General features: G+C 39.5%; 1 protein-coding gene across 1 annotated transcript; it reads right to left on the bottom strand.

Moving 5' to 3' along the window:
• Positions 1-32,936: 32,936 nt before the first annotated feature.
• LOC113122808 (protein unc-13 homolog C-like) lies at positions 32,937-126,863 on the bottom strand. Its single transcript, XM_026294385.1, has 33 exons — positions 126,702-126,863; positions 115,533-119,807; positions 107,376-107,398; positions 106,728-106,774; positions 105,521-105,599; positions 103,106-103,111; positions 102,662-102,733; positions 98,652-98,871; positions 97,340-97,567; positions 94,014-94,155; positions 92,008-92,177; positions 90,185-90,300; positions 89,737-89,900; positions 85,476-85,632; positions 84,958-85,026; positions 75,549-75,638; positions 74,427-74,555; positions 67,185-67,318; positions 65,009-65,094; positions 53,875-54,001; positions 51,753-51,849; positions 50,812-50,955; positions 50,508-50,585; positions 48,844-48,921; positions 45,166-45,254; positions 44,666-44,803; positions 43,690-43,813; positions 43,181-43,237; positions 41,349-41,429; positions 38,457-38,604; positions 35,079-35,171; positions 34,326-34,485; positions 32,937-33,683 (listed from the first exon to the last, which is right to left on the bottom strand). The coding sequence occupies exons 2-33, from the start codon at positions 119,605-119,607 to the stop codon at positions 33,398-33,400; spliced, it is 7,707 nt and encodes a 2,568-aa protein (XP_026150170.1). The 5' UTR covers positions 119,608-119,807; positions 126,702-126,863; the 3' UTR covers positions 32,937-33,397.
• Between the last annotated feature and the right edge of the window lie 2,333 nt (positions 126,864-129,196).

Raw genomic sequence — 129,196 nt, 5'->3', positions numbered from 1 at the left:
ACTTTGGACTGTCATCTTTACATTTTCAGAAGTGCAATTTTCTTAGTCTGTAAAACAGATGGATTACTCTGTGTTGGTTACGGCAACTGTTGCCATGATTTGTGATAGAAACATTGAGTGTTCAGAGGAATTTGTCACAGGACAGATAGTACTTGTGGTTTGTAGAAATATTTCCACTGTGTTTCCATATGTGAAAATGTCAAAACTTGCAGCGATTCTCAACATGTCTGTGGAAGCTACTCTTCTGTAAATAAACATCAACAAAAAAGAGATACTGTTTTTTTTTTGTGTGTGTTTTTCAACTGTACATGTTTTAGTTCAAGCTGTATCTTTCATTTTTTCAATTTCAGCCCCTCATGTAAATGCTTTACCTGGCATTTACATTCTTAAAATGACATTTGAGATACCAAGGAGCTTATCTACTCTGGTAATTTCCTATCATATCCCAATCCTTATGACCTTTATGTTATCTCAGGATATAATGGTTTGTGTAGGTTTGCATTTAGAAATGAAAATTAATCTTCACTGTGAGAAGTGAGAAAGAGTCTTGCAGATGATTTAGTATGTGTATATATATATACTAAGGGCAGCATGGTGGCTGATTGGTTAGCACTGGTGCTTCACAGCAAGAAGGTTGTGAGTTTGCAACCCGACCTTTCTGTGTGGAGTTTGCACGTTCTCCCGGTGTTTGCGTGGGTTTACTTGTCCAGTTTCCTTCCACAGTCCAAAAACATGCATGCTATTTTGATTGGTAACTATAAATTGCCCATGGGAGTGAAGGTGTGTGGTTGTTTGTCTTTGTGTGTCTATATGTGGCCCTGTGATGGACTGGTGACCTTCCACCCAAAAGAAAGCTGGGATAGGCTCCAGCAGATCCCTGTGACCCTGGTAAAGGTATAAGCGGGTATAGAAAATTGATGGATGGACGGATATATATGCTACATGCTGCATAGTTCCAATGCCACATAATACAACATTGCAACATTTTGGTATTATCTACTTTTTTGCTGATTGACAGCAGCCAGTTTAACTTATGATAAGCCACACAATGCACCGTTACGACATTAGTTTAAAGTTGTATATTCAATAAAGATTCTGCTGAAAAGACCTCAGGGCAACAGTACGTCCAATTTACATAAATAGGCTCCAGCATACAAATGCTAAGCAGACAGAGACACTGGTCCTCACCTGCTTATGATGCTCTAAGGCCACAGTTAGAATACTGAGAAGGACGTCTAACATCACTGCTCATCACTATACTTTTCAGTGTCTTCTTCACTGGCAGCAAGGCTTGTGTCTGCAAGATAAAAAGGGCAGTTAATTGACCCCTCATCAGTGAGGGAACAACGCTGCTGTTGTTACTGCAGAAATTTGTTAATCTCAAAAAAAGGGGGGGCAGGTTACAGGTGAGAGTCTGGAGGTCTGCCCTGATGATGGCCCAGGAGCCGGGATGACCCAGGATTACGGCTCAGATGACGCAGAATTCGGGGTCATTCAAGTGGGCGACCATTCAGGGGACTGAGAGTCCAGGGTTGCTCCAGAGGCCTACGCCTGAGGCAAACAGGGATCCAAGGGGGTTCCACATATATTCCACCAATGAATGTTACTAACTTTGTGCTCTCGCCCTCTCTCTCTCTCTCTCTCTCTCTCTGTGCCTTCTGAAGGTATTCCTGGTGCTGGAGCTGTATATTGCTGATGTACAGTTACTGGCCCCACCAACCGGCACATTGATTATTTATTTATTGTTGCTGTTCTTTTTCTTTTCTCTCTCCTCTGTCCACTCACCCCACCGGTCTCGACTGTCACCAAGTGCTGCTCATAAGGGATTTGTTGTTTTTTTGGGGGGTTTTTTGTAAAGATGATTATATTGTATTGTGATTTGGCGCTATAGAAATAAAACTGAATTGAATTGAATTGAATTTCGGAGACAGGCCCCTCAAGCGAACTGGAGTCCAGGGCGGTTCTGGAGAATAGTCCTTCAGGAGAGCAGGACCCTGGAAGGCAGTGGCATCGGTGGCGTAAGTTGGCCCAGTGCCAAGCACAGGGCTGGGGAACTCAGTACCGGCCTCCTCGCCGGAAAGACTGAAAAAACAGGAGAAATAGTGGCATTTGTGATATCAGCCAACCCACTGGGACGAAGACCAGGAACAGGAGCTACAGTGGCGTTGGCAAGTCGCAGACCCACTAGGATGAAGGTCAGAATCAGGAGATGCATTGGCGTGGGCAGGGCCAGCTGACCCACTGGGAAGACTTGGAACAGGAGATACAGTGGTGCTGGTAAAGTCAGCCTGCCCGCTGGGACAAAGACCAGAAACAGGTGTAGGGGCCTCAGTGGGGACGCCGTCATCGGCACACTGGGGTCCATGAAGCAGGAACAGAGCTTGGAGCTCAGGCAGAGCCTCAGCAGGGACGTGGTTGTTGGTACACTGAGGTCCAAACAGAGCTGGTGTGTGTAGTCACTTCAGACTTGGACTCGGGCTGGAGAGCTGGGAGCTCAGGCTCAAGAGCTGGGGGCTCAGGCTGGGGGACTGGAGCCTCAATCTGGGGGACTGGAGACTCACACAGAGATGGGGAAGCTTTTAATTTGTCACCTGTCTGAATATGACTGCATAAACTAGATTTATTCACATACAGGTTGGTTTTTAAGTCTTTGAGTAATTGGAACTTTAGAAACAATATGAACTTTCCTAATTTCCATGATAAGAAAATAATACACTCTATATTGACAAAACAGTTGCAGGGAGCTTGATGTGTCTGTAAGAGGTTTTATTAAACATCAGATGATTGAGAAAGGGAAGGAAGGTTTGTCTCAGCTTTTCACAGCAGAAAACATGCTGTGCGTGCATCACTGGGCCCAGAGTGCATCACAGAGTTCAAAGGGACTGTGATCAGGTTCTTGAAAACTTCGTAGGCTATGGAGTGTGAGGCTAAGCATTCTGCAGGCTGAATCTGACTGTTGATGGAGTCCGGCAGTGGATAGAACTTATGAACAATTGTCTTTTGGTGAGAGAACGCTACCATACACTTATAATAAGATAATTAACCACTTATCTTAGCAGTTGTTTCTCACTGTGAGGCAGCTTCACTTCCATGTGACTGGTTCAGAGTCCCAGGCGTTTCAACTTAATGGAGCTGAAAAAACATCGAGGGCTGTGGAGGTCACATGTGGGTTAATGTCCCACTTGGCCATTGTGTGTGTTGATAGAGTCACAAGGGTATGGAAGAAGGGTCCAGCGGTAGATCCTGCACCTTGACTTGAGATACATCACTTCCTTTACAGGCACAGACACAAACACATAACACTTCGTTCTTTCTTTTGGGCGGTATTTTCACTTGTGTTACACTAGGAGTTGTAGTTTGGTATGAACATAAACATTTTTATTTTTTCGAGTCAAGAGTGCCATCTAACGCAGTAAATTAACACATATAAGTCACTTCGATATATAAGTTACACAGGAAACCAGAGTACTAAAAAAAAATGCAACTTATAGTCCAGAAAATGTGGTATGCAAATGACCAACGGTTTACCAGAATCGCAATGGAACAGTTGCAAGGGCTGCTTGGAGGGAGTGAATGCAGAACATGAATGTAAAATGACAGCATTCTTTAATAGATTCAAGATAAATTATCATATTTATTGAGCAGGTGTTACAAAAAAAAGTATTTTCACATTAATTAATCTCAAATATGAACTCTGAAAAAAGGCTCATTATGCAGTTTCTTAAACGCAGTCTGACACTGATGCCACTTTAAAGTAATCTCTAGAGAATAAGCTACTTTCCAGATTTCAAAACAAAAGATGCCATGAGGATGTGTTTCCTTTTCCCTGTTAAAACTGTGTTGTCTTTAGTGGTGGTTAGGATTAGGATAAAGTCAGTTTAAGTTATTAACAGCAAGGCCTGTCTCAAACTGTGGCACCTGTAGCAACCGGTACTGGCAGCAGGTGGTGACATGACACTTTTGACTGGCAGCAAGAGATGGCTGCCTCTGGCTGCCACTCCAGGTGCCACTGGGTGCTGCCGGTGTCATAATTTGAGCCAGCTGTCACAGAATACAATAGAACCTGACATAACATTTACACAAATTAAGCCCCGCAACACAACTGCCAGAGACTCTTCTAACCATATTTAGTTCACTGCACAATAAAAAAGATTTTTAACCTGTTTCCCAGTTTATATATAGGTGTAGTCATCAGACCACCATCTTTGTTTTAAATCAGGAACAGTCACAAGTTAAAACTTATCTTTCAGTGCCATCCACATAATTTTAAAAAGTCTTTGGGGATTTTAAGGATATCTTCAGTATTCACTGTTTTAAACAACCTACTGGATCACAATACAACAAATGCAAAAAATGAACTGAAATGCTTTACTTTACTGTCCCCGCCCTACTAAGTGGCACAAAGCTACAATCAAATAAATCCTGAATAGTAAGAATCAGCCTCGCAGCTTCCCTTTGGGCACATGCATCAACCTGGTAATATGCCCTCAGTTGCTTTGTGCCCCACCCTTTTCACTCCAGCATAGCCTCAGGACAACAATCAATCATACTTCCAATCTTATAGTAACCACTGGGGGGCAGTGTGGCCATTCACACTGATTCTTCACAAGCACTGTAGTAACTGGTGCCACTCCCATTAGGAGAGTGCTACTTGAGTGCTGGACCTCATGCGCTGCTCTGACCTTAAGCCTGTTCTGGCTATAGACGTGCACCAATATATTAATGTGTGTTCTGCAGTTCTTTTTAAAGTCATATTAAAGAAGGTATACATTACATATAGAAAAGGTGTGAAAACTGTGTGTCTGTGTGTTATACATACAGTATATGCCAAGGCATTTATATATGGGCTGGTTTAGTGTGCACAGGGGAGAAAGAAAGATATTGAAAAAAAAAAGAGAGATAACAGGGTGAGATGAGGGCAGAGAGTTAAGACAGGAGCACCGAGGCGACATCACATGGCAGAAACCCCTGAAGAGTTAGATAAAAGCTCTCGCTGAGCGACAGAGGGGTCGGGCTCCCTATCTTCAGCCACTCATCACTGTTAATCAGACGATGAGGCTCTTCTGCAGTGGTTTGAGAGAGGGACACATATGCACAAATCCACACATGAACACACAATATCGCACACCCATGCACAAGCATATAGACAAATATAAACATTCATGCATGCATGCATCCTTATACTTACTGTACTCGTCATTGCACCTGTCTGAATGTGCAGTGTGTACTATTTTGTGTATACTCTGTTTTTACCCTCCAGCAGCAAAGGCATGGTCTCCTAAGCTAGTTCAGCATGCCTCATATTTCATCTCTGAGGCAGGCAAGTGGAGCACAGTCAGGTGAGGGCTCTACTAATGAGGTAGAGCTCACTGCCTGTGGGGAAAGAACTGTGTGAAGCTCTTGAATAAGCCCATTCATTCTGCCTGTTGCAAGACTACTACAGGCTCCACATTCAGCATGAGCCCCACCTGGTTTATTGCTGAACGGTATGTATTCTCAGTTAGTTTAAAGCGTACAGTAGAAAATTTCCTAGGGTGTGAAGTATTTTCAAATTGTTCTTTGCTGTGGAGGTGGGTGGGGTTAATATCTAGTTAGCCACATTGAAATAGTGAAAAAAAAAAACACATTCAAAAAATCAAGACATGACATTTCAGTCAATGTGTCTGGTGTTCACTGAATCCCAGTGTATTTTTTGTCTTCTGTCTCATCCCCAATTAAAATAAATTATTAAGTACATTAGGTTTGAAATGTCACAGTTTATGTATCCTTAGGTAAATCTCTTACAATGAAAGCTTTATATGGATCACATTCATGTTCTCTTTGACTATTCCTGCTTTATATGTCCATATACAGTAAAAGCTTCCTGATGTCTTACTGGGTGTAGGTGGAAGACATGCGGCGATGATGTCATGGGTACAGGTCTGGTGCATGACCTTAGCTGAATGTCATTTCATATCTGCTGTCTTTCCTATTGTTTGTCCCTAAATAAAACAGACAACACAAATACACGGAAAGGTATGTGTTTAAATGAAACTTCCAGATATATATTCTACTGGATGCATACTTTATTTTCAGACAATTTGTTTTATAGCTGTTGAAAAATGAAATTGTCTTAAAATTAATGGATTTAACATTCTGCAAATACATGTGTATATGTACAGTATGTTCGGGTCATCGACATGTAAGTGCATGTCCCTTCCCTTTATTGTTCTAGCTTACGTTGCTGCATTAAATAATACTTACGGATAGGAGATTTTCTCAATGTCATACCTACTGCCATTTATAACCTGCCAATCAAATATTCCCCAAACTAAACAGAGATAGCCTGAGGAGAAGCTGAGCGAAGCAGGATAAGATAGAAGATAAATGAATAAAGTCAGTGAGAGGAGGATTTGAGAGACAGATGAATGCAGAAGTCGTCTGCTTTATTTGGACTACATACCTCGGGAATTATATTAAATTCTCTGTGCTCTACACTCAGCTTTAATATGCCCCATAAAGTAGCTGTAAAAGGTGAGATCACAGGGCCACGGCTGGCAGAGAAACCAGAGATCTGTTTGTAATGCCTATGTGTACTGTAGTGCCCAGCTTTTTCTCTCCCCTGAGAACTATGTGCTGTTCTCCATTCACTGTTGACTGGCCACAATAGGACCCCAGAGAGGGCGCAGCTTTAAAACTCAATGTATACCAGTTTTCACCACTACAACAAGAGGCAAGATGTTCTACTCTTATTTGAATTGAAGGAATTGTGCATTCATGACTCCCTCGTCCACACAAATAGGGGGACTGGATGAAGGAAACCAGGGTTTTTATTTTTTGTACAATGATATAGGTTATTATATAGATGTATTAATCAATTAACTAAGGATATGTTTTTTGTATGTGGATTTTACATTTCCAACTCATTTTCCTGTGCTTTCTTCCTATCGATAATTCAAGCTATAGAAATCACCAGCAGATAGGATGCCCATGTAGAGAAACGCCTTGAATCTGTGAATGTACTGACAGCTTGTCTGTCTCATTGCCTTCACACTGGTCCAGTTATAGCTGTGGTCCAACCGTGGCAATAAAAACCTTCAGCTCAGAGCAGTGTGTATGGATTAAGGCCTGCATGTTGCCTTCCAGAGAATGTCTGCACGGAGTAAAATGCTGGCTCCTGGCCATAAGTCATTCAGCAAGGGTTTTAGTTGCCCCTTACATTACATCCAACTCTGACCTGATGTCAAAACTGTAGGAGCTGAAATCTCTGCATAAATTACACCAGTGCTGTCAGAGTCATATAATCACACGGGTCATTTAAACTCCAGGGATATAATTCTACTAGTGTTTGTGCCCGTTACTGTAGCAATACAAAGTTATGCATTTGTATGTCTGTCAAATGCAGTGACAGCCAAGTTTGTGTGGCTGACTCTTAAATGTGTGAGCTTCATGAAAGTCTGCAAGGTGGACTCAGTGGGCCGTGTTTGCATTGTTTTCCTACCTTTGTTTGCATTTCTCTCTCTATAAAATTCCCAGGAAGCCAGACAATGCATGAGGAAATGCTACAGAAATAACTTGGGTTGTTCCATTTCTTCTCCACTGATGAGGAAGAGTCACACCTCCTTTCCTTATGGCAAATAATTGCATTTATTGATATATGGCTATTATCTAGTGAAATTACATCAACCTGTCAAAATTACATTAAAAAAGCAACATGTAGTTCTAGTACACAAATTCATTATCAGTGAAAGGCCTGTAGAGTTAATCAACTAAAAGCACATATTATTGTGTTCTTTTTACTAAACTGTGATAACAAATGTTATGTTTCACTTTTTTTTTTTCTCCTGGTGGAGAATCTTTAAAATCAATGTTTAACACGTGCATGAACCTCAGTTTGGAACATGCAAGTTCAACATAATGTGCTAAAAATGACAAAATAGTGACTAGTCCTGTATCATTAACAACGACATGGCAAAATGAGTCATACTTCCTAGAGCTTTGTGTATTATAAAGGGTGCTGACTGTGGCAATGTTTGGTAGTGCAGCCTTGCTAGCTAGGTCTAATGCAAGAGACTTATTTCCACATCAATGAATGGTACAGTCTAAACCTCAATGGACTGGGTGACCCACTTTTCAGCTCTCCAAGTATGTGTAAGGGTTATACGCTGCACATCACACAGAACTCGGCCGTTATCTAGATTCACTCACAAGTTACTGCAAGCTTCTTGTGGCAAAAGGCAAGGACGACAGTGAGGCATGCCAGCCACCCCATAGAGCATCAACGTCATTAAAATTAATTTGGACATTTTCCATAGGCTCTTGCTGTCAACATCACAGCTCTGGTTAAAAAATAAAAAAAATAAATAAAAGAGCAGAGGACAGCACCAACTTCACTGTATGGAGGTAGGTGGTTTCAACAGCAGCTCACAAACATACTAGCACCAATATAATTCAAATAAATGCTCATAGATGTGTAAAGTTTTTCAATACACATATGGGTGTTGTATTAAGACAAACTTAAACATTAACATCTCATTTAGACATATCTTCTTTTCCTTTCGGCTGCTCACTTCAGGGGTCGCCACAGTGAATCATCTGCCTCCATTTAACCCTATCCTCTGTATCCTCCACACCCACACCAACTATCCTCATGTCCTCCTTCACTACATGTAAGAACCTCCTCTTTGGTCTTCCTCTAGGCCTCCTTCCTGGCAGCTCTAACCTCAGCATCCTTTTACCAATGTATTCACTGTCCCTCCTCTGAACATGTCCAAACCATCTCACTCTGGCTTCCCTGGCTTTTTCTCCAAAACATCTAACATGAGCTGTCCCTCTGATGTACTCATTCCTGATCCTATCCATCCTCGTCACTCCCAGAGAGAACCTCAACATCTTCAGCTCTGCTACCTCCAGCTCTACCTCCTGTCTTTTTCTCAGTGCCACTGTCTCTAAACCATACAACATTGCTGGTCTCACCACTGTCTTGTACACCTTTCCTTTCATTCTTGTTGACACTCTTTTGTCACACATCACACCTGACACTTTCCTCCACCCGTTCCAACCTGCTTGCACACATCTCTTCACTTCTTTTCCACAGTCTCCGTTGCTCTGGACTATTCAATTCAATTCAATTCAATTTTATTTGTATAGCGCCAAATCACAATACAAATCATCTCAAGGCACTTTACAAAAACTAAAACTAAAAACCCAACAATTCCCTTATGAGCAAGCACTTGGCGACAGTGGAGAGGAAAAAACTCCCTTTAACGGAAGAAAAAAACCTCCAGCAGAACCGGGCTCAGTTTGGGCGGCCATCTGCCTCGACCGGTTGGGGTGAGTGGATAGAGCAGAGAGAAAAGAACAGCAAAAATAAACAACAAATAGACACTGCAAGTTGGTGGGGCCAGTAACTGCACATCAGCGATAAACAGCTCCAGGACCAGGGACACCTGCAGAAGGTACAGAGAGAGAGAGAGAGAGAGGGAGGGAGAGAGCACAAACTAGGGGAGAGAGAGAGCACAAGGTTAGTAACATTCAATGGTGGAATATACATGAGGTGGGAGAGAAGGGGGGGGGGGGGGGGGGGCAGTCTAGGCCTATAGCAGCATAACTAACTAAGGGATGGTTCAGGGTTGCCTGAAGCCAGCCCTAACTATATGCTTTGTCAAAGAGGAAGGTTTTAAGTCTAGCCTTAAAAGTACAGAGAGTGTCTGCCTCCTGAACCCAGGCTGAGAGCTGGTTCCACAGGAGAGGAGCTTGATAGCTAAAGGCTCTGCCTCCCATTCTGCTTTTGAGAACTCTGGGAACCACAAGTAGGCCTGCACTCTGAGAGCGAAGTGGTCTATTGGGATAATATGGTACTATGAGGTCTTTAAGGTATGAAGGAGCTTGATTATGAAGGGATTTGTATGTGAGAAGAAGGATTTTAAATTCTATTCTATATTTTACAGGGAGCCAATGAAGAGAAGCCAATATAGGAGAAATATGATCTCTCTTGCTAGTTCCTGTCAGGACTCTGGCTGCGGCATTCTGGATTAATTGGAGGCTTTTTATTAAGATATTAGGACATCCAGATAGTAATGAGTTACAGTAATCTAGCCTTGAGGAAACAAACGCATGGACTAGTTTTTCTGCATCATTTTGAGACAGGATGTTCCTAATTTTGGAAATGTTGCGCAGGTGAAAGAATGCAGTTCTAGAAATTTGTTTTATGTGTGAGTTAAAGGACATGTCCTGGTCAAAAATAACTCCAAGGTTTTTTACAGTAGTGCTGGAGGCCAGGGCTATGCCATCTAGAGTAGCTATAATTTTAGAAAAGTTATTTCTGAGATTTTTAGGCCCAAATATAATGACTTCTGTTTTCTCCGAGTTTAAAAGTAAAAAGTTACTGGTCATCCAGGCCTTTATGTCAGTTAGACAGGCTTGAAGTCTGGTTAACTGGTTTGTGTTAACAGGTTTAATAGATAGATATAACTGAGTGTCATCCGCATAGCAGTGGTAATTAATAGAGTGCTTCCTAATGATATATCCTAAAGGAAGCATGTACAGGGTGAACAGAATCGGTCCTAGCACAGAACCTTGTGGAACTCCATAACTAACTTTTGTTCGTGTGGAAGGTTCATCATGGACATGAACAAACTGGAATCTGTCCGATAAATAGGATTGGAACCACTTTAACGCTGTTCCTCTGATACCAATCACATGCTCCAGTCTCTGTAATAAGATGTTGTGGTCAATGGTGTCGAATGCTGCACTAAGGTCTAGGAGGACAAGTATCGAAACAAGTCCATTATCTGAGGCTAAGAGAAGATCGTTGGTAACTTTCAACAGTGCTGTTTCTGTACTATGATGTGCTCTAAATCCTGATTGGAAATCTTCAAATAGTTCATTCCTGTGTAAGTGGTCTGATAGCTGCTTAGCAACAGCTTTTTCTAGGATTTTAGAAATAAATGGCAGGTTGGATATTGGTCTATAATTAGCCAAGACACCTGGATCAAGACTAGGCTTTTTGAGTAAAGGTTTGATTACTGCAGTCTTAAAGGCCTGTGGTACGTAGCCTGATACTAGAGATAAATTTACCAAGTCCAATAAAGATGAGTTCATTAATGGCAGGGTGCCTTTAAGCAGTCTAGTCGGGATGGGGTCCAAGAGACACGTTGATGATTTCGATGAAGCAACTACTGATGTAAATTCAGAGAGATCTATAGGAGAGAAGCAGTCTAAACATAACTGAGGTCCTACAGATGATTCAAGAGCTACTGTAGTAAAAGATTCATTTATTGCAGGTATAGGAAGCATCTGCTGACCCTAGGTACTTAAAATCCTCCACCTTCTTCACCTCTACTCCCTGTAACCTCACCGTTCTACTTGAGTCCCTCTCATTTACACACATGTACTCTGTTTTACTGCGACTAACCTTCATTCCTCTCCTTTCCAGAGCAAATCTCCACCTCTCTAGATTTTCCTCCACCTGCGCTCTGCTCTCACTACAGATGACAATGTCATCTGCAAACATCATGGTCCACGAAGATTCCTGTCTAACCTCATCTGTCAGGGCTCAAAGCTGATCCTTGGTGCAGTCCCACCTCCACCTTGAACTCCTCTGTCACCCCTACAGCACACCTCACCACTGTCTTACAGCTCTCATACATGTCCTGCACCACTCGAACATACTTCTCTGCCACTCCACACTTCCTCATACAAAACCACAGCTCCTCTCTCTGCACCCTGTCATACGCTTTTTCCAAATCTACAAAGACACAATGCAGCTCCTTCTGGCCTTCTCTGTACTCTCCATCAGCATTATCAAAGCAAATATTGCATCTGTGTTTCTCTTTCTTGGCATGAAACCACACTGGTGCTCACAAATGCTCACTTCTGACCTCAGCCTAGCCTCCACTACTCTTTCCCATAACTTCATTGTGCGACTTATCAGCTTTATTCCTCTGTAGTTTCCACAACTCTGCACGTCTCCCTTGTTCTTAAAGATCTGAATTGCTTATTCAAAGGCTCAAAGGTAAGTTAGTATCCATACCCTCCCTGTCAAGCGTTGTGCATCTCATGAGACCTCCAAGGTTAAAATACTGCTGTCAGTCTATCAAACTATTAAAGGATCAAATACATTCTGTATCTACAAAATATACTGGCAATTAATGTTATGTTCAAACTGAATATTTAACAGCTTGAAATGTTTACTGTCATTCAGAAACCTGACAATACTCAAAAGGAATTTATGGCCAATCAAGAGAGAGAAGCTGAGGAATATTTACAACTTTGCCTTTTTCAAAGTGTAAACATCCACAGTTAATTGTCATATAGTTCCACATACTGTTTTTATTTGTAAAAATTATGTTTGAATGACTTTCCCTTCACAGTCCTTTATTGTTAATTCTGGCCTATAGATTTTTTTGTGATATCATGTAATTTTCAGCATAGCTACACCCAGCTTTAACCTGGGGAGAGGTAAAATCAGCCAGTCACTTAAAACAGAGTGACTGTGAGTGTGTGGGTTTTTTTCTATAAATAAGTATGACTCTATCAATGCGTGCAACAGGAACTTTACTCATGTGATTATTAATAGTAATAGTAATCAGACAGAATCTGCCAGTGTCTATCTGGTGATAGTCCTAAAATGCTAACTATACATTTGTTCACATTTTGATTTATTTTTAAACATTATTTTATATGATAGACTGGTGACCGGTCTAGGGTGTACCCCTGCCTTCCACCCGAGAGAGAGCTGGGATAGGCTCCAGCGGATCCCCGTGACCCTGAACAGGAAAAGCGGGTATAGAAGATGGATGGATGGATGGATTTTATATGATTATATATCAATAACCAGCCACCGTCTTTATATCTTGAACTAAAAGATTAACCTTTCACCTAAAATATAAACAGCATTGTTGCAGCTGTTAAAGCATGGGCTAGACTATCAGCCTGCTGCTTTTACCAAATGTTAAAATGAAATGTATAAAAATGAGCCAAAGTGGGACAAAGTGAATCTTTGTCATTACTGTTTCATATGCAGTAAGGTCCTGACATGCTGCCTTGCCTGCAGCCATAGTACAAAAACTGTGAATAAATAAGTGTGAATACTTATGATCAACACTAGCAGGAGTTGTTGTCTCAGAGGTGTGCATTTGTCTCCATACACACAATAGAAAGAATAGTAACTACCTGGCAATGCATTTGAATCAACTATAGAAAGTGTACTCAAGGGTGAAAATGGCTCAATTAAGCAACACTCAAGGCAGTAAAATGTCCAGTTCCCTCTGCACTGCAGTCCTATTCACTGCTAACTCTACATTTTGGAACATAATACCCAATTGACAAGGATGAAGACCCTCAATGGCCTCCCACCTGCAAAAACCAGCCAGCTGTTTGCACTGGATCACATAGCCCTGTCATAGCAAAGATGGACTTTGCATAGACCCAGGCCTTTCTCAGGCTACAGCAATCTGTACAATTACACAGTAAACCTTACTTTTACATTTGAGTCTATTCATGCTGCACTGAACCAGCAGGGACCAAAGGGTTTCAAAGAAAGTCATGAAAATTGCTCAAGGCTGAACAAGTTATGCATGGCTTGTCTATATTTCTGGGCTTATTTATACTAGATGCCCGCGAGGTGCTTTTAGGCCACATGCCTGTAAAATGTGGAATTGCAGTGTTATCAGCCCCATTACAATTATAGCCATACCATTCACACATGGGACTAAAGTGTGGGATAATGTTAAGAATTATGGAGGTGGCAAGACAGTTATTATGGATAATGGCAAACAGTATAGTAAAAAAAAAAAAAGCATGGTCTGCCTGTATTGATGTAAGCATGCAAGATGCCACTATGAAAACAATTCCTCAGTGTGATATATGCATATCTTATCTGGTTTACACTGCTAATGCAAAAGACTGCCAGGGTGGGGATGATGTAGCCTTGCAGAACACACACATGAAAATGCCTCTAAATATTGAAAATTATAATGCCTATGCAAGTGAATTCACCACCCTAAAAGCAATAAGAAGATGCTTTGCAGACCTTCTCTTCAATTTACCTGACAAGAATAGTTTCTGCAAATCTCAAATGGCTTTTAGATTTAAGAAATCTTAGAAAACCCTGAAAACAGTTGGCATATGCAGCTCTTCAGAAATTTTTTCAATTTCACTTTTATTTTTCTAATTCAGAATAGGCTGATTTGAGCGCATCTACAAGGTATAAGAATTAAAGGAGAAAAAAGACTGGTTGATTTGAATCGTGGGTTTTGGCAGTAATTTTCTATTCATCAGCTTTCATCTGCTGGCAATCTCACTGAGGCCCAATGCACGAATGGCCTGAGCCTGACCCTCATTTTCTGTTTATAAGCCACGTTTGGTTCCTGCACAAAACCCTGGAGAAATATCCTGCACCTGGTTACAAGCAAATATTCCAGGGTGGCAGCATCAGACACCCCCTAGATGTCCACTCTATGTTACATTTAGCCTCCACTGAATTGAGAACAGTCAGATCAGAGATTTTTCTAGCACTAGCAAAATATAATGTTTTACTGCTTTGTACACCATGAGCATTGTGCCAGTGGTAGTTACTGCGAGACGTCAATCATAGGCTAAGAAATAAAAGAAAAGAAAATAACTTTTAAATAATACAATGCAAACACTTTTGGCCAGGGCAGTAAAGGCACAATGAAATATCCCATCTGAGAGACTGAGATGGGGTGCTTGGGCATGACATTTACAGAGTATCACTGTTGTAGAGCAAAGACGGAGTCACTCCCAGTCAAACAGATGACTTGTGCCATGACACCTAGGCGTGCCCAAGTGTGTTCAGCTGATTTATGATTTTAACACTGCTTGAGCAGCTCTCATGGCCCCAAGCAGCACCATAAAGGTTATTAAAGGTGCCCCACCAAGCCACATCCAGCCATATGGAGAGATCATGGACAGATGATTTTTAAACTGCCACACTGTGGATCCAATCTCTCAAAGGGGCTTGGGATCACTTCTTTAGTGCCAGTCAGCAGAATTCAGTACAGTACAGCAAAAACATTTCAGTCTCTTTTAGACAAGGTTTTAATCTTAGCTTGAGCTTGGCCTTTTCACAGCCCAGCCACTATCAGCTTATCTATGTCGTTCCCACCAAGAACCTTACTAGATCTTGCCAAATGACTGTGTGCAGGGCCTCTAGGGAGAGAAGAGAAATCGATACGGGATTGACTCTCTCTCCTTTGTCCTAAACCTCCAAGGCTCTGTCATGTAAAATCATTTTCTTTGCCATGTATGTGTGTATTGAAATTGCAGCCAACTCCTTTTCAGCCAAAGGTATTATCAGTAGTTTGCTACAGGAATCTTCATTTGGAAGATAAATAACCCAGTGATGAAAGGCAATGAATTTCTGTCTGAACAACCTCTGTGCCCTGTCCTGAACCATATGAGTAAGTCTGGTTTTGCTATTGCTATGAACTATGAATCACTTCCATTATTTTCCTTGTATTATGTCTTTATCGCATGCATGTCTTTAGAGGTTGTATATCTTGTTGTGATTTTACTGAAATAATAATGTTATACTATATCCCTGTATCTTCATAACAGATACAGATGGCATGGTGGCTGAAAACAATTGATTTTAATTGACTCTAACTGGTCCTTAAATTTGCTCTTGACATCCCAATTTATTCCCAGGGTCAACAGACCATGTAGAACAGGTGAACTGGTAACTCTACAACACACTTTGGCAAATGGCAATATATTGGTGTTACATCTTGGTTTTGATGGGTGACTTGTCCATGCCTTTCATCCTGTGCTTCAAATAATCTCCTTCCAATGTGACCCTGAACAGAAATACACCAGTATAGAAAAGGAAAGTATAAATTACTGCAGACATGTTCTTTTTTGGCTTAGTGCACTCTGAAGTGTCAGTTGAATTAATTACCAATAGCCATAGTGGTTAATCAATACCTAGACCGTCTTTTAGTTTGACAGCAGCTCTTCTGAAAAGTGCAACAGTGGAAGTGTGAGATATTACAGCTGTCCTCTCTCGAGTTAACCTTTTTCAACTAATCATGGCCTCATCCCAAAGTATTTTATTATTGCGCAGCAGTGGCAGCCCCCGCTGAATACAACCAATATCTCTAATGACATTCTAATGTGCCAGCTGAAAAAAACAACAACATACCATCGACATTAATACCATCGCATTAAAAATGACCAAAATATTTCCTGTTAGGCAAGCAGTGTATGGCCCTTCTCTGCAATGAGCCCTGTTTTACTATGTCTGGGTTCATGTTCACTGTGAACCGGGCGCATTTCGCTATATGACTAAAAACAGACATTTTTGAAGGAGAGCAGTTTCTCCGGTTTGAACTTATGTTAGATACTGTAACACTGATGGTGAGGGCGACCTACTCTCTTTATGGCTCTACCTGTTTGGAAATTAATAGACTCGCTTTTACTTGTCACAGTAATCACCACTGGGTATGTTAACAAATTGGGGAGTACTCTAAGGACTGGACCTGGGTAAAGCTCCCTGACTGCCTTTTAAGATAGTTAAGGATATATTAGCATCAAGTAGCCTAGTTACAGCTGCTAGGATAAGAGTGTATTAGTGGCTCTTTAACAAGGCTAGCTGTAATTGGTTCCACCAATTAAGACAGAGAATGCATGAATAGCGGCATTGTTAAAGTCACATTTGATTAGTCTGCTGCATCTTAGCTGTCATTATCATGCCATTCACCACTGTTTTAGCAAATCTCTATATTCTTAGGTCAAACACATCTAGTTTTAGGCCATATGCATTCAAAGTACAGCCAGTGTGCTCAAATAAACATATGCAAATCTGACCTTTTTTGGCAACACAAATGCTCAGATGATGACTCACCACCATTAAGGACAAAGGAGCAGTCCTATTTGTGATACCAGAGCACGGACAAAATTTGGGACAGTCACTCCCTACTATACAACTGAAATGTCATTTTCATTATCCATAAACAATTTAAACAAATCTGGAAGATTCTCAGTCACTGGCAATGACTTAACAGGCATATAGATTTACAGTCCCCCTAAGCACTTAGGTTGTGGATTAAACAACATGGCCCATAATTGCCTCCCTCCAGTAGACTGATGTTTTATCCATATGACTATGAGCACATTTTTTCCTAATGCTTTTTTAGTAAGTTACAACTATAGAGATGAAAATGGGGATTGTGTTTTAAAAGTGAATCCTCTAACCTTTCTACTTATAAGTCAGAACAGCTGGGTCACTCCCCATTTATGTTCTATCTTCATCTCAAAAATGATCTCACTTTTGCTCACCTACTTTTTTCCCAATAATAATTTAACCCAGGAATAATCAGCAAACCCTGGCCTTCAAAGTCCTCCTTTTTCACCGTCTGTAATTCCGAGAAATTAAAGGTAATTCTAGTGTGAAGTCATGGAACACCACTATAATCATTAATCTTGACACACCAAATTTGAAAAGAGATAGTTGGGTGAGGTTAACTGTATTAGCCCTTTCAAAGAGTCTACTGGTTCTTAAAAGCCCAAGGAGTTATGAAACATGCTAAAACTCTTCATTCTCTCAGCTGTAGGCATCCCCGGAAAAGGCCACACCAGACTCAACACTGCCGGCTTAAGCACACCACCATGATAATGAGTGTGTGTGTGTTGGATATATAGAGGACTACGTCATGGTAGTGTAGCAGCAGACTGGGGTGCCTGAAATAGTCTGCAAGTTTCACTTTATTTCCTAAAACTGTAATGTTAATGAGACTACAGACAACCACTTCAAGAGAATTTCCTGTCTTTCCACTGGAAATGTCAATCACTAGTTACAATATAAAAACTTATGATCATAGAGGTTATTATTTGTATTCACAAGAGTTAGTCAGACAGAAGGTGACATTGGCATTGTCTTAACACAACCTAGACTTTCTCTGCTCTCTAAAGCCCTGTGGGTGTTAAGGGATCCTGTCAGATGTGGAAACAAAGATGTGAGTGTAAAGTGCCAAGCTGCTGGCGATGATGCATTATCCGAGGAAGGGAGTCCCTTAACGTGACCTGTATAACTGCACCATGTCCTCTATTTATAAAGATTAATAACCAAGCCATCCATTTAAGCCTATAGATGAGTCTGAACTACCTCATACTGCAAATCAAGCCTTTCAATGCTGGCAAAGGCAACTCATCATCATTTTTTAATGTGGATCAACTCAATGAGTTGTGAACCCTAAATCAGAGTAGATAGATTAGATAGATATATTAGATAGATTAGATAGATATATTAGATAGATTAGATAGATATATTACATAGATTAGATAGATATATTAGATAGATTTGATAGATATATTACATAGATTAGATAGATATATTAGATAGATAGATAGATAGATAGATAGATAGATAGATAGATAGATAGATAGATAGATAGATAGATAGATAGATAGATAGATAGATAGATAGATAGATAGATGGAAGAATGGATGGATGGATATAGATAGATAGATAGATAGATAGATAGATAGATAGATAGATAGATAGATAGATAGATAGATAGATAGATAGATAGATAGATAGATAGATGGAAGAATGGATGGATGGATATAGATAGATAGATAGATAGATAGATAGATAGATAGATAGATAGATAGATAGATAGATAGATAGATAGATAGATAGATAGATAGATAGATACTTGATAGACACTTTATTCATCCCAAACGGAAATTCCGCTGTTGCAGCAAATTATGGGCACTCATAGACATAAATCTCATAAGGAAAAGAAAACAATATAAGAAATTATTTTAAAAAAGATAGAGGAATATAGAAATTATATACAAAAAAACAATATACAATAAGTGTGCAAAAATTTTAAAGAGAGAACCTGTGTGCAAATATTGCCAGTTCAGACAGTCAGTTCAGGGTGTTATGTGACACACAGAGCTGATGTGTTGTACAGAGTTATGGCATGAGGCAGGAAGGATTTCCTGTAGCGAACCTTAAGACAACGAAGCTGTCTGAGCCTTTTGGAGAAGGCGCTCCGTTGTCTGTCCAGCACAGGATGGAGAGGGTGGTCAGGGTTGTCCATGATTGATAACAGTTTGTTTAGTGTCCTCCTCTCCATCACAGCCTCAAAAGTCTCCTGTGTGCAGCCAATGACAGAGCCAGACTTCCTTATCAGTTTATTCAGTCTGTCACTGGCTGCAATGCTGCTGCCCCCCCCCCAGTAGACCACAGAGGAGAGCAAAGTACTGGCCACAACAGACTGGTAAAAGATTTCCAGCATCTTGCTGCACACGTTGAAGGACCTCAGCTTCCTCAGGAAGTAGAGTCTGCTGCAGCCCTTCTTGTACACAACTGTGCTGTTGGCCTTCCAGTTCCAACTGTTGTCGGTGGTCACTCCCAGGTATTTGTACTCCTCTAACACCTCCACATACCTTCCAAGGATGCAGTGGGGCTTCGAAGCAGTTCCCTTCCTCCTGAAAGTCAATCACCATTTCTTTGGTCTTGTCCAGATGGTAGGTGATTCCCTCCAGCCCACTCCACAAATCTGTCCACCAGCCCCATATACTCCTCCTCCCATTCACCTCGTATACAACAACTGCAGAGTCATCAGAAAACTTATGTCTGGCTGCAACATCCTCATACTGGTGTATGCATTGCTGATAACACACCAGCCCAGCAACTGTAGCACAACTTTACCATTTGCACATAAGAAGGCAACACATTATGCATTTTAGGCCATGGCTAATTACAATGCTTGTTCAAAATGCTTGAACACTTAATATCTCTCTCATTACAGCCAGCAAAGCTATTTTACAGGGAAACTGAATATAATGTTTGAAATTCAGCTAATGTAAATACATAAGTAAACATGTTTTTGTTGCTATCAGCACACACCGGCAAAAGAGAGATATTTCCCATTGAAAAAAATACTTTGCAATTATATTATGACCAAAATAATTTTATGTTCAAGAGTCAGCCTCAGGGTCTACAGGGCTGTGATGCCTGGGAATGTGGGTACAATAAACTGCATCAGCCACTTTTAGAAATACTATGAATTGCAGTTAAAGCCAATTCAGTATGATGCAATAGCAACTAATGTCCTGTAAGATACTTATAGTTAGTGTTTTAGTATACAGTGTGCAAATATGGCCTGTAAATAGCACAAAACTTTGATAGCATAGCATTTGATTGTCCTAGGAAAAGAGGAAAATTTTCCTTGTACACACAAGGTGACCCAAGAGAGTTGATAATTTAGGATTCATGCTCTATACATCTACATGTGATAGTCTGAATATAATCTACTCTTGAATATGTTATCTGTACATCCTTAAGTACCATGGTGACATACCTGATGTAAAAATGAATAGCCAAGAGATACCACCCAGAGTTCATTCAGATTGTAGCTTCCTTAATAATCTTGGTCTGAACAAAAAAGACAGAAGACCACAAAAAGAAGACCCATGTCATTGTCTTACTAGAAACAATTTTATATTACCATATGCCTTTAAGACCACCCTGCTGTAATTTATGTCCATGTACAGTAACGCTTAGACAAAATGTAACCATAAAACAACAAGACTGTCTACAACCATGCTAGTGGCATAACACTGTATTTAGGCACAGTGGTGCTTTGTCCTAAATGGTATAAGCATGTCCACCTGCTCACACTGGCATTATTATATATACGTTGGGGCTTTGAATGTATAATAATTATTTGCAATCTGAGTGTGCTAGCATGCTAACATTTGGTAAACAGTAATTTTCATTATTTATGCAGGTATCTTGCCACAAACTAAAGATATGGACAAATGTAAATGTAGACCTAATTTCTTGAGTAATCCTGACGGGGTATGAAAATTAGATTTTAATTAAATTTGTACAGACTAATATGTTTTGGTCTGTACAAAAGTTTGCACCAAAACAAGCATTCTGTAAATTCAACCTACCTTACATTGCTTTTTTGGCATGTTGCAGTAGACGCTGCAGTTTAGATTAATGTCTTGGGATTTTGTAATGCTACATCTGTTTAGAGAACCACAGGCACTTAAGCACTGGTCGAAAGAGATGAAGCCCCTTTCTCATACCATCTGCCATAGGGTTTTACTTATACTCTGCAGTCTGATCAGAAACAGAGGCTGGGTGTGGTGACCTGATGTTGCAACTGCGACATGGCTGCCTTTAAACAGGGTGGTGCATCCCTGCATGGTTATTGATGGTCAGAATGGGAGCTGTAGCCACAAGGAAGTTATGCATTTTAATCTGTCACTGCTGATATGTGCAAGTCTGACAGCCTGCTGAATCCCAAATGCATAGAGATACACTAATGCATATATTAATACACATTTAAACCTGTACACAAATATGCAAAAAAATAAAAAATAAAAAATTCAATTGTACCGTATGTCTTTTCGCAAATGGGCATCTTGTAAAAGGTGGTGCTATTCCAGTGATTATGATTAATAGCAATACTGTCACTGCAACAGCTATGGCTGAGTGCCTGCATATAAGATTATGTTCCACTCCATGAAGCTATGTCACACTAATGGTGGATTTGTGAGGCAGCACATGCCTACAAGAGCTGCCGTTTACATTTAACATGTTGGACAGCCCTCCTGCTACACAGAATTTTATGTGGCATTACAAAGTTTATGGGCAGGTCGTCCATGACACAACATTAGCCTTGACAGAAAAGGTGCACTAATATCCAGAAGGGATCTTAGTTATTTGCAGGAAGAAGTGACTGTAAATAAGCTATTTGTCATATAAATTGTTAGGAAAAAAATAGCCCATAAACTAACTTGGAAAATACATTAATGTTTCTCTTACATTATCAGATATCAGATTTCCCTCATGCTCACATCCAGAGAACCACTGGGGATTTTACTGGCTTAAAATCATTTAAACTGCAGTGTAGGAGACAGAGCCAGCCTTTACCTCTCAGCCAGGCTATAGGTTGGTCAGGGGGTCCCAGACTCACATGGAGCAGAGAGCAATCCAACTGAGACCCAAAGCTGTAATTATACATGAACAGATGGCCTTGCTGGAGGACTCTCCTCCCTCAATCCCTCCTAGTCTTAGACCTACTACCAGCAGCAAAGTGAGTCCCTGCTGCCCTCAAAGCACCACTGCACATAGATTATTGTCTACAGTCAATGTGGAGCTGTCAGGTCAGCTTTACAGTAAGAGAGACAGTTGTGTTGTCGGGGAGCAATCAGTTCCATCACTGGAACGGCTAAACATCTTTGAGCAGCATATCAAATAATGTGAGTCCTTGAGCAGTATACTGTACTATTGCTCCTGCACACAAACCATTGAGATATGTTTGACAGCATTTCATAAGATCCTTTTGAGCGGGGCAGACACCTATTGGGCATAGAATGGAAAAAAAAATTCAAAATGAATAATGAATTCACTGACCAGCAGTGAGAAAAATACGATGCAGTCCAGTTGTGTTGGCTGAGAGTTTTCCACTGGAGTCTCATGAGATAAAGATAGAGTGGGATAGATGCTGGCTGTGCTAGCTACGTCCTTTTATCCCCTCTTTGAAATCATGGAGGTGATTTACGAGTGAGGAATACAAATAATGCCTATGTTGTGTTCTGCAATATATCAGTGGCCCAGTGCAGACAAAGACAGAAACATATTTCAGCTCTAGCAATCTGTCAGGCAAAGACAATGTATAGAGGGAAAAGAAGACAAAACAAGAGGGAACTCTTTGAGAGTTTATTTACCTTGTAAAAAGAGCTTCATAAAAAGTACATAGTGGCACCACATCAAGAGTTCATAATTAGAACAAACACAGGCTTAAAGATATTGTTGAGGGTCTCGACTGAGCTGTTGTCCACGGCCTCTGAATTTTTGAAAGTGCCCGGGAAAGAAAGTGCAGCTCAAGTTTTTCAGTGTAATGATTTGTCAAAACATCCAATATATTTGCCACTGAGTGATTTGTTGACCAGATTTTAGATGCTCCCTTTTAATCAGAAACTACAAAATGAAACTGTGTGCAGTCAACTGAAAACGACACCTAGATGACTGTATCACAGAAGGAAATAAATTCTGTTTCCCCCTCCCTTGTTGTCATGTGTGTTTACTATAAAACTGTCAAACAGCAGAAGCAATTACAGCCCTGTTTGTACCAAATACATGTTAACGGTTGGTTACTTGGTGTCATGGTTCACTTCAACATCTCATCAATCAGGGTCAAAAAGCCAAGGCTTTTGTCCCTTAAGTCATTACAAGGGTCGATGCAGAAATCTCTCGCTTAGTCTAATTACCATAAGATCCCACCTTGTGCCCGTATAGCGGTGTGTTACTTAGTGCTCAACGAGTATAATGTCCACCTCTGTGATTTAATAGCTTGATCTTACGTACCCATTGTGGCTGTTGATGTGCATTCCCTCTGTTTAACGACAGGAGGAAGAACAGGCTGCACATACCCACCCTGAGACACATTGAGCTGTAATTACACTCAGGCAGATTAGTTAAGGAAAAAGGGCAGGGCAAGAGTACACCCTTAGGACACACATAAAAGACATATTTAAGAATACACTATATAGTTTATGTGGGACACCGCAGGACGACAGCATTCACATGCAGGTCATACAATGTTATCTTTGTTACAGCACATACTGTATATGGTGTGCATAAATGTACACACACATCTCTAGAGACAAATTCAATTCAATTCAATTCAATTCAATTCAATTCAATTCAATTTTATTTGTATAGCGCCAAATCACAATACAAATCATCTCAAGGCACTTTACAAAAACTAAAACTAAAAACCCAACAATTCCCTTATGAGCAAGCACTTGGCGACAGTGGAGAGGAAAAAACTCCCTTTAACGGAAGAAAAAAACCTCCAGCAGAAAGGAGAGAGAAAGTCCGGAGGATTTATGAAAGCAGTGAAAGGAGAGAAGAAGAAGCACCAGGCTGCAGTGATGGAGAGGGATGGGGAAAACCATGGGGAGATGATGTTGGACGGAGACCTGGACAACTTGTTACACTGATAGTGTATAGTGTTTGATTGGACCTAGTTAAAAACAAAAATTACAAGCAATAAAAGTAAGAAAATAGAGGTATAAAGATCATTAACACAATTAGAATCCTAAACTTTAAACCTTCAACAGGTAAAGTGATCAGATCTAAATTAATCCACATGGTTTTCCTCTTTGTTGATGCTGTTAGGAGGGAATAATGTACATCTTTACCATTTCTTTTCACCATTATCAAGTTTTCTCACGAATTCTCAGCATAGCTTCCCTCAACACTTAACCAAGAATATGTTAAGAGCTGTTTGAAAAGTCATGTTGTCTATATGTAAAATCAATTTCCTGAAATATATTTTTTTAAACTGTAAAGGCGTTCAGGTCAAAGATACAAACTGGTGTACCTTAGAACTTGCTTTGCTACATATAGACAAGGTTTTAATAAATAAAACAGTTATATACAACCCAATTTGGTCTGTGAAACTGACCCTGACAGGTAGAAGAATGTGTTGTTTGTTCTCATAAACCTCATCAAGCTTTTTCTTCATCTTATAGAAATTAAGCGTACCACCATGTACCACTGCACACAAAAACAAGTCACATCTCCAAGTGTTATAAAGTTAAATAGCTGCTGGGCTTAAAAGCTGATGAATTAAAGTCAAGCCTTTTTTACCCTGAAGGTCATAAAACATTTGAAATATTAATAATCACAGTTACATTCATATGCATGCCTTCTGTAATAACATACTCAGTTTAGTTTGAATTCATGCAAACTAGACATAAATATTTGAGCAAGTGCGAAGGACTATTTCCTTTTAGAGAACTTACTTGCCTAGTAGTTGGGGTACTATATTTCTCCATTTCTTTTTATTGATGCAGTAAAAGAGGTGTTTTTTCTACATCATATTGAATAATATTGCTGAGCATTTTATGTTGTGTTTTAATGTATAATGCCTTTTATTTCATTGTATTCTAATTTCTAAACTATAATTCTTGGTCTCATAACTGGTACGACGCTGGACTCACTGGAGGCTGTGGTGGAGAGATGCACACAGAAAAAGGTAGAGGAGTTTTATGTAGCTAAAATCTGGAGTAGCCTTCCCGATGACGTTAGACAAACCTCATCTTGGACAATGTTCAATTCCAAGCTAAAAACATTTCTTTTTACTTCAGCATATGACAACTGTAAGTGTATTATCTGCACTTATTCTCCATTAAATTTATTTCAAGTTCGTTCTCTATACTATTTGCTGTATTTTTATTTTAAGTTTTGTGTATGTATGTTTATCTTTTATTTCTATAAAGCATTTTGAATTACTCTGTATGAATTGTGCTACACAATCCCTTGCCTTGCCTAGAGGCCATCCTGGAACACACTGACCATCCCCTTCACAACATCCTGACGTACCAGAGAAGCAGCTACTTTGGATGACTCACCTCACACCACTGCAGGACAGAAGGATGCAGGAGATCATCCCCACTGCCATCAGGAGCTACAACACCATAGCCAATGGCAGATGACTAATTAACATGAACCAGAATGTTACTACTTTTTCTACTTAGTACTTATTACTTTCACTACAAGACTACCTTAATTGTCCTTCAGGGATTAATAAAGTTGATCTTATTTTAGAAAGAATAGAAATGGATGTTGGTTGTATTGCCTTCCATCTTGCATAATATTGTATCATTTTACTTAAAGCAGTGATATAAAACCATTTTAATCAACTGTATAGGCTTACCTTATAGGTCAACTTCAGAGATGTACAACTGGCCTAAAGGCTTGGAATCCACCATTCTGGGTTTTCGACCTGGGTGAAAAATCCTTCCCCCGAGGTGAGCTCCATCAATCTTCCCCTTCAGAATAAACAGTCCTCTGCTTTGAAGGACACAGAAAAGTCCAGGTTGGATATTTCATGTCTGTTGAGCTGTTACTCATACATAACAGCTGGCTGCAGTACATTATCACACAGATGGACATGTTCCTGTGGCCCATAAATTCTGGATAATGTAGCCTCCTCTTGTTGAGCTTCACTGCCATTTTATTCTCCTGTCATATGCTCAATTAGTTGTCCCTGGAATTGATTAAGGTATCAATGTAAGAGAAATTAGCTGGCTAGGTCCAATGCTTGTTAAAGTAAGACAGGGTATGCATTTACATATACATATACACATACACGCAATATTATGAGGTTAACAATAGGGTTGTCATTTTATCACAATGTGTATCAGCAAGCTCTATTTCAGAGAGAATTTTCCCCACCATCACTTCGTCCTTGTGTTGCAGATGATGACTAAAAATTCCTGGAGGAGTTGACAATATGCAAATGAGCGGTCAAGGTTGTGGGAGTCAAAGTTGATGTAATTTGCATCTTGGCAACTCTACTGTAGTATGAGTCAGGGTGGTGTTTTCCTCTGTTTCCTCTTTATTCTGGGAGCACATGAATGAGTGTTTCCCTCCCTCTGCTACATTTAGCTCTTTTGTTTATAATTTCGTATTTTAATTCAATTCAGTTTATTTGTATAGCGCTAAATCACAATAGAAGAATCATCTCAAGGCCCCTTACAAAAAAAAAAACAAAAACCCAACAAATCCCTTATGAGCAGCACTTGGTGACAGTGGAGTGGAAAAACTCAAAACAGAACCGGGCTCAGTTTGAGCTGCCATCTGCCTCGACTGGTTGGGGTGAGCTGATTGAGGAGAGAGAAAATAATCACAATAAACAAGTAAACACAGTGCAGGTTGGTTCAACTCTCAAAACATTAATTTTAGTGATCTCCGATTGGCGTAATCGGGTGTCAATGCTGCCGACGTCAATAACAATCTGACCATATTAGCCTCAGTCAGCAGCTTCAGATCTGACTCATGTGGCTCTGGCCTCAGGAAACATCTGACTATGGTCGCTGGAGTCTGTAACTTCATGTTTCTGACGATGGAGCTGCCAATTACCAGAGTCGGTTCCTCAGCAGGTGTGTCACTGAGTGGGGATGTAATATCCTATAATGTTTCAGGGACTTATTAAATTGCTCTAAATGCTGCTCATAATAATGTCACACTATTAGCTACACTGGGTTTATTCAGATATCTGAAGTATATGGCTGTCTCCCTCTTCTGTCAAGCTTTGTCTTAACTACCCACAATTCATTTTGATCCTTGATCTTATTTTAAACCATACTTGCTAGCTACATACAGGTATACAATGCAAAATATAAAATGAATCACTTTGTATAATTAACATTTTCACATTACAGAAATAATTTTTTCCTCAAACAAAATAATTCCCAAGATCTATGGTTGATGGAGGAGTATCTCCCTAAAGCAAAAATAATCTATAAAGTACTTTGTCTTAAAAGAAAAGCTGTGATATTTAACAATATACAGCTACTTAGGTGAGAAACCTTATACTATTTTTGTGTTTGCTAGAAAAGCTACAGCCAAGAGATGGTTGGCTTAGTTTTGCATGAAGACTGGAAACAAATGTAATAGCCTGGATCTTTCCTCAGGTAAAAACAAAAAGGTTGCCAAACAACTTCTGATACCATGAGTAAAAAGCCTAGGTGACATACTTTAAATACTATATCTTTTCTATTCTTGTGTGAGTGTATTTGGCTAATGTAATTATGTAGTTTAGCAAATGCAACGGAAAAAAAAAAAATCACAAGACACTTTAATTTGTCAGAAACAGAAAAGTACAGATGCAACACATGTTGCAGCAGCTGAAATATATCACTTCACCGAGTCTAGAATAGGTCTGGCCAAACACTGATTTGATGCTGTTGGATGCTTGGCTGTTCTGCTACTGTGCAACACGTAGTGCAATAGCTGGACTGTGTATTGACATCAGATTAAAAAACCCCCACAACACAAATGTCAAACTCCACACATTCATTATGTTAAACCTCAATCAATTGCACACTGTGTTATGCTGAGAACTACAGCATGTAAACATAATAAGAAAACTTCACAGGATACCTTTTCATGTGAATTTAAAGAGGTGTAATTCAGTTGAGGATTCAATCCAACATCAATCACAGGATTTGCTATGGTGCTTAGCAATCATTTATCTCTACCTGAATAGCTATAGCCCTTGCAGCGAGCATGGTTAAAATTTATGCTTATAGGCTCATGTGGAGCTCGGTCATTTACCCTATTCATCAGAAGTAGTAGGAAATTGTGCAATGCTTCTCTTCCACTTTTTGCCTGTATTCTGCAGCTGAGGCAGTAGTGTTTCTGAATAATGTTTCTGCCCTGCCATTTTACTTGCAGAGTCATCTACACTCATTAGCTTTTGAAACCTGGTCTAACTGGCACAGAACTGGCACTTGCTAGAAAATATGAAACTGCACATGCTGTGTCCCAGCAGCACTTATCATGTCAGATAATGGCTGAAAAGGCAGACTGACCGATACCTGCTGTGGTTTCAATTAACGTTTCCTTGTTGTAAGAAGTTTGTTTGTGAGCTTAGGTATGAAAGGAAGTTTGGGAGTGAAGACTTTTATTTTTAGTTTTGGGGTGGTAACCTGGTAACCTTCTCAAAAGTGTGTGTGTTTTCCTTGTTAGGGCCCAACAGATGACAGCTACATAAATCTATTGCCGTGGTCTAATACAATAACTATACAGCGAGTTGGCCCAGATACAGAACAGATAGATTCATCAACTTAAAATTTTCCATCCAGTTTATCATAGCTATCATAGCAAATTTTCAGAATAATTATGGAAGTTGTTTTGCTGCCCAGCCCTCTAATGAAAAATCAGTAATTTAACCCCTATGGGTAAACATTGCACGTTTTGCCTCATTGTATGGGGGCTCTATATCTTTCATGCTATTTTTTTTTTTTACATCTTTCCCCTTGCTCCTATAATTACATGTACAATTTAAAAGAAAAGACAGTTTGACCCTGACATATAAGTGACATATAAGTAAATAAATATGTATCCTTACTGAACAAGTTACTGCTAATGTGGTAGGAGAGATTGTTTAAAAAAAAAAAAAAGTCAAATTGTGATATTGAAGTGTCTATTTCTAGTATAACATTGCAAATAAAAAGACATAAATGCGGTAGTAATGTTTTGCCAGGTGGCATGTTTTTGTAGGATTATTGCTTGCCATAGATGTGCAGATCTTCCTGTGGGTGTCAAATGACTGACAGTAAGTAGAGCATAACTGATCTGAAATACACTCATATGAAATAATAAAAAAAAAAAGTAAAGCTTTCATGTTCCCTGCAAAGGATTACAGTACCTTGTGGACGTATCTGTAGGTGTTTTTCAAAAGGCAGAAATGCCTCAGATATCTGCAGTGATATGCCAGAGCTATGCTAAATACAGACACCACTAGGGTGATTGCACATAGTAAGCGGGGAAGAAATTGTAACTAAAACTTTTCCTTTCTTAGTCTTAACCTTTAAAAATATGTGCCTGACCAATCCCATAGTGAAAGCACCTGCTACAGTTCAGATTTTAGTTCGTATTCCTTACATAATTCAAAATGACAAAATCCTCTTTACTATGAGATGGACTATAGGGTTTCATGTGTTCTGGTGCAATCTGATATATGTACAATTATCCTGTAAGTGTCCTACATCAAGAGCCTTTTTGTAGCTCCAGAGCAAGAAGCAGCAGGTTTGATAAGGCCTGAAAAATAAGTGAACTTACCAGATCTCTGTTACCTGCTCATCTCTGCTTGAAGCTACATTATGTAGTTCTGCTGCATCGATTTTACTTCTGCTTCTAAACTGCCCGTGGTATCACATAAGTGCATTGCTAAACAAAAATGGAGAGGTTACATAATTTCCATGGTAAGGAACAACTGTGTCATTATAAATGTTTTGGTGTACCCACATATATAAAGAATTACAAGGCAACATTGGACAGATATCTCAATATAAGTGTAAATTTATGCATGCTGAATGAAATCTGTTGGTCCAGCAAACACTGCAACAGAACAGTTTTGAACGGACTCAGGTTTCTTGCTCTTTAGACTTGCCCACATTCACATTGGACCAACGTGCTCCTATGCAAAGATTATAGTCAGTTTTTCACTGAGCACTATATACAAAAATAAACAAAATCACATAAATAATATAAAAAAGTCACAAATACAATAATGATACTGGGCTGCTACAGTATAGTCTTACAGACACTATCACAGCTTCAGCCTAAACTGAACATAAAACTCCACACAGAGCTAGTGGTTAATGCATGGATGTATTAATTGTACAAATTCAGATTGCACAGATGTAAGGGCATACATAACATTGTGTATAAGTGAATCACATTGTAGGATACGATAAATTCATATTCACCCAGTGTTGACAAAACCAAAGTCATTTCTAAACTTAGCTAAGTAGGCAGGAGGATGGTAACACCTAACTGGCTAAGTTTAACTTACTGTCCAGTGGATTCCAGGGCCAGTGAAAATTAGATACAGAGCAGGTACCACAGGTATCCGGGGGTAAATCCCGCCTACACTCATTTCTGCTGATGACTGAGGAATGAGGAGGAGCTATAACTGGAGATACACAAGTGCATCCTTTGCAGGAATCTGTCACAGATGTGCGCCTTTATGGGAAACCAGTATGTGATTGGATGCTGCAAATTAAGGCTCGGAGGAAAGGATGTCTCATGCTTCTTCAGACATGTTTCCTGACTCTGTCCTTGTCCCCGGTGGGACTCAGACACAAGTGCCGGACTGGATGCAATTAGTGGAATTGAGATTTAGCCAAGCTGTTTCTGCTGTGCTAATGTTAGAGAACTTGTTGACTGAAGGTCTCCATCTTTTATGCAGCAGATAGCAAATCAGTCAATGACTATCAGCCCAAAAATATCTTGTGCACATCTATAAATTTCAAGTGTTCTTCAATGCCAAAGCATGTTTGAGCACGTTAGCCACGAAACTCTACTCATTATATTCAAATCTTTGATTAGAATTTTTAAACACTGCCTAGTTTGTCAGGTACAAATATGGATAAATAAAAGCACAAAAGGTGTACTTTGATATTTGTCAAATGAAAATTAAGTCATTTTTATTTAGGTAACGGTTTTAAAAAGGATTGATAAGGAAATAAGATTCCAGAGGTTGGATTTAATACAGGTTCAATGGCTTTTTCATGGTGTCCCAGAAGTACAGATCTGAAGCCAGAGGTTTTGCCCTCTTTACCTATAATCTACCTTTTTAAGATATGAATTAAACTCATTGAAATAGAATTTGAATATAGTCTTTAATATGAAACACAAACATTTTTGTATCTGAATGTGCCAATTCCAAAGGAAATGCATAGTGGAAATTAAGGTTTTGACACTGTAGTATTTGGAATTTCTATGAGACAGTGGTGTTTCTGAATAACATTTCTGTGAAATTCACAGAATAAATTCAGAAAGGTTTTCAAGGTTAGATATTGCAGTACAATAAAGTCAGCAGGAGTGTATTTGATTCTAAGGAGTTGAAATTTTGTTATTCGGTTTCTGATCTAGCCTAAATCTTTATGACACGGGGCTTGTTTGTGATGAGACAGAGCGGCACAGATTGAATCCCTGGCGATGGCCACACAACACGTGCTGTTTAGTCTTCTGTGTTTCTGCCCAAGTTTCACAGTGTTAAGTGCAGAAGTAAACAGAATACTGTATTTATCACCTTCAACTACCCACCATAGGAGCAACAAATCTGCCAACATATCTGCAAACACATATTTTTTGTCGATTGCTCTGGCACAACCACTTTGAATGCATCTGACCACATTTGTCAAGCAGTTCTAATATCTAGTTAGTTCAGATTAAAGATAGCAGACCTGCAATCAAACTGTCAAACTGAAATTGATGGGGTTTTTTTTTTTTTTGATTCTTAAAAATTGATATCTTAAAACAAAATTCAAGAAATCACATGCACATGAGTTTGTATGAAAAATAATTGAGTCGTGATCAGTCAACCTGAAGCTTCAGTTGTAAAAATCCTCAGAAATCTTGTTTCGAGGAATTGCCCTTGTGGACCAATAAAGTTTATCTATTCTAATCAAATCTAAATCATAAATACCTGAGCTACATTTTAAAGGGAAGCTTACTGGACAACTGTTCAAAATGACCCAGATGTTTTAACACATTTGCACGTACTTTATGCACACTGAAAAAAAGTAGACTTTTGTACAATATCTCACTAAATATATTTACATGACATACAATTCGCCATCAGTGCAATACATAGGAATGTTGCATATTTACCAAATGTTACTCTTTCCTTTATGAAGAAAAATAATTCCAATGACAGAAGCTGATATAACTAATGTGTAAAGTAGCATGTGCAACTTTCATATTGGTTAACAGCTTCACATGAAATAATAAAAATAAAATCTTAGTACCACCCTATCCACAATCAAATATTATGCTTTGAAAAAGTAATAGATCACATGTACATATATATCTCCATACATGTAATGGATTGCTTTTGTACAAATACTTTATATAACTTTGGCAGTTTATCAGGAACAAAGTGATCGGAAAGATATGAAACAATAATATCAAACTGTCAGCAACGTCATGTAAGCTTGCCTTCCAAAGCTCATGTTCACAGTGGTCATTCAGAAAGGCTGGAAGCCGACGGCCAGAAAGAAATAACAAAAAGCAAAAAGAAAAAGAAAACATTTCCATCCTTTCTGCTTAGACTGTTAGCACTGGAGGCTGTCGTCATTGTTGTCATGGTTATAAAATTACAAACACCTATGAAGGTTTACATAGCAGTCATCGCCATTTAAAAAAACATGGTCTATTGTCAGGTCGACTTAAAATACAAACAGTTTGAAGGCAAGGGGACAGGACCCTGCTCAGTGGTCACTGTGGAATCATGGGAGAGACATGACCGAGAAGAAGACATGCACAACAGTGCTGTGTGGAAGAACGTGAAGCCAAGAAACGAGGGTGCAAAATCAAAGAAATTGCGACAATCAAAACGCCACACGGTCAGAAAATGACTTACACCGGACAAAATAATCGAGCAAATTTCAAACATACTAAGTTCACCATAATTCATATACGTTGGTTTTGTTCTTTTTTCACTGGTTTGGCACTTTATTGGAACAAATCTCTGTTCAAAAAGACTAAATGTTGTACAAAAAGTACCTCATGTATTGTTAACATAACTCGTAGAATATAGTACTTAACAGTAAGCATACGGTAAGTAAACACTTGTACATACTGTAGTTTTAAAATGAACATTCCAACAGATGTTTTACGCACATGCACAAAAACAAACAAACAAACACAACTGTCTCTCTCTCTCTCTCTCTCACTCTCTCTCACTTGCTGTCTCGCCACATTTGGGCCTCCACTGCTTCTGTTTGGACAATCTCATTCTCCAGCCTCTGTTGCTGCTGCTCCTTCTCCTTTTTTTCTTTCTAACCTCTCACTTAAGACAACACAAAATAATTAATACTGCATTTTTGCTTCACATTACGACACTTCCTCAGCCGAACGCGTGTCTGTCTTGAGACGCACAAACTCTTTGGCCACCTCGTCATTGGTCCTCTGAGAGAGTATCCTCATAATGGTGAGGCCCGTTTCATCCATGGAGATGCTCTTCACCAGGGGGTAGCAGGCGGAGCAGCTGCCCTTGTCAGCCAGCTCTCGGAGCTGGATGACCGTCATGCCAATGACGCGGTCCTCACGGGCAAAGCAGTAGTCCTTCACTGAGACGTGCAGCTCGTAGTTCTCTGGACCATGTTCGTTACTCAGAACACTGGAGGAGATGACATGGAGACATCAGAAAGGTGAAACTTAAGATCTCATATATGACGCAAAATTTCAAAAAAAAAAAAAACGATAACTAATAACGCACATATATTGTACACCATAGGGTTTAACAAACTGTAAATCAAATAGAAGGTTTTAATGTGCTTTTTTGAAATTAAGTCCAATTACAAACTGTAGATGACTGCAAACCATCTTCTTCAGGACATTGGCATTCAGCTTTGGTGACAGCTGAACATAACATGTCAGTAAAACAACTTGGCTGGCTCTGACATTTCTCCAGTGAAAAGCCGCCTTATTGTATGTGCGGATGCAAGAGACAATTCAATCATGTTTTGTGAGGGAAATGAATTTTTCTATTCAAATGAGAAATTATTCTGAGCCAAACCTTCTCTTAGACTGTTTTCTAATTATCCCCAGAGACATAACGGCTTATCAAAATTCAAATGACAATGCCAGGAGTGAATCTATATGCAGAGCAGCAATGGGCCTTCACTGATCACGCTGGCATTAGTACAACTCAGCCTAAGATCACTTGAGCTCAGCTATGAGAATGACAGTGAAAACACAGTATCTATACGTCTATGCATAAACAGTGTGCAACTAATGTGAAGAGAGCACAATTACTCACTACTGGAATGTTTCATTGTACTTTGGTGACCAATTGTTATTCTTGGTCTTGGTGCTGAACTTGCGCTTCTTGTCCGCCAGGTGTGGTCCCAAGGCGTTGACCTCGACAAATGGGCGGAACATGGCACTGGTCTGCCAGATGAGGTTGTTCACTGCAACCACTGAGAAATGCATTGGAAATAATAATCAGCAAATACAAAAAGTTAAGGGAACATGCACATTCCACACTAACCCCATTTTTAAAAGGACTGTATTCCTGGCCCCGTTTTCTATTTTTGGAAGTAAATCTATTCTATTCTAGTAATCTATTCCCACAGATATCTGGTTAAATGTAGAATCTGTCATATTATGCTGAGATAATGTCAAAGTACAACAGAGTTTCATAGCTGAAACATTTCCACTTATCTGGATCAAACTGCAAGGATTTCTTTCCAGACTGACAATTTTCCACAGTCAACAAAATGCACAGCAATAAATCCACTATGACAGACACTGACTGGTACAGGGGTTTGGACAGAACATAGTGCAACTGGAGTGTGCATTCACATCAGCTACATTTTCTGTGATTTTTTTTTTTTAGTATTTCCCAGGCAATTCTGGGAAATGCAGAAAATGGTTGTGGCCTCAGCTGCGTTGTTGCACTAATGAGATTACCACCATGAGCTGTCCATGGCGAGATTTTGAAAATTAGTAGGTGTGAATACATTTGAATAGAAATGACAAAAAGCCGATCTGTGTATAGGAAAAAGCTCACCCTTCACGCTGACTTTGTGCTCTCCAGTGCCAGGGTGAGAGATGAGATTCACTTGCATCGACACCTCTCCCACCGATCCGTTGGGTGACTGACCTGGACACACACCAAAACAGCAACAGGAGAATTGGAAAGAGGCAGGTTGAAAATCAAAGATAGGAGAAGAGGTAGAGGGGAAGCCAGGAAGAGAATTACAGGGACCATGAAAGAGAAATAAGAGACAGAACGAGAGAGGATGAAAGGACAGCATACAAAACGGTGGGTACAGCTTTATTTTTTTCTGGAGGTGATATCCAGAAATTGATCTAAAAAGTGGTGTATAAACAGCCCTCTGTCAAAACTACAAAAATACACCAAAAAAAAAAAAAAACAGTAGAGGAGAAGACTTGATTTCATCCCTGTGGCAGCTCAGGAGGAAGCACAGCCAGGGTTTCCCATGGCTTCAGGCTGAACAAGAACAACAAGAAAGAAAGAAAAAGAAACATGAAATAATCTGCCGTGTGTGGAGGCATTGGAAAAGGCAGATGGTATGAAGAGACACACTGAATAAATACAGTTCTACAAGATGAATTCATCGAAATGCTCAACTCAAGAGAACAACAAACAAAACACTGTGACTGTGGCTGTGACTGAATGAAAACAACATGAGTGCAAAAGAGAACATTATACCAGGAAGGAGGGGTGAACGAAAACAGTTGAAATGGAGGAAATGCCATTCTGGACATCACATCTTGCACAGTTATGTCAGCATTATAGTTTAAATCACACTGGGGCATGTTATTGCCAGGAAACAATTAGAATTGATTGCTGACCATGTGTCTCACTTTGCCTGATGCAAGGAATGTTGCCCATTTCGGCTCTCAGGACAAACAGATGTTGAACACTGAAGGGCAAGTGCCAGTGTGCTTGATGAAGGGGCATGCTGATCCAATAGGTAATCAATATATGCCAAACATGCACTGCCTATTATAGCTGGTAATAAAGAAAGAAACCCTATGATTTATTGTAATGCTGTTCAGAGAGGCTGGAGGATGCAGAAAAACACTGCTGCTGCTCAATTAAGCCCCGGACTGTGGGAAATTAAAACAGCAATGCCACAGCACTTCGCCTACCAACAGAAATAATGCAATGAGTAAAGAGACTCTAATGGAAGTCAGAGATGACACACTGTCAGTTTGTGCCTATATGAAATTATAATCAGGCAAGTTCACAGCAGATCCTGGAGTGGGCAGTTTTTAGGGTCATCAGACAGCAGAGTGTGTCTAAGATGAATGGTGCATAAAGATGATAAGGGAAAGCAAAAGTAGATAAAACAAGGTGACAGTGAGGAGGATCAGCTGATCAAGATAAGAGATGGGAGTTTAAGTTATTGAATTTTCTTCCTTTTTACTGTGTTGAACAACGAAGATGTCTGACAAATCAACTGAAGATTACTTTATAGCAGGAAGCTGTAAAAAAAAAAAAGCTCCCAAATTTACTGTAACAGCTATTCAACCTTTAGCCTGCTCCCCAACAAATGTGGAGACGTGTGCATACTCGGCTGGAATACACTAGTGCATGCCGTGGTTTGAATTTGTCACACAGGGGTTGGTGATTAATGAAACATGTCTAATGAGCTACATCAAGCATCAGCACATCTCCCTCACTGTTTACAACCACCTCACTACCTCCACTTAACAGACATCACATTAGACCACCACAGATAAAGAGTGACAACATGAGGAGAGGAGGGATGGGATGAGAGATTTAGAGAGGGAGGAAGAGGAGAAACACATTGAGCAATCTCAAAATAGCACACAGTGGCACTGTGCATCTATGCCCATCTGCCGTAAGTGACAACTGAAACGCTGGTTGGGCCTGCCGGCTGCCTGGCTGACTAGTTTTCTCCCAGTGCCGGTCTGTTTCCTGCCGCCTGTCTATGTACTGTTCTACAAGGCTGAACATACTGATGCTACCAGGAGTTTAAAGCTTCAGTGCCCCACTGGGCTGGATTCCCTCTCAAATCTCTCCGGACACCTAAAGGCATTTCCGCCTTGTTACAGAAAGAGACAGGAAAAAAGTTCTGCATACAGACAAATGAATGAGATGACACAAAAAGTGGGTCAGTGATAATAGAGAGGAAGAAGGTAGAGAAAGCAGAAGAGGGCATTTTCAGACTGACACTATCCTTTTTTTCATGACTGTTTATGTTTCTAATGACAGTGAAAAGTAGATGGCAAAAGTTTGGGAGCGTTCAAGCTCTTTGGGGTATGAGGGGAAAAGACCACAATTAAAATTTTATTTAGAGCAAAAGAGCTGAATTACTATTACAGTGAGGGGACGAATGCACTTGCTGGAATGTCTACTGCACATACTGTACTGTGCAAAAGTTTTAAGCACTAAAACGCACAGAGGATGCTTTTAATTTATCAGTTCTCAAAGTCCAGTAAGAGGAACCAAACCTAAATCTAATCAGTATTTGCAGCATTCCCTTAAACCAGCAGCCGTTCTCTTTGGTTTGATCTGCACACAGTTTCTCCTGGTACTTTGCAGCACCCTGGAGAAGCTGCTGCAGTTCTTCTTTAGGTTGCCCCAGTGTTTCTGTCTCTTCATATGATCTAAGACTGACTCCACACTACCCAGATCAGGGCTCTGTGGGGGTCAGACCATCTGCTGCAGGACTGCTGCACGTCTTGTCTCTGAAAATAGTTCTTCATGAACTCTAGTGGGTTCTTTATGGGCTTTGTCGTCCTGCACAATGGGCTGCACAGTGAACCTGAGATCATCCAGACACCTGATGTTGTGTGTTAAGAATCTAAAACATCTAAGTCTAAAACCTCTGTACAGTACTGTGCAAGACTGAAGACAAAAAGTGAGAGTTCCTTAGAACATAATGTAATGTAACACAACAGGAGCTAAGGCTGATGGGAAAACAGGCATTATGTCACATTAAGTTCAATCAACTCAAAATAACAATAGAAGCTGCAAGTGATTTTGAGGTAATAGGAATTTTCTTTAAATTTATCACTTGAGGTATATTATTATAGTAGTGAAAGACTACAGATCTGTATTATATAAACTGTAAACAACAGCAGCAACACAATAACCGTTTCACTCCCCCTGTTTATCAGGTCTAATCAGAATATGTTTACCGTGTGTTGCTTTAGAAAAGTGCTAATGCGCTGCTACAGCAGAGTATCCACAATCTGTGCTTTTTTCACACCTTTCTGGACACTCTCACCATCTACACATCTTTTAGCATTATTTTAACATTTCCTGCTTTTATAGCAGACAGCTCTGTTTATTCAGTATTTGTATACTGAAGAGAACTGCACTCTGTGTACAGTGAAATGAATTGAACTTAATCTAGCCCAACCATGGCTTAAAGAAAAGCCTCCTTACCTTGAGAGGTTTGGGTGCATATATATTTCTTGATCAAGGCATCTGTAGGTTGAGTGTAAAGGCTGAGAGCATATTTGAGAGACTTCATATCTGGGCTCTTTTCGAGGAAGGTTTTCTTCAGCCCATTTCCTCCAGCATGGAAGTATTGCTGCAACAAAGGAACAACCAAGCTCATCTTTAAAGCTTTCCAAGGTGTAAACATAAACTTTGAAATAACTTGGGAACATGCTGACAACCTCTTTTGAGTTTACAAATGAAAAGCAGGTTACAGTGGGCTGAGAAATAGTCTAGGATTATATGGGCAGTATACATTTTACAAAAACACAGAGAGACAAGGCAAGAGACAGCAGTAATAGCCTCTTTTTTACCTAATTACCATGTATTTAAATCTGAAACCAGTGCTTGGGTGGTTCATGCCCATTTGTGCTGATAAGCCTGATAGCTGAGGACAGAGTTTGGTTTCTTTTCAAATGCTGTCATCACACCCACATGTTGAAGGTGGGCCATGGACAGATCTTATTAAGAAATGAGGTTTTGCTGAAAAGAAGTGACGATGCAAATATAGGGATTTAGACATGTGTCTCCGTTTCTACATCATTTATAGCTTTCATTCTTCTGTGCTTGTTTCGTTATTTTTTTTGGCTCTATGCTATAACACATCATTTCAGGGACAAAGAAGTAGTTGTCGGGTTGTTTGCAGAGTAAGAGGAGGGTTTGCTGATACACACATACAACTTCATATTCTTAAATAGAAACAGGGTCCACACAGGCATGCACTATCTTCCTCAAATGTGTAAAGATGGCCCTACAGAAAGGGTGTCAGTAAATGTCTTTTGACTGGTGTCAGGTCAGTGCTTGGCAGGGACTCGACACAGTAGGAGGAACCGTTTTCTGCCTCAGCAGTGACTCACGAGTCGCAAAATATGACCGACACGTGCCTCTCATGAACTATAGATAATTTGGCATGCAAGGGGTGAGTCATAAGTAGACTATATGAAGAAAACAGCTAAACAGCACACACTTACATGGAAACTGCACATAAAACGTAACCCACAGCAAACAATACATATATTTTATAAACACAAGTTTATGTTTTCTGTCACAAATGAGTATGGAAATCTTACTGTAAGCAACGATAAACCTATACCTTTTAAAAAATATAACAAAGTGCACAGTGGGTTAGTTAAAATGACATTCTGAGCACCTAATAAGAGCCACATATCTTTTGATATATGACTTTTAACGTTAGAGTAATTGTATATATTTTAGTTTTTTTCATTTTCCTGTGAGAAATTTTAAGTTATTACTCAGCATATCTGCCATGGCTGGCACCTCCACAAATACAAGAAAGTGTGTTGGCAAAGTGTTGCCTTGTGGTCAAATATCACTACAGGCTTTTATTCTAGGCTGCACTGCTGCTCGCCCTCAGGCAAAAATGACCAGCCGAGCCAGTAGGATCAACCTGCATGCTCAAAATGTCACCTTGCCCCTGGCTAAATTACCTGCCAAACTGCCATATTCCCTACATGTCTTCTCTCTTATTGTTTTTCCTCCTTCCCTTGTCACTTTCCACTTCATTTCTTTCATTTCTTTCTTTTTTCCACTTGTCCTTTCTTTTTTCTATATTTTTTTTCAGTAGAGCAGCAGGGCCGTAATATTCCACAGACGGAACAGATAATCCAGAAATGGCAGTCTTATGTGTGAAAGCAGAAGAATCAGGTTAAAATCCATCAGTAACAGGAGTAGGAGACTTTGGAGAAACAATAACTGAAGGAGCTGTAAGTGGTGGAGTAGGCACAGGTTCTCTAGTGGTGGCCATCTTTGCAGCAGCCATCTTGAGTTACTTGGTGAGAACGATGAGCTCACTCAGGTCAGTGTTCACAGAAATGAACAAATGGTACATTACTGGGAATGTGTTAAATGGACTGACTGCAATATGATGGAAATATGATGCCAGTAAAATGCATAGCATGTCTTGATTTGACTGGCCAACTCTCAAACAGCATTACTGAACTGTGTTAATTGACAGTTTTCACTGGAACATTGATGTAAAGACTTACAGTGACACAACTGATCTAAACCTGCAGGTAGTTTCCTTGGAGACAGCAGAATCAATTAGTTTTCTCTGTACTTTACGGCGCAGCGTTCACTCAGTGGCATCTCACCATAACTCTCCTCTTGTCCCTGTTGAACTGAGGCTTGGTCTTGAAATTGTCTCATATGCCTTCACAACAAACAATCATATGGCAGTAAATTAACAGCACTGCATTTCACACTTTCTTTTGCTGAGAGCCTTTGGGCATCTTTCCATACTTTGGGATAATAATTAGATGGATGTTAGGAGAAGAGAATACACTGGCATCGTGTCATGTGTTTTCAAAACTATGATGGTATTTTTTTTCCCAGGCATGTTAAATGCATTTTAATGTGGGTGTATCATATTCTTGCAACTATGTAAGTCTCATCAAGAAACATGATAAAGCCATTCAACCTCTGTTACAAGTATCACTTCCCTTGGTAAGTATGCATAAAAATACCTCTCCATTTTAGAACTAAATGATCGAACAAAACATAAAACACACACATAGATGGGTTTTTGCTTGTTTTTTCCATTTCAGAAATGCTGTAAATGCACCCTTTCCAGAATCTCTGTATATCCAAATTGCTAATATGCCATGTGTATGTACTATGCATGCCTTTATGCAGTGGACATACAGAAAAAAATAGATGGGGAGACAGCAACACTTCATACACTACACATTTACGATGTCTTTCATTTCTAAAACACTAATTTATGTTCATTTCTATCCCTCTTCTTACAAACTGTAGCTCTGCTTTTCATTTTAAAAGTCAACTTTAGTTGCTGCACAGCCAGCAGTATACTCAGCTCACCTTGATGGTAGGAAGCACAAGGTCCATGGCTGCACACTGGCGTGGAGTCAAGCTTCTGGCTTCCTCTCGAATTACATGCTCCTGGAGGAATAGCAGATGAAGACAAACACTCTGCAGTTGGCAACACAGGAACACAACTCACATTCACACTTTGAATGTTAAGATGTTTCTCTGGCATAATGGTAAGCCATGGTCATGGCAGTCAAGATTCAACATTTACAGCATCAGTTGCAGTCATTTAAACTGTTATCGCTGAAAAATATCAAGTATCTGTCTCATGAGTGCTCTAAAAACTTGTAATCATCATGAAAATGTTGTCAATTCTAATTGGAGCATTCCTGATTTGGAAAATGATTACAGCAAATATGTTCTGGCACTGCAATATTTCACAGGTGTTTTCCTTGTAGGCAACAGATAAAAAGAAATGAATGTTTTATGAAGAGTGACTGAAAAACCTAAACCATCGACGCAAACAGACTTAAACTTTGGTCCTAATATACACGTGTTATGTGCCATGCAAAGAGGTTTGCAGAATATAACATTGTAAAAATGACCAATACTCCTTCTAATTAGAGGCTACCGATAAACCACACATACGTAGTAAATTAGAATAGGATATAGTACTTATGAACAGATATTGTGAAATGGTATTGCAGTGAAAAATATTTAATCAACATATGTACTAAAACTTGCTCTTTTTTAATGCCAGAACTGCACTGGGCCCACTTGGCTGGTATTAATTCAGATGCAGAAATGTCCTAATTTAGGAAAGACAATGTCATGGAGAAAAAAGAAATTTGTACATTATTTATGAACTTTTTTAATGAATTTTGATAACTCAAATAAATTTCTAGTACCATTGCTATTAAGTCTAGAATTGTGAATTCTCTTAGACACATGGCTATCTTCATGCCATATGTATGAAGGAAAACAAGACATTACAAATCTTCTTATGCAGAATTTTTGCGAAGGCAGATAAGCACCACCCATGAAATGACCATGGGCTTTATAGAGGTCAGAGGATACAAAGAATACAAGTGTCAAAGTAAGTCGCACAAAGCATTGTTTGTTACGAACAGCATGCCAACATGAATAACTCCTATAGCTTTTGTTCCATAAATATATGCCCTGTTAATGAGTGACATTACACCCATTAATTAAACTGAATTTTTAAGAAAATCACATCAGGGAATATACACTTTATTGAAAAAATTCAGGAAGGTCAGGATTATCAGTCATGACCAACAATAACTACTTAATCCCTCAGGATGGAGACAAGAACACATACATCTGCCTGCTAACGTACAGTACCCATATGTTGCCTCAAAGGCCACCCCACACAAACATAAATATGAATATAAAGACGCCAACAAATGAACACACATTTACCTTGCATTCTCCTTATGATTCAGAGCTGAAGCACCTCTCTGAGGTACTGTCATCCTACGGTTGTTAGTAAAATCGCTGTATAACCACCGATCCATTCCAACGCCTCACTACACAGAGCTTGCGGGATTAAACATCCCTTGGTCACATCAGCAATTAAGACACCAGTCTGGTTATGTTGCACTGAGTTTTAGTGCACAATACTAAAGCCTGCAGCAGCTTACATTGTCATGTCACTGTAGTGCATATACTATCTGTATTATCTATATTGCCTCTTCTACACTATTTACAATATAATACATAAAACATGTTCAGCACAGTTAGAGATCTCATTGTTGACTAAAATATGGGAAATCCCACTGGAACCACACATTATAAGGTTCAGAGGATATTGGGTTTGTGTGATGAAATACACAACATTCTTCCTGGCCTCATCCAAAAATTACCTTTAGTTTAGATAGCTGTCCCAAGTCCTTGGCTGCACTGAAGATCATCTGAGCTCCCTGATATTGAAGAAACACATTTTTTGGTTATGGCAAAAATAGACAAAGAAACTGAAGTCAGAAACACGGAAGAATAAATAAAACCGATTAAGAACAAACTTGGCATCACAAGATGAGGGTGCAATTTCTAAAAACTAAAATTCTATTGAAACTGTTCTAAAAGTGCAAGTGGCAGAGGAAGAAAAATGTTTGAAAACGTTAATATTTCCAATAAGAGCAGCAAACTGTAAATAAGATATCCCTGAAATGAAAAATGTTCACTCAGCTCTTAACAATGACCAGTGATATAAAAGCTTCATCTCATGTTCATTTATTTGTGTCTTAGTTGGGAGCAGGAAAAGATAAACAAATGGATGAAGAGGGAGACAGAGATAGAAACAGATGGAGGGAGGTAGAGGGCAGGAGAGATGAAGAGTACCAGAAAAGGGAAAGAGACAGTTGATCAAACTCACACTCTGGTCACTCAGTGGAGGCAGAACAATTGTTCTCTCAATGGTATTCAGGACAATTTTCCATAGCTCTTTGAGGACTCGTTTCAGAACTGTCTTCTCACAAATTTTGGCGAATAACATCAAACTGCAAAGCAGCACAAGAAGGGCAATTGTCAGGTCAACACTTAAAGCATGTGTCAACATGGATGAAGGCTCCAAGTGATAAGTTCTTCTTAAACAAAATGGTTATGTAAAAAAAAAAACAAACAAAAAAAAAAAACAAACCTGTGACTCATATGGTAAATGTAGCAGCTTTATGTTTTAATCTCACCCTATTGTGCAGGAAGGGTCTCAGAAACAGGAGGAAGGATTTAGTATTTCCATATCATTAAGAGGATTCCCTGTAATACCCCATTGCCCTCAATGTTGCTTTGACAAATGGCTGAGAGCGATTCCGAGAGCTCAGCTGAACCATATAATCACTGTGCCTCTTTCAAGAAATGCTCCAGAAGTAAATACTATCCCTAGGTTGAATTAATTCACAGATAATGCAGGTTTCAGTTTTTTTCTAAAGCCAAATGTAAAATGGTTGCAATTATTACACAACTGTATTTATTTATTGACACTGTTGGAGGGCATTATATGAACTAAAAGGACAAAAATAGAAATGGAAAACTAATTATTAATCCTTGTACCAGCCAGAAATTTTTGTTACAATAATAGTTTATTACCATAACAGTAGCTTCCGTTGACCGATCAGAAAGCTATTTTAAATTGCACTGGGAAAAACAAAGCCACAGCGAGCAACAATAAATTCGCTGACTCTTCCAACTAGTCAGACAGAGGTCAACACATGATGGCAACGCATGGTGAAGTCAATACTCTTCTATTCTTGAATGAGTTTCGATTAATTTTCTAAAGAGGGTAGCACTAATTGGACAAATCTGCCTGACATGATAGAGGTTAAGGTATAACCTTGCATTGTGCAGGCACCTACTTTTTATCCAAAAGGTCCATAAGAGGCCGCAGGACGGTCTCTGCATCCATGGCAGCATTGCTCCCTTTGGCTGGGCCTTTCATCTGGATCAACTCCTGGTTCATCTGTTTCACACAGTCCTCAATCACAGGCTTGAAACTGGGTGATGGAAAGCACAACAATAATTTTAATACTCCATTAGTAGGTCAATATAAGCGGCCACAGGAGCAACCCTGAGAAGGTGCTGGCTCACTCCTTCAGCTTTATGATATTATTCGTTAAGGTAGTAAATACAGGTGTGTCTTTGAAATGTTGGGTAACTTACTCTGCTCACTAAGCATGAAGCACAGCAGGAGATTGAATCCTTAACAGTAATGCAGTACATGTATGCCAATAACTAAGCAGTCTTGTTGTACAATTTCTTTAAAAGACCATTAACCTTAATGAAAATTACCCCATACAGATACACACACACACACACACACACACACACACACACACAGAGTCAGGGTAATTCTCACCTGGAGCCTAACACTCCACTGAGCTCATCCAGAACCGTGTTGAGTTTATTCTGCAGCTCCTTTAGCAGATCACTGGCCTCTGCATCCAGCTGTCAGTGGAAGACAGAGAATTACTACATCATTACACTTTATACACTGGCCCACACTGACTAGAACTTTGTATCTCTGCAGGATGCCTCAACTAGGGGTGGGGGTATGGGAGGGAGGCACAGGCACAGAGGAGAGCAACCTGCCTCGCTGGTGGCCTCCCACTCATTCTGCTGCCATCTGTGCCGAGTGATGTTCTGAATACAAATGGACAGCTCACCTCCGAGCGCTGCAATGATGACTGCTTGCCGAGTCATAAGACATGGTGTCAGCAATGAAGCAGCCAGCTAGTGATGTCTTTAAAGGGAACAATTTTGTGCCCTACTACACAAGTTACAGTAGAGAGGGTATGCTGTCAGCAAGTTATATCTCAAGGAATAAAGCTTGCTCTCATACGTAAACCTTGCATCAACAAGCAGATGTTATGACAGTGAAATTGACCAACTTTTTATTTCTAAGAAGAAATTTCACAAATTTATTCACAGCATTTTATGTACCATGCATGGTATGTGGCTTTCGGCAGTGCCGTAAATATGCATGTGCATGTGATGGATGTGCAGATGTAGTCATGTTTGTGTTCATCTATGGTTTTGGAAAAATCCTGAGAAATGCATCATATGTGTGCTGTGTGTATGCGGGCACTTGTGTGTCAGTAAGTACATGTCTAAGTGTATCTGTTTCAGTGCTTTTGAACTGCATTCGCCATGTACAGATGTCCAAGTACTGATGTTTTGGATGGGGGTGGAGAACACATGTCGTCGAGGCTTAGTGCCTGAGATGGATATGTAAGGCCAGGCACCACACCACATGCATGACAGATCCTCCCATTAGACCCGATAAGCTTAGCCATGGAGCTGCTCATCTCACACATTCTAATGGTGAATGGCCCAGCTAGGAAGTGAATGCGCAAACTAAACCATTTATATACACTGTTATTCTGTAGACATGCCTCTATGTGCAGCATGAATGGGACAGATTTCCATGTGTGTGTATGTGTGTTCATTTACACATATACTACTGTCATTTCAATGGAAGTGGCTGCAGCATTCAAGATTTATATTAGTCCTCCCTTGCCTGGGAAGGTTTTGGACCACTCTAATTTGCAGCCTGGTGGTCCTAGAAATTGAGACTTTCTGTTTTTTTTTCATGCTGGATAATAACAATGGCAAAAGAAATTCACCCTGTTCATAGGTATACCAGCACACCTGTCACCTCCTGAAAGTAGAAAATTCCTTTCTGGCTTCATGTGGTACTTGATATTCCAGTCAAATGTGGACATGAAGACTGTCAGAAAGGCCTTCACTTAAAGTCAAAGGCATTTGCCAAGTGAAGCAGTTTTGTAGTTTGAAAATATCAAAGATTCATCTTCTAAAATGTCAGGTTAAAGGTAAGGTCTAAATTAGTCTGGAAAGAGGAAATCCAGTGTCAAGAATCCAGTGATGAATCCGTCCTATGTCTAATGTCAACAGCTTTCAATATACGTATCAGTTCTTCAAGAAATTCTTATAGTGTGTTGCACTTAAAGATTGACAACAATCTTCATCATGGTAATTTACCTTAATGAAAAGGAAATATCAATTTTTGAATCTATGGAACACCTGGCTTCTCCATGGCAGCTAGTTTCACACTGACTGTCATCTACAGTCCTCTAGATTGTACAAACTCTCCTCTGGCTGGCAGCCTATCAACCACACACCAGCTTTGCTTCCCTTTGCCTGATTCAACAATAGCATATCTACTCAGTGGCAGGTTGTTCTTCCAAAACTCAGTTTGTCCCAAATAGTGGCTAAAAACAAAATGATTAATAAACCCCCATGTCTGAAAAGCATATTAGCAAAAAGGGAACCACCCAACATAAAACCTGCTATCAAACTGGATAGATCAGTCCGTGATGATTCCATAAATGTGGGCACTATTAGAGATTATTGCTAATCTCTGTTACTGGTAATACTATGATAACAGCTCTTGGTAATTACTTTGCCTCCTTGGGAGTTAATTGATGATAGTGAACTATACTGTAATGAATAAGGTACTGTGCTGTGGAAACTAATGGAAAACTTTTGCCTGAAATACACTTTAGCTGCATAATTATCCTTCAGGTGAGAAGACTTTAGGGCTTCTTTAAGATATATTTGATTATCCATTAGCAGCAAATGTTCACAATTAGACTTTTGCAATGGATGTAAAGACATCCCATGTCATTGTTCTTCAGACAATAATGGTCTGAAGGAGATCCAGGTCTAGATATGGTGTCAGTATGTAGAAGCACCTTGGCTGATGGCACAGCTGGATTTCTTAACTGTTTGAGAAGCTCATTAAACACAGTCTGAAATATCTCGTCTAAAGTGCAGCCTGGAGAATGGACAGACATGATCAAACCCACAGGCAGCAACTTGGTGAGCCTGGATTGTCCAGTGTTTGCATTGGGGAAAAAAAGAGGGTAACAACGTACTAAAATAGATATCCCACTTCTCTAAATTAGCCATGGACAGAGAAGCGGAAAAAAAGCAAGCTAAAAATAAAGATGGGATCGGGTGCGTTGAGCCACTATCCCCAGAGCGCCGGGGATGGTGAGCTTGAGCTGCCTGTCCAGAGGGGTGATGGGTAATTCAGATTCCGTATGCTCTGTGGCACATGCTGCTGGAGGGGTTGGGGGGTGGTGTGAGAAGCATAGGAGTGTGAGGCGTGGCAGAGAGGCACAGGGGAGGGGGTGTGATTTTTCATATCATTCGGTAAAATGGTGGGAAGGGGTGTTGATGAGTCCTATTGCACACACCTTACAGAAGGACACAACCCCCTCCTCCTGGAGACAGAGAGAGAGAGAACAGAAAAGAAATGGGGGGGAAACAGAAGACACAACGACAGGAGACAAAACGCAAGGCAAGACAGGAGTTAGATACTAGAGAGACACATGCATGTAAATTATAAGAAGCCGTGGTGGCTGCTTCTCAGGTTGGACTGACAGACTGACAAGTTGACAGGGAAAATACTGAAGGGTGTTTCAAACCTAACACACAAATTTATAGCGTTTAACTCAATATTTACATGTTAAGGCTTGTGTTTCACCAAGGGATGGGGGAGGGGGGTTACAGGTTGGGAAATAGTGATGGGATACAAAGAGAGTTACTAGAGACTGATAGAAATCAAAAAGGTAATATTATCGAACTACATGTCCAATTAGTCTAAAAGACGATTAAATACAGAACTAAAGGAAGCATGTCATGGTTGAGGTCAATTCGCTTGCACTTCATTTGAATGTGATTAAAAATGGTCATTTAGAAAATCATGACATAGCATTTCAGAGCAGAGTGCTGATCTGACGAGGAGCCTCTATGTTAACTGGCATCAGCCCTGCCGACGTGCCCTTTAGCAAGACACTGACTCCTTTGAAGCCCTGGGGGACACTGCTCTTTAGCTACATGTATGTTTTTGATTTGACCTTCCAGTGGACCATAGCAGTATTGCACTCTAATTTATGTGTTTTATTGCAAAAAAAAAAAAAAAAAAAATGCTTAACTTGAAAGTGCATTGCCTCAAAACCTGACATAGCATACAAATTAAGTAAGACAAGTAAAGTAAGAGGGGGCAGACCTGTTTGCCTCCCATGGACTCAAACATCTTCTCCAGTTGGACGCGGAGCTGCTGAATATTGTTGAGAAGGATGCAGGGCTGTAAAAGTACAAGTGATGTGTTAGAAAAAAACAGAATAATATGTTGTTGACATCTGGACTTACTCTGTACATTAACTATCCCCATTAACAACTGTACTGCAACAGTTTGTGAGCTTGAGACAAGCACACATAATAGAAAAACACATCGCGAAACATCAGGAATATCACAATGGTGGCATCAGTAAAATCCATCAGTTTTGATTTTCCTGACATGATCTATGCAGAGACAAGGTTTCGGCATGACATCGACAGAGGGGAAACGCAATATATAATACAACAGGGAGAGAAATGTCTGCACTGAATATGTCAAGCATTATCGATTCTCAGCTCAACGACAAGTTTAACAGATGACAGACATTAATCAAGCGGCTTTTTATGAAGACAGTCATTCTTCTCAGTTTTCAGTCAGTCACATTATGTACATTATCTGCCTAAAAAACAACCAACAACAATACAGCACCCAAAAATTATGATGGCGGTAATGGATAACACTGAAATCATTTTGCACCCCGAGGGAAAACGGTGATTGGTGTCTTTCAGCCTGCAAAGCTGCCAGTAGTGTCTCTGTGGCAGCAAACGATAGCTTGTTCTCTACTAGATTTATGAGCCATTTTTGTATAAGTGTGATTAGATATTCTAGATCTAAATAAAAGCATTGAATGGAGATTTCATAAGGTTACATATGTCCACTAACTCCAATAGTTGATATAATCTGTTATATCTGTTTAATCCCAGGGGATTTTGTGACATAAATATTTTTTATTAGGTTTGATTAGGGTGATGAAGTTTTTCTGAAAAAATTAGTAATAAAGAACTATATTTTTATCAGCACTCTATTAGAGAAATTTACTCAGACAAGAAATACATTTATCATTGTGACTTCTGTCTACTTTTTTGTGTAAAATACTAGATACCTTTGAAAGTCCTCAAAGCACACTGAAAATCTAATGTTTAACAACTCTAGATCCCCATCTTTACTAATAACTGCTCTACCTAAATATGTTGGCAGCAATTATAGAAAACATACATCGGCTATTATGTATGTCACGTACTGCATACTGCATGCACCAGTCTAACAAATTTGAGATTAGGTTTAATTTGATGTAATCCTGCCCTTGTATGGCTCCATCTGCCTCTTCGTTCCCTTTCTCTGTCATCTGTCTCTTCAGTCTTGTTTTGAGGAGGAACATTTCAACTGCAACAAGCCTGTCACCACTGTAAAGAAACAGCTGCTTCCACCGGTAATACCCTGTGTGGTATTTCTCTCTCCAACTTCAAAGAGCAGTATGGATAATTAGGCCACTCACACGGCTCTGCATTTAGTCATCTGTCACATTAAATAATGGACAGAGAGCCTGAAAAAAAAAAACAATGACTTTTTCCCCAGAAGCTGTGAGATGAATAATTGTCTCTCAGTTAATGGAGACACTTTAAGTGCATTAGAGAATATAGGGTGGGACTAGGCTGCTATCTGAAATGTTTTCCACATGGTCTCCATGCCAACACTGTCATCTGATTGACCATATTTGCATTTGCCCCTCTGTAGCCTTGGCTCTTACTTGTCTGTTCTGAATGGGCACTTACCACATTCTCCTTATTCAAATACAAAGGATAGTCCTTGGATATGATTGCAGCATATTGCAGAAGAACTTTGTTGATAGTCTGTGGGCAAGAAGAGAGACGGTTATATGATTACAGTTTGTTTGCTGTTCTATTATTTAATCTCTGGAACTAACAAAAGCAGTTTAAGCAGTTGCAACCTCATCACAAGAAGGTATCAAACTGAACAAATACACCAGAGTCCCTTTGAATCAATGGCAAACTCTAAGTTATTTCTCCTAGCAAGGACATTCAGGGTTCACTGCAGGACCCTTCCAAAAAATCTGACCTTTGCAAAGCGGCACATGAAGTGAGCCAGAGCCTGTGGGTTTGGACACTCCAGCTTCTTGATGATCTCAAAACTCTGGTTTAGTTGAGTGAACACATCCACCACTGAACAGGAAAAGAGGGCGTGCTCCGAGGTCTGTTGGAACTGTTGCAGGATAAAAGCGCGTGAGGGATGGACATGAGCATAGAGAGGGAGATAGAGGAGTTGGGAATAAAATGATAGAAAGCAATATTCAGAAATTCACATCCCAAAACCCTTCAATAACCTCACATTTTATGATTATAACATTATTTAGGACAATGAGAACATCTGATTAATGCATTAAATCACTCCGCCATGTATGTAATGAAAATGTGATATTTGACATCCAGAGTAAATCTAGAAGCTGAAATATGTGGTGTCTTGTTTATATAACAGATAACATCATCATGGGAAATTGTATATATTTAAAATACCTTTCAATCTTAAAAATTAAATTAAAACATTTTAACTTTACCAAAGTGTATAGCGCTATGCAAGAATGTAACATCATAAAAAACCTATAACCTACTTTCATTCTGATATGAATGAAAACATAAAACATTCATAAAAGATGCTTCAATATATTGTAATAATTTTTTCTGTGTTTCTGTAATGCTTTTACACATTAACTCTCATTATTGTCTAATATTTCCTTCCCTTTTACTTCCTTCAAAGATGTTTTGCTTCTCATTTTTATCAATTTTTAATTGAAATTTTATTTATATTCTTGTCTTGTGATGTCTCCAGGCAAGGAGTGTTTTTGACTGTGTGAAATTTCCTTTATCCCTGCACACCCTCTTCCTCTAGAGGTAAATTCAGTCTTAGCAGGCCATCCTTTTGAATAAGAAAACAGTCTTAAGTGGCTTTCTTCGGTTAAATATAAAACTACAGCATGAGAAATAATTTAATGCTGTACTTACGCCATCTTTCTTGTCCCTTTCCAGTGCTCCATTGAGGAAATCCATGGCAACATCCTCATTCTCATCGAGCCACTGGATGACAAATGGCTCGAACCACCTAAAAAACCACCTTCTATTATTGAGCAGTCCAATTATAGTTAGATGGATTTTTTTAGCATTAGGTTTATCTGATCTGTCTGGGTCAAAAGATGACTGAGGATTTACTATTTAGAGGCCAAGGCCTTTTATTAATGTACAAATTATAGGGGAACCACCATGTTTAAGGGAGATCAATAACAACGCATTGAGTTACACTGAAAAAGGCATCCTGAAAAGACTTCACAGATTTCACTGTAGTTTGGCCAACGTTGCAAATTCAAGCAGGCACTGATATTGGGTTTCAGTGTGTGAATAGATTACACTGTGAGGCTCAGACAGCAGAGGACAGGACAGACTGGGACAGATGAGCTGAGTAAGGAAGTACATTTGTTAGTGGAATAATAATGCTGTTCTGTCTGTTTCCCTTTGCCATTTCCTTGTTTAGTGTAGTGCCTGAACCTGTGCTCAGAGCAACGGATGTGCCCCCAAAACTGCTTTGTACTCTGACTAAGGGTATCAGGAGGGAAAGCTAATAAAATCAGTGGGTGTGGCACCAGAGAAAGAGAAGAGAAGCTAGACAGGCAGACGAAAGAGAAATACCATGTGTGTGTGTGTGTTGCCCCTGGAAGAGATGGTGTTTGAGTGACAATGTTGGAGAGGGGGAGGATCAGTCATTACTCAAATAGACGGGCAGGATGGTAGAGGGCATTGCATTCCCTTCTTGCATTACATGTGGTTATATTGCATCTGTCCCTGTTTTGACTGTTCAGGCACATGGATAACTAATAAAATACATGAAAAGAACAACAACATGATTTTAGATTATATATTGGTTTCCTCATCCAGTTGATCAGCTTGTTTAAAAGGCTTGTTGGAATAAACTGCAGATTATCCAAACATGGCATGCCTTGCAGATTCAGTCTTGCGCTGTAATCATGTCAGCCATTACAGAATTTTTTTCCCTATGGTTTATGTTTATGTTTATCTATTTAATATTATGTTAGATCTTGATTACACTGCTGTAGCGCTCAATCCTTTTGCCCTTAATTTAGATTTATTTTGAAAAAAAAAAAAAAACTAGATTTCCTTAAGATTTTAAAATTTTGTTTTGCCAGCAGTCACAACACTTCCTGCTCCAGTCAAGGTAGGCAATAATTAGCATGTGATTAAGGCACTTGGTAGAAAGCAAACAAATGACTTGTAATCTGTTTTAATATCTTTAAAAAGAAATAAAATTTCATCTTAAAAGTTCTTCTTTTTTATGTTGAATCACATTTTAACATCATTTTGATCAAAAACTTTGTCTCTAAGACAGTGAATATGGGCACCAATATTTCCCTTTGGATCTACATGTATGTATATATCTATAGCTATATTGGCTGGACACAGTTTAGAAAGACACAAACATCTGTTTAATGTATGTAAGGTGCTAAAATTCAGGACAAAAACCAAGACATGAAAACCAAGGAATTCTCTGTTAACCTCTGTGTAAATTGAGGCAAGGGATAGATCAGATTAAGGCTATAAAACAAATTTAAAGCTTTGTGTGTTCCCAGGAGCCCTGTGACTTCAATACTTGAAAAGGGGAAGAAATTTAGAACCACCAGGGTTCTTCATATACAGTAATTGGTTATCCAACTAAATTATGTTACCAGGCAAGGAGCACCTTGGACAGGGAGGCGACCAAGAACCCTATGCAGAGATGCAAAAACCTAACAGAAGGACCATCTCAGCAGGTCTACATCAATCAGGTCTTTATGGTAATGTGGCTACATGGAGGCCACTATCAGTAAAATGCACACTTTATAACATCCTGCTTGGAGTTTGCCAAATGGTATGAACTCTAAAAACACACAAAAAATAGATTCTCCGGTCTGATAAGACAAAAAGTAAACGCTTAGGCAGAGCTTGCAGCACTATATCGGCAGAACATCAGCCACTGGCATGTGGCTAATACAATCCCTACGGTGAGGCATGTTCATACATTACAGTATGTGTGTATGCATGTTTGTGCAGATGTGCGTGAAAATGAGTGGGCACTTACAGCGAATACTCAGGTGGAACACCCTTGAAGGCTGGCAGGTCACGGACATACTCATTATGAAACCACTTGACTTTGAAGTGAAGATTCATGTATTCAGTACTTTTGCATAGGCGGTGCTTTTCATGCTCTGTAATGCAAAACACGAGAAGCATACATGTCATTCACAGAATCCACCAAGACAACAAGCCTAATACAAACAAACCTGTGCTCTAGCATGAAGGTGCATTTGGACCAACTATGGTAAATTATAGATCAGCAATGCAGCACTGTATTGAACGTTTGCTCAATAATAATAATTGTGTTATATAGATATAGACACACACACACACAAACTTATAGAAATTTCTATCCAACTGCTCACATTCATTCACACCTACAGGCAATTTAGAGTCCCCAGTTAACCTAACCCCAACCTGCATGTCTTTGGTCCATTAGAGGAAGCTGGAGTACCTGGAGAAAACCTATGCACACACAGGGAAAACACACAAACTCTACACTCAAGGGCCAAAGGTTAAAATGTGACTCAAACCCAGAACCTACTTGCTGTGTGCTAAAACCCCATGCCACCTTGCCGACCACTAACAAAAATGTGAAATATCTTAACAAGAATAAAAAAACATATGGGTAACAGAGATTTCTTTAAATCTGACATCTTAACAGGCTTAACTATGCACCACCTAGAGCTATTAAAGAATAAGAAAACTTAGCCTATGATTATATTCAGTCTGTCTTCCAAAGAAAGAAAAAAGAAAGAAAGGCGTGCAAACAAACTAAGCTAAAATGGATCAGTCTTTCATGTTCATGACTGCTGAGTCATTTAGTCCGGCTCACTGTAGACATTTCTGAACAATTAAATATTTCTGTGGGATCCCCTGGAGGAGAGATGGATGTGGTTGGTTTAATAGAGGGAGTGAGAAAAGAAAATATGATGGAAAAAGGAAGTAAAACTGAAGTAGAAACTGCAGTGGTCAGATAGAAAAAAAACATAAATATGTACATATTTTTTTACTTAAACACCAATGTTTAATGGCAAACACTGTATGTAGGTCTTTTTAATCTCTAGGTCTACTCTATGAAGTAGGAATGGTCTAAGGAAAGATACATGTGACACTTATTTCTGGACATTTTTAAACTTTTTTTTGATACAGCTGTCACTCAATTACAGGAGAGAGATGGGGAACAATATACAGCAAAGATTTCTGGCTAGACATGAACCAGCTGTGTTGCACTCCACAGTCAGTGCTATATTATGGTGTCAGCGAATGCAAAAGCATCCAAAACTCCACTATATAATTACACAGTGTGTGTATTGCATGTCAAATCTCCCAAACTCAGGCCTTACCCGAGGCAAATCACCAGGCTTTCCCTTGCTACTCCCACCCCTTCCAATGTCTCTGTCTCTTATTGTCTCTTATTGTTTTGTTTCAAAATATTTTTTCAGTGTTTAAAGTGTACTTTTCGATTCAATATGCAAATCCTTGTTTCTATGGCTGTGTAGTGTTTCTCTTTTCTGTTTTAGCAGCTGTGTTCCACAGATAAATGTAGCGAGCGATGGAGCTGGATCTGATCATAAATGGTCTATTGAGCTACATTTGAGACATATTGCAATGCTTCGAACCAACTGTAATCCATCTCTAACACATTCTCACACCCTTTTGCAGTATAAGATCCATACATCTACACAACATCAAAGACATGTCTAAATCCAGCGTGTTGCATCCTGGCTGTCGTGCCTTAATCCCAAAAAGAACCTCAGTGCTTACTCTAATGAATAGTACAACGCCTGCCATGCTACTCCTCTCTAAGCTCTCTAGAAAATATTTACATTTATGTTATCGGCACATTTACCTGTATGATAATGAATTAAAATATAAAATGCCATGTTTTACTCCTTATATTAGAGAAAACATAGTGCTACATTCAGATAAATGTTATATTAGTTATGACGGCTTACTAATAATGGATTCTGAAGCTTAGAGGACATAGAAAACTATTAAAGTGCAATTATAATGTAACTTTTCATTATAGCACAAACAAGTAAAGTAAATGCTGGAAAAGAAATGTTGCCATAGCCACCACATCTTAACACATGTTGTAAGTAACAGAGTGTCAGAAACAGAACTTTCATTAACAGAAAATTACAGTACTGGCAACGCTGACATTAAAGTGGTCGGAGATAAATGTACTGAAAAATGAAAACTAACATTTTTAAATATTCCATGAAAAAAAAAAAAAGAAATACTGTTTTGTGATCAGCATGGATACCCAAAGTTCTCTCCCCAACTCCTGCTGTAAATACCTGTAGTTAGTGTATTTATAGATTTTAACATATTAACATCTTTTTACAAACCCCATGAGTGACACTAAAAGACCGTTTAAACTTTAGCAATTTTCTGCTTACAGATATAAAAATCTACAATGAGCCCAGCACTTTGCAGTTATTTTCTTATTGGGCTGAATACTATAAAACTGTAGAACTTCTTCAAGATCTAACCTTCATGTTTTGATCGCTGAAAGTACAGACTGGTTTTAATTTCACCCGCCTTCCCCTAGTCATGAAAGAAGCAGGTGGTTCAAACATTGTGAATATTAAGTTGAGATCGTTTCACTGCAGAGGCTGCATAATATCAGAACACAGGAATTTATTGTGGCAGTGCCACTTTAATAACTGTGCTGGCTTTGCAAGGTAGCTTATACACATACAGGGTGGATACACACACGCACACACAATCACAGTCCGTCACCCTTTCTGCCCTATGCTCTGACTGCAAACACAATCACGGTCACACACTCACAGCCACATAAGTCACCTAAAGGAATCAGATGGAGGTCAGTTCAGAGACAAAAAAGTAGAGGTCAGCAGGTGTTTTTGTTTTTTTTTTTTTTTGGTGCTACCAGTCAGGCTCAGATGGCTTTGCTGTATCTGTGTTTGCAGGTTTTGTGTCGACATTATATACACACAAATACACGTAATGTATACATAATGGTAAATTGTCAATATGTTTCTACTGCCCAACATTTGGATTTGCTGCCATTCTCACTAAATGCTTTTCTTTATTGACAAAAATATCAAATAGATGTTCACAAGTAAAGAGAACACTATTTCAATACAGACACTGTACTGGACATAGATTTTAGCAAAACAATATATTTTTTCATTCACTGGACTCAATGTGATTGTTTAAATAAAAGAGAGAATGTGAGGGAAATGAGGCTGCAGGGAGCAAAGCTTTGCAATATAACATACACAAGCTTTCTGACTTCAGAATGAGACATCTTTTTCTCCTTTAGAAAATGCTTTTTAATTTTTTATGCCTAACATTTCCAGGACAGACTTTCCTTGCTGCTGAACTTCAATATGATTAATTCATCATTAACCGATTAATTCCTACTCCAAGAAAGTAATCATTTCAGAAGTCACTAGATGTCACTTTTTTTTTAGATCCATAATTATTTATGCTGTCTACAGAAATTCAGCTTGACACATTAAAAAATAAAAAAGCATTTAACAGGAACAACAATACAGTAGTTGCTTGCTAATGAAATAACACAACAAAAGGTGTTTGAATTTTTGGTAAAACTGGATCCTTGACTATTTTAATAAGAAAATACTGCCATGATGAGGTTTATTTTTACTGGAATGTTAATGTAGAATATCTTAAAAATAACATGATTGCAGCTGGCTCAGTAATCAATAGCTCAATAGTCATTATTTTTTTTTATCATCTGTCTTCCACAACAGCCTGTAGACTGTACTGCATGACAACCTTCACTTTTACTTAATCAGGCCGGAATGGGCCAGTGAAATATGATACGCGTTTCTCCCGTCTCTATTGCTATTGTGATGTATGGGACCAACACCAGGGTATAATAAAGTAACTACACCTCTGTGCAATCTGGTCAGCCTATGTTTACCTGGAGTTACATGTTGCAAACCACATACATGAATGCATGTAGGTTTCATTAATATTCTGGACAGACACAACCCATTCACATACTTCATGTAAAATCACTCTTCAATGTGCTTACCTCCATCAACACTCTTCCCTATTGTCCTCTCTCCACACACTCAGCAAAAAAGCCAGTGTTTGTTATTGCAGGGGTCTGAAACTACCGTCCTCTGGGGCTACTGCCCTGCTTGTTTTCCAACTATCCCTGCCCTACCCACTGCTGATTACCTGAATTAGATGTCTTCATCTAATCAGATGCTGTAGGGGCAGAGATAGTTGGAAAAGAAGCAGGACAGTGGCCCTCAAGGACTGGAGTTGACCCCTGTGTTATTGCCTTATTGCCTACATGTCTGTTGCATTTTCACCTGTGATATTTTTGACTGTAATTAGATTGACTAAATTTGATAAGTGATGAGTCAGATTATGTCATTTTTAAAAAAAGTCTTCTCCTCTGTCTTCAAAGCAGCATTATAATTTTCTGCTTATAAAGTCATATGATCGGCTTGTTGCACCATACATTTGCATCTTGACAATTTCCACCTTTTGCACAACAACTGTATGTCTGGTGAAGCCAGTTTGGGCTCTCTTCCTTATATGGTGAGACATGTTCATTACAGGGCACATTGACTGGCATAGCTGGTTAACAGATAACATAACTGGCTGAGAAGATGGTGATTAATAATTACACCCATCCTATGTACAGTATTGTTCAAAACAATAGCAGTACAATGTGACTAATCAGAATAATTCAGGTTTTTAGTATATTTTTTTATTGCTACTTGGCAAACAAGTTACCAGTAGGTGCAGTAGATTCTCAGAAAACAAGCAAGACAAAGCATTCATGATATGCACGCTCTTAAGGTTGTGCAACTGGGCAATTAGTTGAAAGGGGTGTGTTCAAAAAAATAGCAGTGTCTGCCGTTGACTGTACAACTTTTTTGTACAACGGTTTTTGTTTCTAGGATTTAGCAATCCTGTGAATCACTAAACTAATATTTAGTTGTATGACCACAGTTTTTTATAACTGCTTCACATCTGTGTGGCACGGAGTCAACCAACTTGTGGCACCTTTCAGCTGTTCCACTCCATGATTCTTTAACAACATAAAAAATATACTAAAAACCTGGATTATTCTGGTTAGTCCCATTGTACTGCTATTATTTTGAACAATACTGCATATTACACTTCTTCAGCTCTTTTACAAATCGTATGCTGCACATACATAAGTGTATCACTTGTATTTGAAAGTGTCTGTATGGAATGATCTAGCACTGAAATCACATTGTTAAAATAGGTCTCTCGTGTCAGTGCGCAATTGGGTTTGTATGGTCTTTTGTGTGTGCATCTCTGCATTCATACACTCTTGTATGTGTATTCTTTTGTGCCCTGCTGGTGGTAAACAGTGTGGGCTGTCCTGAGGGAGGAGTAGACTCAAGGTCCCCGGTGAGAATGTCATCTTGTGTGACTCAGCCCACGGGAACAGGCAAACTCACAGGAGACTCACTCACTCTCTGCCTCATTGAGTTAAATGCTGTAGATATTAAGATGAACTGCTGCAGTTCACCAGAGCCTTCTCATCCTCCAACTACATTCAGTTAATTTATCTATAGGAATGTGTGATTACGCAGAATTTCTTAAGACAATAGGCTAGAGGACCAGAATGGTAATCGAGGCCAGTACAGTTTTCAATGTGACATAATTCCATCTTGGCTTCTGACCCAGTTCTGTCAAAGGGTCTCCTAAGCTGTATCACAGGGGTCCACTGACACAGCTCTGCTATAACACCAGAGCCCAGAGATACTCATACATATAATACACTGGAGAACACTCTGGTTCATTATGGTTCACCACTGTAACATTTGTAAAGTCTTTTACATCTACATCAATTCATAATCGATATGTTTATTCATAATCAATACGTTTTTATCTCTTATAACTTATTCACTAAAATAACATATGGTACAATCAACGGTGTAAAAATACAGCACAAAATCTCATTGAAACACTTGAAAGTCTAGAAAAATCAGAAGATTATCATACATTAACATAATTTATTACATTTTTCTAGAGAAAATGTATTAAACATTTATGAGCCCTTGATATATGCGCAACGAGTGCACCACTTGCAACTCTAGCAATATAAAAAATCATAAGCTTTTACAGAGAGCTCGGTATTAAGTGTGCAGTGATGAAAACTGCAAAGAGGCACAAAGAGGTATTAGAAATGAAAGACTGGAGAACAGAATAGCTTATTAAAAATCACACTGCAATACTTATAGACATGCCTCAGTCCCTTAAACAATATATTTTAGTGGAATCAAAACTCCCACTGCTGAGGTACATTAATTGAAATTCAATTAAAATATTCTATGGCGTGTAGCTGATACAACAGGCTGATCGGCCACTGGAGCTTTCGATCTTTAATGAAATGCTCCAGAGACCACAGCCATTAAAGTGCACAGCCATACAGTAAGTACATCCTATATATCCAGTATGAACTGTAAAAATGCTACGGTAAAGCATGTACTGTGAAAAGTCTAGAAGCAGCACTACTCCTGCTGCGTTTACTGCCTGAATCCAGGGAAATAGCAGTTTTTAAAGGCAATATTTTAATTTAGATGGCATATGAGATCTCCTTGTTTTTTAGCAGCTATTGACACCCCCTGTGTAGTTCATGCTTAGGTTTAGTGAGCTGGTTCCACAGGACCTGATGTCTGATTTTTATTTTAGTTAAAATCTAAATGTAATGACCTTTCCTTTGCCGTTGAGAAATCAAAAAACTCACTTTGTACCATTTTAAGTGTTTGCCACGTAGGTATTAAAAATCAGCGAATGTGGATGTGAGCTACAGTCACTCACTCACATCCTCCTTTCAGCATCTCTTATTTCATGCTCTCTCTTGATGTTTTTTCTCTACCTCTCTTTGTCACTCTCTTTCTCTCCCTCTCACACATTCAGAGATGCTAAAATTATCAGCATCCATTTCTGCACTAGCACTGGCACCAAGGCCTCCAAGCAGGAAGCAGAGGATGCATCAAAGACTTCATTAAGTAATGCGCATGCACATGTGTCCGCACAGACACATGCACACATATTCCCCGTTTATTCTCATTCATTCATTCCCACTTGCACAAGTCAGTGCGTGCACACATGCAGATACAAACATGGCCGCACACAGCCACAAAACATGAAGAAGCACACAGCAGCAAAGATGGCATTCTGGCCCTCCTCCTTCAGGGTGTCTCTGTCAGCTGACCTGCCAGTTGTATGTGCTTTCTTATGTAAACAGATCACTCTGAGTTACTTCTGTTTGTCTGAATGAGAAAGACAAGCAGCAGTCAGGACTGGCTCAGCAATCCTGTTCTCTACCACCTCATTACTGTATTTCATTGCGTTAAAAGGACATAGAGTACATGCACATATGATGGAATGTGCACAGAGACATTGCAAGGTGCATGTGTATACGTCATACACAGTTTAAAGATGTGAACTTGTAGACACATACAATACTCATTTGTGCATTTTTTTTCCCAGTTTTTCTACTGATCGTCTGAACACACACACACACACACACACACACACACACACACACACAACTCTGTTAAAAAGCACTGAAGATGCCTGCTAGCATGACGATGGAGACAAGAAATGTCACAGTAGGGAATTAAAGAAAAAAAAATTCCAGAGTGCTTTTCTTTTAGAACGGATGCAAAACAGTCAACCCAACATGGCCCAATAAAAGCTTTCTTATCTGTACAGTCAATTGCTGCTGCAGTTTTTAGCTTTGAAGGATTGTTTTGTAAGTGGTCTTTGTGAAAAGCAGTGGGTTGTTATTAGAATAATTAAATCCCCTGTGGTTTCACCGCCTTCTTTTACATACACCAATCAGCCGTAACATTATGACCACTGACAGGTAAAGTGTATAACATTGATTATCTAATTAAAATGATATCTGTCAGTGTGTTAGACCTCAAAGTTGATGTGTGGGAAGCAGAAAAAATGAGCAAGCATAAGGATCTGAGTGATTTTAACAAGGATGAAACAGTGAAGGCTAGATGACTGGGTCAGAGCATCTCCTAAACTGCAGATCTTGTTGGGTGTTCCCAGTCTGCAGTGGGTAGTACTGACAAAAAGTTGTCTAAGGAAGGACAAACAGTGAACAGGTGAAAGGATCATGTGTGCCCAAAGGCTCACTAATGACGTGGTCAATCTACTGTATAATAATGTTTTAAATTCCATTCATCCTTCTCAAAAGATTAAAATTTGTTTGATCCTTTGAAAAAATGGATAAAAATGAAAAAAATATATATATTTCTAACATGTCTTCACAGACATCTATCTTTTACATCTGTTTTTCACTGAATGGTACAGAGAACCAGGCAAACCTTTACAGCTTTAAGAAGTTAAAGCAGCAAACAGGTTTTTTTTCTAGGCACATCATCATCACATTCTACAATAAAAACATGCAATGTCCCATTGGGGTATTTAGTGTGATTAATACACAGGGTCAAAAACAACTGACCTATGTTTTATGTGGCTTTGATATTTATACAGTAAATGACATTGATTGCGCATGTTTGCATCATACTATAATAGTTTACAATCTGCCAAATGTTCCCTCATTCAACTGATAGCCTGTCTCTGTCAAACTAAACCTAGAACTAGACAGACACTAGGCCCAACAAAGAATGAGAAATAACTCATACAAAGTGCTCCTTTGAGGAACGTGACAGTCAAGTCCTCCTCCCGGCACGTGTCGCTGTGGGCAGGCAGTGATGTACTGACAAGATGAGGGAAGTGGAGGCAAAGCAGGAAAAAGGGCCCAAGCTCACCCAACCCGGCCGAGGGTATATGTGACGGAGTGCATCCATGACTCTCATCTCTTTTTCTAACACAGACACAAGCTCAGGCAAATCAGACATGCACACATATACACCCTTTTAATTCTGTCTTTGTGAGTACTGTCACTCACATAATGAGCTCACAAATAAATGCCTAACCTCAACCCTTACCTTAGCTCTAACCTAATTCTGACCTTAATCTAATCGTATCATATCTAATCATATGCATTCAAGGTTTCCTCCTAAACCTGATAAAAACACCTGATAAAAGCAAAAACACCGCAGTTGAAGCTCAGCTTAAACTAAGAAAATGTTCCGCTCTGGCATTTTTTTGTAACAATGATAGTTAAAAAAAAAAATTGCTTTTCTATAAAACACATATGTTTTATATTATTTATACATTTTTTTTCTCTTAACACTTCAGAGTACAGGAAGGATATGGGATAACACAGCTTCATTTATATGCATATGCTTTGGAGAGCTTCCTATATGTGCATACACTATATGCATGTATTTGCAGTTTACAGTGTCTTCAATTGGTACCTTGTTGCCATAGTAACCTGAGATGGCTTAGCAAGCAGAAAGCAGCAGGTACGTGCTTTCTAAATTAGGCTCCATCAGCAATAAGCTCTTGTTGGTGCGTTTCAGTTCTTTCTCTTATACAGCGTAAAGTGCATTTTGTGTCTTTGGCATCAATCTGACCATCCAGCGTCTCTTACTGCTTCCTCTCTACCTCTTCTGATCACTAAAGCAGCAGATGCTATCCTGTTATGTCTAATTTAACATAGCTGGGACTCAATTTGCAAAATATATATGAAACAAAAATATAATGCAAAAGTGTTATTGTGAGGCAACAGCACACAAGAACCACATAATCCCTGACATGCAATGTAATATACTTGCTGTAGTGGTGCTGGGAATAATAAATCTTCTTCACTCAAGTCAAATGTAAAATTCTCCTACACCACATCACAGTAAAATCTGACTTTGACAAGAAAAGATCAGGCAAAGGAGATTGATTTTATAAACCTGAGCATAGTGTGTGTCATGTATTCATGTCATATTGCATGATTTCTGTGTAATAAAGCTCAAAACGCACAGTCATAAACCAGGGCACTGTCATGCTTGGTCCTTAAGCACAATCACTCAAGCACAGCCATTTTTTACATCCATTTACAACTCTACTCCCATTAATTCAACTCCCCACCATATATTGTGATCTCCTGTGGGTTTGATCCAAAAGTCTCCAACCTGAAAACAACTTGCTCAATAACCTCCAGGAGGATTTTGTTACATTTTGAGAGTTAATCTGAAGAAAGAGGCAGTGGGGATTGAAGTCACAACCCACGTTAAATCGGGCAGCATCTGTCTTCCTGACAGCAGAGCAGATCTAAGATTTATTGCCTGATCACTGTTTCTGCTGTCTTTGAAAAAAGATTGTTGACAAAATCTGTACTTGAGTATTTAAGATTACAGGAATACTAAATATAAATTGCAGTTTGGGGCATATTTTCTATTTAAATCAGGAAGGGTGCTATACAATAACTGATTTACAATTTTGTGTAATTAAGTGATTCATGCTAGATTACACATTAAAAATCACATCCTTCACATGGTGCAAAATCCCCTGTTTAGACCTTCATCCTGCTCAATGCAGGCAATTCTTCTTAACGCCAACTGCAGTGCAAAATTACATTGTAATATAATAAGTTTGATATACTACTAGGTCATAACACTAGGACTCAAAAAGTCAAGACAGCTGCAGAAATTTATATGTTTTATGGATTTCAAACCATGTAATCATGTAACTCCAAACCTCAAATCCAACTGAGACCATTTTGTGAATTGTGACATTTGGCTATGTAAATAAAATTGGAGTCGACAGAAATTTGTCCACACAACTGTAGACACACACACACAATGTTGCACACTAATTCACAAACCTAAGCAACCCATGTGTGCCATCGATCAATTGTTTATCTTGATTAACAGAAGTTCCACTTTCTCCACAGGGATCGATAGAGTGAAATCGGACAAGTGTAATCTAGATGGGCAGTAGAGCTGACCACAACCAAACACAGCCAATAAACAACACTGTGACACCAGCCAAACTCAGATACACAGCAGTGTAACACTTAACAGAGGAATGAGAGAGGATCAAATTAGAGTTAATGTCTTACTAATTAATAACTAACAAGTAGTTACACCTCAGGATGGATAGTTACTTTGAAGTGCTGTTTATTATTCTTCTGTTAAACAGTTTCTCATTTATTTTCAGCTGTCATTCACTCCCTTACACATACCTACACACACTCAGACAGTCTGATCAAGAGCATTACTGACCTTCCATTGCATACTTCATATCCTGGGCAAAAAGACACCACGTGATCTCGGAACTGATCCTACCCACGTTCAGCTCCTGCGGAAACCTGGTGGAAATCAAAACGGATTCCAATCATTCTCATTTCCGTATAATGACACACTTGACTGGGTGGCCTGATGGCTTGGCCTAGCTTGAATTTCTAACAAATGACTTAACAGATGTGCAAGAAGACATGGTTGGTGAATCTCATCATCTAATAATCCCCCCATCATTTCCAAACCTGTCTGAATTAGGGGAGAATAGGAAAGGCATGCACAGTGCTTAAAGATGAGAAAATGTGCAGGGGGACGACGCAGCATTAGAGTGAGAGATAGAGAGAGGGTGGCAACCTATTTGGCAAGTAATTTGCTATTTTGAATGCATATAGATTTTCAGTCAAAGCTCGAATGTGAGACGTCAATGGTTTAATTATCCATGTCTTCAGACAGTGACGGGAGGACTTTTATTGACTTTTATGGCCTGAGAAAGTTCAGTTTATCTGGAAATGTTTTCCTTCCTGGAGACCACCCTGTTTTCCAGCAACAAACACATTTGTCGACAATTTATACTGAAACAGTAATCAGATTCTCAGCCAGGTCACTCTAACTGTGGAAACCAATTCCTCTTACACACCAACATTTTCTTCTTCCTTCAACCACTGACTCATCTTTTTCTGGAGTGAAGGAGCAAACACTGAGACTAGAAGGTGCATTTGTGCTCCCACTGTAGAAAAAAAAAAATCTCAGAAACAATTGCTCCTTCTTTCATCTCTGTGATTCTCAGAAATTTGGTCTCTATCATGATTATTCTACAGTCTCCTCAAGTACCCACATGGTGTGCTGTAGGCGAGGCACACAATGGGAATGCAACCACTCATTGCAAAAAAAATGACTGTAGCAGCAACTGCAGATACTGTGCACAATTGCATGTGCATGACAGACTACTTTTGTAGTAAAAGAAATTATGTTATGTTATTTACAACCTACATGATTGAGCTTCTTATTCTTTACACTTTTAAAACAATTGTATCACCCATTTTTATATCTACAATCATGAAAAAGATTCTGTAGATCAGTCTGTAGTGTACTGCCATGACAATAGCCAGGCTAAATTTATATATACATATTCTCAGAACAAGGCAACAGAATAACATAGATATTATTATTAAAAGAAACAAGTGCACACTTGGGTTGATCATTAAAAAGAGTCAGATTAATTGTGACTCTAGGACTTGACCAGGGGAATGTGGAGGAAATAGGCATGAATACTGCAAATCTATCATTAGATGGTGTAGAAGAGAAAGCTCAGGGCATAAACAGATTCTCAATAGGCATTGTAAATCAGCAAAATGCTCCAACTTCTGAATTTCTCCTATGGAGGATGAATAAAGTATCTATCTATCTATCTATCTATCTATCTATCTATCTATCTATCTATCTATGTTTTCTAATGCTCTTTTGAGTGTAATTTAATTGATTGTATTACCCAAATCATCTGAAAGATGCAAACAAACACCTTGCACCTCCTTCAACATGATCACCATAACCAACCTCCTATTCATTTTGCTCTTTTTTTTCTTTGATTTTTACAAACAAATCTCTCATCTGTTATATAATTCAGCTACACTGTGCTCCCTTTTTATCCTTCCATACAATGGCTCACCATATAAACAAAGCATTTTTCAAAGCTGGCTTCTCTGGCTGCCTCACAGCCTTCTTGTGCAACACTATGACTGTGCCCACAATCAGTAAAAACAGATGCGGAAAGAGTTTTTTTGTGTTGGATATGTTTTTCCTCACATTTTCTAAAACCATTAACAAAAATAAAAATAATGTAAACAAAATAAACAGAAATAATGTAAAATTAATTAATGGGAGGAGATTATTTCTCCCCCTCATCTGTTTAATTCTACGTAGTGAAAAATAAAGCCTGAAATGGCACCTGATTAAGCCAAGAAAATGAATAAATAAAATAAAATTATTTTGAATATTAAACAAATAAATAAACTTTGAATCAACATGAGGTATATTCAAGCCCAAACAATTACTTATCAGATAGTTGGTTATTTTTCTTACAATATTTCCAAATTAACAGTAGCATGATTATGTATCAAATTTCTTGGTAAAAGCATGTATGTTATACTTTAGAAGTACGTACTGGTTAATGACTGGGGTATAAGCTGTCCTGTCCTCATCGATTACAGACACCATGAGAGTGATGAGTTTTGGCCAGAAGTCCAGGTTCTTTATTGATGGACCCTGTTCCTCACGAGGAATGTCCTGCTTCCGGCTCTGTGGAGGAGGAAATTAAGATGGTTTTAGTCAGAAAACAGTTTGAGCGTGCTGAATGTGAAACATCCATCCATCATCTACCGCTTACCCTGGAACATTCAGGGTCATGGTTGGGCTGGAGCCAATCCCAGCTGGTATTAGGTAAGAGGCAGGGTACACCCTGGACACATCACCACTCTATCACAAAGTAACACATAGAGACAAACACTCACATTCACACCTACAGGCAAGTTAGGGTCGCTGATTATCCTAACCCCAAACTACATGGGGAGAACATGCCAACTCCATACAGAAGGGAACCAGATTTGAAGGGAATTTAAACTCAGAACCTTCTTGCTGCGAGGCAACAGTACTAATCACTGTACTGTCATGCTGCCCAAGTGTAAAGAAGTGGATATGATGATAAGAAAAAACAAATTTGGTAAAAATGAAAAGCTGCCTGGGATCAGAAAGAAGACACTAGATGGATTTTGAACATTACAAAAGTTACTGTTTATTTACACTGAACCAAATAAAAAGTAAGGAACAGGAGCCCAGCTCAACCAAAACCAGATACAAAATGTTAAAATCCCTAAGACTGACATAAGTTAGTTAAGCTGCATTTCACAGTAATCATAGCCATTTTTCAGAAATCCAATGTATTTATAGTCTAGGGCTATTAAATAGAGCACCTATTAGTGGAGGACTCAATTTAACTTCACACAGATGAGGAGTGAATGATGAATGAATGGTGCATTTATGTAACCAAGTGGTATTGTAATTTATCTCAATATCTCTCCTTACTCTTGTGCTAAACTAGTGCTAATTCAAACCAAACCTTTCCTACTACTGCTAGTTAAAAACAAAAGATGACTTTTATTTTGAGTCCTTTTGCACTTTTTGACACTTCATTATTTTCAAATAGGACAGGGAGTGATGGGACAAAGAGGAGCGGCTACAATGAGAGTTCATGCGCCATGTTTGTTTATGGCATGATGGAGAAAAGTCATATTATAGACCAACCTCTATTAAAACAACATGATTACAGATAAGTTCATTGTTTTCTGGTTGTATTCCTCAATGTTTGCTTCCCCAATAATTCTGGGACCACTAACATTAAACTGCACTTAATGACAGGTGTCACAGAATCAATCAAGACCGAAACATTAAACGTAACTTTCAGTTTCAATATCCTGAGGTGTGTGGTTTTTTTAAGTGCTATGGAGAAATTTCTGTCGCTGTCCTGGGGTGAAAGGTGTTAATCTAAAACCACTCACTGACTCTGCCATCTGTTCACCCCATAACGTCTGACTACACACTGACAGATCTGTATCATGCATAGACATGATTCATAAACAGCAATGTATTCATACACATTGACACTGATAAAGATACAGTCTATGACTTTAGACTGTGGGGACCTACCCTCCCAAGAGGATGCAGATTGCACATTTTCTCATTTTTCCACAATATGTAACTCTGACTGGAGCAAAATGTATTATTGATGGATTTAAAATGTGTTAAAAATGAAACATGTTCACATCAGTTAATAAATAATGTAGGTTGAATTATTTAACAACCTTAAGCATATTGACTTTTGTGCAGCACACAGAGAAGATGTTTTAGAGAGAGCTGGGGAAATGGAAATGCAACATGAGTCCATTCATCCTCAATACAATCCTTAGAATCTAATCAATTCCTACAATAATCAACTTGTACCATAGCTGATGATGTGGATACTTGGTTTAAAATATCCGGTGATGCAAAGCATGTAATGCTGTTCGATGTCTTGCAGACACTGCAGCTGAAAGAGCTAGAGAATTTAATCTCACAGTAACAAGGAAGACAGATAGGACTTACAGTTGATTCTGTGACAGTTGATCACTGCTTTAATCATTTGAGTGTGGGTGGCTGCAAGAGTTAAGTCTATCATCTTGTGCGCCACAGTCATGAAAACAGATTACTATTCATTCCATGGAAAGCTCCATCTCAGGCATCATACTGAGGAATTTCGAATTTGCAAATTCAGTTATGTTTGCTTTATACAGTAGGATGACATGGAAAATGCATTGGTTTCCAAGTAGGAGGCAACAAGGAGGCAGTCTTCGTATGAAACCGAATCCTAACACAAAAACTTGTGTTAGAACTTGTAGTTTAAACTTAATACATCGAAACTTAAGTTAACGTGTGTCCAAGATAGTAAATCATCTACTGCTGAAAAATAGCTGAGAAGCACAACAGTACTGGCTCCTTACAGTGGTCAGTGTAATTTATGATTACGCAGACAGATTTACTTGATCTATTAATCATGAAATTCAAAAGATTCAGAGGTTTACAAGTGATTAGCAGTGCAGCTACCATAGATAACTACCACAGAAACTAAAGTATGGTGCTTTCCAGGGATTTTTCATAAATCGCCAGTCTTCTAAAATGATCAGTCTCACAAGAGTAACACTAGCGTAAAGTCAGTCTCAAAAATATAATTAATTTTACTAAGAAATTACTAAATAAATGCAAAACCTAGGAAATAGTTTAGAGAAATAGTTTAGAAATGGATGGCTTCATACAACAACCACAATAAGACCCCACTCATTAAAACAAAGTAGGGTTTATTATACACTAAAAGCAAGCTTGCAAAACTGTCTGCATGCATGTGTCTCTGTACTAAATTGGATGCAGTATCCATCAAACTAAAACACCGGCTCCCTTTGCTCATTTGTATTCACCTCAAGCGGTACAAACAGATTGTTAAAGCCTGCTATTTAAATTAAATAGCAGGCTATCCTTTTACAGTCAACTACAGACCCACAATATTCACTTTGTACTAGGAAGTGAACATTATACTGAAGAGTACAGTGTAGTTCCATTACTTCTTGTACACAGGGAGGTGGAGGCACTAGCAGAAATATTCATTGCAGCATATCTCTCCTCTAGAGGACAACTAGTGGTTTATGTTTCTTGCTCTTTCAGTTCCTGCATGGAAGAAATCCACATTTGCATACAACTGTCTCCTAATCAATTCTCACAATGTGACATGAATTAGTCTTATATTGAAGGATGCTCCCTGAGAATGCGAACAGATCCCAGAGAGAAAGAGCTGTGGGTAGAAGTGATGGTGCTGCAATGCATTTTAAGGTTTAGTGTACAGTGGGTATGGAAAGTATTCAGACCCCTTTAAATTTTTCACTCTTTGTGTCATTGCTGCCATTTGCCAAAATCAAAAAAGTTCATTTTATTTCTCATTAATGTACACTCAGCACCCCATCTTGACAGAAAAAAACAGAAATGTAGAATTTTTTGCAAATTTATTAAAAAAGAAAAACTGAAATATCACATGGTCATAAGTATTCAGACCCTTTGCAGTGACACTCATATTTAACTCACATGCTGTCCATTTCTTCTGATCCTCCTTGAGATGGTTCTGCTCCTTCATTGGAGTCCAGCTGTGTTTAATTAAACTGATTGGACTTGATTAGGAAAGGCACACACCTGTCTATATAAGACCTTACAGCTCACAGTGCATGTCAGAGCAAATGAGAATCATGAGGTCGAAGGAACTGCCCAAGGAGCTCAGAGACAGAATTGTGGCAAGGCACAGATCTGGCCAAGGTTATAAAAGAATTTCTGCAGCACTCAAGGTTCCTAAGAACACAGTGGCCTCCATAATCCTCAAATGGAAAAAGTTTGGGACGACCAGAACTCTTCCTAGACCTGGCCGTCCAGCCAAACTGAGCAGTCGTGGGAGAAGAGCCTTGGTGAGAGAGGTAAAGAAGAACCCAAAGATCACTGTGGCTGAGCTCCAGAGATGCAGTAGGGAGATGGGAGAAAGTTCCACAAAGTCAACTATCACTGCAGCCCTCCACCAGTCTGGGCTTTATGGCAGAGTGGCCCAACGGAAGCCTCTCCTCAGTGCAAGACATATGAAAGCCTGCATAGAGTTTGCCAAAAAACACATGAAGGACTCCCAGACTATGAGAAATAAGATTCTCTGGTCTGATGAGACCAAGATTGAACTTTTTGGCGTTAACTCTTAAGCGGTATGTGTGGAGAAAACCAGGCACTGCTCATCACCTGCCCAATACAATCCCTACAGTGAAACATGGTGGTGGGAGCATCATGTTGTGGGGGTGTTTTTCAGCTGCAGGGACAGGACGACTGGTTGCAACTGAAGGAAAGATGAATGCGGCCAAGTACAGAGATATCCTGGAAGAAAACCTCTTCCAGAGTGCTCAGGACCTCAGACTGGGCCGAAGGTTCACCTTTCAACAGGACAATGACCCTAAGCACACAGCTAAAATAACAAAGGAGTGGCTTCGGAACAACTCTGTGACCGTTCTTGACTGGCCCCGCCAGAGCCCTGACCTAAACCCAATTGAGCATCTCTGGAGAGACCTGAAAATGGCTGTCCACCAACGTTCACCATCCAACCTAACAGAACTGGAGAGGATCTGCAAGGAAGAATGGCAGAGGATCCCCAAATCCAGGTGTGAAAAACTTGTTGCATCATTCCCAAGAAGACTCATGGCTGTACTAGCTCAAAAGGGTGCTTCTACTCAATACTGAGCACAGGGTCTGAATACTTATGACCATGTGATATTTCAGTTTTTCTTTTTTAATAAATTTGCAAAAATTTCTACATTTCTGTTTTTTTCTGTCAAGATGGGGTGCTGAGTGTACATTAATGAGAAATAAAATGAACTTTTTTGATTTTGGCAAATGGCTGCAATGACACAAAGAGTGAAAAATTTAAAGGGGTCTGAATACTTTCCGTACCCACTGTAGATGCTGTACATATGGAAAAATAAATAAATATTTTTTTCAACTGTTAAATTGAGCATTTAGGCATTGTTGCTGGCAAATACGTGACACACAATCTGAATTGCTGGCTCAGTAACAAGCAGTCTGTTGAGCGTCTCTGTGGATTTTGTCAAAACAGGCACAGTGGATCGCCGCCTGTACAGACCTGTCATCGATCACCAACGTCCCCACTGAAAACCAGATTGCTTTTCTTCATCTGTCTACTGGTACATTCATCTGCATAATGCATAAATGTGTGCATATACTGTATATACACATTATTTCAGAGATGCAAGTATTTCTTACCGGGAATTTCTGCACCATCACTGCCTTTTCATATTTCTTGATGAGACAGAAGAAAATTATTGCTATGGCTTTTCTTTTTGTTTTTTTTTTTTTTATTCCTTTACCCCTTTTCCATAGCTCCTTCGTATTACTTTTCAAAATCCAGCCTTTCTCACCAGGGTTTCAGAAACTGTTTAGCTTGATTCCCACTGCACCCCCCCCTCCCCCAAACTCATTTTACACCCAGGATAAAACAGGGCACTTTGTTGCTCTGTTATGCAAGATGCCTTGTTGTGGTTGGGATATTTCACTGCCTGCCTGGCTACTGTGTTAGCTCCTGTGTCATCACACTCAGTCACTGTTAGCAACTGAAGAATTGGGGTCTGAAATGTGTTCTATCGAATAAGTCAAAGGCTACCTAGTGTGTATGAACATAATAAATTATAGTCATAGTGGGATTTGCTTTGGGGTGAAGATGATGTCTTTTTCTTCTGATGTGGAGGAAACATTGATGGAGAGGCTGTCTACTGTGAAACTGTGGTGGACAAAGATGTAATTAGCAAAAGCTTCTATCGCTCCGGTTTGGTAATTGCTTACAACCCCTCAGGCTGTTTAAAACAAATGAAGCTTATTATTCAACTTTTGAGCAGATTGCACTCTATTGTGACCTAAAAAGACATTATCTTCTGTGGTGTGGAGGCCATTCACCTTGGGAAGTAAACCATAAAATAATCAGGCAGAGCTGCCTGTTGCCTGGTTATTTATGGAGGGAAGGCTGCGTTCAGGGTAGCGAAACATAACTAAAGGATTACTTGACGTTGTGTTTCTTGAATACATGGTTAAGTGAATCTGTAAGCTCTTAACAGAGAACATCCCTACAACTAGTTCTGATGAAGCAATGTGGAATCATAGTTTCACACAAATTGTGTATATCCTGATTGTCCATATTGAAACTTATTTTTTTATGTTCATCCAGATAAAAACACTTTAAATGACTCAAATGGTGATTTGAATCTGGTTAGTGATGTCTGATGCCTGGCTGCTTTTTTTATGGCTGTTCATCATAGAGTCACTCCTTCTTAGAAGTTTGCAATAGACACAGTGGATATTTTTATTGTCTGGTAAATGTCAGTCATGATATATAACATATTGATTTCCTGCCATGCTGGATTGAATTTATTTTTTCCTGGCATTGTCACACATCAACATAAAGCACACTAAGGCTGAAAGGGAAAGCATGATGTCAGTTTTACAACAGGCTGAAGGTGACACCATGTAATAAAAACATGAGGTGAGACACGAGGAAAGTGTTTTTACCTTAAGGTTCGGACAAATTACAACTGGCCCTGAAGAAGCAATTGTATTCAATATTAATTACTATTTTGGGCTATTAATAGATTTTTTTTGTGTATTCTTACCAAGCCTACTTTTTTCAATGATGCAGGAAATAAGTTAGTCATAAAGACTCCACCTTATTTATTATTGAGTTTATTTATCTGCCTGGCTAACTACCAAATGTTGAGGTGCCAGTTTTTAGAGTACATGTGACGTGCATAAATCTGCAGAGCAGGTATGCTATGAGTTGCTTTCATTTAGGTTTTGCAGCTGTTGCTCATATTGTATTCACTCACCGATCAAAATTCAGAAATGTAAAGTAAAAAAAAAAAACAAAAAAAAAACACAAGATCTTTACAAAATTAAGCACAGACCAATGTGTACTGGAGAAAAATCTGTGGTGAATAAATGCATTTCAAATATACAAATGATGGCCACTTCTATTACAAAAACCAAAAGAGAAAAAAACAGGGATGAGCAATAACAATTGGCACAAAAGTTTGACTCAGTAGCAATGAACATCAAAAAAATATGATGCTACTTGACTGCAGTGGGTAGGACGTGTATGTTTGGAAAACAAACAGGTCCTTGAAGACCAGGATTGGCTACTCCTGTTGTAAAGTCGTCATGTTACCCTTGCAACAGAAGACAGACTAAAAGTTGTTAAAAACTAATAAGCAGTAATTGGTATCTGAATATAGAAGCTGTTTACCTGGTCAAGCAGTTGGTTGTATAGTTCATGACAGTTATCAAATATGTATTTGTATGTGGAGTCCAAGCACGCCTTCACACAGTCCTTCACCACCATGCTGGCTCTTGGTGGACTCTGGAGCTCTTGTACCTAAACAGACACAACAGTAACAATCATTTATATAAAGCATGTGATGCTAGTAATCCAAACGATTCAATCATTTATCCCAGATACATTTTTATTTACAGAACCATTCATCAACAGACTGATAGCATGATATCATGTTACATGTTTGAAACATTAATATAATATAATATATCCCTTCGCAGTGAAACAAAGAGCCACCTACTTACATCTATTAAGTGTATCATAACTGTGTCCAGACTGGTGTTTAAGCATGTGTAAAGTATATTGTATACGAACATTGTCACTCCTGTGTATGAGCAGCAGTGTGTGTACACAGTAAAGCTCAGCATGAGTATGGCACAGAGTGAAAGCTTTGGTAACCTAACGTGACAGTTTTCATTCCTTTGCTCACAGCTGCTGTCTTTGTTAGGCCTCAGTGCTCCCTTCTTATACCCCCAGTCCTGCCAAAGAACTGAATGGAGCCAAGCTTTTCATATAGTGGGGGACATGTCGACATAGTGCTGTGGGTGAGGGCGGGAGAGGAAACGAGAAAGCTGGAAGCATTTAAACATAACATGCCTACTGTAGCACGCAGGTCAACAAACATTACAGCAAATACAGTACAACTCCACCGTATCAGCCTGCAGTCAAGAAACTGCAACAATAAATCATTCGGTTTTAAATGGTCATTGATGTTGAGACGGACAATGTTCCAGGAATTACGAGTGTGAATTGACTAAATGAAATGTGCCTAAAATCAATTGGGGTTTATATTTATAATTGAATGCTGGGACATTTTATAGCCATGAACAGCACTGAAGGTGCCTCATTTAAGGGTGTAGCACTTGTATGATATGTATTTTAGTGATCTACACAGCTTACTTACTGTTGCACTCCATCATCATTTATTACAATGTTTGTTTCTTTCAGTCTCTCTTAAATCATGCGCCATGCTCCCACATTGCTCTTCAAATTGCTTCCCATCCTACAACCTACACACATATACACACAAACTACCTTCATCCTGAAGAAGGTGATACTGGTCAGCAGATCGACAGTTGACTTTAGATCTTGGAGACGCTCTGGGTTTCCTGCAGGAAAATTATCCTGGGATAACAGAGGCAGAAAAGATAATAACATGAGGACAGAGCAGATCTTGTTGAAAGGCAGCCTTTTAAAATCACAGCCCACCCACCATATCAATGCACTTAGGCCAAAACACTGAAAATGATTACAGAGCAAAGCCCAACAATCATAACAAAATGACTGTCTGTCTAATCGTTTATTGGACAAGGGAGGTCTCTGATGATGAAAACCTCTATTTCAGGGCCATGAAGTTATCAGGAAGTGCAGAGCACCATGACGCGGAGCATATAAAGCCCCGGCAGCCCTGCGGAAAGACATCACTGCCCCATTAGTTATCCCACTTTTCCTACTCTGAGCGTCCAAATACAATTTTGCTCATTTTCCGTCCCTTCCTTGCCCTGTCGATAAATGCACAGGAGATTCAGCCTGTAGGGCTGACAGCACATGGTGCAAGAAAGGTCCATCTGAGCAAAGCTTGCCTGATGTCTTTTGGGAGTGAGCAGCATACAGGTTTTTCATTAAATTCATAAATGTTTCAAGATGGCCAGTTTTTAAGAGAAAGGAAAAACCACAAAACACAAAATGGAGTTTTCAAGAGTAACTGTTCAACACAAACCGGAAGCCGAAAAGCTCCCCCAACAAAGCTTTTCCAGTAAGGTTATTCAAATAAAGATAGACCTAACAACCTTCATTCAAAACAGCTTGAATCACATCCTGCACAAGCAATTGTGGATTATATTACATTTGTCTGTTGATGGGACAAAAACAAAAAGACTTTTGGAATGAAATCACTTTTTTTTTTTTAATTAACAATATAGCTGCTCAAGTGTTTCACCATTTGTTTTTTAGCTGAAAGATTACGGTATATTTGGGTTAAAATTTAAACTTTTATTTAAGAAGCCCCAACATCTCAATTCAAATATGTGATTTCTAAATCCTTCTATTACAGGGAAAGAATTTTCTTGCAGCTAGTGTGCTGTCACTCTTTCTTGCTCTGCTGACACTGATATTTCTCCCGTATGTAGTCTTCAGACACAAGAGAAACCATCAGTCCATTTGAAACGTCAGCTCTACAGCTTCCACTACAACCTTGAATGTTGCTGTCTGTGTTCCTCCTAAAAAAATCACTGTGCTGGAACACTTATTACAACAGTTCAAATGTGTTTTATCTATCTGGGAGTAAAAACTGCTTTCATAGTGTGAAATGCAGTACACTAATGCAATGTAATGCCATGTTGTTGCTAAAAAAGTAAGTCTGAAAAGTAAAGGTAACTGGTAAAGGTAAAGGTAAAGCCACTAAATCCACTGCATTCCTTAAGTAATGCCAAGAAAAGAAAAGGACCCTAGAAGGAGCTGAAATTGCATGGAAAATAATTACAACTTCATCTGCCTGTAATCAAATATAAATTGCTTGGTTTAAAATTAAATAACTCAATCACAAAAAACAAAATCTTATATTCTACAAATTTAAATGGAAAATGCTTCAATGTGTGGTGTAGACTTTCTGACAACAAAATGGTCTTATGGTCTTACATGCACACACAAGTGCACCCAAAGAGCTTTACACTATTTCCCATTCACCCATTCGCACACAGTCACATACTGATGCTGGTGGTGCCATGCAAGGAGCTGTCCTGGGGCAGTAGGGGAAACTTGGGGTGTCGGTGTCTTGCCCATGGACACTTTGAGACATGGACTAGAGAAGCCAGGTATCGAACCACCAACCCTTCCTTCATAGCTGACCTCCTCTACCTCGTGATGCGCAGCAATCAAGTAATCAAAAGCTAATCACGCTGGCAATTATGGTGATTGAAGTCAAGTAGAATCAAGTGCTTGTTGACACTGAGGTGGGTTCCTCACAAAAAACTAATGCCCATAAACAAAATGTTGCCATCTCACCTAACAATCTAAATTGATACTGACAATTTGTTTTGATTGCAAATGGTAGGAGTTCACAAAAGTACAAATGTTGGTGACAAGTGGTATAAATATATGTAAAACAAGGACCACCTTATCTATATTACAACATCTTAAAAACAGCATGTAATATACTGTAAAACTGTAATTCAGCTTCTCTCTCTATTGCTGGCAAACAAAAATGGATAAATCCGAATAGCTAACGTTTAACACACTTATTTTTTTTTTCTCTGAAGAAACACTGTTCTCAGCTTCAGGTGTTTTTAGACACAACGATAAAAAGAACTTTAGCCTTAACAGCCACCTTGTCTGAATACACAGCACAAGCACAGAAAATCTAACATCATCAGAGAAACTAAAGGTAAAATAAACCGATTTATTGTCCAGAAGCAGGCAAGCATACTTGAAGCAAAGCATTCATCTCAGCGTCGAAATTAGAGACATCATCATCGCTGCTTTCCAGAGAAGACAGAAAGTCTATTATGAGATGGGACAAGAAGTGAGTGATGTATTTTGTCTTTGTTCTAGTCTAGATAGAATAATATGTTGGGCCAGTGCCCACAATGTGTGCCCAACTCCAAAGAAAAGTGTGCAAAAAACATGTATAACTTTAATGTATATTTACTAAACCCTTACCATTTTACATTTTATTATATGTTGGTGTTATGTTTATTAAAATATCCTCTTTGCACAGATTACAAAGGCTGGACAAGCAAAAAAAAAAAAAAAAAAAAAGTTAAGTTGCTCATCAAACACAGAACAAGTGCAGCAAGTACTGGTAATCATGTGGAAAAAGAGATCAAGAGCAGTCATGCACTGATGGGCACTGGACCTCAAACTGCCACAGGAACATTGCACTGGTCACCTTGTGCTTTAACCATTCTGAGCAAAGGCACACAGCATGTAGTGTGACTGGATGTGTAAATTTGTCTATTGGAGTTACACTATATTCGGTGCATATAGCAGTATATTAAACAAACAATAAATAGTAAATACTCAGTGGGTGTACGTTTGTTTTTGTTTTTTATCCTCATTACCTAAATCTTTTGTATCAGACAGGCTTAGGTTTAAAGAGATATAATGCATCACAATGTGACACCGGAAAGAAATCCTATGACACTATGCTTCAGCATACATGTATTAAATTGAATATCAATCCCCTTTGTTAATTTAGAAGAACAACTTTACACTTTTGTGACTTTGAGCTCTGTGCCCTTTCAGTGACTTTTATAATTTTCTCATCAGAATTCACAGGGAGGTTTCTTGTTTCTTGTCCTCCGTCTTTGGCTTTACACAAGAGTCGACTTGGGATTTTTCTCTGCACAGAACTAAATTATCCCAAATGCTTGCATCTGTACTTACAACTAGAGATACAACACTTTGTTCTCTAAATATCTTTTCCTCCAGAAATAGGAAAATTATATATATGAGAGGATGTCAGAAGCTGGCTGAATGCTACTAGACTACTCTATAATAAAACCTTGTGTTCTTTTCATTGGAGGAGGCTGTATAATCTTTGATCTTACACAAAGCAACAAGTGAGTTGTTTGCATTAAGTAACATTTTATATAAAGGCCAAGAGAATAGCACAAAACTCCCAGGAGTGCTTACTGAACAAACATCACTTTATATCAAACTGTCCAAAGTAACCAACAGTCAAAATCCCTCACAGCTTGCTCTTAAATACTGAGATTTTATGTCTGACCCTAAGAAACCTGAAAATCCTTGCTGGGACAGACATGGCTATACAAGGTGTCGCCATCTATCAGAGCTGTTAGAATAAAGTTTAAAGTTTAAAGGGTGGAAATGCACATGTAGAAAAATGGAGAGTGACAGCTGCACCATGCCCTCTGTTTTACAAAAGCAAACTCAATCTCCCCTAGAATGTTATTACAGAGAAATCCATATGGGGAAGGGGTGGAGCTGACAGATCTGAATCAGATCTGAACGTTATTACTGTCCAGTGGTGGCAGACTGACTCTGTGGGACATCTCCAGAAAGCCAGAGAATTAAAGAGAGAGTATGAACTGTGCAAGTATGTGTGTGTGTGTGTGTGTGTGTGCGTGTATGCGTGCGTGTGTGTGTGTGTGTGTGTGTGTGTGTGTGTGTATGAACCACTGGTCTGTGGCAGGCTTGACAAGAGAGCAGCAGGGCACTGCTGACAGGTGAAGCCAATGTGATATTCTGTGACTGCTCTCAGTGAACGTGTCATCACCAGACAGCCAGGCCATCTGACAATAAAAGAGGCCATCTTGCTTTCACTTAACCCTCCCTCAGCTTCTCTGGTGCCCACTCACCATGCCTCCTTCCATTCTTTGTCTCTTTCTCCTCTCCTCCCAAATACATCTCTTTCCCTCATTCCATTCACCTCTTGTTCCAAATCCTCCTTATCCCTCCCTCACTATTTGCAACTTCATTCCATGTCTGCTTCAAGTCCTCTGTCTTTGTTGCTATCTACTGGACATCCTTCTCTAATCCTCTTTTTTCTTTTGTAGGCAGGCAGCAGGATCTGCTGCTATCGGGGTGTGTCTTTGTAATCACATGTGACCTCACACAACAAGCCATGACAAAGAACAGGGGAACCGAAGAAATCACTACCTCAATGACATTTTGCCTTTTGTGTCACATTAAAGGTGGGGGGGGGGGTCATCTTTTAGTTACAGTTCACAGTGAAAGGCCATCAGCTGGAGAGAGAAGTGTGAAACTGACTAAAGAGATGGGCATGCCCATATTTACTAGAACAGACTGTTAACACCATAATAACAAGTTAAAGAAAATTTATTTTAACGCCACAATTTTCTTTTAACACATGATTAACACCCACCCTTTCTGTAATTACTGTTCACCTTTCCTGCTACTTTCTCTAGACCATAGAATAGAAACACAGGGGAGACCTCTGCTCCAGGGGCCAGATCCCCCCCCCCCCAGCAGCTGGCGAGCAAGGTTCAGGCAATTAGTGTGGTTCTTAAATAGCTGTGGCTTTTATTAGAGGTACACTCTACCTTGTAACTCTACATTTTCTGTCACATCCTCCATCCTCATGCACAAAATGTACACAGGCTATGCACTGAGCTGCCCTCCTAGAAACTATGCCACTCTTCGAACATTATGACCCTCAGCCCACACCGTAGTCTGGGAATTCAGGAAGCAATGCAGTGTAAAGTTGGACACTACTGTGTTATTTTACTAAGTAATGTCACATTCAAAGTCAACAAGCCCATCTGTTATTGAGCTTGCCATGTTTTTATCAAATATTCTGGACAATATTTGTCATTGTTTTGGATTACTGCCATAAAACTAATGGCATATACATTTGTATACATTTAAGGCACATTATCCATTTAAGGTACATTTGGAAACATATAAAAAACTGATTTGCAATTAATTGTGAGTTAACAATGGGCATTATGCAAATAATCAAGATGGAATATGTTAATCCACTGACAGGACAAACTAGAAAAGACATATTGCTTTAGATTTTCAATGTAACATATTGTTTTAAATAACACACGAAATGGAAACGACAGGGGCAATAACATTCAGACCTTTGTAATGTGCCCTACCATTTTGAGCCAATCACTGTAACCAATTGTTTTTCAACTCCTAATGAGACGTACACGGTTCTGTGGGAGTTTGGCCCACTCTTCTTGAACAAACTGTATTAGTTCTCTTATGTCTGATGGGTGCCATCACCCAACAGAGTTTAGCTCTTTTTACATAGACAGCTCTCTAACACTGGGCAGAGTGCCTTGATAATCTTCTCATATTGTTGTGCCCTGCACACACTCAAGGCACCCTGTGCCAGACACAGAACAGCAACCTAATAAAATCACTGAGCCTCCTCCAGGTTTCACAGTCAGCATGGTGTTATTTCCTTTGAAAGGTTTTTTTTTCTTCTGTGAACATAAGAGCTGATTTAGGAAAAAAAAATTTGTTTCATCTGTCCAAAGAATATTTTCTCACAAGCATTGTGGATTGTCAGCATGCATTTTAGAAAAGTTCAATTGGGCATTTTGTTTCTCTTTCAAAAGTGGGGTCTTCCTGGTTCCATGGAGCCCACTTTCATTCACAAAACAACATATGGTGCAACTCAGCAGTAGTTGGAAGTATCTCAAGCTTGAATCTGTTTTGAATTTTTATTGGTTCTTTTCTGCAATTCCAATTTTTCTTCTGTTCAATCGGGTCAATTTTCTTCTTGCAGCCAACTCCAAAGAGTTTGGCTATGGTCCCACTGCCAATAAACCTTTCAATAATTTTAGAAACTGTTGTCACAGGAGCATCAATCTGCTTAGAGATGGTCTTGTTGGCTTTAACATGATGATATTTGACAAATATTTTCTTCCTTGTCTCCTCATAGAACTTTTATTTTTTTAAAAGCTCTTAAAATAAGCAATAATTCTTTGTTTAATTTGGTAAAGGACAAAAATTCATGCCCCAGTAGGTATGTACAGTAGGGGTGGTGGAAAAAAATAATGTCTCATTATAGATGAGATTCATACAGAACCACATTTCATTATAATGCTGTTCGATCCAACCCTGCCACTAGCTAACACCTTAAAATTGACACCATGGAATGCACAGGTATGTTTTGTCATTCATATATTTAAATCATTTTGCACATTGATAAATGGTCTAATGGTTATACAGTGGGTATGGAAAGTATTCAGACCCCTTTAAATTTTTCACTCTTTGTGTCATTGCTGCCATTTGCCAAAATCAAAAAAGTTCATTTTATTTCTCATTAATGTACACTCAGCACCCCATCTTGACAGAAAAAAACAGAAATGTAGAAATTTTTGCAAATTTATTAAAAAAAGAAAAACTGAAATATCACATGGTCATAAGTATTCAGACCCTTTGCAGTGACACTCATATTTAACTCACATGCTGTCCATTTCTTCTGATCCTCCTTGAGATGGTTCTGCTCCTTCATTGGAGTCCAGCTGTGTTTAATTAAACTGATTGGACTTGATTAGGAAAGGCACACACCTGTCTATATAAGACCTTACAGCTCACAGTGCATGTCAGAGCAAATGAGAATCATGAGCTCGAAGGAACTGCCCAAGGAGCTCAGAGACAGAATTGTGGCAAGGCACAGATCTGGCCAAGGTTACAAAAGAATTTCTGCAGTACTCAAGGTTCCTAAGAGCACAGTGGCCTCCATAATCCTCAAATGGAAAAAGTTTGGGACGACCAGAACTCTTGGACCTGGCCGTCCAGCCAAATTGAGCCATCGTGGGAGAAGAGCCTTGGTGAGAGAGGTAAAGAAGAACCCAAAGATCACTGTGGCTGAGCTCCAGAGATGCAGTAGGGAGATGGGAGAAAGTTCCACAAAGTCAACTATCACTGCAGCCCTCCACCAGTCTGGGCTTTATGGCAGAGTGGCCCAACGGAAGCCTCTCCTCAGTGCAAGACACATGAAAGCCTGCATAGAGTTTGCCAAAAAACACATGAAGGACTCCCAGACTATGAGAAATAAGATTCTCTGGTCTGATGAGACCAAGATTGAACTTTTTGGCGTTAACTCTTAAGCGGTATGTGTGGAGAAAACCAGGCACTGCTCATCACCTGCCCAATACAATCCGTACAGTGAAACATGGTGGTGGGAGCATCATGTTGTGGGGGTGTTTTTCAGCTGCAGGGACAGGACGACTGGTTGCAACTGAAGGAAAGATGAATGCGGCCAAGTACAGAGATATCCTGGAAGAAAACCTCTTCCAGAGTGCTCAGGACCTCAGACTGGGCCGAAGGTTCACCTTTCAACAGGACAATGACCCTAAGCACACAGCTAAAATAACAAAGGAGTGGCTTTGGAACAACTCTGTGACCGTTCTTGACTGGCCCAGCCAGAGCCCTGACCTAAACCCAATTGAGCATCTCTGGAGAGACCTGAAAATGGCTGTCCACCAACGTTCAGCATCCAACCTGACAGAATTGGAGAGGATCTGCAAGGAAGAATGGCAGAGGATCCCCAAATCCAGGTGTGAAAAACTTGTTGCATCATTCCCAAGAAGACTCATGGCTGTACTAGCTCAAAAGGGTGCTTCTACTCAATACTGAGCACAGGGTCTGAATACTTATGACCATGTGATATTTCAGTTTTTCTTTTTTAATACATTTGCAAAAATTTCTACATTTCTGTTTTTTTCTGTCAAGATGGGGTGCTGAGTGTACATTAATGAGAAATAAAATGAACTTTTTTGATTTTGGCAAATGGCTGCAATGACACAAAGAGTGAAAAATTTAAAGGGGTCTGAATACTTTCCGTACCCACTGTATATAAATCTGATATACATTCACAAAGCTAGTGGCTACTTTTGCTGACTTTGGATACGCTTAACAACCAAATATTAAGTGTGTCCCTAAAGTTAAACAAAATATGGTGGTTACAAATTCTTTTAAAACATGTTCTTTAGGCACTATGGCCTACACATTGAAATGAAGAAGTACATATACTTGTTTACAAGGTGTCCAATACCCTCCATCCATGAACCATCAAAGGAGAATGCTGGACACTCACTACAGGGTTTATTTATTGGACCATGAGAACCACTATTTCTTGAGATGCCAATAGACTCCTTGATGCTGCAGGCTGATTATCAAGGTTTATGTGGCTGACTACAGAGCAGGCTACACTCTGCTGAAAACTGCAAAAGCACCTCAGTCATTTATCATTCAACTCATTTTAGATTAACTTTGGTTCTGTCAATTTCTTATTGAGCAACAGTGCCATGAGGCCTGTTTTTTCATATTATACTTTTCACAAGGTCTTCCTTATTTAATACATCTTAAAACCACAAAGTCATTGAAGCCATATGTATTGTGCATATGCTTAATGCTGCTAATAATATGAGAAAATGACAGTGACTACTAAATGTCATTCTTGAAATAGCATGATTATATCTATACGATTTACCTCACCCTAGTCCACAATTCAGCAGAGCATCTTTACACCTGTGTGGTTCCACTGTGTGATATAAACAAAACAATATATAAAATACAGAAAGAGGATCCAGTCAATAGTCACTTTTGAAGGATGACAGATACACATTTGGCATTAACAGCAAAGTGCAAATGGATTTCTGCTCAGACCAGCTACAGCAAGCACAAAGGACTTTATATAGAGAGCTGGATCCACCTGGGAGTTTTTATTAATTGAAGTATCTTAAACAGTAAAACTTCTGTCAAACACACAGTGCAACAAAAAAGTATTTGCAGTCAATTTTTGAGGATGTAAAAGGGAATGTGTTTTTTTTACAAAAAAGGAGAACTGACTGTGTATGAGTGTAACAGGGACACAGTAAAAAGCTTGATCCACTACATTAATATGGGCATGAGGTGCTGTAAGTGTTAAAAAAAACTGAAAAGATTGATCCTTATTAATGTAGCAGATGCACATCCAATCCAAGAAGCTCATACATACCCGATATTTAGAGAGGTCGATCCTCAGCGAGTTATGCAGCTGGTCCAGTAATTTCACAAATTTCTCCCTCTGTCGGGATTACAATTCAATAATTCAGTTCAGAGTGTCACCACACCTAAAGTATTGTATCTACAAATTTATAACACTGAATGGCTGGTAGCATTGCTTTGCCTGCAGTGATTCATTTTTACTTCCTGGAACAAAATTTAGTGGTTTAGCTATATAGCCAGACCTGGCTTACTGCCTGGAAATATTATTTAATACAGCATTAGCTTATTAAAAGTTCAATCAGAAAGAGCTGACAACCTCTGAGGTTTTGTTGATTTCAGGTGCACAACTTCGTTTATACAAATAACTGACAATGATGATAAAGGTATTGTCAGAACCTTAATATCAGAATATAGGACACCTTTAGATGGTAGGCCTTCTTAGGTTTACCTAGAGACCACAGACAGTCCACTTTTGTATTTAGCATTTATTACTATATCTGCATAAAAGACAAGAATAAATCTACTTACCCCAAAGTTAGATGCTGCAAATCGGTCAGAAGCGGAGGCAGTGGTTGTGGTGGTGGTGGTGGTGTGGGCGAAGTAGGCATTGATGTTTGCAAGCAGGTTGCTCATCACCGCTGGCACACCGGGACACATGTATTTGGCAGACAGACAGGAAAAATGTCTGCAGAGAAAAATAAACAGCGAGTGTAAGGGGCAGTGCTGAGGCAACAACACGAGATAATACATCAACAAGACAACTGAACCTGACAGAAGAAATGATCAAGTAATCAACGTGCTTTTACAAAAAAAAAAACAAAAAAAAACAGCATAGTTCAGAGTTTCCATTCATAAATATCACATATTCTGTTTCTATCTTACCACCTTGCACTGCAGTAACCACAGCAGTAAAACAGTAAAAGTAAGCACATACTGTGATACAGTATTTCTTTATTAATTTGCCCTTCTAACTGCTGAAGAGACAGCATATTTTTAATGTCCCAAGCAATTACTTCTGGTGGAAGCGTTAGTGCATAAGTAGATCACTGCACTGATCGTGTAGTAAAAAACTGTACTGAATGACTATCTGTAGAAATAGATGTCATAAATCAAAACTGTATAACCTATACTATTAATGACATAAAGACTTCAAAGTAATAGATAAAGGAAGTGTGATCAAGCAAGCATAAATCGAGGGATCCTGTCAGTGTTAAGATATAATAATATCCAGGTAATATCCAGAGAAACAGAAAAATGTGAATTTTACTGTGCACCATTAAACATACTTATTTCACTTTACAAAATACCACTAAGTAAAACTCAAGCACAGTATGTCCACTTGCCAGTTCAAGTATTTTCCACTAAGGTGAATTTGCATGCTAACCCAGCACAAACTACATTTCAGTATTGTGTGTGTGTGTGTATGTGTGCGTGTGTGTGTGTGTGTGTGCCCCTAGAATTTCACAAGTCTTCTTGCCTGGGGATGGGAATGAAGCAGGGGTCTTGTCGTAAACTTAATGCTTTCTGTTTAAGTAAATGTTGCCTCCTTTTCTCCTGTCTCTAGCGTCTCTTTAACTCCCTAAGCTTTAGGCTAAATGCACAGGTATTGCAGATTGAGATTTCTAGACAAAAAAAACAAAAAAACAAACACAGTAGCAACAGTGCTACCCAGACTGTCACAGCCTGAGAGGTTTGGTTTGAGTTGAGCAGGCATATCTGATTGAATGAAGAGCATATGCTCCTTTTAACCCTTCATATTGCTGCTTCACCAGCCATGTTGAATGTCTATGGTGTAAAAAATGGATATGTGCCATTAAGTGTTTATTTTAATGCAGCAGACAATAACATACACAAGAGCTTTGTTTCTAGATTCTGGCATGACCCATAGCAACTAAATATTTGGATGCTTTTACAGTAAAGATGCCTGAGAGCTTTATGGGAGAATAAATAGTCCAAGTTCCATACTTCCATAGCTCAAAATCCAGATTGCCACTTCAACAAGTAATAGTGTCATCTATATTATTCACATCTTGATTCTGCAGACAGACATGTAACTGCTACTATAAATCATATTCAATTTTAATTGTACATATAATATTATGGAAATTGTATGTATAATCACTACCTAACTAAACCTAACCCTTACCTTAGCCTTAATGTTAGACCAAGTTGTCACTGTAAAATTCAATAATTTGCATTGAATGGTGAGGACCAGTAATATTTGGTCCTCACAATATGAGTGTGTAAATAGATTTTCTGTCCCCACAATGTAACAAAAACACAAACATGTTCTCATCGGGAGGCCTATTTAATTACCCTGCTTTCAGCCTCAAGCTTTCAGACTTTCAGCACATTGGGTTAGTCAAGAAAAGAGAGTGATGCAAAGAGTGATGATGGTTTCCGCTGAATTCCCATAGGGCTTTACACCTCGAGTCAGTTTTCAATAGGGAGACATTGCTTGTTGCTGTGCCTTGGTTTTTACAGTACCAATGGATGAGTTGTGCTACACGCAGAGACACCCACATATCATTTTATGGTTGAAGATATCTGGGAGTATAAATGAGAAACAGAGACATGAACGGAGGTGGAAGATGAGAATGGTAGAGACTGGTGAAAAGAATGAGATTGACAAAAAAAAAACATGTAAATGAGGCATGTTGGGGGTTGATGTGGAGGGGTGGTGCAGAAGTGAGTGTGTCCTCACTGCTGCTGTGATTTATGCAGCCATCGTGGTAAGAGTGACTGGGAGTCAAGGTTCTGTGATGAAGAAAACAGAAAGGTAGGACCTTTCATAAATTCCTGATGAAGCATAATAAGAACGAGAATGAAGAATGAGAAATGCCAAGCCCAAACAAGGTTCAAGCCTCAAGCATTAACCCCACCTGAGGTGTTTGGTAATAAGGCCACTTACTGCTTCACTTGTCTGCACTTAAATAACAAAGCAATCCCTCATATGCGCTAATACGCTGTCACCTTTAAACAAGAGACTGTCACCTAGCAACTCCACACCAGTTTGCAGCACCACAACAATCAAATATGTTAACACTTCTGCTATATAAAGCATGTGTTAGTTAAAGGAGCTGTACTACATGCAGTGTAGGAAGAATACCTGAAATAACCAAAACCAGTTATCTGAGCACCTGCTGAAGAAACCAAAGCACTGTTGCTATATCTTTAACAATATTCAAGCACATTATATCAAAATCATAAACGTGAAAGAAACTAAGTGCTGGCTTCATCTAAGAAATGCACATAAACAAATTTCTAAACATGAAAGCACTGTTGCTATATCTTTAACAATATTCAAGCACATTATATCAAAACCATAAAAGTGAAAGAAACTAAGCGTTGGCTTCATCTAAGAAATGCACATAACCAGATTTCTAAACATGAAAGCACAAATGTGAGTAGGCCGTTCATTCAATTTGCCAACACAATCTGTGTGTAATTAGCATCTGATTTACTAAGGCAGCAGCTAATTACATAGTCAACTGCTGGGACTGCCCGATAAGTACATTCTGGAGAGGAAAGAGAACTGAAAAGGTGCCATTTGGTAATGTGATCTAAAATATTCAAACGGTTGCTCAATCTGACATTACAATGTGGTGTTGCTGCAAAGATAGACATTAACTCATTAAAACGCCAGCAAAATAAATGCATAGTCATAGACAAGCAATGACCCTACTACTATTAAACTATTATTTGTATTTAAAATGTCCAAAACCTTTGGTGATGAAATGTTATTCCAAATGAAGCTGACTACCTGTTGTCCCACCGTTGTTTGATTTGCTAAGTAGTGTTATCGCCATTTCCTTGTAGTTGGCAGAAGTCTTTCTTTTCAAACAGTGACCAACTACAGTCACCTCCATTAATGAGATGGATTACATTCTCCAGCCTAAATTTTAAGGCCTGCCTTTTGGGGAAAAAAAATCAACTTGAAAAAAAAAAACATCTCAGTCCTGAGCAGCTGTGGGTTATTGTTATAATCAGCAGTTTGAAGAATAACTAACTCCTAGCTTGTCAAAGAAAGTTTGCTTATGGTGGAGAACAGGCTTTCAGAATCTCAGGCAGCTTTCTAACAGGATTGACAAATGCAATTAATAGATATTTTGAGACCACAATTTCCAATCAAGATCACATTTTAAACTTCATATACCAAAAAACTGTTTTGTACAAGACTTAAATCTTTTTGGGTAGTGAGAGATCTATTTCCATGGACTGCATAAAAAAAAATCTGTGTATTATATGGTTAACACTGTTACCATTGCATTTAATCAACTTGGCCCTCATCTCTTCTGTATAAAGGCAAGACAAAGACACAGTGGACAGCAGTGCACTGTAAGATATATGTAGTGTCAACCAATACATCAACACTGCACACATTAACATGGCAGTGTATGACCTTCATCGATATTAAAGCATTTCAGGTGTGAGGGTGTCTAGTTTCAGGTGGTGCGCATGTATTTCTGACAGGGAAACAGACAGAGACATCTGTGGATAGACAGGGTCACAGAGAGTCCGAGAGAGAGAGAGGGAAATTAAAGTGTTTAAGCTTGTGGATTATCAATGTGTTGAAGGCAGGTTGGGAGTTTTTCCATGAAGCCATCAATTAATCGATCAAAGGTGTAAGAGCTGTACATTCTTCCAAGTTGTGATTCTGCTGAGGAGACATTTATACTACTCCTGTTCTCATGCTTCCCTTCTCTTGTCTCCATCTCTGCTTCACTCTGCCAAATGAGACGATGACAAACTGGTGAGGTATAAGGCCATAGATCAGGGAGGTACTAACGTCATAGCCTGATAGATGGACTCCACTCCGTATCTCATGGCAAACTCATCCACTATCTCCTGAGACACGTCATCATAGTAGACCTTCCACGCTTCGTCCCCCTTCACCTGGGGGATCTTCACCACCCCATTGTTCTTCAGCTCGGTCAGGTAGTGGAACAGGTTCTGCGAGTGGCATCAGAGATAAGATGGAACAGGTTATGGTGATGGAGCACAGTGTCACAACAAGTAACATCATTTATTTGTGCAATGTATACCAGCAAATGAAAGCCCCTATCACAGTTGGAGGCATTCATTTTTGCAGTGGTGAAACTATCATCCTGTTTGTACACTTTCTGATGTAATCACAACAAATTATATTTACTTTAGTAACGTATGTAAATATAATGCTTGGCCCCCAATATTGGATGTCTTAAAATGAGAATAGTAAGAATAATGACAATGGTTACCTCATGCAAACAGGTGTACTGGCCGTGAGGCGGAACCACATTCTCCTCCCCCTTCATCTCCACGCTGATCTTGAGTCTAATGGCACCAGATACAGCAGACTTGTCTGTTCTCTTATCTGGAATTAACAAGTCATCTGGATTAGTGACAACTAAGTAACTATCAACTTTAAGCCACAATATTCCTAAATCCACAGAAAAATAATTGAATCTTAAAAATATAACATTAAAGTAACACATTTTAGCACCTTTAATACTCTTTAATACCCAAAACATGTGGCAAACTGAATTTATCAGAAATCGTTTAGACACAAACCCGTGTTTATAAGGCCCCAGAATTCATGCTGCATGTCAGAAAACAAAAGAAGTCTGAGGAATTCTCTGTAGATCTCTGAGATAAAATTGAGGTGGACGCAAAATGGAAAGTATTAAAAACTATTTCCAAAACACTGTGTGTTCCCGGAAATTGAACCACTCAATAACTCTGAAATGGATCCACCAGGACTCTTCCTACAGTGGGCCATCCAGCCAAACTAAACTGGTTAAGAAGAGCCAAAGAAGAGCCTTGGTCAAGGAGATGACCAAGAACCCAACGGTCACTCTAAGAAAGGTTCTGACATCCTCTACAGAGATGGGTGATCTTGTTTGAAGGTCGACCATCTCAGCAGCTCTCTACCAATCAGGCATTTATGGTAGAGGGGCTTAGTGACAGTATACAGGAGTCTTTGAAGAAAACCTACTCCTACTACTATAGTGAGACACAAAAACACAAAGACACAAGCACACAAATGCATGTTAGTATATATACAACACTGACATGTCTGAGAGCTAATGACTTCACAGCTGCAGGGGCTCATCTCAGACTTTAAATGGCACCTCTCCAAGTCCTCATATAAAATTCATTGCTTCTATGTGAATGAATGTTTCCCCTATACACACTTGGTCAAGAGACAGACAAGTGAAAAATAATAATGTGACAAAGAGACGGAGACTAGGTCTGTAAACACAAAAGCCCAGATTGAAGAGGAGCTTGAAGAGGCTTAGAGAGTAGAGAAGCTGAAGGGTGGACACCCACACCAGCAAAGTCCTGTTTAAACATTCATTGTGGACTTTTAAAAAGGCACATAGTAGCATCAGCGGGCAAGGGGGCACTATTAACACAAATTGCGTTCTTTTAGCTAGAGAGGTAATGACAGTGCCCGCCTCTCATAATACTTCAACAGAAGTGGGAGCTCCCATTAAACTCCCATACAACCTCATGCAACATGGTAAATTAGGTAGTGTTTCAGAGCAGAAAGTGAAAGATCTCAAATGAACAGAATTAGTATCCAAACTGAACCACAGGTCTCTGTGGGTAATTGATACACAGACAGTAGACACTCTATATGACCCAGGATTAAACCTCATATCATGTTAGATCATCATCATCATCATCATCATCTGCCTCCATTTAATCCTATCCTCTGTATCCTATAATGCAACTTGACAGCACACAACCAAGATTTGAATGTACGTTTTCTGTTATAAATTGAAAATCTGCAATCCTGGGAGGAGGTAACCAAAATGACATTGCTAAATTTATTATCAAGGCCTTTTTCTCAGACTTGACAAAACTCCAAAAGAGCCACAGAAGACAGAATTCTTGAGTGGCAGCTTGTGTTCAGACATTATTCAAAACTTGAAAGGTTGAGCAACTTTTAGTAAATGGAAAGGTATTATAGGCATTAGCTTAAAAAAAAAACAATTTTGCCATAATAACTGAACACCATGATTTTCAGTCAATATCCATTTTGCAGAAAGACACTGAACAAAAAACAGCAACACACCTAGATTGTACCAGACATCCATCTCTCCACTGAGAGTGCGAACCTCAATGATGGTCTGGCCCAGGAAATCGTCGGACTCGCGCTTGAAGTGCTGCTTTACTCGTGATTTGATGTCATCGTCCTCATCCCACACACGCACCTTGATGCGGTCAGTGGCATTGTGACATTCACTGCAAGTTGAAAGAAGATTATGATCGGTCAAAACAATCTCAACAATATGAACAACAGCAGCATATTTAGTGACAGCTCATCGGGTTGATATTCAGTGGAGTGGAATTATAATCAGATGCACAATTTGAGCATAAATATAAGTTTGGACAGACACACTTCAAGACTCTTTCCTAAATAACAACTTTAAGTAATGAGACAGTGTGTGCTGTGCAAGTGTGCATGCAAATGAGAACATGGAGAAGAACTCGTACACTAAATTACCTCAAGACATTACATGACCTTTGCATTTTTGTTCCCTCTCAGTGTTTGTTTGCTAAAGTCAATAGAAAAGACTATGTAGAATTAATTGCATTAAGAAATAATTATTTATTTGTCTAAGCTGTATGGGCATCTCTTTGGTCTTCCTTGCATCAGTCCAGCTCATAATGACACTGCTAAATGGAACAGAGGTGACCAAAGCACTTAGCTTCAGATGGGGTCAGACTGTTCAGTTATGGAATTGAAACAGACAGATTACATTTGACTCTAATGACATCTTGGGTGCCACAGCCAGGGAAACAGTATCTGTTGTATTTTTTTAACTAATCCCTTTCCAGGGAGGGGGAGGGGAAGCACTGGCTGCTGCTGCTGCTGCTGCTGCTGCTGCTGCTGCTGCTTCACTAGTCAGAAACTTTGTTCTCTGCCAAACACACAATAATGTATCGCACTATTAATCTACATCCCTGTAGAAATGAGAAAGAGTTTTATTACAGCTACCACTAGAGTCTCATTACAGTGCAATGCCTGTTGTCTCTAACTGGCATAGGATATATATTAATAACTGTCAAAGCATAAACGTCAACACGTATATTCAAAAATATTACTCTAATAATAATTTAGGATATGTTTAGTAAGGTTTCTTACATGGATATAAGCTAGACATACACACAAAATCTCCAGAACGACACCGTAAAAAAAATGCCATTAGCTGCTCTTAATTTGGTTTAAGTTAATATAACCAACCCTTTCTGATCCTTCAACAGTTGGTCCCCAGAGCCGAATTTACAGACACAGGATTACAGTTTTTTTAAAAGAAGAACAGACAAATAACAAAAAAATAAACCAATAATGCAAGGCTTTTTGTGCCTCTTGTCTTGGACTATTCTGATGGAGGATAGTACAGTACAAAGCAAGTACAGCTTTGCAGCCAGGTCAGTGTTGAGCGTTATGTCACTCTGACTTTGCAGTCTCTCACTTTCCTTTTCAACCTGACTTTTATTTCTATTGGGGTGAGCACAGCATGCCTCTTGCAGGGTTCTAAAGTGTTCCAATTTTCTAAACTGTTCCTTAAATGTTTAAAATTGTTTCCTACAATCATTCATTACATTTTACTTCCTGTTGCAATTGCTGGATAACCTACCATGTGATTTATAAGCGCTACAGTTTTATTTAGCGCTGTGGAGACAAAAGGCAAACAGGTAAAGAGTAGACTGAGTGGTACAATTCCTGTGGTCACCCCATACCAAGGAAAATAGCCTGTGCTTAAAAAGAAAAGAAGCCTAGCCAGCACATTCTGCTAAAGCACTAAAAAAAAAAAGCACTAAAATATTAACAGTATTGAAACAACAAAGTTAAGTCTACACTGATAGATGCCACTATAGAGCTATGGTTAGCAGAGTCTATATCTCTAAAATCTCTGCAGTACAGCTGGTGTATCATGTCCTAACTGATTGTCCCCAAGCTATTAAATACAAATGTATCTACTAATGCCTTACCTCTCCCCTTGAGCGGTTGATTCTTAATCTTGGTGGAGATAATCTGGCCGAATAAAGGTCATATTAATATAGAGTACTCACAAATAAAATTTCTCATCCCAGACCGGGTTGAGGTTGCCAAAGATGGTCTTTGTCCTGCGTTTGGTCTTGCCCACCTGGACGGTCACATAAGGGTCACTGGAGCCAGTTTTATCCTTGGCCTGTAACCCCTGGGCGCTCATGACTGGAGATAAGACAGAGACGGGGTGAGTGGAAGAGTGAGTAATCATGAAACTATAACAGGAAACCCACCAGATTGTTATCATTTCAGAATCAAGGCTTTGTCACTGCCTCACTGCCTACAACAATTCCGTGCACCTGCCAAAGTCACTGACAGAGATTATTCATACATTATTTTTATATATGTTGAGTAAAGCCATAATTGATCTATTCCTTAGGCTACAGGCAGATTCCCCCTCCATGTGTGCCTACTGCTCATCATGTCCACAGTCAGGTCTATCCTGGCTTCAAATAAAGATCAATCATTCACAATCCTACTTCCAACACATAGAAGAAGGTGCAGAGAGAGACAGTAGTATTTCACAGCGCCATAAAAGGGGAAAAGGACACTCGAGCATTAAATATGCATAAGTGACAGTCTAAATAATTCAGGGTACATGTATATCCTTCAGCTCAATGCTGACAAGAGGTGGTGGGCAGGATATAGAGGTTTCAGAAGCCATGGCCTGCTTGCTCCATGAGTACTAAAAATCAAATGCCTCCTGCTGCATCATCCAAACCCCTGTCCCTAACACCTTTCCATGTCTTTGGGGAAACTGTACCAGACACTTTAGTAAATTTCTGAATCTGACAATCCAACACTCATGCTCAGTTCATGCTGTGTTTGGCAACACATGCAAAAGTGAGAAAGTAGAGTTTGAACCTGTCTTACTTCTGTCTTAACTTCTATGTACAAAAAATTGCAGCAATATGAATCCATAACAGCTATTTACTGAGTATCATTGGTTTCCATAAAGGCGGACTTTTTGTCACACCTTCGAGTTTAGGTTAGTTTAAAGCAAACCCTTAAACAGTGTACACTGATAGCATTTTAATGCAGTGCCAAATCTGCTTATCAAATGATATTCCTTTTAAATTCTTTATCTAATCTATTTGAGTCTAAGCTTTCACAATGTTAAGCAACAAAAGTTGGTAATAACCCTTTAAAGACTAGATGACTCAATATTTTACATTTCATCATGCCAGTAAATGAGAACAGATAAAAGACTTCTAAGTTTTACGCAATTTTCTAAGACATGATTTCCTAGCACCATAAGAATGTCTTTGAACCAATGTGAGAGGAGACTCACAGCTTATCACACTTATAATGACTAGGCAGCACACTGGTGCTCATTTTGGCGTATACAGTATACAGTTGAATCTGTGCTAAAACCTGCTCAGACCACCTCTTATCAATGCAATTATCACTGCTTTATTTGGCAGATGGGCTCGTATGAAAACCTTTTCAAAATCCAGAAACTGTGCTTTTCTTATCTACTGCAGATTGATGTATGCATCAAAATACTTCTTGAGAGTGACAAAATAAATAAGGATTGATATATTCTTTCATACTTTTGGTACTTTTAAGCATAAATTTGTACTTTTACCACACAGTTCAAATGGATTTACCTGGAACCCTAATTGTTATGCAGCAAGTGCAGCAAACCTTGCTAGTAATCCATCAGCTGCTGCAGCAACATACACCAGCTGCCTGTTAATTCTACCAGTTAGAAATTATTTAGGGTAATGTATATTAAAATTTGAGTTTGCAAATTGGGTTCATGCATGAAGCTTTTGCTTGTGTTTGCAGCATATGCAACATATTTCAGGAAAATAGAATCCCATGATTTTGGCGGACCATCCTGTTAGTTTGTTATGTAATTACAATACTACATCCTTCAGTTGCTTTTGTACCTGTGAAGCACAAAATGTATAAGACAAGAATTTATAAGTACAACAGGTTAAAAAGTGAAAAACTATAACGGAAGCGTAAAGTAAGGGAGGGAACAACATTACACGTATTACATGTTTAACAATGTCATCTTGCATATAGTATAGCAGTAGAAATGGCAATTAGCAGACACTTTACAATAGCTCAACATAGAATGTCTGATCACAGATCATTTTTGCCTTGCAGTGTGAACATTCACAAGATACACAATACCAGCATGGTCAAAGAGCTGTAGCTTCAATGCCACTTAGTGTTTATCTAATAAATGATAAATAAACAACTCAATAAATACATTCTAAAATTGGATGTTCAATAAGCCCCTGGGAAATTTACTGTGGCAGCCCTCAGGTTTTCCACACTCTCTCTCACTCCATTTTTACTCCCTTCTTCATATACTTTCTTCGCTTATTCCGCTCTTCCCTTTCCCAATGTCCAGTCTGATCCATTCCCCCTCCCTCTATATTTACCTCAATCCTTCTCTGTTTCGATTCCTCTCCAGTCTACTGAAACTGATAGAAATGCAAGGTGGGCAATAAATGAGCTGCACCTGGCACAGCTGACAGAGATAAATTGTAGTCCAGGGGTGAAGTTACATATACAACTTTCTGACTTTCTTTCTGTAGCCACTTAACTAGATATAAAATGGAACAAACCTATAAACGTGGTGATTATGTGAAATAAAAGAAGAGTGGTAAACAAGAGTAAAACAACAATAGACTACACGATGCAAAGTTCTGTCAGCATGTCTTTATAACTTGCTGTGATGGCATGCTGGTTAGAGAAAAAGACAAAGATTTCTGTCCCTACAGCAAATCTTTAACTATAATAAGTCACCACTACTAACACTTTATTACAGCCAGATGCTTTGTATTGCGACCATTTAAAATTTCCAACCTGATATGCTCTCACATTGCTCAATTTGTATGTTACATTCATTACGGACAGATGTCACAGACTGATCTCGTTTAAAATTTTTTTTTATTTTTAAGAATGCTACTAGAATTTTGCCAATATACATGAGTCGAGTAGGAATTTATGTCGGCATGATGCAAACAGCGATCCACTGCTTCTCGCCAAACTACCTAATCAATTCTTTTCTAATTAAATGGGCTTTGCTGTTTATGGTTCAGTGTCAGAGGTAAATACTAATTTGAATAACAGTGTCAGTTAGGTTGACTTGTAATGACTTGTTTTGCTGATTTGGGCTAAGTGAAGGGTTGAAGGTCATGGCCCAAAGTTCAGGGGTCGCCTGCAGCAGTATCTGGACATCACTAGTCACAAAGCATTTGTCACTATTTGGGTGACTGATGATGATAATCTGTGACTAAAGGTAATAAAAGCAATATAATATAACTGACAATTTTTATTATGCCATGATTCATGAACAAAATGGAATAATCCCAGGAACCAGGCTAACCTGTAATGCTGATTTTGGCAGACCACTTGGAAGTCCCATCAAGCACTGCCTGCTTGGCTGTCTTCAGATGACTGGCGAAGTCCTCTTTGGAGATGTGGAACATCTCCTGTATCACCTCAAACACTTCAGGACGGTTCTTCTCCCTTATTTTCATGCGCTCCTTCATAGCCATGATGATATTCTGGGTCTTATCCTCTGCCCCATGTTTGGAGCTCTTCTCCACAGCCCCTGAAACAAACATCACATAATAATTACAGAGTTTTTAGTCTCCATATTTAATGCTCAGAAAATGGAATAAAAACTGATAATGGATTCCAATGCAAAGGCATCCATCATGTGGATTCATTTTCCTTACCATTTTCCTTTTTTTAAAGAAGTTAAGGTTAATTTTCTTAAATACTGAATCTGTATTTCCAGGTGAAGTGTGGAGTTAAAGAGATGCTTTAAGGTGCATCTCTCTAACTGTGTGAGATTTTGGTAGGATGAGAAATCACAAATCCATGCATTAATGTTGGTGTGTTAAATGTATCTTCATTTCCATGAATGTCTCTCTGTAAAACAAAAGAGACCCATGTGATAATCAATTCCCTTTATGTGATCACAGTATCCTGCATGTGCAGTGCTTTCATGAGTGCAGATAGAGATGTGATAAAGATGAATCGCAGCTATGCTGTTATTCTAATTTAAAAATGTTACAAAACGGTGAGTTTTATAACAGCCAGGGTGTAGCTAATCCACTTAGAGCATGTGAGGATTGCCATGAGGATCATCCTGAGGGCTGCAGGTCACGTTGTTCCTATTAGTCTATATTGTAACAGCAGGGGTGTGCCTGATTGAAAAAGCTGATTGGAGTCTGTAATGACTGCCACTATCTGAGCGAGTAGCATAAATGTACCATGTAGCAACGAGTGTTAGGGGATATGCAATATGCATATTGCAAATCCCCAAAACCGCAGTCACGTGTACAGTATAGTGTTGATATTTGTATTGTGGGAAGAAAAAGAATCATCGAAAAGTCTAACATTACCAGACAAATCATATTTTTTTTGGATTTAACTCAATTTAATAATGATCAATCACTAATGTAGCTTATTAATGTGTTTTCAATAAAATGCAATTCAAGGCAGAAATCATACTTTTCTCTCACACCGACACACACACACACACAAACCATACAACACTATTTTCAGAAAGGCATGTTTGAGATATTTTTGAGATTCAAAGCGTTGGCAAACTGTACGTGAAAAGCACTGAGTAATGTAAAAAAGGCAGCTCAGCCAGTGTTAATATATAAATAAATGTGCTTCCTTACTTTGTAAACAATCTGCATTGAGCAGGTCCTGGCACTTCTCGTGGCATTTAACCCCACACTCTGAGCAGCGCATCCCCTGACGGGCGATGCCCCACAGCAGCCCCTCACACTCATGGCAGTATGTGGGTGCAGTTGCTGTCCAAACCTCAAAGTTATGGGGTGTCGTGGATGAAATGGGGTAGATCAAGGCCTGGAGAGTCTTCTTGAACACATGGAGTTTCTGAAAACAAAGACAAGACAGTTAGAAAATGCACAAAACAAAACAATAAGATTAAGACGATGAAAAAGATGGGAATATGAGAGAAACAGAGGTACTGCTGATGTTCTTAAACTTTTGAGCTATGGAAAACAAGATTGCATAACAACCTTAAAAGTTAATAAAAAAAAAAAAGTCTGTACTTAACTTGCTTTTCAGAAAGATTAACTACATGCTGAAATCCTTTCTCGAAAAGGGGATACTTTGCACCATCTGAGGGACCACTTTAGTTAGTTATAATAAAATTTCAAAGTTTAACACAGAAATACAGTCTGTGTCTGTATTGTCTGCAATCTGAGCTGGATGAAATGAATAATACATGCAAAACACTTCTGTAATTAATCTAGACAATTATATAATTTGCTAATCTAAATTTAACTAAACTGCAATTATCAGTTTTCGTTTTGAAGCAGATTTTTTTAAGCAGCTTTTCTTAAATAAAGGAATCTAATAGATTACAATAACCAAAGAGATAACATGAAGGAGGCTTTTTCGATCCTATTCTGATTAGGTTATCACCAAAGGGAAGGTCAGCTGTACAGTAAATCAGTCTTACATCTCATTAGGCGTAGATTAACAACACCCTTAGCCCACAGGCTTTGTTCACGTTGAGTGGTTTACTGCATACAGCTCCTCCAGACCAAATACTAAACTCTACTAGAAGCTTGTCTGGGCTGATTGCTGTGTAACAGAAGACTCTTCAAACTGAATGCTTTACTGCAGCAGCCCTGCCATCCACAAGCACTGGAAAAGGGCCCAGGACTTGCCCATTCTTGAAGGCAAAATCAATGAATGCTGTAAAAAAAGGTTTTAAAAAGTGAGCATTATCCAGATTGGTAGAGAGTACAGGCGAGAAAGTGACAGAGAAAGAGGAGGAGATGTATGGTGGTTAAATAAATCTTCAGGTGTAGGTATTTGCTCCACACCTCTACTCTTCACCCCTTGCCCTCCACCCCCTCCTCTACTGTCAGCCACCAGTGTGTGTTGACAATGTTCTTTAACACCTGAACAGCAGACATCCACTTTACCATGAAGACTACAGCACTGTCCACTCACACACACATCTAGACACAAATACACACACTTGCAGAGATGATTAAATGACACCAGATGACAGGACAACAAGGCCATCTAACATTGTGAGACTTTGCTGGTGCACCAGAGAGGCTGCTGAAGCCTTAAAGAGCTATAATGAAATAGAGAGACACAGAACAATTTCCCTTCCAACCTGTGGGCGATGAAATGAAGTAGATGCTTGTGAGATTTAACCACAACTTGCACAAAAGCTAAATCAGGGTCACAGCCATAAGCTTTCTGCTTACCTAATAATAAACTGCGCACTACTGTCTGCAGATGAGTGAGCCAACATTTCTGTAAGTGCAAAATTACAGGGACCTCTCCATCTCACTTTTTTCAGTGAGTTGACTTGTCTGGTAAATAGCTATGTTTTAAGGCTTATATCACCAACTAATAAAATGCTTTGAGTAAGCTTTGACTAAGCATGTTAATTGTAGACCTAATCTTCCACCTTGGCATTTTTCAGCTTGGCATGAGTAGTATTTTAATATCAATTTCAATATCCTGTCTTCTTAAATCTCCCTCCCTATTTCTGTCTTCTCACTCTTGGTCACACAGCACGTCACACTGTGCACCAGATGTGTGAAGAGTGCTGCTTGTGAGAGTCCCATGTGTTACACAGCCAGGCAACCCCTGTGATTTTGTTCGGCACACGGGTAGAATTGATGGACAGCTGCAGTTTCTGTCTGAGAACAACATGACACAGAAGAATCTAATTTCACTACCTATTGTCCTTGTCAACCATGTCATTGACAATGTCGTCTTCCTCATCCTGTTACAGTGTTCTATACCTCTAGTCTTCTGTATTAACTGCAGTACAGTTTCAGCCCTAACAAAGAATTTTGCTGCTAAGAACCTGTCTGATAATATCTGATCTCCTGATACTCTTTGACCAATGTCAGATTATGGCTTCCTTCTTCCTTTGTACACTGAGCCCCTGCCTTTGTCTCAGCAGGTAAGCATGGTCTCCCTTATGTTGACAGTCACCATTAAATGGCTCACATGCAGCTCAGAACATTGAGCGGACACACGGGCCGTTAGCCGCCCACACATAATGTTTGTTTTTTTTTCTGCTCTAAAAAGCAGATAAACAGAAAACAAGGCGCAGAGCGAGAACAGCAGAGAGGGAGAGTGAAGTCTATAGGGCAGTAATGACAGGGTAAGCCATTTGAATCAAATTAAAATGTTTCAACTTAAACAAATGTAGGTGCACTGATGGAAGCTTAGGTAGAGAAGAGATAAGTAAAGAGGACATAAGAAGGAAGCACTCTAAAAAGATTCAAACATCTCACCAGAGGTGAATTGTTTAACATGGCTGCCTGATCAAGTGCATAAGGCCAATGGGGTCATAGTGACAAGTCGCGCTCTTCTCTTATTCCATCTTTATTTCCCTCCTTTTCTCATGCTTTCTTTCCTCATCCTTTTTCAGTCCCCTGCAATCTTAAAAAGCATATGTTCGTTTACTGACTACTCTCCCAGTCCTCACAGGGAAGCACTCTCCTGGACTTAATGCAGCAGATAAAACTGTAACATCTGCTTGTCCTACTTACCAAGACTACCCAATCTGCAGCTCTGCCCAGAGCCCAGCTGCCATCAACCACCAATTATTAAACTTGCTCCTAATCAGAATATAGAACAACTATCCCCAAAGTTCAAGTCTTTAATTATCACTGCAGTGCAATCTCCAAATTTGCTTAAGAATGAGCTCCCCCTGTACACGAGTCAATACACTGCATCTATCACGTCATTTCATCCTCATTTGGAACATGAGCTGTGCATCCCTAAAGCCCCTTCACTCACGTCCATTTCACATCCATTATTCGTAAGCAGTCAACACCCCTCTTACTTTAGGGCAACTGGGCGTATGGATCGTGACAACCAATTCAAGTGTGTGAAATAGAGAAGTGACATAAACATATACGTGTCTACATCTCATTTGAAAAGAGGACATATTTCTGCATTATGTAGTGGCTATGTTTGAATCCAGTAGCCTCACAGGCTTTAGCAGCTCCTTGTTGCAAATCAGCAGATATAAAATTGTCTGCTTGTTTGTGTTATTGAGAAACTACATTCTCCCACTACTTGCCTCCAATAAACAACATTTTCTGCCTGGGAGGGAAGCAATGCAATCAATTAATGCACACCAAGCTATAGGGGTCAACACAGAAGTGTTTCTCACCATCGACAGAGACATCTTAGCCTTTCTCCTTTGAGCACAGCACTTATTATTAATTGCATGTCATTGTCTAAATGAAATGATGGAACCATCTCTAAATTTCTGAACTGAGCCAAATGATTTGACAGAAGAAGCGCAGCAAAAAGAATGAGAAGCTGGCCACAAGGACCATTTTAATAAACTGTAATATGCATTATAGACAGAAATACGGCCCAGACAGACTGATGATGGCATGCTGTATGTACATTTAAAGATATAAAGCCAGTAACTAATGCAATCCTTCTAATTTTCATTTTGGAACACCTTTTTCCTAGCAACATGAGCCTTAAAATACATAACCACAGCAAATAGCAGAGTGATAAAACCTTCCCCTTCCAAGACTGTCCTAAAAAATAATGAGAACATTGGTCCAACATCCAATGTCCCTGTAGAACCTTCAATTACTGACTAAGACTCTACAACAGCCAGTCAGACAGTGATGTTCATGCAGGCAATACTCACCAGCTCCTCATTATTCAGGGTGGACCGGTTCACCAGAGCGAACGAGATGCCTGCCTTTCGAGCAGTGAGGGTCTGGAGAAGAAGAGGCAAAGAGAGATGGTGAAAGGATAAATTCACAAACACATTTTACTGTTCTACACGTCTACACAGTATCTCAGTGGATTTCTATACATGTAGATCACACATCTGTATAGAGTTAGTGATCATATTTTGTAAAAGAAGAAAAATTCTGAGCAGAAATGAATTACACAAATTTACCTTGGCTGCATATTCAACAAAGCAACAGTAAATACACATGAAGAAACACTCTAAATAACAGTAAATCTATAGCATAAAACAAAAGTAATAAACTACTGACTTTTAGTAATAAAGACTTTGAGCAAACAACATTTATGTAATTAATGTAAAGCTCTTCACTTGTGCACAAGCAGAAAATAAGCTTACCAAAGCCTGCAATTTCCAGGAAGCCATGAATAGAGAGTGAAAGAAATAAAGAAATTGAATTAGACAAGGGGTGGGATTGTGAAAGCTGAAAACATAAACATCAGAGCAATTGTATTTATTATCCATACTGTGTGCATAGGTGTGCCAACTGCCATGCAGGACTGCTGGTTAGGGCACAGAGCTCTAAAAAGATTGAACTTCTCATCAAGGGAGATTATAGAGCTGTTGCATGACTCTTTATCCATTCATGCACTAGTAGTTACTTAACTGCAGTCATGCTTGGCATTTTATTCACTTCTCTGTTGGATGAAGCTTTGATCATATTTTCTGCTGTCTGCTCTGCACATTAGTTTGACACAAACAGAGAAACACAAGACGCACACACACACACACACACACACACACAGTCATGTATGGGTGAAGCCAGCTGTGCTACACGACACCAACTCACTCTTAGACTCTTTAAAAAAAAAACAAAAAAAACACACACATACACGTACATCTGCTCAAACATTCACAAACATATTCAAATATAAAACTCGCCAAAACAAGGCACTCTCACAAACAGTTAACAGACACACTCATGTAAATCAGCTATAAATATCCACTGAGTCTGGGAGACCAGAGATTGATAAACATTTATCCCATACAGGAGGAAGTTAGGTAACAGAGAAATGCAGACATGGACAGCTGACAATATTGGATCAGTCTTTACCACCATCGTTTTGTGTGTACAGCCCAGCTATGGTAAAGATCCATGGAAGCCATGGAGAATGTAGAAGGGAATGTGACCTCTACATGAACTGTGAGTGTTGATGTAAGTTTATCAACATGCACCAGCACTGCTGAGGTTGCTGAGGGCAATACAATATGACCCTGTTTCCAGATGTTATCTATTCAGCTACAGTATAGCATTCAGTGCATTGTAAATCAATTTTCAACTTTCTTTTAATGCTTGTTTAGGTTTTTGCATCCCGCCATAATATGGGGGAACCCTGCTGTCTGCTGCCCTGAAGCAATCACACAGCAATTGGGGGGACATTGACAAAGGAAAGGCATGAAAAGGGTACCAAATATTTTGCTGACTACTGACTTCATCCCACGTGTAAAAGGCTTGCTCACTTTCACTTTTACATGATTTAAAAGCCTCACACAGTTAAATCAGAAGTCAATGAAGTCTCTTAGATATATTTTTGGGTTGAGTTGTCAACATTTCAAATTAAATACGTTTTTTTTTTTGTTTGTTTTTTTCTCCACACCTGCCGAGCAACAAAACAGAGGGAAGAAAAGTGGTCAAGCATCGGCATGGCTGAAATCTGACAACCCACTGAAAAATATCACCCATAGCTGTTATGGGTCTATGTAGGAATGGCAAATATAGACGCAAAATCCAAAAAATAAAAATAAAAAACAACAACCCATACTTACCAAGACATTGTTGGTTATTAATTTCATGAGAGATATGGACAAATACAGCATCAACTCATGTTGTTCACTGTGATATAAACATTTATCAGCATCTATGTGTATGACATCAAGCTGCATTATCATTTGCATTAAATGCTATTTGTATTAAACCAAACACTCTAAAGTGTTAACATGTTTAAGGAGAATTAGACAAGAGAATTTAATATAGATGTGATATTTCCATTGCGTTGGCTATAATACATGAAGATGAGAAACAAACATACACAAGACAGACAGATACTGTGCAGAATATGGTGTGGACAAACAAATATAAACACATGAATAATACTGGCATCACAACAGCCTGCTGTCTTTCAGAAAGACTAACCATGTGGCACAGTGCTAAAGTGGACTTCGCTGCAACAGGCCTCTCTGTGGGATATGTTATGACACATTATGATGCAATAAAAACAAATGGGAGAGCATCACTGTGATGCAATGTTTTAAACACACTCTCTAGGGTAATTAATCAAAGCACAGAATTACGGCTGAGGTTAAATTCAACATTCCCACAAAGCAGCGCTCGCCGCCAAATAGCCGGAGTTTTAAGCAATTGCTTTTATCACCAATCAACTCCTTACAGGACAACAATGAAAAGTTTATACAATCTATTAAAATTCGTTTATTTTGTATAAAAGGTCTACATATGTGAAGTACACATTTTAAAACCTCATGCTGTATCAAACGTATTTAAAGACAAATATTTACTGTTGCAGAGACTTCAGCACAAAGCAATTTAGGGTTATTATTTTAGTCCTTGGAATGTGAAACATCCCTCTGTCTTCACTCTAAAGCTGTGTCACATTTTATCAGGAGGCCAGAGAAGTTAAGCTACTGTCTTCAGCAGGAGTCTGTACTCACACAGGCCAGGATACCATCATGGTATAATGTGGGGTCACTCAGATTTGACATAAATCACACATAACTTTGTTGAGGCAGATGACTCACCAGGTCTCGGACAAGAGGCACTGTCCTCTTACGGCGTAAATCTGGCATGCTGTCAATACCATAAAGAATACTGCCAGCCCTGGAGAAGCAGACAGATTTAAAGTATATTAATATCATAATAATGCCATGCTGGGCGAGACATTAGTACAGTTAAAGGGGGGCCTTGATTTACACAGCCGGCAAATACCATGGATCATGCCTCCGACATAACCTGTCTCACCCCTCCCTCTTCACTTCATATGGTGCCTACCACCTACACTGGAGATCTCTCTAATCCCATCACCTTCTGTTGTTCAAATTGCTGCAGTAATGCTTATTACTGATACATATTATGCATAACACTGAATTTGTATTCAACTATGAATTTTAAATATCAGCTTCATTAAGTAGCTCAGGCCCACTGCAGCAAAAACTCTGCAAACAACTGACTCCTAAAAAATTAATATCATAAGGTGAATGTTTTTTAGTCTTGACAATACTTCTGTTCTATGTGTCTTCTCTCTTTATCTTGCAGCTCCCTTGTGTTCACCGCATGGGTCCCTCACCTCACTGTCTTCCTCCTTTCCCATGAGGCTCTCAGTGGCATCACCTTAACTGTCAGTCAAGGCCTCTTTAATGACCTCACCACAACATCAAGGCCCCAGTGCCTCCACACAGATAAAGCTCCACAAGCTTTTCCGTCAGTCCTCTAAGCAATATCTGTGGTATGACCCTAAAGACACAAAGCGTGACAAACTACACAGGGCCCTGCTTCACCCCAGGGCCCCTGGCTGCCACTGCCTTTATACACAATGCATGCTGCAGATGACTCCGAGAGTTGTGGCATGAGGTGGGGGTAATGGAGCCTAAATTTGATTACTAGTTTTCCCTTATATCAAATAACATTTCATTAACTTCATTTCTGATCTCAGATCGCTCATCTTCCACAACCACTCAAAAACATTTCTTAATGAATTAATCAGATATGAGAAACTGAAAGGATAAGTCCCTTTACAGATGTTCTGAAGTTGTCAGGCCCTTAAATGTTCATCTTTTTTCTGTGGTAGTCACAGAACATGGAGCATGATACCTTAGTTGAGGCTGGACACCAGAGAATCCCTGTAAAATTCCTGATGCATGTGTCTAGAAATGGGAGTACAACACAGCACAGTGGCTCTGATTTGTGTAATTGTGAACCAAACAGATCGGGAAATGAGTCTTCACTCACCCTCCAGACTGCAAGCCCAGCACTTTGGGATCCAAAACACTGCGAGGCTGCAGAGAGATGAAACACACAGTGTAAAGCAAGAAATACAAGATAAGTGGATACAACCATGCACAAAGCAAACAGCAACAAACTAAAAACAACAGCAATAAACAGTGTAACACAATGTACTTGAAAAAATACAGTACAATTGGAGGTCAATTCAGGATAGGACAAATTATATGAAGCGATGACTACAGTACGGGGAGAAGGGAAGAAAGCACCACAGGCAAAAGGCCAAATTATTCCACATCAATGTAATTTGTGGGCTCAAGACTAAGAGTTTTGCCGCTCTTGGTGCTTCAGGCCAGATTTGCCAATTGTGTAATGCTCCCTCCTCACTGACCAAAATGTCAAGTTTGAAACACAAATCATTTTCTGAAGACAACCACTACAATGATACAGTCAGATGGCTCAAAAAGGTACAGTACATGCTGTGTTCTCCTACAGATAGCACTAGCAGTTTATCTACAGAAAAACAAACACACTCACAGACACAGAGATGTGGTGCAAACACAAAGACACATACACAAACACATGCACATGCACATGCATGGAAATCACACTTCTCCATGTGGTCGACATAACAACTGATAAACAATGACTTAAAACCTGAGTATCCAAAACACTGGTGTCTGAAAGGAGAAAATGACAGTTGGGTGCAGAGTTAGAAACAAGCAGCCTACTCAAAAATACACAGTTAGGACATTACTACTATTACCACCTCATGACATAGTTGTGCTTTGCCCAACAATTTATGCAGAGCCAACATGCTCCTCAGGGACAACAACTATGAAAAGAGAAATGTCATATACAGTAGAACAGTAAAAAAAAAAAAAAAAAACTCTGATTAACAATCAAAGCCACTTAGATTTGAAAATGATATTTTCTTAAAACACAGAATATTTCAAATCAGTGGAGCATATATTAAAAATGTCTCCAAAGGCGTTGATCGATAACATTACTAGAGATAATGCTCATAGCTATGGAGACATTAGTTATGCATAAGTGGTCAGTATCATATTGCCATTTTCGAGACAAACTGCATGAGGGCAAGTCCTTTAAATAGGCAAGACTGCAGAGGTGTAATTACTGTGCTATTGATCCATGGGTGACAAATGGCGGCATAATTATGATCTAATGTGTTACAAACAAAAACAGCTGTTCACAAGAGAAAGATCAAATCGCTGTTCTGATTAAGACAACATGATACACAGTTCGCTGTTGACATGCAGATACCTCTACACCAATACAGCACAAAGCAATGTCATTTCTTTCTTAATTTGTGCCAGTATCTGTGATTTTTTTTTTTCTGTGTACTTAAGAGTTGACACTGGTAAACAAAATATCAGACCACAAAATATTAATTGATAACCATTAAAATACCTCCAGGACCTTAACATTGATTGAGAACACAGTGTGCAGTGCTTGGTCGATGCTATTACCCAAAGTGCTTTATAGAGCCATTAATGTTTACCACAAGTGCCCATCTCTTCATGCAAACTGGTTCTCCTGGAGGCACTGGTGTTTTAAAAATGCAGTCTAGTCAACATTAAAACAATCAGGTTGTATACATTTTTGAAAAGTTTGATATTTGTCCAGACTGTTCACTTTTGGTACAACTGGCACAATATATCGGCACCAGGTGAGTTGCCCTCAGAAGCTGCACATAATACATGAGGAGACACAGTAGAGCTAAACTCCAAGCGGATACCATGGAAAGTGAACTGCTAAGCTACTTTCAGCAAAGCTATATAAAATAGAGCCGTCTCCTCTACTATCTAGTCTACAGCCGCACTATAGATAAAGCCAGATGACAAAGATAAGCTATAGGCTACTGATATAAACCTTATAACACAGGTGCCTTAAACCTGTGGAGCAAAAATGTAACTGATTGGTAGGAAAGCTCTGTGTATATGTGCCATGGGCAAAGTGTTGATGAGGTAGCAATGGTTGCAGTAAATCCTGCGCTTCAATGCTGACACACATGGTCACGCTATACATAAATCAGAGATCATCAGAGCAGAAAAGCCTGCACGTGGCTTTAACACCAGCCCCTGCTCAAACCCACACACTGATGAACATACTGTATGTTCGCATGTGGACACAGGGATGCACACATTTACACAGAGACACATACTGGTATATGAATGTATGTACAGTACAGTACAGTACATACATACACACACACACACACACGCACACACACACACACACACACACAGAAGAAAGTCCTTTATAAAAGTACAAAAATCATTAAGAACACAAAAAAACCCAAATCATGAATGATTTCAACAAGACCCTAAAGAAATGAACCCTAAAGAATGAAATTAAAAGAATGAAGATAAAACATTTTTACTGTTTTTCAGTATTTAGAACAAAATACGATTTGATCTCAGTGCAGTGCTGTAAGCACATGACGGCATGAGAAAATTTGAAAGGGCCTCATGAAAAACAGCGGAAAAAAACAGAGGATACTAAGGATGAGCCGGGCCTGTGACTGTGGCTCAAAACCTCTGTCTTCACTTTGAAGTTCAGGGTTCAAGGATGAAGATAAGAAAGACTGAAAGAGTGCATGGACACAAACAAATCCCAAATGTAGGCCTACAGCAAGCCAGGTTGAACATCTCTGCATAGGATCCATTCTGCATTCTCCATCATCTGTGTCTTGTTGTTGCCTCTCATTAACTGTTGTTTCAGACCCTAACACTTCGACTTTCCCTGCAGTTATCTCAGTGTTCTGGCTACCTGCAACACCTGACCTCCCAGCCCACCAGAGTGCCTGCTGTTTGTTGTCTCATTATTTTCATAGCATGTTTCTGCAATAATTTGCCAGGTCATCTTTGCAGCCCTGGAGTTATAGTGTTCTAGCTTCTTAAATCCTAGACTGCCTACCTTATCTTGACCTTTGCTTTAATTTGCCTATTTCGCTGTGACTGTCTGCCCGAACTGAGTAAAGAGCTTTTAAGTTGTTTAAGAGCATTGATTAATTTTGTGATAGTGAGTATTAAATAAAATCTGCAGGCCTTTGAGTAGTAGGGCCTCAACGCTGAAGCTGGATCTGAACATAACTTTAGTCACTGCTTTGCTTGTGTTTTCACTGAAGGTTCTCCTGAAGGACAGACCAGACTCCAGACTTATGCAACTCAGGGTCGTGGTGGGCTACAGCAAATCTCAGCTAATAGTGAGCAAAAGACTGGGTACACCCTGGAGAGATCACCAGTCTATAACAGGACTGACAGAGACAGACAAACACTCACATGGGCAGTTTAGAGTCACCAATTAACCTAACCCCAACTTGTATGTCTTGGGAGTGTGGGAGGAAACCATAACACCCTGAGAAAACCCACACAGACATTTGGGATCAAGAACATGCACAGAAATCCACAGCGAAGGGCCCCAGGTTTGAAAAAGATTCACACCCATAAACTTCTTGCTGTGAGGCAACAGTGCTAACCACCACACTACGATGCTGCCAGAACACAACTTAACAGATGAATTCATTACACTAGCAGAAGGCTAATTCAGCCTGCAGAAAGTTTCTTCTACTGTGCAGCAGACTGGAGGAGTTTATGCAGATGTCAGAGGTGATCTGGTGCACTGAATCACAGAGCAAGCAAGATCTCACCAGAGAGGAGGCTACAGACCTTACACTGTACACACCCTTATAAGAAAAAGTTGTACTGCCGAGCCAAGTGCTGGCCACTTCAAAATTTAAGATATGCAAGGCTGGAAAAGGACATGGATTTTCTAATGAATGTTTTTCCTATTTTAACAATTCCAACATCAATTCTTAAAATTTTAAGATTGGTTTTTGGAAGTGGAAAAACACACCTTAGGTTTTTTAGGTTCATCTGTGCCAAAGCTTACATGTACACAGTGACTACTTCATTTCAGACTGCATCAAGTGTAAAGTGTCTACTTTGACTGTCCACATTGATCTGTGACTTCGGTTTGCTTTGCTGAAGACATGAGATGTGAGGACATAGAAGTGAAGCAAACTGTGTAGATTCTAGCTAGCTAACTAACAGTAGCCAACAGCTGTCTGCAGATATCAGGCTGATGTCCTGTCAACACAAAGTCTGCAGACAAACGACAGAGCAGGCTTGAGTTTCTACCCTGTCTATGCTCAGAGTGATCATTAATGTGGATGTATGAATTTAGTCTAAGCATCTGCTACTGACATGTCAGCCTAAAAAATATAGATATGTCATGTTTTAGTTATTTTCCATTTGCCAAAATCCTTCACCACAATATTAGAACTGGGAAATATGTTTATACTATACAGCCTATTATTTGATCTTCACACAATTTTATATTCAAGGAAACAAAAGTGTCACCCACATTTATCTAATCACATGAATCTTACTGAATCAAAAGTAATTTATTCAGTTTTGAACTTTGGGACCCAAAATGAAAATCAAATGAAACTGTTAAAATCAGTGCCAATACTGAGCCCTAATGATATGACAGATTTCTTATTAATGTTCTCCTTAAGAACACAAGAGGAGAAAGAGAAATTACAAAAAAGGGTGGAAAGCTAATGAAAATCACTAAATCACTGCTAACGCCAGAGGGTAGGCTACACCCTAATCTGCCACTATCCAGACTGTCAACTACACTACACCATTGTCAACTTTCTGCCATAGTAGCAAATAGGATCAGCATCATCATTCTCGCCTGTTTTAAAATAATGAATTCATATTATTTGATACACCAATCCAGATATACAGTTTCTCTAATACAATTAAAAAATTAACATAACCAATACCCCACTATGGCCTTCGGAGTTAACCAATGGGATAATGAAAATTAAAAAGTAAATAATCTCTAAACTCTATAAACCTAATTCAAATTCCAGCAACACCAATGTAAAATGTAAAACGTACAATAGCATGTTTAAAATTAAGTTACAGGACAAAAACACTTAGTCATAACGCACCTTTGGCAGCAGTGATGACTTTATGAACTTATCGATTGAACAAAATCACAATCATCTCTTCATGCCAGACATTTTGAAATGCCATAGATATGAATAAGGGCATTTTATTTGCTTTTATTGGCTTTCCATTCATTTCTGGTCCAAGGACTTGACTGTTGGTTTTATTGATATGTCAAAGTTAACTGAACTCAAAATCACTCCCCTGAAATGTGTCTATTATTCAACAGTATTATTCAGCCCAGCTCTGTTGAAGGTGTCTTCTATCCACTTCACCATATTTATTAAGTCTTTGCATTCACTGTCAATGTGCTGTTTGCTGAGTCCCCAGATTATATTCCATTTATGCAGTCATATCCTTATTGGCCAGTTCATTTGATTTATTTATAGTGTAAAGGTGGAGGTCCATATCATGCATATACAGAATTAAATGTATTTATTGTCTTGTAATGGTTTGTGTTGCTGGCCTCTTTCAAAGCATTTGTTAGGTTATTTGAACACATGTACATGTGGTAATACTGCTAACTAATATTTTTGCATTGTAGTTTTTGTATTGCATTTTAGAGTTAAAGTTCCATTCAAATTGGGGTGCAAGGAAATGCCTGTGCTACCAGTTTCTTAAATGCTTGTTCCTGTGATGACAACGTGACGACATGAGCAGACCATGTCCTACTATGGGAGAAAACAGTGTGTGTGTGCTCCATTAGCACTCATTGTTTGTGGCTATGACAGGCTGATGTCAGTGGATTTATTGAGTTTAATTTTAGTGCAAAGATACAATCCCATTAGGCATGAACTAGGAATAGAGCCCCGGGTAAAACGGTATACTGCCCTGTATCAAATGCTTATTTTATTTTTGAAACAAATATTTAATTTTTCCAAATAAAAGCAAAACCATTAACTTAATCTGCTTTACATGAGTTTTACTGAGATTATTGTAGTTTAGTTTAGCAGGAAAGTACAGACATAAGAATGATTTGACAATGTTACAATCAAGCAGGGCGTTTTAAGAGACTAATATGAAAAGCAGAAGTGCTGTAATAAAACCTAGAGTCACTGCACCGCCAAGTTGTGAGGTTAAACTTAGTAGAAGAGGCTTTCCCTGGTTACAACAGTCAGATTAATGCAGTGATGCTGATTCAGTCTGTGCTGGGTGGTATCACCTAAAACAACAACAGAGACCCTTCTGGTCGAGCATCTGCATTTTTCATATCCACACTTTCTTGAGAAATGGTACACTAAGCATAAAGAGGGTCTACCTCCTTTTCTCCCTCAGGAGTAAGCAGCAAACTTCACTAGCAGCAGACCTCTATAAATATTCTGAGCAAGGCTGACCTGGTTACAGAACGCCCTTGGGAGTGTGAATTAGCATCTGAATACAGACGCTGCTGTAGCTAGTTGAAGACAGGCCTGGCAGCAGTGGCGGTATGGCTGAAACTCCCATCACAAACTCCCAGCATGCTTCATGGCATGAGTATGATGAGCACACATCAGCTACAAGAGATTAAGGCATAAACCTAAAAAGAGGGACCATAAAGTACCCATCTTTGTGCTTCCATCTGTGCTTTATTTGGTTGATAAGCATTAAAGGTTATTTAGCAGTTGTAAAATGAACAGAAAATGTTAAGTGCTCACCAGATTATGTAAGCAAACATTAACTTTTGTTTAAAGTTAATCCTGCTTCTTATTTCTTGTCCTTATCTCAGCCAGTCTCACCGTCTCAAAATGTTCTTGCAGAGTTTGGCAAAGTAAAAACTAACCATGGCTATGAACTTAGAGCCACCACAGAACACTATAAAAACACTGAAGAGCACTTTAGATGAAGCCTCTAGTGACTGTGGTAACGACTGGCCACAAATATACTGCAAGCCTTGCCTCACACATACACAATTCAACAATGAGGAGTGACTCAGTCAATGAGTCTACTCTTTGTTCATCTTGCCTGTATGAAACTCAAAATGCACAAAGTCAATAGAAGTAAAATGCACTACAGAAATGCCAAAATATGATTGTCGGTTTTATATATATATTTTTTTTAAACTCTCAAATGTCATTGCTGGCGGGCCTTAAATTAAGAAATCATCACATGGGACTTAAATTCAACATGAATTGAAGTGTTTTGACATTTTAGAAGTAAAGAAATGTAAATTATAGTGTTTGGTATAGTGATGTAAAGTGTACCTCATATGAACTATATTTCTTTTCTCTTGTGACTGAGAAAAAAAGCTCTCCTGATTCAGAGATTGAGCAAATAACACTATTAAATTTATTCTCTGCAGGATGTTTGGTAGTGCGGCCACTGGAAGGTTTGTGCACGCATCTGTCACACAGGTTCTTCAGATGTAGCCTGTAGTCCCTGGACCATGAGTACCACAGTTGTAGCTACATATGTAGGTCAAGAGCTTTTTCATTTAAGTAAGAGCAGATATTCCCTGGTGTCTTTTTTTTCATTCCAGTTGAAAGACTACTTTTTCATCAATGAATGAAACTTAACCATTTACACACCCATGTCGATTTGAAGTCACATCCTTTACTCATGTGCTTTACAGTATTTTGATTGAAGGTAACTAATGTAGTGGAACAGAAGTATAGCACAGTATTTTGCTAAAGATGGATTATAAAATATCTCAAACTTACAAAACATTAGTGACATACAGAAGTTAAATCAGTTAATTGAAGAATTCGCATTCTGTTAACTGTCTGCCACCACAATGATCCCAAATAACAGACTGTACTCATGTTTTTATTCATTTTGAAGAATTGATGTAGTTTTGCAGGCCAGGTCCTGTATAGCTTTTAAGGTTTATTAAATTTTGATGATAAATGATAAACCTCCAGAAAACACACTTGACAGTCTTTTCCTTTGACCCACAATACACTAAAAGAGAGTATAGTACTGCACAATGCGAATACAAATCCAAAGTCGGTGCCACCAATAATTTTACCTTCACAGTCCCCTCTTCAATTTTTCAAAAAAAAAAAAAAAGATCAATTCAAAGTGTCATTCTTCAGGTGGATCCAAGGTTTCCATAAACCCAATGGTAGTAAACCACCAAGTTTTAAAATTTGGGCTTGTCTCCATTGCATAAATAAAATTTATACTCTATTATATATGTTTCGGTCTTACACTGAAATAGCAGAGGGCCTATTGGATGTTTAGGAGTAACAAACCATAATTGTTTTATATGTTCATTGCATAAATATTATACATACTCAGCACTACTCATAATTTCCACTCTTTGGATTTAACTTTCCTCCCCATAGACAGCCTTTGATTTCATTCTTAAGAGAGGTATCAAAGTTTTGAAAAAAAAAAATATGAACACAGATATGCATAGGTAATCAATCACGCAACATTTGGTTTCTGGATGTTTTTGTTACTGATTAATTTCAATTACCTTCTTTGCCACTGTTGCTTATTGTGTGCGGTAGTACAGCTGCCACCATTTCACATTTCTCTGTTGCTATGATGAAGGTTAATCTAGTCAAATCTGTGTTAAAGGTACAGGAGACAACTCTGAAACTTGAGGCTTTAACATTACCCTTTCCCTGCCTCTGAATGCAAAGCTGGATTCACCAACAAAGAGTTTGAAAAACAGTTGCAGCTTAGACGTTGTGTATCTTTGTAAAGTAATTTCAGGTCAGAATTTTTAACAAATATGGTGTACCACAGACATAGTTCTTAAGTCCACATGGTTTTATTATGATGAGTAGGTGCCATTATTTGTATATGTAAGATAAAAACTGGTATGGCCTGCCATGTTCTAACAATCTAAAGCTATGTAAAACAGTGACACTGAGACAAACTGAAAAGTAGTGAAGAATCATACCCCCTGCCAAGATCTGCTGCTCCAGTTCAGCCATCTGTTTCCTGTAGGCCCTCAGCGCTGCCTCCTTGAATGTTGGTCGAATGCGCTTCTTTGGTGGTGCCTCTGTGGGCTTCTCCTCTGGAACATTTTTGTTTTCATCTTCTTGCTGTTGCTCTACTTTTTCAGTCACTTCAACAGCCTCCTCTATTATCTCCTCTATCTCTTCTAACTCCTCATCACCCTCTTCCATCTCCTCGGTCACCTCATTGTCCTCGGTCTCATCCGGTTCTTCTACGTCTACATACTCAACCATTGCATCGAATTCAGCAGTGTCTTCAGTGATTTGGGTTTCATATTCCTCACTGTATTCTTCATCATACTGCTCATCCAAACTGCAGTCATACTCCAGAACATGTGCCTCTTTATTTGCCTCGTAGTTTTCTGTGACTTCAAAATCTTGAGAGGCCTCAAAATCCTGAGAGGCACCATTGTCTTGAGAGGCCTCAATATCATCAGACACATCATAGTCCTGAGAAGTCTCACACTCCTGCACAGGCTCACCTGTTTCATCCGTTTCATTAGCATTAGTTCTGTTCTCCAAGTTTGCTAATACCTGCTCCATCACTTCAACATAGTGGGTTTCACTGTCTACCGACTGTTCCCCAGCATCTGTCTCTGCACCTGTTTTCTCTTCTTCTGCCTTGTAGAACACAGACTCTGTGTAGACATCTGAATCTACTTTTGTACTGGAGCTATTTGCACTGGAGGTGGACAGGGTGCGGAAACGTCCCATAAATGAAGTGGAGGAATTTGTGGGCTCCTCAGGAGGAGCAGGGGTACTCTGAGAGCCAGACTTCCAAACAACCTCCAGAGCTGACTTAGCCCTCTGCAGTGTAGAGCCAAAGCCAAAACCAAAGGACTTCTCACTGAGATCTATGCTGAGCCTACTGCTCCAAGACTTAGGAACCTCCTCAACCTTCTCTGTTCGAATCTCACTCTGACTGCGGTACATAGTTGTAGACTTATTCTGAGTCTGATGAAAACTATGATTGACATCCAGTTCAGGGAATTTTTCTTTAGGCACAACTTTTGCAGTTTCCTTAGGGCCATCTTTAGAGGCTACTTTGGGTGATATTTTAGGGGCTTCTGTTGGGGTGGCTTTAGGGGTCTCTTTTGGAGGCAACTTGGAACTGTCTTTAGGGGTTGTCTTCGAGACTTCATTAGGTGGAATTTTAGAAACTTCTTTAGTGGGTATTTTAACCGTCTCCTTAGATGCTACTTTAGGCATCTCTTTTGGGGTTTCTTTTGGGGGAAATTTTGCAGCTTCTTTAGTAACTTCTTTAGTAACAGCTTTCAGACCTTCTTTAGTTGCAACTTGTGGGGGTTCTTTAGCAATAATTTTAGGGGACTCTTTAGGAGATTCTTTGGGAGATTCTTTGGGGGTTGAGACAGGGCTCTCAATTGGGGTTATTTTAGGGCTCTCTTTAGGTGACTCTTTTGGACTTTCTTTAGGAGTTATTATCGGGCTATCCTTTGGGGACACTTTAGGAGTGACTTTAGCAGCATCACTAGAAGTTATCTTAGATGTCACTTTAGACACTTCTTTAACAGTGGCCATTGTAGTATCTTTAGGTGTTGGTTTAGGACTCTCTTTAGGTAAGGCTTGAGCAAATTCTTTAGCTGCTGATTTCTGAGTTTCTTTGGGTGACTCTTTAGGAGGGGCCTTGGAAGTCACTTTAGATGAAACTTTAGCAGATACCTTGGGACTTTCCTTTGGCAATATTTTAGTGGTTTCCTCTTTAGGTGGTATTTTAGTGTGTTTATGTGTCACTTTAGTAGCTGCTTTAGGGACATCTTTAGGCAATACTTTCGTGGTTTCTTTTGTAATCATCTTAGATCCCTCTTTAGACTGCCGAGCATGTGTCTTCATAGACTCCCGCTCTGTGATAGGAGGAATGATGTGAGTAGTTATAGGTGGTAGAGAAGATTCTCTGTCAAGCATCATGAATTCTTCATCTCCTTCAAATTGTAAATCAACCTCCTGACATTTGGTGATGTTTTCTGGAAAACCAGGAATGGTTGATGGGTCAAAGGGACTGCTAACCTCTATGGAGGCTTCTAAGCCAGAGTCAGCACCTTGCTCCAAATGATGCCAGTCTTTCCAGGGTGACAGATCACCTTGCAGAGAGAGCTGAGAGCCACTGTAGTGACTTCTGTCCCCAGACATGCAGACAAGTCCATTGCTCACCCCACTGTCAATAGTTTCTGTTGTTTCAACCTCATTGTGTTCATAGGTTTGATTTTCATGGCTAAGTGGGTGACTGGGGCTAGCATACCATGAGGAGGCCATGTCTTCTTGTTTTCTCTGCCACAGTTCCTGGTCTGAGGAGGACAGCAGGGAGCAGCCATTAGCCCGTGTAAAGTACTGGCTCTCTGAAAAGTCTTCTGAGTATGACTGGCAAAGTTTTGAGCAGTCTGATTCAGAGCGGCTGAGTTTAGGTGTTGAGTAGTCACTCTGAGAAAGCCAGCCAGAGGTCAAATCAGAGTAGTAAGCCTTGGCATGCTTGTCTGGGTCATAATAGGAGTCATCAGCATAATGAACTGCACCTGAGTAACCTGCCTCCTCTCCTGATCTACTATGGTCATGGGATCGCCTCTTCTCTGATTTGCTCTTGTGAACAGGCTTTGAAATCACCATTGCATATTTATTTCTGCTTAATTCTTCTAATTCTTTGTCACTGTCCATTGAGTCCCAGTCATCACTCTCCACTACTTTATCCTTTCCTGAGACCTTAATATCCATGCTTTCATAGGTTTGTGAGGAAGACATCGTTTTGTCTTTTCTCTCCTTTACATCATGTGTTAAACTATCAGTAGAGACTGTAATGCCTGTTCCTTTTAGTTTATAACATTTTTTCAAGACTAAATCCCTATCTTGGGGTGTTGCAAAAATAACAATAATAGGGCGGGGTTTTGCATTAGAACATTCTCTTTGTTGGCCTAATCTATGAGCAAGCTCAATTTTTATTGTTTTATGGGCATCAATGAAACCCATTTTGTCTTTTAGTATTTTATATATTAGACTCTCTGTTTTCTCTGGCCTTTCTTCAGGAACATTGATGAACCGCAAGGTTGAATTATTGGCCTGGTGGCTAATTTGTTTTATATAGTCATGGATATCACGTGTTTCCCTTCTAGACTGGACAAATCCTGAGCGAAGCTGCTCAATTTCACTCTGAACCACCTCCACACTGCTGGAGATCTCATCAATGGAGCTTTTAAGGGCATTTACATGGCCACGCAGCTCAGAAAGTTCTGTTTCTATCTGGCTGATCCCTTGAAGCTCCTTAAATATCATCTCCATGACATCCTGGGTCTGACTTATGCAGCCTGTCGAGGAGGAGCCTGGTTCCAGGGTCGAGCTCTTTTGATGCCGTCCGGTACGGTCCAAGGACTTGCTCCGGATACCTAGGGTTTTCCTCCAGTTGCTCACCTCGGAGTCTGAAGAGACACATTCCTGACTCTTCTTCCATTTTCTTAACTTGCGAAGAGCACCAAGCCTCAGGGTGTGTAAGCTGGAGCGTTCCACTCTTTCACCCTCAGAACTGCCATCAGAAGGAGCCAGACTGATGAGGCTTTTCCGGTTTCGTCTTACTGGCATAGTGTGTGATTTATGCTCATCCAGTCTCCTGACAGGTTTTGTCTCACTCAAGGAGTCAGAGTAACTACTATCAATTGAAAGAACTTCAGGAAAGATACTTTCATTATTATTCAAAAAAAGAGAGCTTTTTGGGAGTCCATTTGCTATAGCTACACGATAACTGAAAGTGGGTGACAAGGATGAGCAGTCGTTCTTTCCGTCGTCTTCTTCAAGTGATATGTTACGTGCCGAAGAGCATTTGGAAATCTTTTTAACAGTAGTCTTCAGTGTGGTAGAGAGGGTTAGATTGTGCGCTTGCAAATCAGTGGTCAATTTGGGCTCTCTATTTTCACTTCTCTCTTTCTTCTTTATTGGGTTTGCCAATTTCTTTGTAAACATTCCTTTGCAAATCTTTTCAATGTAGGATGATATAGTCTTGATTAGGGCAGAAACCATGGATGGCAATCCTGTGGACTGTTTTTTATCATCTAGTGAAAGGAGAAGTTGGCTGAGAATGATACGGTGGTGAGCCAAGCACAAATAAACCTGTGCTTGACAGTGACAGCCCAGCTCACAATCACTAAAACCACAGTCCACGTAGAGAATCGCTACTGCTTCTAAATCCAGTGATTTTCCTCCAGAAAAGGGACATCTCTCTGGAAGACAAAAAGAAAGAACAACATTACAATTTGGTTGCAGATTTCCAAATTATACATAAACACAAGTAGGAAAAACATACACAGAGTGATTACTTTGCACTTTCCACGGAATACTGATCATTGACCAGTCTCCAATTTTATTATTATTTAATTCTTTGTATTATTGACATTGTTCCGAGTGAAGTGCTTTACTCAACATCCCACTGGAGGGAGAGAGAGCTAGAAAGATATAAAAGAGAATAAAAGCATAATATACTGTGTGTCTGAGTGTGTGTGTGTGTGTGTAGGTCAAGGTCAGTAGACACTGGCTATTGATGTTTCCAGCATCTACATGATAACCAATTATTTTAACTGCTTCACTGGCACAATACTATCAGTGTCTGTGTATCAGTTTATCATAAGTAAATATCGATTATTGGCTCTTTTTCATATGTTGAATATAAGGATAATGAAGTAGATGTGAATGTTTTCATTAATTCAAATGACACATGTTGCCATATGTTTGATGTCCCAATTAGTGAATCCACCAGGTATAAGTCATATGTGCAGCAGACTTTAGTTACAATTAGGAACATTGCCATTCAGGCCTGTGATGCCAAAAAAGATGCCAGAGACCTCTTGAGTCATGCTGTACAGTGTTAAATCTCCAGCAGACATGAATGGCTCTGAGAGATGTGTGTTTTCCATAGAGTGGAACTAGCCAACTGAGTCAAAAGAGGGATGTTTGTTGTGCAGAGGACCTGACAGCAGCTCCACATTAGTTCTGGGGTTTAGAGCTTGATGTGTCTACAGTCTCATGACCACAGAGACATGCTCACATCCAATGAGCTGTGAAATGCAGCATCACAGTTAGCTTTTATTGCTAGGCACTGAAGTAGGCCCAGGTATTAGCAAATTGAGCTTAAGACTAGGTTGCCAATGTAGCTGTATTTCTGCCAGCACTGTATGATGGAATGAATCGAGTATGAAGCCAGAGTATTTTTTAACTTCATGGCATAAGGTCTGAGGCAGGCCTGAGGAATGAATGTCTGATCAAATAAAACACTTTTTTATTATATGGAATATTGAAGGATCTTCTGCAGTAGTACACAATTTAAAGTTAGCCAGAACTGAGAGCTGCTAAGTTCTGTTAATAAAGTTAACAAAACATCCATTGTTAAACACATCTGAAGAATTCTGTCCCTAAACATGCCACTACAGTCTTAAGTTGGTAAAATAAGACAAATACACCATATACGTGTTATTAAAGAAATCAAATGAATACAGGATAAACTAAAAACGGATTACAGTATATTTTATTATATGAGTAGGTTCGTGACTCAGCTTTTTCAAAGATAGGCATAAAGCCAACAGCTGCATTTTGCAACTGATGGGTCAGAGCCCAAAACTGCCCCCCCCCCATTCATAAATCACATCAGATATATTTTTAAATATGTGCTGATATTGATTCAAGTACTCTGACCAACATTTTCAGCTCTCATCTGAATTTCTGTCTGCATGCAAAGGTTGAGAGATGCCACAGCTCAACCACAGTCAACTTGTGTTAATCAGTGAGTAACTAAGGGTTAAATGCCTTGCTCAAAGGCAGCTTTAGTTGTTAGGTTACGAGGGCATCTGGCTACACAAGGATAAGTAAAGAAAACATGATGTACATATGGCATTCATGTTTGCTTTATATATTAATTTGAGGAATGTTGACAGTCCTCATTACTCTGATTTGAGGGAAAGTCAAAGGGCATTTTTTTCAGTACACGCTAAAACATGGGCTGCCTGGAATACTGTGCTGGTAAAACAACCACGGTACACGAAGATGAAATTAACTTACTGTAAAGGCAGAGCGTTCATTTTTTTCCAAGCAAAGACAAATTAAAGGTCCTGCATACTCCCATAGGTGATTAGACATTTGCTCAGGTAGAAGCTGGGGAGAGCTATGCTTCGAACTAACAAAGTTAAGAGATCTAATGAAGCAACATCAGTGAAAACACAGATGTGGGTGGACAATGAGTGTCATGGGCCTTTAGAATGAAATAAGAAGCAAGATGTTTAAGCCAATGTGGTCAGAGTCCTGGATTTTAATGCTGTGGTGGATGCTTTCTACCGGAGGAAGGCAGCAGGAAAAAAAATGAAGTGTTTAAGAAAAGACAAGTCACGCTGTTATGTGCTTGTTAATAGTTATCACCGCTTTAATTAAAAGTGCAACAGTTCGTCAGGCTCAGTGCTTTGCTGACTGATAAATGCTGTGACCATATAACCGTTCCATAGGATGCATTATTAAAATAACTAAGAGAGGGAAAATAATATACAATTGTGAGAGGCACCATTGACAAATGGGAAGTGTTTACATTATTATCAGTCATTCTGAAATTAGTGAGTTCTTTTCCCATTCAGTTATTTTTTATACAGTGGCATGCAGAAAAATTACCCAAAATGACTGTAGAATAAATGAATATACTTAATATCTACACACTTGAATAACACGGTATAATAAGCTGAATGAAATGTGGGCATGAAACAAGCGTAAGATGAAAATGATGAGTCTGACTGCAATGAACCTGAAGGGAATATATATTACAAAATTCTAAAAAAGTTTGAGTGACACTAACTAAAATCAATTGCTGGCAAAGAAGGTAAGATAATAATCATACCAATATTTCTTGCCCAGAAAAAAATAAAGCAAAGAATACATTTATATATATCAGTTTTGGGGGCATGTTATATGGAGATGAGAAACTAGGTCTTGGCCTTTGCAAAGCAGTGGTTGAGGTTGTGGTTCTAAAGCAGGGTGAGCTGCTTGGTTTGTCATGCATGCTGACATGAAGCAATTGTAGCCTGGCTGTGATACAGGCCCAATGGGTCTGCGATGCTGACTTTTCCACAGATTTGAACGCTCTGTTGGTCTGTTCAAAGATACTTTTGTTGGCCTTTGCAGAAACTGCAGGCATGCATGTTATACACATGTACCAAAGTATATTATCTCTGGGTCAGATGCAATGCACAGCTGAAAATACTGTAATGCCGCATATCCAACAGTAATGAACCATAATCAAATTATTGATGAAATAATGTAAAAGAATTAAGAAAAAACATTTCAACAAAGAAAAAAATAACATTAAGAAGATGTTGCAGCTTATGTAGGACATTATGTACAGGCTTAAAGCCAAGCTAATGGCTAATGACTTAAGAAGTGAATTGCTGAATTGGAAAAAAAAAAAGTTTACATGGTCTAGTTGTTGCTATTATAATATTTTTACTTGGAGCTGCAGTTTTGGCAAATATCAGATTTGTCTGATTGGGGAGAAGGGTTCAAGGGTGAACAAATAGAAAAAGTGTTTCACTGTTGAGTCTAATTCTCTACGATTCAGGGCTGTGCAAAAGTTTAGACACTAGAACTACGCAGGGGGTGCTTTTAATTTATCAGTTAAATTCATACAAAGGGCAGTAAAGGGAACCAAATCTAAATCTAAGCAGTATTTGCAGCTCTCCCCTTTTCCTTTAAACCTGCAGAAGTTCTCTTTGGTTTGACCTGCACACAGTTTCTCCTGGTACTTTGCAGCACCTCGGAGAAGCTGCTGCAGTTCTTCTGTAGATTCAGGCTGTCCCTGGGTTTCTGTCTCTTCATGTGATCCCAGACTGACTCCACTCTGCCCAGATCAGGTCTCTGTGTGGTTCAGATCATCTGCTGCAGGACTCCTGGTTCTTCTTGCCTCTGAAAATAGTCCTTCATGAACTCTAGTGGGTTCTTTATGGGCTTGTTGTCCTGCACAATGAACCTGGGATCAGTCAGACACCTGATGGTGTTGTGTGATCCATCCATCCATCGATCCATTTTCTATACCCGCTTATTCCTTAACCAGGGTCACAGGGATCTGCTGGAGCCCATTCCAGCTCTCTTTCAGGTGGAAGGCAGGGGTACACCCTGGACAGGTCACCAGTCCATCACAGGGCGACATATAGACACATAAAGACAAACAATCACACACTCACACTCACTCCTATGGGCAATTTAGAGTTACCAATCAACCTAATATGCATGTTTTTAGACTGTGGGAGGAAACCGGAGTACTCGGAGTAAACCCACATAAGGACAGGGAGAACATGCAAACTCTACAAAGAAAGGCCATGTTGCGAACCCACGACCTTCTTGCTGTGAGGCAACAGTGCTAACCACTCAGCCACCATGCTGCCCTGGTGTTGTGTGATACTTGATCTAAAACATCTAAAGCGCCTAAAACCTCTGCACAGAACTGTAGCTATAAGGTCAGATTCTGTTTTGCATTAATGGTTGTGTTCAACATAACATGAACATATATCTTGAGCCAAGGAAGCAGATTGTGCATATCATATTACAATTTACCCTTTCACTTCCTAATTTGCAATTTGTTAAAATTATAATTCATTTTATAAGAATATTGATCCAACAAACCTTTTAAAAGCTGTATCTTGTTGAATGGCTCTACCATTATGGACCATTAACATACAACACTCCCAATGAAATATGTCTAATAATGACTGCTGGTTAATTTTGATCAATTATCTTAATGCATTTGTGATGCGATTTTGTAATATACTTAATGTATTCCAAATTGAGCTACAGTCACAATCATGTCTGACGGCATCTGGTATATGCCAGTTTCCTATAGCAGACACTGGAACATCACTTACAATCTGTAAAGCACCGTAGCTGCACTCTGTGCGGACAAATCCCACTAAAAGAGTAGTACTGATTAATGGGTGTTGATTACCAATTAGGATTCTGTCTTTCTTTTTACAAAGCCAACATCCTGACATCTGCATGTTAAGGTTTGACAAATGAAGCATTTACTCTCTTCCAGAGCTGGAGATGATACGCAAATGACTTGATAATGCCTGCAAGGTATCGCCTGTATCGTCCCATTAGAGTGTAATGATGCAAGAATTAAGAGAAAAGGATGACAGATAACTAGATCACCTTATCCTAATCGTGTGGGCTTTATCAGGTTTATCACTGAACCTGCAAAGGTTCTGTGAGCAACATGGCACAAATAAAATGCTTTACCATCACGGCATGTGAGAATAAGATTACATATTGAGTTATTAAGATCTATTTCTTCTATTTATTTAGATCTATTTGATATTGTTTAACTTCACTACAGTCTGGATCATAATATGACCAAATTCAGTGTAATATGACTGATTCTGTAGCACTTAAGTAGAGGCAAGTTTCCAGCAGCTATAGTTTTTAATAATAGGGATGAGTCATGAACAACTAATTTATGTACATACCATGTATGCACACACACACAAACACACACACACAACTATCAAATAAGGCAATCTCCTGGGCACAGTCCCTACATTAGATATTACACCATATGACTCATATGACTTGGCAAATAATATAATTGGGTTTTAGATGTTTCCATGGCTTCTAAAAGGCACATGATATGTAGGATTTTTGTGGGGTTTTTTTGTTTTGTTTCTGGTTTTTTTTTTGTATTTCTCCTATCCAGTCTTTACAGTTCAGAAGCTCTGAACCTCGAACTGCTCCAGTAGAAATGGCTCCATTGATTGGTCTTATAAGAGATGAGTCGCCAACTACTGTGACAAACCAAATCTAGGAGTTCCTATAGTCCTGAGGTAGATAGAACCCCTCCCATTTGTGAGTCAGTCTAGAGAAACCTCCAGATAAAGGGGGAGCACCTCAGCCACACCCACTCCCTGTGCTCAGAGGCACTGCTACTCCAGGTCCTGCATTAATATCCAGGAACCTATCCCCCCCCCCTTTTTTTCCCTAATGCATGTGCATGGCGGAGTACTCTAAAACACTCCATTCCTCGGTCATAAAACCTCTGCCACTCTCCTTTAATGAAGATCAGTGTCAGTTGGAGGCATGCTAACCTATTTCTCACAATAGTACAATCTGCTCTTTTCTCCTGATGGAAACGCAAGTATGCCAATTTGAGGTTATTATGCTGCAAGCAGTCCTACTACATGCTGTGATTTGCTGTCCAGCTTCTCATTATCTGGGTGAGAATGTGGAAGATTTTGTGCAAACCTTTAAAAATTGATGCATATATGGATGAGAGATGCTCATGTGTTACGTCATGTCTCAGAACACATGATTATGGATGATGTTCCAGTGTGGATTAGTGTAGCTTCATGTGTGTGTGTGTGTGTGTGTGTGTGTGCATGCCTGTGCCACTGTGTGTGCAGCCATGCATGCACACACATGTGCACCATGCATGCCTCCGTGCATGATTGCTTTTAAGCATGCATTTGCTTCTCTGAAAGAAGATGTGAAGCATACCAGTGTTGGGGGGAGTGGGGGGGGGGTGTATGAGCGTGTGAGGGTGTGTGCATCCACAGATCATAATGCCCTCGCGCCTATCCTCAGCTACATTCTGCCTCCCTTCTCCTAACCTGTGTATTTCCCAACAGTGAAATATCTGCCTGCAGCCGTAGGAAACCAGCCAACATCACAACAGACTGTCTCCCCTCGTAAATCAAAATATTACCATTTCTTTGGCTGGGATGACTACAGCCAGTCTCATCGCATCTCGTTGCTTAGTGTGAAACAACAGCATTGCTCACATGCCTTATGCATAACAACACGGGGGGAAATGAGTGAATGGGAGTAATTGGATATTTGTGGAATCGACAGTGTATGAGATCTGGGTTTTAAATTAAACAGCACAGATACATAGATTTTTTTTTTCCACCTCACCTACATAGATATGATGATGCCATCTACCCGCATCATTCTGAAATAACGTTTCATTAATCCACTGACAGGGCCACAGAAGGAGGGGAGGGACGCAACAAGAAGATAGAGGATGAAGTCAAGCACTCAAGATCCCCGCGCCATGCAAACACTCATCCAGTGCCCAAATGGGGCTACGCTGCCGCACATACCTGCCTGTGTCAAATCCCCCCGTGTAGGATGGCAGCAGTAGTGAGCACAGCGAGCCCTGTGGAGCTCCGATTTCCCGGTTTCAGCGAATGGTCGGTGCGAGGAGAGGAGCGATGCTGGCGAGGGGAGGGAGGGGACAGAGCGGCTCGGTGCGCAGCTGCCTGCTAATACCAGAGCTCACAGCATCTCTCCGCGTCCGTCAGACACCACATCCCACAGCCCTGCCTCCGCGAAGAAACACAGACACACCTCTCCTCCATGCCACCTTGTGTACCCCCGCTTCTGTAGCTGTCTTGCTGTGCTCCCCCTGTTCGCGTTACTGGGGAGGGCGAAGACGCTGTATGTTAATGTCGAAGGCAGCCGCGCTTTATTTGCTCCACGAGTGACAGTCAACACGGAGTCACACACGCGCACAGCCCCCTGCTCGTAGACAGCGTCACAGCACGAGGTGTCTAGTCCAAAACGGGATTGCAGACGGGTGATGGTGGTGCTGATGGGGGGGGGGGGGGAGCAGACAACGCTGCTGCTGCTGCTGCTGCTCCTGGCTTCCAAGACTGGGACTCTGCTCCCCAGCTGTAGAATCTTTCCCTCCCCTGTACAAAATTTCTCTCTCTATCTCTCTCTCTCTCTCTCTCTCTCTCTCTCTCTGTGCTCACTGAGCCGGGCTGAGAGAATTGAGCCCACAGACACACATACACACACACACAGACACACACTCAGGATACACCTGAACACACACACACACACGCATACTTGCGGGAGATGCCTTGAGTGAGATTGAAGCAAGCAAGAAGTAAAAGAGAGAAGGGGAATTATGGATGAAACTGCACGCTCGCGCATGTGTGTGTGTGTGTGTGTGTGTGTGTGTGTGTGTGTGTGTGCGTGTGTGTGATGGAGAGATAATTGTGGGATCTGCAAAAAATAAACTACTCGTTCCAGTGGAAACATTAGAGTGATGTAATAGGTCAATAAACTTTGAGCATGGACACGCTGAAGAACATTGATAGGCTACAGATGAAACGTATTGCTTTAATTTTTCGTCTGGTGTCGTGAAAGCGCGTTTGAGCGCGCGTCCACGGGTCTAAGGGCATGCCTGAGGGGCACGAGGAGCGCGCTTTCTTCTCATTCCTGTCAAACGCACACGCGCGCCTGGCTCGCATTCTTCCTGACGCGCGCCTCTCAGCAGGAGACGATTGCGGTCGTTATCTCTCCCATAACGGAGCTTCACATACATTCGCGCATCATATGATTTTGCGGGATATTAAAACATACCGTTGTGGAATGCACGTGGTTTCACACCTGTGAGGGGGGGAAAAAACAATTATTTGGGATAAAACACACAAAACCTCGCGATAGAGTTTTAGCCAAGTGAAATGTTGTGTGGCATTTCGCTAAACGAGGCTTTAATTACATGTTAACAGGAGCAAATGAAGATGGACAGAGTGACATGAAAACATTGCAGGTAGAGTGTCACATGATAGCCCACATCATTTCACTGACTCCTCCGGCCTTGGTGGTGATTAAGTATTCAAAAACTCTCTCCCTCTCTTGTCTCTCTTCTCATGTGCGCGACTCTGCCTCCCTCTGTCAGTTTTGGTCTCCTCTCTCAGCTGAGATGTGTGTCATGCCTTCCTCCAGCAGCCACTAATTGTCTGGCCTTCTAGCGAAATTACATTTCTCCCCCCTCTCTCTGACTCTTGTCACATGGGAGAGAGATGCATGCGCAAGCGCGTGAGGAGGTTGCACGGGTTGGAGGTGGAGGTGTGGGAGGGGAGGCGGTTGGAGGATGCGCTGTGCTGCTCCTGCTTGCCTCCTGCTGGTGCAGCTGCATCCTCAAATCTCAGCTCTTTCTGACCCAAATGATGCCCTCCATATTACCATAGTGGATATGTGTTCAATAGCAGATGCTGGTTTATTTTAACATCTGATGTGGTTCAGTTCAAGTCTAATGTTACCAAAGGTTGGGGAAAATGAGCAAATTACTTGTGTCTGGAAACAATGTGCCAGCTGTGCAGTGTAAAAAAGAAAAAAAAAAAGAAAATCTGAAAAATATTGTCAAACTATAACCTAAAACAACATCTACTTTACTGTTAAAGACAAGATCTGTCACATTTGTCAATCGTTCTCAATGAAGAGACTATTGTACATCTTCAAAGACAAAATCAGACAAGCCAAGTGCTGATAAAAGGGAAAGAAACCTGATAATTTCTTTCTATCGCTTCTGGCTTATAAGCATGAAGTTACAATCGCTACAATCCAAACTAAAACCTCACAGGCTAGGGGTGGAGCGCCACCAACCCGAAATGATAAATTCCTACCAGCTTTCACTCACACTGAAGAACTCACTTGATTAGTGGTGAATCATTTTGACTCAGCTTCTAGATAACTTCACCTGAACGACTGAGAATCTTCACAGACATAAGGGACATGCATGGCTTAAATATCAATTGTCTATTATGTGTGTGCCTTCATAAATTATTACAATTCCTTGTCAGCC

Source organism: Mastacembelus armatus, chromosome 3 (assembly GCF_900324485.2).
Source record: "Mastacembelus armatus chromosome 3, fMasArm1.2, whole genome shotgun sequence".
NCBI classification, from domain to species: Eukaryota; Metazoa; Chordata; class Actinopteri; order Synbranchiformes; family Mastacembelidae; genus Mastacembelus; species Mastacembelus armatus.
Note: the sequence above shows the minus strand (reverse complement) of the source record. Positions and strands in the feature narration are given on the sequence as shown.

What these genes read in the sequence shown, in the direction of transcription:
- LOC113122808 (XM_026294385.1), bottom strand. Translation starts at nt 119,607, where the DNA reads ATGGTTTCTGCCCTAATCAAGACTATATCATCCTACATTGAAAAGATT. An exon ending in GCAGCAGATCTTGGCAGGGG is followed by an intron (nt 107,399 to 115,532) that starts GTATGATTCTTC and finishes TTCTCCTTTCAG; the next exon opens with ACACCAGTGTTTTGGATACT. An exon ending in TCACCTTCTTCAGGATGAAG is followed by an intron (nt 74,556 to 75,548) that starts GTAGTTTGTGTG and finishes GTGTCTGTTTAG; the next exon opens with GTACAAGAGCTCCAGAGTCC.